This window comes from Patagioenas fasciata, chromosome 12 (assembly GCF_037038585.1).
Source record: "Patagioenas fasciata isolate bPatFas1 chromosome 12, bPatFas1.hap1, whole genome shotgun sequence".
Lineage (NCBI taxonomy): Eukaryota > Metazoa > Chordata > Aves > Columbiformes > Columbidae > Patagioenas > Patagioenas fasciata.
In genome coordinates, this window is record NC_092531.1 from 363,400 (window position 1) to 506,188 (window position 142,789).

Sequence of the window (142,789 nt, forward strand, 5' to 3'; positions counted from 1 at the left end):
TGAACGCCAAGACGTTCGTGCTTCTGTGAGATGAAAGACGTCCTTCTGCATATGTGGTTGCTCACACCGGTGCACTTGTTAGTGTATCCATTCAGTCCTGGGCTGCGGGGCATTCAGAAGTGGCTCTGTGGAGACGTCTGCATAGAGGCAGCTGTCAGAACACGCACACTCGATTGTTCACCAAAACATATGCAGACGCGTCCTTAGCCTGTAGATTTGGATGCACAGAGTTCCCTGTGTTCGCAAGAAACAAGGGAATCGCGTCTGTACGCACAGAAGCAATAGCGGACCGTTTCCCTCGGAGTGAACGCGAAAGAGCCGTCTATATACTCGCAGACACGGGAACGTGCCTCAGTGCGGTCACAGAGGCAGCAGCTTTTGCACAGGTGCTCTGGTGATTCTGGCACTTTCCAGGCACACTCCTGAAAGTCGCGCACACTGCTGTTCACTCGCTAAACGACCTCTTGGGAAACACGTCTCCGGTCGATGGACCGCTCAGATTGCTTCTCGTGTAACTGTGAACTGTGTCAGTGCAGGGAATCCGTCTCTGTTGAGCAGATGTCAATCCTGCCTCGCTTTTGCTTTGTTGCCTCTACCAAGATGATTTCCCGTTTCTCTCTTCACTGGAGCACGCAGACACAGCCAACGCACATCAAGTGTCAAGAGACACACTCTGCTGAGCTCAACGCTTGTGCAGATGCACATGTGCGACGAAGTCAACACACGTGCTTGTGGAGAGAAAGAAAGGGACTCCCAGGCGTGTGGAGCGACGGGGAGAAAGAGCGGGCGCTGAGGAACACAGTTTCAAACAGACTGTCTCCACACAAACAGGCACCTGTCTGCAGGTATCCTAGATCTTGATTCTTGAACTTGAGGAAACACGCGTCTGAGCAAAACTCCCAAACGCTTCCAGGAAAGACACAGGCTCTCCCACAAGCACACAAGTGTTTGCCCTCAGCTATACATCAGGGACAAGCTTGTGAAGAGATGCCCTGCTATTCTTTCGCCTTATGGCATCATGTGTTTCGTTTCTCTTGGAGATCGATTGTTAAACGTCTTTCCTCGGGCGACTGTGAAGCATTTGCCAGCGGAGGAGAAGTAGCACGGAGCAGCATTCAGTACTGCCTACGAGTGTCTTTGCTACCCTACTAGCGGAGCTCCAAGAACAGGCACACATCTTCAGGTACCTTCCAAATGTGGATTCCCCTGCAGCCCCGTAGGCGGGCGTGCAGTACGCCAACCATCAACGGACGTTTTTCCCCTCAAGCCTGTCAGGACGTTGCTCGTCCGTCTTTCCCTCAATAGATGGGAGTAGGCGCGCTTGCGGATGTGTGCGTGTGTGTGGCCACGCGTTTGCTTAGGCATCAGTGTGTGAAAAGGTAGGTGCTTTTCTCTAGCTGCGTGTGCTGGGTGCACGTGGTGCTGGGTGCACATCCCTGGGTGCTCGAGGTAAGGTTTCTGCATGGTTTTCGCTGAGGAATCGTGTGTGTGCACATGGACAAAGAGAAGGCGCAGCAACCAGGTTCCAGCGCCGAAGAAGGCAAAAGGCAAGGTTTCCGGCGCTATCTCCTTCTCTCCGCAGACCTAGTCGCGCAAAGCAAGCCGCTAAGCCGGCGACCGGCAAGAGAGCTACAACGAAGCATGCCGAACGGAGAAAATAGCAGCAGCTCATCTGTTCACACCTTGTTTCTGCCATGTGCTTGAACGCCAAGACGTTCGCGCTTCTGTGAGATGAAAGACGTCCTTCTGCATATGTGGTTGCTCACACCGGTGCACTTGTTAGTGTATCCATTCAGTCCTGGGCTGCGGGGCATTCAGAAGTGGCTCTGTGGAGACGTCTGCATAGAGGCAGCTGTCAGAACACGCACACTCGATTGTTCACCAAAACATATGCAGACGCGTCCTTAGCCTGTAGATTTGGATGCACAGAGTTCCCTGTGTTCGCAAGAGACAAGGGAATCGCGTCTGTACGCACAGAAGCAATAGCGGACCGTTTCCCTCGGAGTGAACGCGAAAGAGCCGTCTATATACTCGCAGACACGGGAACGTGCCTCAGTGCGGTCACAGAGGCAGCAGCTTTTGCACAGGTGCTCTGGTGATTCTGGCACTTTCCAGGCACACTCCTGAAAGTCGCGCACACTGCTGTTCACTCGCTAAACGACCTCTTGGGAAACACGTCTCCGGTCGATGGACCGCTCAGATTGCTTCTCGTGTAACTGTGAACTGTGTCAGCGCAGGGAATCCGTCTCTGTTGAGCAGATGTCAATCCTGCCTCGCTTTTGCTTTGTTGCCTCTACCAAGATGATTTCCCGTTTCTCTCTTCACTGGAGCACGCAGACACAGCCAACGCACATCAAGTGTCAAGAGACACACTCTGCTGAGCTCAACGCTTGTGCAGATGCACATGTGCGACGAAGTCAACACACGTGCTTGTGGAGAGAAAGAAAGGGACTCCCAGGCGTGTGGAGCGACGGGGAGAAAGAGCGGGCGCTGAGGAACACAGTTTCAAACAGACTGTCTCCACACAAACAGGCACCTGTCTGCAGGTATCCTAGATCTTGATTCTTGAACTTGAGGAAACACGCGTCTGAGGAAAACTCCCAAACGCTTCCAGGAAAGACACAGGCTCTCCCACAAGCACACAAGTGTTTGCCCTCAGCTATACATCAGGGACAAGCTTGTGAAGAGATGCCCTGCTATTCTTTCGCCTTATGGCATCATGTGTTTCGTTTCTCTTGGAGATCGATTGTTAAACGTCTTTCCTCGGGCGACTGTGAAGCATTTGCCAGCGGAGGAGAAGTAGCACGGAGCAGCATTCAGTACTGCCTACGAGTGTCTTTGCTACCCTACTAGCGGAGCTCCAAGAACAGGCACACATCTTCAGGTACCTTCCAAATGTGGATTCCCCTGCAGCCCCGTAGGCGGGCGTGCAGTACGCCAACCATCAACGGACGTTTTTCCCCTCAAGCCTGTCAGGACGTTGCTCGTCCGTCTTTCCCTCAATAGATGGGAGTAGGCGCGCTTGCGGATGTGTGCGTGTGTGTGGCCACGCGTTTGCTTAGGCATCAGTGTGTGAAAAGGTAGGTGCTTTTCTCTAGCTGCGTGTGCGTGCACGTGGTGCTGGGTGCACATCCCTGGGTGCTCGTGGAAAGGTTTCTGCATGGTTTTCGCTGAGGAATCGTGTGTGTGCACATGGACAAAGAGAAGGCGCAGCAACCAGGTTCCAGCGCCGAAGAAGGCAAAAGGCAAGGTTTCCGGCGCTATCTCCTTCTCTCCGCAGACCTAGTCGCGCAAAGCAAGCCGCTAAGCCGGCGACCGGCAAGAGAGCTACAACGAAGCATGCCGAACGGAGAAAATAGCAGCAGCGCATCTGTTCACACCTTGTTTCTGCCATGTGCTTGAACGCCAAGACGTTCGTGCTTCTGTGAGATGAAAGACGTCCTTCTGCATATGTGGTTGCTCACACCGGTGCACTTGTTAGTGTATCCATTCAGTCCTGGGCTGCGGGGCATTCAGAAGTGGCTCTGTGGAGACGTCTGCATAGAGGCAGCTGTCAGAACACGCACACTCGATTGTTCACCAAAACATATGCAGACGCGTCCTTAGCCGGTAGATTTGGATGCACAGAGTTCCCTGTGTTCGCAAGAGACAAGGGAATCGCGTCTGTACGCACAGAAGCAATAGCGGACTGTTTCCCTCGGAGTGAACGCGGAAGAGCCGTCTATGTACTCGGAGACACGGGAACGTGCCTCAATGCGGTCACAGAGGCAGCAGCTTTTGCACAGATGCTCTGGTGATTCTGGCACTTTCCACGCACACTCCTGAAAGTCGCGCACACTGCTGTTCACTCGCTAAACGACCTTTTGGGAAACACGTCTCCGGTCGATGGACCGCTCAGATTGCTTCTCGTGTAACTGTGAACTGTGTCAGTGCAGGGAATCCGTCTCTGTTGAGCAGATGTCAATCCTGCCTCGCTTTTGCTTTGTTGCCTCTACCAAGATGATTTCCCTTTTCTCTCTTCACTGGAGCACGCAGACACAGCCAACGCACATCAAGTGTCAAGAGACACGCTCTGCTGAGCTCAACGCTTGTGCAGATGCACATGTGCGACGAAGTCAACACACGTGCTTGTGGAGAGAAAGAAAGGGACTCCCAGGCGTGTGGAGCGACGGGGAGAAAGAGCGGGCGCTGAGGAACACAGTTTCAAACAGACTGTCTCCACACAAACAGGCACCTGTCTGCAGGTATCCTAGATCTTGATTCTTGAACTTGAGGAAACACGCGTCTGAGCAAAACTCCCAAACGCTTCCAGGAAAGACACAGGCTCTCCCACAAGCACACAAGTGTTTGCCCTCAGCTATACATCAGGGACAAGCTTGTGAAGAGATGCCCTGCTATTCTTTCGCCTTATGGCATCATGTGTTTCGTTTCTCTTGGAGATCGATTGTTAAACGTCTTTCCTCGGGCGACTGTGAAGCATTTGCCAGCGGAGGAGAAGTAGCACGGAGCAGCATTCAGTACTGCCTACGAGTGTCTTTGCTACCCTACTAGCGGAGCTCCAAGAACAGGCACACATCTTCAGGTATCTTCCAAATGTGGATTCCCCTGCAGCCCCGTAGGCGGGCGTGCAGTACGCCAACCATCAACGGACGTTTTTCCCCTCAAGCCTGTCAGGACGTTGCTCGTCCGTCTTTCCCTCAATAGATGGGAGTAGGCGCGCTTGCGGATGTGTGCGTGTGTGTGACCACGCGTTTGCTTAGGCATCAGTGTGTGAAAAGGTAGGTGCTTTTCTCTAGCTGCGTGTGCGTGCACGTGGTGCTGGGTGCACATCCCTGGGTGCTCGTGGAAAGGTTTCTGCATGGTTTTCGCTGAGGAATCGTGTGTGTGCACATGGGCAAAGAGAAGGCGCAGCAACCAGGTTCCAGCGCCGAAGAAGGCAAAAGGCAAGGTTTCCGGCGCTATCTCCTTCTCTCCGCAGACCTAGTCGCGCAAAGCAAGCCGCTAAGCCGGCGGCCGGCAAGAGAGCTACAACGAAGCATGCCGAACGGAGAAAATAGCAGCAGCGCATCTGTTCACACCTTGTTTCTGCCATGTGCTTGAACGCCAAGACGTTCGTGCTTCTGTGAGATGAAAGACGTCCTTCTGCATATGTGGTTGCTCACACCGGTGCACTTGTTAGTGTATCCATTCAGTCCTGGGCTGCGGGGCATTCAGAAGTGGCTCTGTGGAGACGTCTGCATAGAGGCAGCTGTCAGAACACGCACACTCGATTGTTCACCAAAACATATGCAGACGCGTCCTTAGCCGGTAGATTTGGATGCACAGAGTTCCCTGTGTTCGCAAGAGACAAGGGAATCGCGTCTGTACGCACAGAAGCAATAGCGGACCGTTTCCCTCGGAGTGAACGCGGAAGAGCCGTCTATGTACTCGGAGACACGGGAACGTGCCTCAATGCGGTCACAGAGGCAGCAGCTTTTGCACAGATGCTCTGGTGATTCTGGCACTTTCCAGGCACACTCCTGAAAGTCGCGCACACTGCTGTTCACTCGCTAAACGACCTCTTGGGAAACACGTCTCCGGTCGATGGACCGCTCAGATTGCTTCTCGTGTAACTGTGAACTGTGTCAGCGCAGGGAATCCGTCTCTGTTGAGCAGATGTCAATCCTGCCTCGCTTTTGCTTTGTTGCCTCTACCAAGATGATTTCCCGTTTCTCTCTTCACTGGAGCACGCAGACACAGCCAACGCACATCAAGTGTCAAGAGACACGCTCTGCTGAGCTCAACGCTTGTGCAGATGCACATGTGCGACGAAGTCAACACACGTGCTTGTGGAGAGAAAGAAAGGGACTCCCAGGCGTGTGGAGCGACGGGGAGAAAGAGCGGGCGCTGAGGAACACAGTTTCAAACAGACTGTCTCCACACAAACAGGCACCTGTCTGCAGGTATCCTAGATCTTGATTCTTGAACTTGAGGAAACACGCGTCTGAGCAAAACTCCCAAACACTTCCAGGAAAGACACAGGCTCTCCCACAGGCACACAAGTGTTTGCCCTCAGCTATAGATCAGGGACAAGCTTGTGAAGAGATGCCCTGCTATTCTTTCGCCTTATGGCATCATGTGTTTCGTTTCTCTTGGAGATCGATTGTTAAACGTCTTTCCTAGGGCGACTGTGAAGCATTTGCCAGCGGAGGAGAAGTAGCACGGAGCAGCATTCAGTACTGCCTACGAGTGTCTTTGCTACCCTACTAGCGGAGCTCCAAGAACAGGCACACATCTTCAGGTACCTTCCAAATGTGGATTCCCCTGCAGCCCCGTAGGCGGGCGTGCAGTACGCCAACCATCAACGGACGTTTTTCCTCTCAAGCCTGTCAGGACGTTGCTCGTCCGTCTTTCCCTCAATAGATGGGAGTAGGCGCGCTTGCGGATGTGTGCGTGTGTGTGGCCACGCGTTTGCTTAGGCATCAGTGTGTGAAAAGGTAGGTGCTTTTCTCTAGCTGCGTGTGCGTGCACGTGGTGCTGGGTGCACATCCCTGGGTGCTCGAGGTAAGGTTTCTGCATGGTTTTCGCTGAGGAATCGTGTGTGTGCACATGGACAAAGAGAAGGCGCAGCAACCAGGTTCCAGCGCCGAAGAAGGCAAAAGGCAAGGTTTCCGGCGCTATCTCCTTCTCTCCGCAGACCTAGTCGCGCAAAGCAAGCCGCTAAGCCGGCGGCCGGCAAGAGAGCTACAACGAAGCATGCCGAACGGAGAAAATAGCAGCAGCGCATCTGTTCACACCTTGTTTCTGCCATGTGCTTGAACGCCAAGACGTTCGTGCTTCTGTGAGATGAAAGACGTCCTTCTGCATATGTGGTTGCTCACACCGGTGCACTTGTTAGTGTATCCATTCAGTCCTGGGCTGCGGGGCATTCAGAAGTGGCTCTGTGGAGACGTCTGCATAGAGGCAGCTGTCAGAACACGCACACTCGATTGTTCACCAAAACATATGCAGACGCGTCCTTAGCCGGTAGATTTGGATGCACAGAGTTCCCTGTGTTCGCAAGAGACAAGGGAATCGCGTCTGTACGCACAGAAGCAATAGCGGACCGTTTCCCTCGGAGTGAACGCGGAAGAGCCGTCTATGTACTCGGAGACACGGGAACGTGCCTCAATGCGGTCACAGAGGCAGCAGCTTTTGCACAGATGCTCTGGTGATTCTGGCACTTTCCAGGCACACTCCTGAAAGTCGCGCACACTGCTGTTCACTCGCTAAACGACCTCTTGGGAAACACGTCTCCGGTCGATGGACCGCTCAGATTGCTTCTCGTGTAACTGTGAACTGTGTCAGCGCAGGGAATCCGTCTCTGTTGAGCAGATGTCAATCCTGCCTCGCTTTTGCTTTGTTGCCTCTACCAAGATGATTTCCCGTTTCTCTCTTCACTGGAGCACGCAGACACAGCCAACGCACATCAAGTGTCAAGAGACACACTCTGCTGAGCTCAACGCTTGTGCAGATGCACATGTGCGACGAAGTCAACACACGTGCTTGTGGAGAGAAAGAAAGGGACTCCCAGGCGTGTGGAGCGACGGGGAGAAAGAGCGGGCGCTGAGGAACACAGTTTCAAACAGACTGTCTCCACACAAACAGGCACCTGTCTGCAGGTATCCTAGATCTTGATTCTTGAACTTGAGGAAACACGCGTCTGAGCAAAACTCCCAAACACTTCCAGGAAAGACACAGGCTCTCCCACAGGCACACAAGTGTTTGCCCTCAGCTATAGATCAGGGACAAGCTTGTGAAGAGATGCCCTGCTATTCTTTCGCCTTATGGCATCATGTGTTTCGTTTCTCTTGGAGATCGATTGTTAAACGTCTTTCCTCCGGCGACTGTGAAGCATTTGCCAGCGGAGGAGAAGTAGCACGGAGCAGCATTCAGTACTGCCTACGAGTGTCTTTGCTACCCTACTAGCGGAGCTCCAAGAACAGGCACACATCTTCAGGTACCTTCCAAATGTGGATTCCCCTGCAGCCCCGTAGGCGGGCGTGCAGTACGCCAACCATCAACGGACGTTTTTCCTCTCAAGCCTGTCAGGACGTTGCTCGTCCGTCTTTCCCTCAATAGATGGGAGTAGGCGCGCTTGCGGATGTGTGCGTGTGTGTGGCCACGCGTTTGCTTAGGCATCAGTGTGTGAAAAGGTAGGTGCTTTTCTCTAGCTGCGTGTGCGTGCACGTGGTGCTGGGTGCACATCCCTGGGTGCTCGAGGTAAGGTTTCTGCATGGTTTTCGCTGAGGAATCGTGTGTGTGCACATGGACAAAGAGAAGGCGCAGCAACCAGGTTCCAGCGCCGAAGAAGGCAAAAGGCAAGGTTTCCGGCGCTATCTCCTTCTCTCCGCAGACCTAGTCGCGCAAAGCAAGCCGCTAAGCCGGCGGCCGGCAAGAGAGCTACAACGAAGCATGCCGAACGGAGAAAATAGCAGCAGCGCATCTGTTCACACCTTGTTTCTGCCATGTGCTTGAACGCCAAGACGTTCGTGCTTCTGTGAGATGAAAGACGTCCTTCTGCATATGTGGTTGCTCACACCGGTGCACTTGTTAGTGTATCCATTCAGTCCTGGGCTGCGGGGCATTCAGAAGTGGCTCTGTGGAGACGTCTGCATAGAGGCAGCTGTCAGAACACGCACACTCGATTGTTCACCAAAACATATGCAGACGCGTCCTTAGCCTGTAGATTTGGATGCACAGAGTTCCCTGTGTTCGCAAGAGACAAGGGAATCGCGTCTGTACGCACAGAAGCAATAGCGGACCGTTTCCCTCGGAGTGAACGCGGAAGAGCCGTCTATGTACTCGGAGACACGCGAACGTGCCTCAATGCGGTCACAGAGGCAGCAGCTTTTGCACAGATGCTCTGGTGATTCTGGCACTTTCCAGGCACACTCCTGAAAGTCGCGCACACTGCTGTTCACTCGCTAAACGACCTCTTGGGAAACACGTCTCCGGTCGATGGACCGCTCAGATTGCTTCTCGTGTAACTGTGAACTGTGTCAGCGCAGGGAATCCGTCTCTGTTGAGCAGATGTCAATCCTGCCTCGCTTTTGCTTTGTTGCCTCTACCAAGATGATTTCCCGTTTCTCTCTTCACTGGAGCACGCAGACACAGCCAACGCACATCAAGTGTCAAGAGACACACTCTGCTGAGCTCAACGCTTGTGCAGATGCACATGTGCGACGAAGTCAACACACGTGCTTGTGGAGAGAAAGAAAGGGACTCCCAGGCGTGTGGAGCGACGGGGAGAAAGAGCGGGCGCTGAGGAACACAGTTTCAAACAGACTGTCTCCACACAAACAGGCACCTGTCTGCAGGTATCCTAGATCTTGATTCTTGAACTTGAGGAAACACGCGTCTGAGCAAAACTCCCAAACGCTTCCAGGAAAGACACAGGCTCTCCCACAGGCACACAAGTGTTTGCCCTCAGCTATAGATCAGGGACAAGCTTGTGAAGAGATGCCCTGCTATTCTTTCGCCTTATGGCATCATGTGTTTCGTTTCTCTTGGAGATCGATTGTTAAACGTCTTTCCTCCGGCGACTGTGAAGCATTTGCCAGCGGAGGAGAAGTAGCACGGAGCAGCATTCAGTACTGCCTACGAGTGTCTTTGCTACCCTACTAGCGGAGCTCCAAGAACAGGCACACATCTTCAGGTACCTTCCAAATGTGGATTCCCCTGCAGCCCCGTAGGCGGGCGTGCAGTACGCCAACCATCAACGGACGTTTTTCCCCTCAAGCCTGTCAGGACGTTGCTCGTCCATCTTTCCCTCAATAGATGGGAGTAGGCGCGCTTGCGGATGTGTGCGTGTGTGTGGCCACGCGTTTGCTTAGGCATCAGTGTGTGAAAAGGTAGGTGCTTTTCTCTAGCTGCGTGTGCGTGCACGTGGTGCTGGGTGCACATCCCTGGGTGCTCGTGGAAAGGTTTCTGCATGGTTTTCGCTGAGGAATCGTGTGTGTGCACATGGACAAAGAGAAGGCGCAGCAACCAGGTTCCAGCGCCGAAGAAGGCAAAAGGCAAGGTTTCCGGCGCTATCTCCTTCTCTCCGCAGACCTAGTCGCGCAAAGCAAGCCGCTAAGCCGGCGACCGGCAAGAGAGCTACAACGAAGCATGCCGAACGGAGAAAATAGCAGCAGCGCATCTGTTCACACCTTGTTTCTGCCATGTGCTTGAACGCCAAGACGTTCGTGCTTCTGTGAGATGAAAGACGTCCTTCTGCATATGTGGTTGCTCACACCGGTGCACTTGTTAGTGTATCCATTCAGTCCTGGGCTGCGGGGCATTCAGAAGTGGCTCTGTGGAGACGTCTGCATAGAGGCAGCTGTCAGAACACGCACACTCGATTGTTCACCAAAACATATGCAGACGCGTCCTTAGCCGGTAGATTTGGATGCACAGAGTTCCCTGTGTTCGCAAGAGACAAGGGAATCACGTCTGTACGCACAGAAGCAATAGCGGACCGTATCCCTCGGAGTGAACGCGGAAGAGCCGTCTATGTACTCGGAGACACGGGAACGTGCCTCAATGCGGTCATAGAGGCAGCAGCTTTTGCACAGATGCTCTGGTGATTCTGGCACTTTCCAGGCACACTCCTGAAAGTCGCGCACACTGCTGTTCACTCGCTAAACGACCTCTTGGGAAACACGTCTCCGGTCGATGGACCGCTCAGATTGCTTCTCGTGTAACTGTGAACTGTGTCAGCGCAGGGAATCCGTCTCTGTTGAGCAGATGTCAATCCTGCCTCGCTTTTGCTTTGTTGCCTCTACCAAGATGATTTCCCGTTTCTCTCTTCACTGGAGCACGCAGACACAGCCAACGCACATCAAGTGTCAAGAGACACACTCTGCTGAGCTCAACGCTTGTGCAGATGCACATGTGCGACAAAGTCAACACACGTGCTTGTGGAGAGAAAGAAAGGGACTCCCAGGCGTGTGGAGCGACGGGGAGAAAGAGCGGGCGCTGAGGAACACAGTTTCAAACAGACTGTCTCCACACAAACAGGCACCTGTCTGCAGGTATCCTAGATCTTGATTCTTGAACTTGAGGAAACACGCGTCTGAGCAAAACTCCCAAACGCTTCCAGGAAAGACACAGGCTCTCCCACAGGCACACAAGTGTTTGCCCTCAGCTATAGATCAGGGACAAGCTTGTGAAGAGATGCCCTGCTATTCTTTCGCCTTATGGCATCATGTGTTTCGTTTCTCTTGGAGATCGATTGTTAAACGTCTTTCCTCCGGCGACTGTGAAGCATTTGCCAGCGGAGGAGAAGTAGCACGGAGCAGCATTCAGTACTGCCTACGAGTGTCTTTGCTACCCTACTAGCGGAGCTCCAAGAACAGGCACACATCTTCAGGTACCTTCCAAATGTGGATTCCCCTGCAGCCCCGTAGGCGGGCGTGCAGTACGCCAACCATCAACGGACGTTTTTCCCCTCAAGCCTGTCAGGACGTTGCTCGTCCGTCTTTCCCTCAATAGATGGGAGTAGGCGCGCTTGCGGATGTGTGCGTGTGTGTGGCCACGCGTTTGCTTAGGCATCAGTGTGTGAAAAGGTAGGTGCTTTTCTCTAGCTGCGTGTGCGTGCACGTGGTGCTGGGTGCACATCCCTGGGTGCTCGTGGAAAGGTTTCTGCATGGTTTTCGCTGAGGAATCGTGTGTGTGCACATGGACAAAGAGAAGGCGCAGCAACCAGGTTCCAGCGCCGAAGAAGGCAAAAGGCAAGGTTTCCGGTGCTATCTCCTTCTCTCCGCAGACCTAGTCGCGCAAAGCAAGCCGCTAAGCCGGCGACCGGCAAGAGAGCTACAACGAAGCATGCCGAACGGAGAAAATAGCAGCAGCGCATCTGTTCACACCTTGTTTCTGCCATGTGCTTGAACGCCAAGACGTTCGTGCTTCTGTGAGATGAAAGACGTCCTTCTGCATATGTGGTTGCTCACACCGGTGCACTTGTTAGTGTATCCATTCAGTCCTGGGCTGCGGGGCATTCAGAAGTGGCTCTGTGGAGACGTCTGCATAGAGGCAGCTGTCAGAACACGCACACTCGATTGTTCACCAAAACATATGCAGACGCGTCCTTAGCCGGTAGATTTGGATGCACAGAGTTCCCTGTGTTCGCAAGAGACAAGGGAATCGCGTCTGTACGCACAGAAGCAATAGCGGACCGTTTCCCTCGGAGTGAACGCGGAAGAGCCGTCTATGTACTCGGAGACACGGGAACGTGCCTCAGTGCGGTCACAGAGGCAGCAGCTTTTGCACAGATGCTCTGGTGATTCTGGCACTTTCCAGGCACACTCCTGAAAGTCGCGCACACTGCTGTTCACTCGCTAAACGACCTCTTGGGAAACACGCCTCCGGTCGATGGACCGCTCAGATTGCTTCTCGTGTAACTGTGAACTGTGTCAGCGCAGGGAATCCGTCTCTGTTGAGCAGATGTCAATCCTGCCTCGCTTTTGCTTTGTTGCCTCTACCAAGATGATTTCCCGTTTCTCTCTTCACTGGAGCACGCAGACACAGCCAACGCACATCAAGTGTCAAGAGACACACTCTGCTGAGCTCAACGCTTGTGCAGATGCACATGTGCGACGAAGTCAACACACGTGCTTGTGGAGAGAAAGAAAGGGACTCCCAGGCGTGTGGAGCGACGGGGAGAAAGAGCGGGCGCTGAGGAACACAGTTTCAAACAGACTGTCTCCACACAAACAGGCACCTGTCTGCAGGTATCCTAGATCTTGATTCTTGAACTTGAGGAAACACGCGTCTGAGCAAAACTCCCAAACGCTTCCAGGAAAGACACAGGCTCTCCCACAAGCACACAAGTGTTTGCCCTCAGCTATAGATCAGGGACAAGCTTGTGAAGAGATGCCCTGCTATTCTTTTGCCTTATGGCATCATGTGTTTCGTTTCTCTTGGAGATCGATTGTTAAACGTCTTTCCTCCGGCGACTGTGAAGCATTTGCCAGCGGAGGAGAAGTAGCACGGAGCAGCATTCAGTACTGCCTACGAGTGTCTTTGCTACCCTACTAGCGGAGCTCCAAGAACAGGCACACATCTTCAGGTACCTTCCAAATGTGGATTCCCCTGCAGCCCCGTAGGCGGGCGTGCAGTACGCCAACCATCAACGGACGTTTTTCCCCTCAAGCCTGTCAGGACGTTGCTCGTCCGTCTTTCCCTCAATAGATGGGAGTAGGCGCGCTTGCGGATGTGTGCGTGTGACCACGCGTTTGCTTAGGCATCAGTGTGTGAAAAGGTAGGTGCTTTTCTCTAGCTGCGTGTGCGTGCACGTGGTGCTGGGTGCACATCCCTGGGTGCTCGTGGAAAGGTTTCTGCATGGTTTTCGCTGAGGAATCGTGTGTGTGCACATGGACAAAGAGAAGGTGCAGCAACCAGGTTCCAGCGCCGAAGAAGGCAAAAGGCAAGGTTTCCGGCGCTATCTCCTTCTCTCCGCAGACCTAGTCGCGCAAAGTAAGCCGCTAAGCCGGCGACCGGCAAGAGAGCTACAACGAAGCATGCCGAACGGAGAAAGTAGCAGCAACGCATCTGTTCACACCTTGTTTCTGCCATGTGCTTGAACGCCAAGACGTTCGTGCTTCTGTGAGATGAAAGACGTCCTTCTGCATATGTGGTTGCTCACACCGGTGCACTTGTTAGTGTATCCATTCAGTCCTGGGCTGCGGGGCATTCAGAAGTGGCTCTGTGGAGACGTCTGCATAGAGGCAGCTGTCAGAACACGCACACTCGATTGTTCACCAAAACATATGCAGACGCGTCCTTAGCCGGTAGATTTGGATGCACAGAGTTCCCTGTGTTCGCAAGAGACAAGGGAATCACGTCTGTACGCACAGAAGCAATAGCGGACCGTTTCCCTCGGAGTGAACGCGGAAGAGCCGTCTATGTACTCGGAGACACGGGAACGTGCCTCAGTGCGGTCACAGAGGCAGCAGCTTTTGCACAGATGCTCTGGTGATTCTGGCACTTTCCAGGCACACTCCTGAAAGTGGCGCACACTGCTGTTCACTCGCTAAACGACCTCTTGGGAAACACGCCTCCGGTCGATGGACCGCTCAGATTGCTTCTCGTGTTACTGTGAACTGTGTCAGCGCAGGGAATCCGTCTCTGTTGAGCAGATGTCAATCCTGCCTCGCTTTTGCTTTGTTGCCTCTACCAAGATGATTTCCCGTTTCTCTCTTCACTGGAGCACGCAGACACAGCCAACGCACATCAAGTGTCAAGAGACACACTCTGCTGAGCTCAACGCTTGTGCAGATGCACATGTGCGACGAAGTCAACACACGTGCTTGTGGAGAGAAAGAAAGGGATTCCCAGGCGTGTGGAGCGACGGGGAGAAAGAGCGGGCGCTGAGGAACACAGTTTCAAACAGACTGTCTCCACACAAACAGGCACCTGTCTGCAGGTATCCTAGATCTTGATTCTTGAACTTGAGGAAACACGCGTCTGAGCAAAACTCCCAAACGCTTCCAGGAAAGACACAGGCTCTCCCACAAGCACACAAGTGTTTGCCCTCAGCTATACATCAGGGACAAGCTTGTGAAGAGATGCCCTGCTATTCTTTCGCCTTATGGCATCATGTGTTTCGTTTCTCTTGGAGATCGATTGTTAAACGTCTTTCCTCCGGCGACTGTGAAGCATTTGCCAGCGGAGGAGAAGTAGCACGGAGCAGCATTCAGTACTGCCTACGAGTGTCTTTGCTACCCTACTAGCGGAGCTCCAAGAACAGGCACACATCTTCAGGTACCTTCCAAATGTGGATTCCCCTGCAGCCCCGTAGGCGGGCGTGCAGTACGCCAACCATCAACGGACGTTTTTCCCCTCAAACCTGTCAGGACGTTGCTCGTCCGTCTTTCCCTCAATAGATGGGAGTAGGCGCGCTTGCGGATGTGTGCGTGTGTGTGGCCACGCGTTTGCTTAGGCATCAGTGTGTGAAAAGGTAGGTGCTTTTCTCTAGCTGCGTGTGCGTGCACGTGGTGCTGGGTGCACATGCCTGGGTGCTCGTGGAAAGGTTTCTGCATGGTTTTCGCTGAGGAATCGTGTGTGTGCACATGGACAAAGAGAAGGCGCAGCAACCAGGTTCCAGCGCCGAAGAAGGCAAAAGGCAAGGTTTCCGGCGCTATCTCCTTCTCTCCGCAGACCTAGTCGCGCAAAGCAAGCCGCTAAGACGGCGACCGGCAAGAGAGCTACAACGAAGCATGCCGAACGGAGAAAATAGCAGCAGCGCATCTGTTCACACCTTGTTTCTGCCATGTGCTTGAACGCCAAGACGTTCGCGCTTCTGTGAGATGAAAGACGTCCTTCTGCATATGTGGTTGCTCACACCGGTGCACTTGTTAGTGTATCCATTCAGTCCTGGGCTGCGGGGCATTCAGAAGTGGCTCTGTGGAGACGTCTGCATAGAGGCAGCTGTCAGAACACGCACACTCGATTGTTCACCAAAACATATGCAGACGCGTCCTTAGCCGGTAGATTTGGATGCACAGAGTTCCCTGTGTTCGCAAGAGACAAGGGAATCGCGTCTGTACGCACAGAAGCAATAGCGGACCGTTTCCCTCGGAGTGAACGCGGAAGAGCCGTCTATGTACTCGGAGACACGGGAACGTGCCTCAGTGCGGTCAGAGAGGCAGCAGCTTTTGCACAGATGCTCTGGTGATTCTGGCACTTTTCAGGCACACTCCTGAAAGTCGCGCACACTGCTGTTCACTCGCTAAACGACCTCTTGGGAAACACGTCTCCGGTCGATGGACCGCTCAGATTGCTTCTCGTGTAACTGTGAACTGTGTCAGCGCAGGGAATCCGTCTCTGTTGAGCAGATGTCAATCCTGCCTCGCTTTTGCTTTGTTGCCTCTACCAAGATGATTTCCCGTTTCTCTCTTCACTGGAGCACGCAGACACAGCCAACACACATCAAGTGTCAAGAGACACACTCTGCTGAGCTCAACGCTTGTGCAGATGCACATGTGCGACGAAGTCAACACACGTGCTTGTGGAGAGAAAGAAAGGGACTCCCAGGCGTGTGGAGCGACGGGGAGAAAGAGCGGGCGCTGAGGAACACAGTTTCAAACAGACTGTCTCCACACAAACAGGCACCTGTCTGCAGGTATCCTAGATCTTGATTCTTGAACTTGAGGAAACACGCGTCTGAGCAAAACTCCCAAACGCTTCCAGGAAAGACACAGGCTCTCCCACAAGCACACAAGTGTTTGCCCTCAGCTATAGATCAGGGACAAGCTTGTGAAGAGATGCCCTGCTATTCTTTCGCCTTATGGCATCATGTGTTTCGTTTCTCTTGGAGATCGATTGTTAAACGTCTTTCCTAGGGCGACTGTGAAGCATTTGCCAGCGGAGGAGAAGTAGCACGGAGCAGCATTCAGTACTGCCTACGAGTGTCTTTGCTACCCTACTAGCGGAGCTCCAAGAACAGGCACACATCTTCAGGTACCTTCCAAATGTGGATTCCCCTGCAGCCCCGTAGGCGGGCGTGCAGTACGCCAACCATCAACGGACGTTTTTCCCCTCAAGCCTGTCAGGACGTTGCTCGTCCGTCTTTCCCTCAATAGATGGGAGTAGGCGCGCTTGCGGATGTGTGCGTGTGTGTGGCCACGCGTTTGCTTAGGCATCAGTGTGTGAAAAGGTAGGTGCTTTTCTCTAGCTGCGTGTGCGTGCACGTGGTGCTGGGTGCACATCCCTGGGTGCTCGAGGTAAGGTTTCTGCATGGTTTTCGCTGAGGAATCGTGTGTGTGCACATGGACAAAGAGAAGGCGCAGCAACCAGGTTCCAGCGCCGAAGAAGGCAAAAGGCAAGGTTTCCGGCGCTATCTCCTTCTCTCCGCAGACGTAGTCGCGCAAAGCAAGCCGCTAAGCCGGCGACCGGCAAGAGAGCTACAACGAAGCATGCCGAACGGAGAAAATAGCAGCAGCGCATCTGTTCACACCTTGTTTCTGCCATGTGCTTGAACGCCAAGACGTTCGCGCTTCTGTGAGATGAAAGACGTCCTTCTGCATATGTGGTTGCTCACACCGGTGCACTTGTTAGTGTATCCATTCAGTCCTGGGCTGCGGGGCATTCAGAAGTGGCTCTGTGGAGACGTCTGCATAGAGGCAGCTGTCAGAACACGCACACTCTATTGTTCACCAAAACATATGCAGACGCGTCCTTAGCCGGTAGATTTGGATGCACAGAGTTCCCTGTGTTCGCAAGAGACAAGGGAATCGCGTCTGTACGCACAGAAGCAATAGCGGACCGTTTCCCTCGGAGTGAACGCGGAAGAGCCGTCTATGTACTCGGAGACACGGGAACGTGCCTCAATGCGGTCACAGAGGCAGCAGCTTTTGCACAGATGCTCTGGTGATTCTGGCACTTTCCAGGCACACTCCTGAAAGTCGCGCACACTGCTGTTCACTCGCTAAACGACCTCTTGGGAAACACGTCTCCGGTCGATGGACCGCTCAGATTGCTTCTCGTGTAACTGTGAACTGTGTCAGCGCAGGGAATCCGTCTCTGTTGAGCAGATGTCAATCCTGCCTCGCTTTTGCTTTGTTGCCTCTACCAAGATGATTTCCCGTTTCTCTCTTCACTGGAGCACGCAGACACAGCCAACGCACATCAAGTGTCAAGAGACACACTCTGCTGAGCTCAACGCTTGTGCAGATGCACATGTGCGACGAAGTCAACACACGTGCTTGTGGAGAGAAAGAAAGGGACTCCCAGGCGTGTGGAGCGACGGGGAGAAAGAGCGGGCGCTGAGGAACACAGTTTCAAACAGACTGTCTCCACACAAACAGGCACCTGTCTGCAGGTATCCTAGATCTTGATTCTTGAACTTGAGGAAACACGCGTCTGAGCAAAACTCCCAAACGCTTCCAGGAAAGACACAGGCTCTCCCACAAGCACACAAGTGTTTGCCCTCAGCTATAGATCAGGGACAAGCTTGTGAAGAGATGCCCTGCTATTCTTTCGCCTTATGGCATCATGTGTTTCGTTTCTCTTGGAGATCGATTGTTAAACGTCTTTCCTAGGGCGACTGTGAAGCATTTGCCAGCGGAGGAGAAGTAGCACGGAGCAGCATTCAGTACTGCCTACGAGTGTCTTTGCTACCCTACTAGCGGAGCTCCAAGAACAGGCACACATCTTCAGGTACCTTCCAAATGTGGATTCCCCTGCAGCCCCGTAGGCGGGCGTGCAGTACGCCAACCATCAACGGACGTTTTTCCCCTCAAACCTGTCAGGACGTTGCTCGTCCGTCTTTCCCTCAATAGATGGGAGTAGGCGCGCTTGCGGATGTGTGCGTGTGTGTGGCCACGCGTTTGCTTAGGCATCAGTGTGTGAAAAGGTAGGTGCTTTTCTCTAGCTGCGTGTGCGTGCACGTGGTGCTGGGTGCACATCCCTGGGTGCTCGTGGAAAGGTTTCTGCATGGTTTTCGCTGAGGAATCGTGTGTGTGCACATGGACAAAGAGAAGGCGCAGCAACCAGGTTCCAGCGCCGAAGAAGGCAAAAGGCAAGGTTTCCGGCGCTATCTCCTTCTCTCCGCAGACCTAGTCGCGCAAAGCAAGCCGCTAAGCCGGCGACCGGCAAGAGAGCTACAACGAAGCATGCCGAACGGAGAAAATAGCAGCAGCGCATCTGTTCACACCTTGTTTCTGCCATGTGCTTGAACGCCAAGACGTTCGCGCTTCTGTGAGATGAAAGACGTCCTTCTGCATATGTGGTTGCTCACACCGGTGCACTTGTTAGTGTATCCATTCAGTCCTGGGCTGCGGGGCATTCAGAAGTGGCTCTGTGGAGACGTCTGCATAGAGGCAGCTGTTAGAACACGCACACTCGATTGTTCACCAAAACATATGCAGACGCGTCCTTAGCCGGTAGATTTGGATGCACAGAGTTCCCTGTGTTCGCAAGAGACAAGGGAATCGCGTCTGTACGCACAGAAGCAATAGCGGACCGTTTCCCTCGGAGTGAACGCGGAAGAGCCGTCTATGTACTCGGAGACACGGGAACGTGCCTCAATGCGGTCACAGAGGCAGCAGCTTTTGCACAGATGCTCTGGTGATTCTGGCACTTTTCAGGCACACTCCTGAAAGTCGCGCACACTGCTGTTCACTCGCTAAACGACCTCTTGGGAAACACGTCTCCGGTCGATGGACCGCTCAGATTGCTTCTCGTGTAACTGTGAACTGTGTCAGCGCAGGGAATCCGTCTCTGTTGAGCAGATGTCAATCCTGCCTCGCTTTTGCTTTGTTGCCTCTACCAAGATGATTTCCCGTTTCTCTCTTCACTGGAGCACGCAGACACAGCCAACGCACATCAAGTGTCAAGAGACACACTCTGCTGAGCTCAACGCTTGTGCAGATGCACATGTGCGACGAAGTCAACACACGTGCTTGTGGAGAGAAAGAAAGGGACTCCCAGGCGTGTGGAGCGACGGGGAGAAAGAGCGGGCGCTGAGGAACACAGTTTCAAACAGACTGTCTCCACACAAACAGGCACCTGTCTGCAGGTATCCTAGATCTTGATTCTTGAACTTGAGGAAACACGCGTCTGAGCAAAACTCCCAAACGCTTCCAGGAAAGACACAGGCTCTCCCACAAGCACACAAGTGTTTGCCCTCAGCTATAGATCAGGGACAAGCTTGTGAAGAGATGCCCTGCTATTCTTTCGCCTTATGGCATCATGTGTTTCGTTTCTCTTGGAGATCGATTGTTAAACGTCTTTCCTAGGGCGACTGTGAAGCATTTGCCAGCGGAGGAGAAGTAGCACGGAGCAGCATTCAGTACTGCCTACGAGTGTCTTTGCTACCCTACTAGCGGAGCTCCAAGAACAGGCACACATCTTCAGGTACCTTCCAAATGTGGATTCCCCTGCAGCCCCGTAGGCGGGCGTGCAGTACGCCAACCATCAACGGACGTTTTTCCCCTCAAACCTGTCAGGACGTTGCTCGTCCGTCTTTCCCTCAATAGATGGGAGTAGGCGCGCTTGCGGATGTGTGCGTGTGTGTGGCCACGCGTTTGCTTAGGCATCAGTGTGTGAAAAGGTAGGTGCTTTTCTCTAGCTGCGTGTGCGTGCACGTGGTGCTGGGTGCACATCCCTGGGTGCTCGTGGAAAGGTTTCTGCATGGTTTTCGCTGAGGAATCGTGTGTGTGCACATGGACAAAGAGAAGGCGCAGCAACCAGGTTCCAGCGCCGAAGAAGGCAAAAGGCAAGGTTTCCGGCGCTATCTCCTTCTCTCCGCAGACCTAGTCGCGCAAAGCAAGCCGCTAAGCCGGCGACCGGCAAGAGAGCTACAACGAAGCATGCCGAACGGAGAAAATAGCAGCAGCGCATCTGTTCACACCTTGTTTCTGCCATGTGCTTGAACGCCAAGACGTTCGCGCTTCTGTGAGATGAAAGACGTCCTTCTGCATATGTGGTTGCTCACACCGGTGCACTTGTTAGTGTATCCATTCAGTCCTGGGCTGCGGGGCATTCAGAAGTGGCTCTGTGGAGACGTCTGCATAGAGGCAGCTGTTAGAACACGCACACTCGATTGTTCACCAAAACATATGCAGACGCGTCCTTAGCCGGTAGATTTGGATGCACAGAGTTCCCTGTGTTCGCAAGAGACAAGGGAATCGCGTCTGTACGCACAGAAGCAATAGCGGACCGTTTCCCTCGGAGTGAACGCGGAAGAGCCGTCTATGTACTCGGAGACACGGGAACGTGCCTCAATGCGGTCACAGAGGCAGCAGCTTTTGCACAGATGCTCTGGTGATTCTGGCACTTTTCAGGCACACTCCTGAAAGTCGCGCACACTGCTGTTCACTCGCTAAACGACCTCTTGGGAAACACGTCTCCGGTCGATGGACCGCTCAGATTGCTTCTCGTGTAACTGTGAACTGTGTCAGCGCAGGGAATCCGTCTCTGTTGAGCAGATGTCAATCCTGCCTCGCTTTTGCTTTGTTGCCTCTACCAAGATGATTTCCCGTTTCTCTCTTCACTGGAGCACGCAGACACAGCCAACGCACATCAAGTGTCAAGAGACACACTCTGCTGAGCTCAACGCTTGTGCAGATGCACATGTGCGACGAAGTCAACACACGTGCTTGTGGAGAGAAAGAAAGGGACTCCCAGGCGTGTGGAGCGACGGGGAGAAAGAGCGGGCGCTGAGGAACACAGTTTCAAACAGACTGTCTCCACACAAACAGGCACCTGTCTGCAGGTATCCTAGATCTTGATTCTTGAACTTGAGGAAACACGCGTCTGAGCAAAACTCCCAAACGCTTCCAGGAAAGACACAGGCTCTCCCACAAGCACACAAGTGTTTGCCCTCAGCTATAGATCAGGGACAAGCTTGTGAAGAGATGCCCTGCTATTCTTTCGCCTTATGGCATCATGTGTTTCGTTTCTCTTGGAGATCGATTGTTAAACGTCTTTCCTAGGGCGACTGTGAAGCATTTGCCAGCGGAGGAGAAGTAGCACGGAGCAGCATTCAGTACTGCCTACGAGTGTCTTTGCTACCCTACTAGCGGAGCTCCAAGAACAGGCACACATCTTCAGGTACCTTCCAAATGTGGATTCCCCTGCAGCCCCGTAGGCGGGCGTGCAGTACGCCAACCATCAACGGACGTTTTTCCCCTCAAGCCTGTCAGGACGTTGCTCGTCCGTCTTTCCCTCAATAGATGGGAGTAGGCGCGCTTGCGGATGTGTGCGTGTGTGTGGCCACGCGTTTGCTTAGGCATCAGTGTGTGAAAAGGTAGGTGCTTTTCTCTAGCTGCGTGTGCGTGCACGTGGTGCTGGGTGCACATCCCTGGGTGCTCGTGGAAAGGTTTCTGCATGGTTTTCGCTGAGGAATCGTGTGTGTGCACATGGACAAAGAGAAGGCGCAGCAACCAGGTTCCAGCGCCGAAGAAGGCAAAAGGCAAGGTTTCCGGCGCTATCTCCTTCTCTCCGCAGACCTAGTCGCGCAAAGCAAGCCGCTAAGCCGGCGACCGGCAAGAGAGCTACAACGAAGCATGCCGAACGGAGAAAATAGCAGCAGCGCATCTGTTCACACCTTGTTTCTGCCATGTGCTTGAACGCCAAGACGTTCGCGCTTCTGTGAGATGAAAGACGTCCTTCTGCATATGTGGTTGCTCACACCGGTGCACTTGTTAGTGTATCCATTCAGTCCTGGGCTGCGGGGCATTCAGAAGTGGCTCTGTGGAGACGTCTGCATAGAGGCAGCTGTCAGAACACGCACACTCGATTGTTCACCAAAACATATGCAGACGCGTCCTTAGCCGGTAGATTTGGATGCACAGAGTTCCCTGTGTTCGCAAGAGACAAGGGAATCGCGTCTGTACGCACAGAAGCAATAGCGGACCGTTTCCCTCGGAGTGAACGCGGAAGAGCCGTCTATGTACTCGGAGACACGGGAACGTGCCTCAGTGCGGTCACAGAGGCAGCAGCTTTTGCACAGATGCTCTGGTGATTCTGGCACTTTTCAGGCACACTCCTGAAAGTCGCGCACACTGCTGTTCACTCGCTAAACGACCTCTTGGGAAACACGTCTCCGGTCGATGGACCGCTCAGATTGCTTCTCGTGTAACTGTGAACTGTGTCAGCGCAGGGAATCCGTCTCTGTTGAGCAGATGTCAATCCTGCCTCGCTTTTGCTTTGTTGCCTCTACCAAGATGATTTCCCGTTTCTCTCTTCACTGGAGCACGCAGACACAGCCAACGCACATCAAGTGTCAAGAGACACACTCTGCTGAGCTCAACGCTTGTGCAGATGCACATGTGCGACGAAGTCAACACACGTGCTTGTGGAGAGAAAGAAAGGGACTCCCAGGCGTGTGGAGCGACGGGGAGAAAGAGCGGGCGCTGAGGAACACAGTTTCAAACAGACTGTCTCCACACAAACAGGCACCTGTCTGCAGGTATCCTAGATCTTGATTCATGAACTTGAGGAAACACGCGTCTGAGCAAAACTCCCAAACGCTTCCAGGAAAGACACAGGCTCTCCCACAAGCACACAAGTGTTTGCCCTCAGCTATACATCAGGGACAAGCTTGTGAAGAGATGCCCTGCTATTCTTTCGCCTTATGGCATCATGTGTTTCGTTTCTCTTGGAGATCGATTGTTAAACGTCTTTCCTAGGGCGACTGTGAAGCATTTGCCAGCGGAGGAGAAGTAGCACGGAGCAGCATTCAGTACTGCCTACGAGTGTCTTTGCTACCCTACTAGCGGAGCTCCAAGAACAGGCACACATCTTCAGGTACCTTCCAAATGTGGATTCCCCTGCAGCCCCGTAGGCGGGCGTGCAGTACGCCAACCATCAACGGACGTTTTTCCCCTCAAACCTGTCAGGACGTTGCTCGTCCGTCTTTCCCTCAATAGATGGGAGTAGGCGCGCTTGCGGATGTGTGCGTGTGTGTGGCCACGCGTTTGCTTAGGCATCAGTGTGTGAAAAGGTAGGTGCTTTTCTCTAGCTGCGTGTGCGTGCACGTGGTGCTGGGTGCACATCCCTGGGTGCTCGTGGAAAGGTTTCTGCATGGTTTTCGCTGAGGAATCGTGTGTGTGCACATGGACAAAGAGAAGGCGCAGCAACCAGGTTCCAGCGCCGAAGAAGGCAAAAGGCAAGGTTTCCGGCGCTATCTCCTTCTCTCCGCAGACCTAGTCGCGCAAAGCAAGCCGCTAAGCCGGCGACCGGCAAGAGAGCTACAACGAAGCATGCCGAACGGAGAAAATAGCAGCAGCGCATCTGTTCACACCTTGTTTCTGCCATGTGCTTGAACGCCAAGACGTTCGCGCTTCTGTGAGATGAAAGACGTCCTTCTGCATATGTGGTTGCTCACACCGGTGCACTTGTTAGTGTATCCATTCAGTCCTGGGCTGCGGGGCATTCAGAAGTGGCTCTGTGGAGACGTCTGCATAGAGGCAGCTGTCAGAACACGCACACTCGATTGTTCACCAAAACATATGCAGACGCGTCCTTAGCCGGTAGATTTGGATGCACAGAGTTCCCTGTGTTCGCAAGAGACAAGGGAATCGCGTCTGTACGCACAGAAGCAATAGCGGACCGTTTCCCTCGGAGTGAACGCGGAAGAGCCGTCTATGTACTCGCAGACACGGGAACGTGCCTCAGTGCGGTCACAGAGGCAGCAGCTTTTGCACAGATGCTCTGGTGATTCTGGCACTTTTCAGGCACACTCCTGAAAGTCGCGCACACTGCTGTTCACTCGCTAAACGACCTCTTGGGAAACACGTCTCCGGTCGATGGACCGCTCAGATTGCTTCTCGTGTAACTGTGAACTGTGTCAGCGCAGGGAATCCGTCTCTGTTGAGCAGATGTCAATCCTGCCTCGCTTTTGCTTTGTTGCCTCTACCAAGATGATTTCCCGTTTCTCTCTTCACTGGAGCACGCAGACACAGCCAACGCACATCAAGTGTCAAGAGACACACTCTGCTGAGCTCAACGCTTGTGCAGATGCACATGTGCGACGAAGTCAACACACGTGCTTGTGGAGAGAAAGAAAGGGACTCCCAGGCGTGTGGAGCGACGGGGAGAAAGAGCGGGCGCTGAGGAACACAGTTTCAAACAGACTGTCTCCACACAAACAGGCACCTGTCTGCAGGTATCCTAGATCTTGATTCTTGAACTTGAGGAAACACGCGTCTGAGCAAAACTCCCAAACGCTTCCAGGAAAGACACAGGCTCTCCCACAAGCACACAAGTGTTTGCCCTCAGCTATAGATCAGGGACAAGCTTGTGAAGAGATGCCCTGCTATTCTTTCGCCTTATGGCATCATGTGTTTCGTTTCTCTTGGAGATCGATTGTTAAACGTCTTTCCTCGGGCGACTGTGAAGCATTTGCCAGCGGAGGAGAAGTAGCACGGAGCAGCATTCAGTACTGCCTACGAGTGTCTTTGCTACCCTAGTAGCGGAGCTCCAAGAACAGGCACACATCTTCAGGTACCTTCCAAATGTGGATTCCCCTGCAGCCCCGTAGGCGGGCGTGCAGTACGCCAACCATCAACGGACGTTTTTCCCCTCAAGCCTGTCAGGACGTTGCTCGTCCGTCTTTCCCTCAATAGATGGGAGTAGGCGCGCTTGCGGATGTGTGCGTGTGTGTGGCCACGCGTTTGCTTAGGCATCAGTGTGTGAAAAGGTAGGTGCTTTTCTCTAGCTGCGTGTGCGTGCACGTGGTGCTGGGTGCACATCCCTGGGTGCTCGTGGAAAGGTTTCTGCATGGTTTTCGCTGAGGAATCGTGTGTGTGCACATGGACAAAGAGAAGGCGCAGCAACCAGGTTCCAGCGCCGAAGAAGGCAAAAGGCAAGGTTTCCGGCGCTATCTCCTTCTCTCCGCAGACCTAGTCGCGCAAAGCAAGCCGCTAAGCCGGCGACCGGCAAGAGAGCTACAACGAAGCATGCCGAACGGAGAAAATAGCAGCAGCGCATCTGTTCACACCTTGTTTCTGCCATGTGCTTGAACGCCAAGACGTTCGCGCTTCTGTGAGATGAAAGACGTCCTTCTGCATATGTGGTTGCTCACACCGGTGCACTTGTTAGTGTATCCATTCAGTCCTGGGCTGCGGGGCATTCAGAAGTGGCTCTGTGGAGACGTCTGCATAGAGGCAGCTGTCAGAACACGCACACTCGATTGTTCACCAAAACATATGCAGACGCGTCCTTAGCCTGTAGATTTGGATGCACAGAGTTCCCTGTGTTCGCAAGAGACAAGGGAGTCGCGTCTGTACACACAGAAGCAATAGCGGACCGTTTCCCTCGGAGTGAACGCGGAAGAGCCGTCTATGTACTCGGAGACACGGGAACGTGCCTCAGTGCGGTCACAGAGGCAGCAGCTTTTGCACAGATGCTCTGGTGATTCTGGCACTTTTCAGGCACACTCCTGAAAGTCGCGCACACTGCTGTTCACTCGCTAAACGACCTCTTGGGAAACACGTCTCCGGTCGATGGACCGCTCAGATTGCTTCTCGTGTAACTGTGAACTGTGTCAGCGCAGGGAATCCGTCTCTGTTGAGCAGATGTCAATCCTGCCTCGCTTTTGCTTTGTTGCCTCTACCAAGATGATTTCCCGTTTCTCTCTTCACTGGAGCACGCAGACACAGCCAACGCACATCAAGTGTCAAGAGACACACTCTGCTGAGCTCAACGCTTGTGCAGATGCACATGTGCGACGAAGTCAACACACGTGCTTGTGGAGAGAAAGAAAGGGACTCCCAGGCGTGTGGAGCGACGGGGAGAAAGAGCGGGCGCTGAGGAACACAGTTTCAAACAGACTGTCTCCACACAAACAGGCACCTGTCTGCAGGTATCCTAGATCTTGATTCTTGAACTTGAGGAAACACGCGTCTGAGCAAAACTCCCAAACGCTTCCAGGAAAGACACAGGCTCTCCCACAAGCACACAAGTGTTTGCCCTCAGCTATAGATCAGGGACAAGCTTGTGAAGAGATGCCCTGCTATTCTTTCGCCTTATGGCATCATGTGTTTCGTTTCTCTTGGAGATCGATTGTTAAACGTCTTTCCTAGGGCGACTGTGAAGCATTTGCCAGCGGAGGAGAAGTAGCACGGAGCAGCATTCAGTACTGCCTACGAGTGTCTTTGCTACCCTACTAGCGGAGCTCCAAGAACAGGCACACATCTTCAGGTACCTTCCAAATGTGGATTCCCCTGCAGCCCCGTAGGCGGGCGTGCAGTACGCCAACCATCAACGGACGTTTTTCCCCTCAAGCCTGTCAGGACGTTGCTCGTCCGTCTTTCCCTCAATAGATGGGAGTAGGCGCGCTTGCGGATGTGTGCGTGTGTGTGGCCACGCGTTTGCTTAGGCATCAGTGTGTGAAAAGGTAGGTGCTTTTCTCTAGCTGCGTGTGCGTGCACGTGGTGCTGGGTGCACATCCCTGGGTGCTCGTGGAAAGGTTTCTGCATGGTTTTCGCTGAGGAATCGTGTGTGTGCACATGGACAAAGAGAAGGCGCAGCAACCAGGTTCCAGCGCCGAAGAAGGCAAAAGGCAAGGTTTCCGGCGCTATCTCCTTCTCTCCGCAGACCTAGTCGCGCAAAGCAAGCCGCTAAGCCGGCGACCGGCAAGAGAGCTACAACGAAGCATGCCGAACGGAGAAAATAGCAGCAGCGCATCTGTTCACACCTTGTTTCTGCCATGTGCTTGAACGCCAAGACGTTCGCGCTTCTGTGAGATGAAAGACGTCCTTCTGCATATGTGGTTGCTCACACCGGTGCACTTGTTAGTGTATCCATTCAGTCCTGGGCTGCGGGGCATTCAGAAGTGGCTCTGTGGAGACGTCTGCATAGAGGCAGCTGTTAGAACACGCACACTCGATTGTTCACCAAAACATATGCAGACGCGTCCTTAGCCGGTAGATTTGGATGCACAGAGTTCCCTGTGTTCGCAAGAGACAAGGGAATCGCGTCTGTACGCACAGAAGCAATAGCGGACCGTTTCCCTCGGAGTGAACGCGGAAGAGCCGTCTATGTACTCGGAGACACGGGAACGTGCCTCAGTGCGGTCACAGAGGCAGCAGCTTTTGCACAGATGCTCTGGTGATTCTGGCACTTTTCAGGCACACTCCTGAAAGTCGCGCACACTGCTGTTCACTCGCTAAACGACCTCTTGGGAAACACGTCTCCGGTCGATGGAACGCTCAGATTGCTTCTCGTGTAACTGTGAACTGTGTCAGCGCAGGGAATCCGTCTCTGTTGAGCAGATGTCAATCCTGCCTCGCTTTTGCTTTGTTGCCTCTACCAAGATGATTTCCCGTTTCTCTCTTCACTGGAGCACGCAGACACAGCCAACGCACATCAAGTGTCAAGAGACACACTCTGCTGAGCTCAACGCTTGTGCAGATGCACATGTGCGACGAAGTCAACACACGTGCTTGTGGAGAGAAAGAAAGGGACTCCCAGGCGTGTGGAGCGACGGGGAGAAAGAGCGGGCGCTGAGGAACACAGTTTCAAACAGACTGTCTCCACACAAACAGGCACCTGTCTGCAGGTATCCTAGATCTTGATTCTTGAACTTGAGGAAACACGCGTCTGAGCAAAACTCCCAAACGCTTCCAGGAAAGACACAGGCTCTCCCACAAGCACACAAGTGTTTGCCCTCAGCTATACATCAGGGACAAGCTTGTGAAGAGATGCCCTGCTATTCTTTCGCCTTATGGCATCATGTGTTTCGTTTCTCTTGGAGATCGATTGTTAAACGTCTTTCCTCGGGCGACTGTGAAGCATTTGCCAGCGGAGGAGAAGTAGCACGGAGCAGCATTCAGTACTGCCTACGAGTGTCTTTGCTACCCTACTAGCGGAGCTCCAAGAACAGGCACACATCTTCAGGTACCTTCCAAATGTGGATTCCCCTGCAGCCCCGTAGGCGGGCGTGCAGTACGCCAACCATCAACGGACGTTTTTCCCCTCAAGCCTGTCAGGACGTTGCTCGTCCGTCTTTCCCTCAATAGATGGGAGTAGGCGCGCTTGCGGATGTGTGCGTGTGTGTGGCCACGCGTTTGCTTAGGCATCAGTGTGTGAAAAGGTAGGTGCTTTTCTCTAGCTGCGTGTGCGTGCACGTGGTGCTGGGTGCACATCCCTGGGTGCTCGTGGAAAGGTTTCTGCATGGTTTTCGCTGAGGAATCGTGTGTGTGCACATGGACAAAGAGAAGGCGCAGCAACCAGGTTCCAGCGCCGAAGAAGGCAAAAGGCAAGGTTTCCGGCGCTATCTCCTTCTCTCCGCAGACGTAGTCGCGCAAAGCAAGCCGCTAAGCCGGCGACCGGCAAGAGAGCTACAACGAAGCATGCCGAACGGAGAAAATAGCAGCAGCGCATCTGTTCACACCTTGTTTCTGCCATGTGCTTGAACGCCAAGACGTTCGCGCTTCTGTGAGATGAAAGACGTCCTTCTGCATATGTGGTTGCTCACACCGGTGCACTTGTTAGTGTATCCATTCAGTCCTGGGCTGCGGGGCATTCAGAAGTGGCTCTGTGGAGACGTCTGCATAGAGGCAGCTGTCAGAACACGCACACTCGATTGTTCACCAAAACATATGCAGACGCGTCCTTAGCCGGTAGATTTGGATGCACAGAGTTCCCTGTGTTCGCAAGAGACAAGGGAATCGCGTCTGTACGCACAGAAGCAATAGCGGACCGTTTCCCTCGGAGTGAACGCGGAAGAGCCGTCTATGTACTCGGAGACACGGGAACGTGCCTCAATGCGGTCACAGAGGCAGCAGCTTTTGCACAGATGCTCTGGTGATTCTGGCACTTTCCAGGCACACTCCTGAAAGTCGCGCACACTGCTGTTCACTCGCTAAACGACCTCTTGGGAAACACGTCTCCGGTCGATGGACCGCTCAGATTGCTTCTCGTGTAACTGTGAACTGTGTCAGCGCAGGGAATCCGTCTCTGTTGAGCAGATGTCAATCCTGCCTCGCTTTTGCTTTGTTGCCTCTACCAAGATGATTTCCCGTTTCTCTCTTCACTGGAGCACGCAGACACAGCCAACGCACATCAAGTGTCAAGAGACACACTCTGCTGAGCTCAACGCTTGTGCAGATGCACATGTGCGACGAAGTCAACACACGTGCTTGTGGAGAGAAAGAAAGGGACTCCCAGGCGTGTGGAGCGACGGGGAGAAAGAGCGGGCGCTGAGGAACACAGTTTCAAACAGACTGTCTCCACACAAACAGGCACCTGTCTGCAGGTATCCTAGATCTTGATTCTTGAACTTGAGGAAACACGCGTCTGAGCAAAACTCCCAAACGCTTCCAGGAAAGACACAGGCTCTCCCACAAGCACACAAGTGTTTGCCCTCAGCTATACATCAGGGACAAGCTTGTGAAGAGATGCCCTGCTATTCTTTCACCTTATGGCATCATGTGTTTCGTTCCTCTTGGAGATCGATTGTTAAACGTCTTTCCTCCGGCGACTGTGAAGCATTTGCCAGCGGAGGAGAAGTAGCACGGAGCAGCATTCAGTACTGCCTACGAGTGTCTTTGCTACCCTACTAGCGGAGCTCCAAGAACAGGCACACATCTTCAGGTACCTTCCAAATGTGGATTCCCCTGCAGCCCCGTAGGCGGGCGTGCAGTACGCCAACCATCAACGGACGTTTTTCCCCTCAAGCCTGTCAGGACGTTGCTCGTCCGTCTTTCCCTCAATAGATGGGAGTAGGCGCGCTTGCGGATGTGTGCGTGTGTGTGGCCACGCGTTTGCTTAGGCATCAGTGTGTGAAAAGGTAGGTGCTTTTCTCTAGCTGCGTGTGCGTGCACGTGGTGCTGGGTGCACATCCCTGGGTGCTCGTGGAAAGGTTTCTGCATGGTTTTCGCTGAGGAATCGTGTGTGTGCACATGGACAAAGAGAAGGCGCAGCAACCAGGTTCCAGCGCCGAAGAAGGCAAAAGGCAAGGTTTCCGGCGCTATCTCCTTCTCTCCGCAGACCTAGTCGCGCAAAGCAAGCCGCTAAGCCGGCGACCGGCAAGAGAGCTACAACGAAGCATGCCGAACGGAGAAAATAGCAGCAGCGCATCTGTTCACACCTTGTTTCTGCCATGTGCTTGAACGCCAAGACGTTCGTGCTTCTGTGAGATGAAAGACGTCCTTCTGCATATGTGGTTGCTCACACCGGTGCACTTGTTAGTGTATTCATTCAGTCCTGGGCTGCGGGGCATTCAGAAGTGGCTCTGTGGAGACGTGTGCATAGAGGCAGCTGTCAGAACACGCACACTCGATTGTTCACCAAAACATATGCAGACGCGTCCTTAGCCGGTAGATTTGGATGCACAGAGTTCCCTGTGTTCGCAAGAGACAAGGGAATCGCGTCTGTACGCACAGAAGCAATAGCGGACCGTTTCCCTCGGAGTGAACGCGGAAGAGCCGTCTATGTACTCGGAGACACGGGAACGTGCCTCAATGCGGTCACAGAGGCAGCAGCTTTTGCACAGATGCTCTGGTGATTCTGGCACTTTCCAGGCACACTCCTGAAAGTCGCGCACACTGCTGTTCACTCGCTAAACGACCTCTTGGGAAACACGTCTCCGGTCGATGGACCGCTCAGATTGCTTCTCGTGTAACTGTGAACTGTGTCAGCGCAGGGAATCCGTCTCTGTTGAGCAGATGTCAATCCTGCCTCGCTTTTGCTTTGTTGCCTCTACCAAGATGATTTCCCGTTTCTCTCTTCACTGGAGCACGCAGACACAGCCAACGCACATCAAGTGTCAAGAGACACACTCTGCTGAGCTCAACGCTTGTGCAGATGCACATGTGCGACGAAGTCAACACACGTGCTTGTGGAGAGAAAGAAAGGGACTCCCAGGCGTGTGGAGCGACGGGGAGAAAGAGCGGGCGCTGAGGAACACAGTTTCAAACAGACTGTCTCCACACAAACAGGCACCTGTCTGCAGGTATCCTAGATCTTGATTCTTGAACTTGAGGAAACACGCGTCTGAGCAAAACTCCCAAACGCTTCCAGGAAAGACACAGGCTCTCCCACAAGCACACAAGTGTTTGCCCTCAGCTATACATCAGGGACAAGCTTGTGAAGAGATGCCCTGCTATTCTTTCGCCTTATGGCATCATGTGTTTCGTTTCTCTTGGAGATCGATTGTTAAACGTCTTTCCTCGGGCGACTGTGAAGCATTTGCCAGCGGAGGAGAAGTAGCACGGAGCAGCATTCAGTACTGCCTACGAGTGTCTTTGCTACCCTACTAGCGGAGCTCCAAGAACAGGCACACATCTTCAGGTACCTTCCAAATGTGGATTCCCCTGCAGCCCCGTAGGCGGGCGTGCAGTACGCCAACCATCAACGGACGTTTTTCCCCTCAAGCCTGTCAGGACGTTGCTCGTCCGTCTTTCCCTCAATAGATGGGAGTAGGCGCGCTTGCGGATGTGTGCGTGTGTGTGGCCACGCGTTTGCTTAGGCATCAGTGTGTGAAAAGGTAGGTGCTTTTCTCTAGCTGCGTGTGCGTGCACGTGGTGCTGGGTGCACATCCCTGGGTGCTCGAGGTAAGGTTTCTGCATGGTTTTCGCTGAGGAATCGTGTGTGTGCACATGGACAAAGAGAAGGCGCAGCAACCAGGTTCCAGCGCCGAAGAAGGCAAAAGGCAAGGTTTCCGGCGCTATCTCCTTCTCTCCGCAGACCTAGTCGCGCAAAGCAAGCCGCTAAGCCGGCGACCGGCAAGAGAGCTACAACGAAGCATGCCGAACGGAGAAAATAGCAGCAGCTCATCTGTTCACACCTTGTTTCTGCCATGTGCTTGAACGCCAAGACGTTCGTGCTTCTGTGAGATGAAAGACGTCCTTCTGCATATGTGGTTGCTCACACCGGTGCACTTGTTAGTGTATCCATTCAGTCCTGGGCTGCGGGGCATTCAGAAGTGGCTCTGTGGAGACGTCTGCATAGAGGCAGCTGTCAGAACACGCACACTCGATTGTTCACCAAAACATATGCAGACGCGTCCTTAGCCTGTAGATTTGGATGCACAGAGTTCCCTGTGTTCGCAAGAGACAAGGGAATCGCGTCTGTACGCACAGAAGCAATAGCGGACCGTTTCCCTCGGAGTGAACGCGAAAGAGCCGTCTATATACTCGCAGACACGGGAACGTGCCTCAGTGCGGTCACAGAGGCAGCAGCTTTTGCACAGGTGCTCTGGTGATTCTGGCACTTTCCAGGCACACTCCTGAAAGTCGCGCACACTGCTGTTCACTCGCTAAACGACCTCTTGGGAAACACGTCTCCGGTCGATGGACCGCTCAGATTGCTTCTCGTGTAACTGTGAACTGTGTCAGCGCAGGGAATCCGTCTCTGTTGAGCAGATGTCAATCCTGCCTCGCTTTTGCTTTGTTGCCTCTACCAAGATGATTTCCCGTTTCTCTCTTCACTGGAGCACGCAGACACAGCCAACGCACATCAAGTGTCAAGAGACACACTCTGCTGAGCTCAACGCTTGTGCAGATGCACATGTGCGACGAAGTCAACACACGTGCTTGTGGAGAGAAAGAAAGGGACTCCCAGGCGTGTGGAGCGACGGGGAGAAAGAGCGGGCGCTGAGGAACACAGTTTCAAACAGACTGTCTCCACACAAACAGGCACCTGTCTGCAGGTATCCTAGATCTTGATTCTTGAACTTGAGGAAACACGCGTCTGAGCAAAACTCCCAAACGCTTCCAGGAAAGACACAGGCTCTCCCACAAGCACACAAGTGTTTGCCCTCAGCTATAGATCAGGGACAAGCTTGTGAAGAGATGCCCTGCTATTCTTTCGCCTTATGGCATCATGTGTTTCGTTTCTCTTGGAGATCGATTGTTAAACGTCTTTCCTAGGGCGACTGTGAAGCATTTGCCAGCGGAGGAGAAGTAGCACGGAGCAGCATTCAGTACTGCCTACGAGTGTCTTTGCTACCCTACTAGCGGAGCTCCAAGAACAGGCACACATCTTCAGGTACCTTCCAAATGTGGATTCCCCTGCAGCCCCGTAGGCGGGCGTGCAGTACGCCAACCATCAACGGACGTTTTTCCCCTCAAGCCTGTCAGGACGTTGCTCGTCCGTCTTTCCCTCAATAGATGGGAGTAGGCGCGCTTGCGGATGTGTGCGTGTGTGTGGCCACGCGTTTGCTTAGGCATCAGTGTGTGAAAAGGTAGGTGCTTTTCTCTAGCTGCGTGTGCGTGCACGTGGTGCTGGGTGCACATCCCTGGGTGCTCGTGGAAAGGTTTCTGCATGGTTTTCGCTGAGGAATCGTGTGTGTGCACATGGACAAAGAGAAGGCGCAGCAACCAGGTTCCAGCGCCGAAGAAGGCAAAAGGCAAGGTTTCCGGCGCTATCTCCTTCTCTCCGCAGACCTAGTCGCGCAAAGCAAGCCGCTAAGCCGGCGACCGGCAAGAGAGCTACAATGAAGCATGCCGAACGGAGAAAATAGCAGCAGCGCATCTGTTCACACCTTGTTTCTGCCATGTGCTTGAACGCCAAGACGTTCGCGCTTCTGTGAGATGAAAGACGTCCTTCTGCATATGTGGTTGCTCACACCGGTGCACTTGTTAGTGTATCCATTCAGTCCTGGGCTGCGGGGCATTCAGAAGTGGCTCTGTGGAGACGTCTGCATAGAGGCAGCTGTTAGAACACGCACACTCGATTGTTCACCAAAACATATGCAGACGCGTCCTTAGCCGGTAGATTTGGATGCACAGAGTTCCCTGTGTTCGCAAGAGACAAGGGAATCGCGTCTGTACGCACAGAAGCAATAGCGGACCGTTTCCCTCGGAGTGAACGCGGAAGAGCCGTCTATGTACTCGGAGACACGGGAACGTGCCTCAGTGCGGTCACAGAGGCAGCAGCTTTTGCACAGATGCTCTGGTGATTCTGGCACTTTTCAGGCACACTCCTGAAAGTCGCGCACACTGCTGTTCACTCGCTAAACGACCTCTTGGGAAACACGTCTCCGGTCGATGGAACGCTCAGATTGCTTCTCGTGTAACTGTGAACTGTGTCAGCGCAGGGAATCCGTCTCTGTTGAGCAGATGTCAATCCTGCCTCGCTTTTGCTTTGTTGCCTCTACCAAGATGATTTCCCGTTTCTCTCTTCACTGGAGCACGCAGACACAGCCAACGCACATCAAGTGTCAAGAGACACACTCTGCTGAGCTCAACGCTTGTGCAGATGCACATGTGCGACGAAGTCAACACACGTGCTTGTGGAGAGAAAGAAAGGGACTCCCAGGCGTGTGGAGCGACGGGGAGAAAGAGCGGGCGCTGAGGAACACAGTTTCAAACAGACTGTCTCCACACAAACAGGCACCTGTCTGCAGGTATCCTAGATCTTGATTCTTGAACTTGAGGAAACACGCGTCTGAGCAAAACTCCCAAACGCTTCCAGGAAAGACACAGGCTCTCCCACAAGCACACAAGTGTTTGCCCTCAGCTATAGATCAGGGACAAGCTTGTGAAGAGATGCCCTGCTATTCTTTCGCCTTATGGCATCATGTGTTTCGTTTCTCTTGGAGATCGATTGTTAAACGTCTTTCCTCGGGCGACTGTGAAGCATTTGCCAGCGGAGGAGAAGTAGCACGGAGCAGCATTCAGTACTGCCTACGAGTGTCTTTGCTACCCTACTAGCGGAGCTCCAAGAACAGGCACACATCTTCAGGTACCTTCCAAATGTGGATTCCCCTGCAGCCCCGTAGGCGGGCGTGCAGTACGCCAACCATCAACGGACGTTTTTCCCCTCAAGCCTGTCAGGACGTTGCTCGTCCGTCTTTCCCTCAATAGATGGGAGTAGGCGCGCTTGCGGATGTGTGCGTGTGTGTGGCCACGCGTTTGCTTAGGCATCAGTGTGTGAAAAGGTAGGTGCTTTTCTCTAGCTGCGTGTGCGTGCACGTGGTGCTGGGTGCACATCCCTGGGTGCTCGAGGTAAGGTTTCTGCATGGTTTTCGCTGAGGAATCGTGTGTGTGCACATGGACAAAGAGAAGGCGCAGCAACCAGGTTCCAGCGCCGAAGAAGGCAAAAGGCAAGGTTTCCGGCGCTATCTCCTTCTCTCCGCAGACGTAGTCGCGCAAAGCAAGCCGCTAAGCCGGCGACCGGCAAGAGAGCTACAACGAAGCATGCCGAACGGAGAAAATAGCAGCAGCGCATCTGTTCACACCTTGTTTCTGCCATGTGCTTGAACGCCAAGACGTTCGCGCTTCTGTGAGATGAAAGACGTCCTTCTGCATATGTGGTTGCTCACACCGGTGCACTTGTTAGTGTATCCATTCAGTCCTGGGCTGCGGGGCATTCAGAAGTGGCTCTGTGGAGACGTCTGCATAGAGGCAGCTGTCAGAACACGCACACTCGATTGTTCACCAAAACATATGCAGACGCGTCCTTAGCCGGTAGATTTGGATGCACAGAGTTCCCTGTGTTCGCAAGAGACAAGGGAATCGCGTCTGTACGCACAGAAGCAATAGCGAACCGTTTCCCTCGGAGTGAACGCGGAAGAGCCGTCTATGTACTCGGAGACACGGGAACGTGCCTCAATGCGGTCACAGAGGCAGCAGCTTTTGCACAGATGCTCTGGTGATTCTGGCACTTTCCAGGCACACTCCTGAAAGTCGCGCACACTGCTGTTCACTCGCTAAACGACCTCTTGGGAAACACGTCTCCGGTCGATGGACCGCTCAGATTGCTTCTCGTGTAACTGTGAACTGTGTCAGCGCAGGGAATCCGTCTCTGTTGAGCAGATGTCAATCCTGCCTCGCTTTTGCTTTGTTGCCTCTACCAAGATGATTTCCCGTTTCTCTCTTCACTGGAGCACGCAGACACAGCCAACGCACATCAAGTGTCAAGAGACACACTCTGCTGAGCTCAACGCTTGTGCAGATGCACATGTGCGACGAAGTCAACACACGTGCTTGTGGAGAGAAAGAAAGGGACTCCCAGGCGTGTGGAGCGACGGGGAGAAAGAGCGGGCGCTGAGGAACACAGTTTCAAACAGACTGTCTCCACACAAACAGGCACCTGTCTGCAGGTATCCTAGATCTTGATTCTTGAACTTGAGGAAACACGCGTCTGAGCAAAACTCCCAAACGCTTCCAGGAAAGACACAGGCTCTCCCACAAGCACACAAGTGTTTGCCCTCAGCTATACATCAGGGACAAGCTTGTGAAGAGATGCCCTGCTATTCTTTCACCTTATGGCATCATGTGTTTCGTTCCTCTTGGAGATCGATTGTTAAACGTCTTTCCTCCGGCGACTGTGAAGCATTTGCCAGCGGAGGAGAAGTAGCACGGAGCAGCATTCAGTACTGCCTACGAGTGTCTTTGCTACCCTACTAGCGGAGCTCCAAGAACAGGCACACATCTTCAGGTACCTTCCAAATGTGGATTCCCCTGCAGCCCCGTAGGCGGGCGTGCAGTACGCCAACCATCAACGGACGTTTTTCCCCTCAAGCCTGTCAGGACGTTGCTCGTCCGTCTTTCCCTCAATAGATGGGAGTAGGCGCGCTTGCGGATGTGTGCGTGTGTGTGGCCACGCGTTTGCTTAGGCATCAGTGTGTGAAAAGGTAGGTGCTTTTCTCTAGCTGCGTGTGCGTGCACGTGGTGCTGGGTGCACATCCCTGGGTGCTCGTGGAAAGGTTTCTGCATGGTTTTCGCTGAGGAATCGTGTGTGTGCACATGGACAAAGAGAAGGCGCAGCAACCAGGTTCCAGCGCCGAAGAAGGCAAAAGGCAAGGTTTCCGGCGCTATCTCCTTCTCTCCGCAGACCTAGTCGCGCAAAGCAAGCCGCTAAGCCGGCGACCGGCAAGAGAGCTACAACGAAGCATGCCGAACGGAGAAAATAGCAGCAGCGCATCTGTTCACACCTTGTTTCTGCCATGTGCTTGAACGCCAAGACGTTCGTGCTTCTGTGAGATGAAAGACGTCCTTCTGCATATGTGGTTGCTCACACCGGTGCACTTGTTAGTGTATTCATTCAGTCCTGGGCTGCGGGGCATTCAGAAGTGGCTCTGTGGAGACGTGTGCATAGAGGCAGCTGTCAGAACACGCACACTCGATTGTTCACCAAAACATATGCAGACGCGTCCTTAGCCGGTAGATTTGGATGCACAGAGTTCCCTGTGTTCGCAAGAGACAAGGGAATCGCGTCTGTACGCACAGAAGCAATAGCGGACCGTTTCCCTCGGAGTGAACGCGGAAGAGCCGTCTATGTACTCGCAGACACGGGAACGTGCCTCAATGCGGTCACAGAGGCAGCAGCTTTTGCACAGATGCTCTGGTGATTCTGGCACTTTCCAGGCACACTCCTGAAAGTCGCGCACACTGCTGTTCACTCGCTAAACGACCTCTTGGGAAACACGTCTCCGGTCGATGGACCGCTCAGATTGCTTCTCGTGTAACTGTGAACTGTGTCAGCGCAGGGAATCCGTCTCTGTTGAGCAGATGTCAATCCTGCCTCGCTTTTGCTTTGTTGCCTCTACCAAGATGATTTCCCGTTTCTCTCTTCACTGGAGCACGCAGACACAGCCAACGCACATCAAGTGTCAAGAGACACACTCTGCTGAGCTCAACGCTTGTGCAGATGCACATGTGCGACGAAGTCAACACACGTGCTTGTGGAGAGAAAGAAAGGGACTCCCAGGCGTGTGGAGCGACGGGGAGAAAGAGCGGGCGCTGAGGAACACAGTTTCAAACAGACTGTCTCCACACAAACAGGCACCTGTCTGCAGGTATCCTAGATCTTGATTCTTGAACTTGAGGAAACACGCGTCTGAGCAAAACTCCCAAACGCTTCCAGGAAAGACACAGGCTCTCCCACAAGCACACAAGTGTTTGCCCTCAGCTATACATCAGGGACAAGCTTGTGAAGAGATGCCCTGCTATTCTTTCGCCTTATGGCATCATGTGTTTCGTTTCTCTTGGAGATCGATTGTTAAACGTCTTTCCTCGGGCGACTGTGAAGCATTTGCCAGCGGAGGAGAAGTAGCACGGAGCAGCATTCAGTACTGCCTACGAGTGTCTTTGCTACCCTACTAGCGGAGCTCCAAGAACAGGCACACATCTTCAGGTACCTTCCAAATGTGGATTCCCCTGCAGCCCCGTAGGCGGGCGTGCAGTACGCCAACCATCAACGGACGTTTTTCCCCTCAAGCCTGTCAGGACGTTGCTCGTCCGTCTTTCCCTCAATAGATGGGAGTAGGCGCGCTTGCGGATGTGTGCGTGTGTGTGGCCACGCGTTTGCTTAGGCATCAGTGTGTGAAAAGGTAGGTGCTTTTCTCTAGCTGCGTGTGCGTGCACGTGGTGCTGGGTGCACATCCCTGGGTGCTCGAGGTAAGGTTTCTGCATGGTTTTCGCTGAGGAATCGTGTGTGTGCACATGGACAAAGAGAAGGCGCAGCAACCAGGTTCCAGCGCCGAAGAAGGCAAAAGGCAAGGTTTCCGGCGCTATCTCCTTCTCTCCGCAGACCTAGTCGCGCAAAGCAAGCCGCTAAGCCGGCGACCGGCAAGAGAGCTACAACGAAGCATGCCGAACGGAGAAAATAGCAGCAGCTCATCTGTTCACACCTTGTTTCTGCCATGTGCTTGAACGCCAAGACGTTCGTGCTTCTGTGAGATGAAAGACGTCCTTCTGCATATGTGGTTGCTCACACCGGTGCACTTGTTAGTGTATCCATTCAGTCCTGGGCTGCGGGGCATTCAGAAGTGGCTCTGTGGAGACGTCTGCATAGAGGCAGCTGTCAGAACACGCACACTCGATTGTTCACCAAAACATATGCAGACGCGTCCTTAGCCTGTAGATTTGGATGCACAGAGTTCCCTGTGTTCGCAAGAGACAAGGGAATCGCGTCTGTACGCACAGAAGCAATAGCGGACCGTTTCCCTCGGAGTGAACGCGAAAGAGCCGTCTATATACTCGCAGACACGGGAACGTGCCTCAGTGCGGTCACAGAGGCAGCAGCTTTTGCACAGGTGCTCTGGTGATTCTGGCACTTTCCAGGCACACTCCTGAAAGTCGCGCACACTGCTGTTCACTCGCTAAACGACCTCTTGGGAAACACGTCTCCGGTCGATGGACCGCTCAGATTGCTTCTCGTGTAACTGTGAACTGTGTCAGCGCAGGGAATCCGTCTCTGTTGAGCAGATGTCAATCCTGCCTCGCTTTTGCTTTGTTGCCTCTACCAAGATGATTTCCCGTTTCTCTCTTCACTGGAGCACGCAGACACAGCCAACGCACATCAAGTGTCAAGAGACACACTCTGCTGAGCTCAACGCTTGTGCAGATGCACATGTGCGACGAAGTCAACACACGTGCTTGTGGAGAGAAAGAAAGGGACTCCCAGGCGTGTGGAGCGACGGGGAGAAAGAGCGGGCGCTGAGGAACACAGTTTCAAACAGACTGTCTCCACACAAACAGGCACCTGTCTGCAGGTATCCTAGATCTTGATTCTTGAACTTGAGGAAACACGCGTCTGAGCAAAACTCCCAAACGCTTCCAGGAAAGACACAGGCTCTCCCACAAGCACACAAGTGTTTGCCCTCAGCTATACATCAGGGACAAGCTTGTGAAGAGATGCCCTGCTATTCTTTCGCCTTATGGCATCATGTGTTTCGTTTCTCTTGGAGATCGATTGTTAAACGTCTTTCCTCGGGCGACTGTGAAGCATTTGCCAGCGGAGGAGAAGTAGCACGGAGCAGCATTCAGTACTGCCTACGAGTGTCTTTGCTACCCTACTAGCGGAGCTCCAAGAACAGGCACACATCTTCAGGTACCTTCCAAATGTGGATTCCCCTGCAGCCCCGTAGGCGGGCGTGCAGTACGCCAACCATCAACGGACGTTTTTCCCCTCAAGCCTGTCAGGACGTTGCTCGTCCGTCTTTCCCTCAATAGATGGGAGTAGGCGCGCTTGCGGATGTGTGCGTGTGTGTGGCCACGCGTTTGCTTAGGCATCAGTGTGTGAAAAGGTAGGTGCTTTTCTCTAGCTGCGTGTGCTGGGTGCACGTGGTGCTGGGTGCACATCCCTGGGTGCTCGAGGTAAGGTTTCTGCATGGTTTTCGCTGAGGAATCGTGTGTGTGCACATGGACAAAGAGAAGGCGCAGCAACCAGGTTCCAGCGCCGAAGAAGGCAAAAGGCAAGGTTTCCGGCGCTATCTCCTTCTCTCCGCAGACCTAGTCGCGCAAAGCAAGCCGCTAAGCCGGCGACCGGCAAGAGAGCTACAACGAAGCATGCCGAACGGAGAAAATAGCAGCAGCTCATCTGTTCACACCTTGTTTCTGCCATGTGCTTGAACGCCAAGACGTTCGCGCTTCTGTGAGATGAAAGACGTCCTTCTGCATATGTGGTTGCTCACACCGGTGCACTTGTTAGTGTATCCATTCAGTCCTGGGCTGCGGGGCATTCAGAAGTGGCTCTGTGGAGACGTCTGCATAGAGGCAGCTGTCAGAACACGCACACTCGATTGTTCACCAAAACATATGCAGACGCGTCCTTAGCCTGTAGATTTGGATGCACAGAGTTCCCTGTGTTCGCAAGAGACAAGGGAATCGCGTCTGTACGCACAGAAGCAATAGCGGACCGTTTCCCTCGGAGTGAACGCGAAAGAGCCGTCTATATACTCGCAGACACGGGAACGTGCCTCAGTGCGGTCACAGAGGCAGCAGCTTTTGCACAGGTGCTCTGGTGATTCTGGCACTTTCCAGGCACACTCCTGAAAGTCGCGCACACTGCTGTTCACTCGCTAAACGACCTCTTGGGAAACACGTCTCCGGTCGATGGACCGCTCAGATTGCTTCTCGTGTAACTGTGAACTGTGTCAGCGCAGGGAATCCGTCTCTGTTGAGCAGATGTCAATCCTGCCTCGCTTTTGCTTTGTTGCCTCTACCAAGATGATTTCCCGTTTCTCTCTTCACTGGAGCACGCAGACACAGCCAACGCACATCAAGTGTCAAGAGACACACTCTGCTGAGCTCAACGCTTGTGCAGATGCACATGTGCGACGAAGTCAACACACGTGCTTGTGGAGAGAAAGAAAGGGACTCCCAGGCGTGTGGAGCGACGGGGAGAAAGAGCGGGCGCTGAGGAACACAGTTTCAAACAGACTGTCTCCACACAAACAGGCACCTGTCTGCAGGTATCCTAGATCTTGATTCTTGAACTTGAGGAAACACGCGTCTGAGCAAAACTCCCAAACGCTTCCAGGAAAGACACAGGCTCTCCCACAAGCACACAAGTGTTTGCCCTCAGCTATAGATCAGGGACAAGCTTGTGAAGAGATGCCCTGCTATTCTTTCGCCTTATGGCATCATGTGTTTCGTTTCTCTTGGAGATCGATTGTTAAACGTCTTTCCTCGGGCGACTGTGAAGCATTTGCCAGCGGAGGAGAAGTAGCACGGATAAGCATTCAGTACTGCCTACGAGTGTCTTTGCTACCCTACTAGCGGAGCTCCAAGAACAGGCACACATCTTCAGGTACCTTCCAAATGTGGATTCCCCTGCAGCCCCGTAGGCGGGCGTGCAGTACGCCAACCATCAACGGACGTTTTTCCCCTCAAGCCTGTCAGGACGTTGCTCGTCCGTCTTTCCCTCAATAGATGGGAGTAGGCGCGCTTGCGGATGTGTGCGTGTGTGTGGCCACGCGTTTGCTTAGGCATCAGTGTGTGAAAAGGTAGGTGCTTTTCTCTAGCTGCGTGTGCGTGCACGTGGTGCTGGGTGCACATCCCTGGGTGCTCGAGGTAAGGTTTCTGCATGGTTTTCGCTGAGGAATCGTGTGTGTGCACATGGACAAAGAGAAGGCGCAGCAACCAGGTTCCAGCGCCGAAGAAGGCAAAAGGCAAGGTTTCCGGCGCTATCTCCTTCTCTCCGCAGACCTAGTCGCGCAAAGCAAGCCGCTAAGCCGGCGACCGGCAAGAGAGCTACAACGAAGCATGCCGAACGGAGAAAATAGCAGCAGCTCATCTGTTCACACCTTGTTTCTGCCATGTGCTTGAACGCCAAGACGTTCGCGCTTCTGTGAGATGAAAGACGTCCTTCTGCATATGTGGTTGCTCACACCGGTGCACTTGTTAGTGTATCCATTCAGTCCTGGGCTGCGGGGCATTCAGAAGTGGCTCTGTGGAGACGTCTGCATAGAGGCAGCTGTCAGAACACACACACTCGATTGTTCACCAAAACATATGCAGACGCGTCCTTAGCCTGTAGATTTGGATGCACAGAGTTCCCTGTGTTCGCAAGAGACAAGGGAATCGCGTCTGTACGCACAGAAGCAATAGCGGACCGTTTCCCTCGGAGTGAACGCGAAAGAGCCGTCTATATACTCGCAGACACGGGAACGTGCCTCAGTGCGGTCACAGAGGCAGCAGCTTTTGCACAGGTGCTCTGGTGATTCTGGCACTTTCCAGGCACACTCCTGAAAGTCGCGCACACTGCTGTTCACTCGCTAAACGACCTCTTGGGAAACACGTCTCCGGTCGATGGACCGCTCAGATTGCTTCTCGTGTAACTGTGAACTGTGTCAGCGCAGGGAATCCGTCTCTGTTGAGCAGATGTCAATCCTGCCTCGCTTTTGCTTTGTTGCCTCTACCAAGATGATTTCCCGTTTCTCTCTTCACTGGAGCACGCAGACACAGCCAACGCACATCAAGTGTCAAGAGACACACTCTGCTGAGCTCAACGCTTGTGCAGATGCACATGTGCGACGAAGTCAACACACGTGCTTGTGGAGAGAAAGAAAGGGACTCCCAGGCGTGTGGAGCGACGGGGAGAAAGAGCGGGCGCTGAGGAACACAGTTTCAAACAGACTGTCTCCACACAAACAGGCACCTGTCTGCAGGTATCCTAGATCTTGATTCTTGAACTTGAGGAAACACGCGCCTGAGCAAAACTCCCAAACGCTTCCAGGAAAGACACAGGCTCTCCCACAAGCACACAAGTGTTTGCCCTCAGCTATAGATCAGGGACAAGCTTGTGAAGAGATGCCCTGCTATTCTTTCGCCTTATGGCATCATGTGTTTCGTTTCTCTTGGAGATCGATTGTTAAACGTCTTTCCTCGGGCGACTGTGAAGCATTTGCCAGCGGAGGAGAAGTAGCACGGAGCAGCATTCAGTACTGCCTACGAGTGTCTTTGCTACCCTACTAGCGGAGCTCCAAGAACAGGCACACATCTTCAGGTACCTTCCAAATGTGGATTCCCCTGCAGCCCCGTAGGCGGGTGTGCAGTACGCCAACCATCAACGGACGTTTTTCCCCTCAAGCCTGTCAGGACGTTGCTCGTCCGTCTTTCCCTCAATAGATGGGAGTAGGCGCGCTTGCGGATGTGTGCGTGTGTGTGGCCACGCGTTTGCTTAGGCATCAGTGTGTGAAAAGGTAGGTGCTTTTCTCTAGCTGCGTGTGCGTGCACGTGGTGCTGGGTGCACATCCCTGGGTGCTCGAGGTAAGGTTTCTGCATGGTTTTCGCTGAGGAATCGTGTGTGTGCACATGGACAAAGAGAAGGCGCAGCAACCAGGTTCCAGCGCCGAAGAAGGCAAAAGGCAAGGTTTCCGGCGCTATCTCCTTCTCTCCGCAGACCTAGTCGCGCAAAGCAAGCCGCTAAGCCGGCGACCGGCAAGAGAGCTACAACGAAGCATGCCGAACGGAGAAAATAGCAGCAGCTCATCTGTTCACACCTTGTTTCTGCCATGTGCTTGAACGCCAAGACGTTCGCGCTTCTGTGAGATGAAAGACGTCCTTCTGCATATGTGGTTGCTCACACCGGTGCACTTGTTAGTGTATCCATTCAGTCCTGGGCTGCGGGGCATTCAGAAGTGGCTCTGTGGAGACGTCTGCATAGAGGCAGCTGTCAGAACACACACACTCGATTGTTCACCAAAACATATGCAGACGCGTCCTTAGCCTGTAGATTTGGATGCACAGAGTTCCCTGTGTTCGCAAGAGACAAGGGAATCGCGTCTGTACGCACAGAAGCAATAGCGGACCGTTTCCCTCGGAGTGAACGCGAAAGAGCCGTCTATATACTCGCAGACACGGGAACGTGCCTCATTGCGGTCACAGAGGCAGCAGCTTTTGCACAGGTGCTCTGGTGATTCTGGCACTTTCCAGGCACACTCCTGAAAGTCGCGCACACTGCTGTTCACTCGCTAAACGACCTCTTGGGAAACACGTCTCCGGTCGATGGACCGCTCAGATTGCTTCTCGTGTAACTGTGAACTGTGTCAGCGCAGGGAATCCGTCTCTGTTGAGCAGATGTCAATCCTGCCTCGCTTTTGCTTTGTTGCCTCTACCAAGATGATTTCCCGTTTCTCTCTTCACTGGAGCACGCAGACACAGCCAACGCACATCAAGTGTCAAGAGACACACTCTGCTGAGCTCAACGCTTGTGCAGATGCACATGTGCGACGAAGTCAACACACGTGCTTGTGGAGAGAAAGAAAGGGACTCCCAGGCGTGTGGAGCGACGGGGAGAAAGAGCGGGCGCTGAGGAACACAGTTTCAAACAGACTGTCTCCACACAAACAGGCACCTGTCTGCAGGTATCCTAGATCTTGATTCTTGAACTTGAGGAAACACGCGCCTGAGCAAAACTCCCAAACGCTTCCAGGAAAGACACAGGCTCTCCCACAAGCACACAAGTGTTTGCCCTCAGCTATAGATCAGGGACAAGCTTGTGAAGAGATGCCCTGCTATTCTTTCGCCTTATGGCATCATGTGTTTCGTTTCTCTTGGAGATCGATTGTTAAACGTCTTTCCTCGGGCGACTGTGAAGCATTTGCCAGCGGAGGAGAAGTAGCACGGAGCAGCATTCAGTACTGCCTACGAGTGTCTTTGCTACCCTACTAGCGGAGCTCCAAGAACAGGCACACATCTTCAGGTACCTTCCAAATGTGGATTCCCCTGCAGCCCCGTAGGCGGGCGTCCAGTACGCCAACCATCAACGGACGTTTTTCCCCTCAAGCCTGTCAGGACGTTGCTCGTCCGTCTTTCCCTCAATAGATGGGAGTAGGCGCGCTTGCGGATGTGTGCGTGTGTGTGGCCACGCGTTTGCTTAGGCATCAGTGTGTGAAAAGGTAGGTGCTTTTCTCTAGCTGCGTGTGCGTGCACGTGGTGCTGGGTGCACATCCCTGGGTGCTCGAGGTAAGGTTTCTGCATGGTTTTCGCTGAGGAATCGTGTGTGTGCACATGGACAAAGAGAAGGCGCAGCAACCAGGTTCCAGCGCCGAAGAAGGCAAAAGGCAAGGTTTCCGGCGCTATCTCCTTCTCTCCGCAGACCTAGTCGCGCAAAGCAAGCCGCTAAGCCGGCGACCGGCAAGAGAGCTACAACGAAGCATGCCGAACGGAGAAAATAGCAGCAGCTCATCTGTTCACACCTTGTTTCTGCCATGTGCTTGAACGCCAAGACGTTCGCGCTTCTGTGAGATGAAAGACGTCCTTCTGCATATGTGGTTGCTCACACCGGTGCACTTGTTAGTGTATCCATTCAGTCCTGGGCTGCGGGGCATTCAGAAGTGGCTCTGTGGAGACGTCTGCATAGAGGCAGCTGTCAGAACACGCACACTCGATTGTTCACCAAAACATATGCAGACGCGTCCTTAGCCTGTAGATTTGGATGCACAGAGTTCCCTGTGTTCGCAAGAGACAAGGGAATCGCGTCTGTACGCACAGAAGCAGTAGCGGACCGTTTCCCTCGGAGTGAACGCGAAAGAGCCGTCTATATACTCGCAGACACGGGAACGTGCCTCAGTGCGGTCACAGAGGCAGCAGCTTTTGCACAGGTGCTCTGGTGATTCTGGCACTTTCCAGGCACACTCCTGAAAGTCGCGCACACTGCTGTTCACTCGCTAAACGACCTCTTGGGAAACACGTCTCCGGTCGATGGACCGCTCAGATTGCTTCTCGTGTAACTGTGAACTGTGTCAGCGCAGGGAATCCGTCTCTGTTGAGCAGATGTCAATCCTGCCTCGCTTTTGCTTTGTTGCCTCTACCAAGATGATTTCCCGTTTCTCTCTTCACTGGAGCACGCAGACACAGCCAACGCACATCAAGTGTCAAGAGACACACTCTGCTGAGCTCAACGCTTGTGCAGATGCACATGTGCGACGAAGTCAACACACGTGCTTGTGGAGAGAAAGAAAGGGACTCCCAGGCGTGTGGAGCGACGGGGAGAAAGAGCGGGCGCTGAGGAACACAGTTTCAAACAGACTGTCTCCACACAAACAGGCACCTGTCTGCAGGTATCCTAGATCTTGATTCTTGAACTTGAGGAAACACGCGCCTGAGCAAAACTCCCAAACGCTTCCAGGAAAGACACAGGCTCTCCCACAAGCACACAAGTGTTTGCCCTCAGCTATACATCAGGGACAAGCTTGTGAAGAGATGCCCTGCTATTCTTTCGCCTTATGGCATCATGTGTTTCGTTTCTCTTGGAGATCGATTGTTAAACGTCTTTCCTCGGGCGACTGTGAAGCATTTGCCAGCGGAGGAGAAGTAGCACGGAGCAGCATTCAGTACTGCCTACGAGTGTCTTTGCTACCCTAGTAGCGGAGCTCCAAGAACAGGCACACATCTTCAGGTACCTTCCAAATGTGGATTCCCCTGCAGCCCCGTAGGCGGGCGTGCAGTACGCCAACCATCAACGGACGTTTTTCCCCTCAAGCCTGTCAGGACGTTGCTCGTCCGTCTTTCCCTCAATAGATGGGAGTAGGCGCGCTTGCGGATGTGTGCGTGTGTGTGGCCACGCGTTTGCTTAGGCATCAGTGTGTGAAAAGGTAGGTGCTTTTCTCTAGCTGCGTGTGCGTGCACGTGGTGCTGGGTGCACATCCCTGGGTGCTCGAGGTAAGGTTTCTGCATGGTTTTCGCTGAGGAATCGTGTGTGTGCACATGGACAAAGAGAAGGCGCAGCAACCAGGTTCCAGCGCCGAAGAAGGCAAAAGGCAAGGTTTCCGGCGCTATCTCCTTCTCTCCGCAGACCTAGTCGCGCAAAGCAAGCCGCTAAGCCGGCGACCGGCAAGAGAGCTACAACGAAGCATGCCGAACGGAGAAAATAGCAGCAGCTCATCTGTTCACACCTTGTTTCTGCCATGTGCTTGAACGCCAAGACGTTCGCGCTTCTGTGAGATGAAAGACGTCCTTCTGCATATGTGGTTGCTCACACCGGTGCACTTGTTAGTGTATCCATTCAGTCCTGGGCTGCGGGGCATTCAGAAGTGGCTCTGTGGAGACGTCTGCATAGAGGCAGCTGTCAGAACACACACACTCGATTGTTCACCAAAACATATGCAGACGCGTCCTTAGCCTGTAGATTTGGATGCACAGAGTTCCCTGTGTTCGCAAGAGACAAGGGAATCGCGTCTGTACGCACAGAAGCAATAGCGGACCGTTTCCCTCGGAGTGAACGCGAAAGAGCCGTCTATATACTCGCAGACACGGGAACGTGCCTCAGTGCGGTCACAGAGGCAGCAGCTTTTGCACAGGTGCTCTGGTGATTCTGGCACTTTCCAGGCACACTCCTGAAAGTCGCGCACACTGCTGTTCACTCGCTAAACGACCTCTTGGGAAACACGTCTCCGGTCGATGGACCGCTCAGATTGCTTCTCGTGTAACTGTGAACTGTGTCAGCGCAGGGAATCCGTCTCTGTTGAGCAGATGTCAATCCTGCCTCGCTTTTGCTTTGTTGCCTCTACCAAGATGATTTCCCGTTTCTCTCTTCACTGGAGCACGCAGACACAGCCAACGCACATCAAGTGTCAAGAGACACACTCTGCTGAGCTCAACGCTTGTGCAGATGCACATGTGCGACGAAGTCAACACACGTGCTTGTGGAGAGAAAGAAAGGGACTCCCAGGCGTGTGGAGCGACGGGGAGAAAGAGCGGGCGCTGAGGAACACAGTTTCAAACAGACTGTCTCCACACAAACAGGCACCTGTCTGCAGGTATCCTAGATCTTGATTCTTGAACTTGAGGAAACACGCGCCTGAGCAAAACTCCCAAACGCTTCCAGGAAAGACACAGGCTCTCCCACAAGCACACAAGTGTTTGCCCTCAGCTATAGATCAGGGACAAGCTTGTGAAGAGATGCCCTGCTATTCTTTCGCCTTATGGCATCATGTGTTTCGTTTCTCTTGGAGATCGATTGTTAAACGTCTTTCCTCGGGCGACTGTGAAGCATTTGCCAGCGGAGGAGAAGTAGCACGGAGCAGCATTCAGTACTGCCTACGAGTGTCTTTGCTACCCTAGTAGCGGAGCTCCAAGAACAGGCACACATCTTCAGGTACCTTCCAAATGTGGATTCCCCTGCAGCCCCGTAGGCGGGCGTGCAGTACGCCAACCATCAACGGACGTTTTTCCCCTCAAGCCTGTCAGGACGTTGCTCGTCCGTCTTTCCCTCAATAGATGGGAGTAGGCGCGCTTGCGGATGTGTGCGTGTGTGTGGCCACGCGTTTGCTTAGGCATCAGTGTGTGAAAAGGTAGGTGCTTTTCTCTAGCTGCGTGTGCGTGCACGTGGTGCTGGGTGCACATCCCTGGGTGCTCGAGGTAAGGTTTCTGCATGGTTTTCGCTGAGGAATCGTGTGTGTGCACATGGACAAAGAGAAGGCGCAGCAACCAGGTTCCAGCGCCGAAGAAGGCAAAAGGCAAGGTTTCCGGCGCTATCTCCTTCTCTCCGCAGACCTAGTCGCGCAAAGCAAGCCGCTAAGCCGGCGACCGGCAAGAGAGCTACAACGAAGCATGCCGAACGGAGAAAATAGCAGCAGCTCATCTGTTCACACCTTGTTTCTGCCATGTGCTTGAACGCCAAGACGTTCGCGCTTCTGTGAGATGAAAGACGTCCTTCTGCATATGTGGTTGCTCACACCGGTGCACTTGTTAGTGTATCCATTCAGTCCTGGGCTGCGGGGCATTCAGAAGTGGCTCTGTGGAGACGTCTGCATAGAGGCAGCTGTCAGAACACACACACTCGATTGTTCACCAAAACATATGCAGACGCGTCCTTAGCCTGTAGATTTGGATGCACAGAGTTCCCTGTGTTCGCAAGAGACAAGGGAATCGCGTCTGTACGCACAGAAGCAATAGCGGACCGTTTCCCTCGGAGTGAACGCGAAAGAGCCGTCTATATACTCGCAGACACGGGAACGTGCCTCAGTGCGGTCACAGAGGCAGCAGCTTTTGCACAGGTGCTCTGGTGATTCTGGCACTTTCCAGGCACACTCCTGAAAGTCGCGCACACTGCTGTTCACTCGCTAAACGACCTCTTGGGAAACACGTCTCCGGTCGATGGACCGCTCAGATTGCTTCTCGTGTAACTGTGAACTGTGTCAGCGCAGGGAATCCGTCTCTGTTGAGCAGATGTCAATCCTGCCTCGCTTTTGCTTTGTTGCCTCTACCAAGATGATTTCCCGTTTCTCTCTTCACTGGAGCACGCAGACACAGCCAACGCACATCAAGTGTCAAGAGACACACTCTGCTGAGCTCAACGCTTGTGCAGATGCACATGTGCGACGAAGTCAACACACGTGCTTGTGGAGAGAAAGAAAGGGACTCCCAGGCGTGTGGAGCGACGGGGAGAAAGAGCGGGCGCTGAGGAACACAGTTTCAAACAGACTGTCTCCACACAAACAGGCACCTGTCTGCAGGTATCCTAGATCTTGATTCTTGAACTTGAGGAAACACGCGCCTGAGCAAAACTCCCAAACGCTTCCAGGAAAGACACAGGCTCTCCCACAAGCACACAAGTGTTTGCCCTCAGCTATAGATCAGGGACAAGCTTGTGAAGAGATGCCCTGCTATTCTTTCGCCTTATGGCATCATGTGTTTCGTTTCTCTTGGAGATCGATTGTTAAACGTCTTTCCTCGGGCGACTGTGAAGCATTTGCCAGCGGAGGAGAAGTAGCACGGAGCAGCATTCAGTACTGCCTACGAGTGTCTTTGCTACCCTAGTAGCGGAGCTCCAAGAACAGGCACACATCTTCAGGTACCTTCCAAATGTGGATTCCCCTGCAGCCCCGTAGGCGGGCGTGCAGTACGCCAACCATCAACGGACGTTTTTCCCCTCAAGCCTGTCAGGACGTTGCTCGTCCGTCTTTCCCTCAATAGATGGGAGTAGGCGCGCTTGCGGATGTGTGCGTGTGTGTGGCCACGCGTTTGCTTAGGCATCAGTGTGTGAAAAGGTAGGTGCTTTTCTCTAGCTGCGTGTGCGTGCACGTGGTGCTGGGTGCACATCCCTGGGTGCTCGAGGTAAGGTTTCTGCATGGTTTTCGCTGAGGAATCGTGTGTGTGCACATGGACAAAGAGAAGGCGCAGCAACCAGGTTCCAGCGCCGAAGAAGGCAAAAGGCAAGGTTTCCGGCGCTATCTCCTTCTCTCCGCAGACCTAGTCGCGCAAAGCAAGCCGCTAAGCCGGCGGCCGGCAAGAGAGCTACAACGAAGCATGCCGAACGGAGAAAATAGCAGCAGCTCATCTGTTCACACCTTGTTTCTGCCATGTGCTTGAACGCCAAGACGTTCGCGCTTCTGTGAGATGAAAGACGTCCTTCTGCATATGTGGTTGCTCACACCGGTGCACTTGTTAGTGTATCCATTCAGTCCAGGGCTGCGGGGCATTCAGAAGTGGCTCTGTGGAGACGTCTGCATAGAGGCAGCTGTCAGAACACACACACTCGATTGTTCACCAAAACATATGCAGACGCGTCCTTAGCCTGTAGATTTGGATGCACAGAGTTCCCTGTGTTCGCAAGAGACAAGGGAATCGCGTCTGTACGCACAGAAGCAATAGCGGACCGTTTCCCTCGGAGTGAACGCGAAAGAGCCGTCTATGTACTCGCAGACACGGGAACGTGCCTCATTGCGGTCACAGAGGCAGCAGCTTTTGCACAGGTGCTCTGGTGATTCTGGCACTTTCCAGGCACACTCCTGAAAGTCGCGCACACTGCTGTTCACTCGCTAAACGACCTCTTGGGAAACACGTCTCCGGTCGATGGACCGCTCAGATTGCTTCTCGTGTAACTGTGAACTGTGTCAGCGCAGGGAATCCGTCTCTGTTGAGCAGATGTCAATCCTGCCTCGCTTTTGCTTTGTTGCCTCTACCAAGATGATTTCCCGTTTCTCTCTTCACTGGAGCACGCAGACACAGCCAACGCACATCAAGTGTCAAGAGACACACTCTGCTGAGCTCAACGCTTGTGCAGATGCACATGTGTGACGAAGTCAACACACGTGCTTGTGGAGAGAAAGAAAGGGACTCCCAGGCGTGTGGAGCGACGGGGAGAAAGAGCGGGCGCTGAGGAACACAGTTTCAAACAGACTGTCTCCACACAAACAGGCACCTGCCTGCAGGTATCCTAGATCTTGATTCTTGAACTTGAGGAAACACGCGCCTGAGCAAAACTCCCAAACGCTTCCAGGAAAGACACAGGCTCTCCCACAAGCACACAAGTGTTTGCCCTCAGCTATAGATCAGGGACAAGCTTGTGAAGAGATGCCCTGCTATTCTTTCGCCTTATGGCATCATGTGTTTCGTTTCTCTTGGAGATCGATTGTTAAACGTCTTTCCTCGGGCGACTGTGAAGCATTTGCCAGCGGCGGAGAAGTAGCACGGAGCAGCATTCAGTACTGCCTACGAGTGTCTTTGCTACCCTAGTAGCGGAGCTCCAAGAACAGGCACACATCTTCAGGTACCTTCCAAATGTGGATTCCCCTGCAGCCCCGTAGGCGGGCGTGCAGTACGCCAACCATCAACGGACGTTTTTCCCCTCAAGCCTGTCAGGACGTTGCTCGTCCGTCTTTCCCTCAATAGATGGGAGTAGGCGCGCTTGCGGATGTGTGCGTGTGTGTGGCCACGCGTTTGCTTAGGCATCAGTGTGTGAAAAGGTAGGTGCTTTTCTCTAGCTGCGTGTGCGTGCACGTGGTGCTGGGTGCACATCCCTGGGTGCTCGAGGTAAGGTTTCTGCATGGTTTTCGCTGAGGAATCGTGTGTGTGCACATGGACAAAGAGAAGGCGCAGCAACCAGGTTCCAGCGCCGAAGAAGGCAAAAGGCAAGGTTTCCGGCGCTATCTCCTTCTCTCCGCAGACCTAGTCGCGCAAAGCAAGCCGCTAAGCCGGCGACCGGCAAGAGAGCTACAACGAAGCATGCCGAACAGAGAAAATAGCAGCAGCTCATCTGTTCACACCTTGTTTCTGCCATGTGCTTGAACGCCAAGACGTTCGCGCTTCTGTGAGATGAAAGACGTCCTTCTGCATATGTGTTTGCTCACACCGGTGCACTTGTTAGTGTATCCATTCAGTCCTGGGCTGCGGGGCATTCAGAAGTGGCTCTGTGGAGACGTCTGCATAGAGGCAGCTGTCAGAACACGCACACTCGATTGTTCACCAAAACATATGCAGACGCGTCCTTAGCCGGTAGATTTGGATGCACAGAGTTCCCTGTGTTCGCAAGAGACAAGGGAATCGCGTCTGTACGCACAGAAGCAATAGCGGACCGTTTCCCTCGGAGTGAACGCGAAAGAGCCGTCTATATACTCGCAGACACGGGAACGTGCCTCAGTGCGGTCACAGAGGCAGCAGCTTTTGCACAGGTGCTCTGGTGATTCTGGCACTTTCCAGGCACACTCCTGAAAGTCGCGCACACTGCTGTTCACTCGCTAAACGACCTCTTGGGAAACACGTCTCCGGTCGATGGACCGCTCAGATTGCTTCTCGTGTAACTGTGAACTGTGTCAGCGCAGGGAATCCGTCTCTGTTGAGCAGATGTCAATCCTGCCTCGCTTTTGCTTTGTTGCCTCTACCAAGATGATTTCCCGTTTCTCTCTTCACTGGAGCAGGCAGACACAGCCAACGCACATCAAGTGTCAAGAGACACACTCTGCTGAGCTCAACGCTTGTGCAGATGCACATGTGCGACGAAGTCAACACACGTGCTTGTGGAGAGAAAGAAAGGGACTCCCAGGCGTGTGGAGCGACGGGGAGAAAGAGCGGGCGCTGAGGAACACAGTTTCAAACAGACTGTCTCCACACAAACAGGCACCTGTCTGCAGGTATCCTAGATCTTGATTCTTGAACTTGAGGAAACACGCGTCTGAGCAAAACTCCCAAACGCTTCCAGGAAAGACACAGGCTCTCCCACAAGCACACAAGTGTTTGCCCTCAGCTATAGATCCGGGACAAGCTTGTGAAGAGATGCCCTGCTATTCTTTCGCCTTATGGCATCATGTGTTTCGTTTCTCTTGGAGATCGATTGTTAAACGTCTTTCCTCGGGCGACTGTGAAGCATTTGCCAGCGGCGGAGAAGTAGCACGGAGCAGCATTCAGTACTGCCTACGAGTGTCTTTGCTACCCTACTAGCGGAGCTCCAAGAACAGGCACACATCTTCAGGTACCTTCCAAATGTGGATTCCCCTGCAGCCCCGTAGGCGGGCGTGCAGTACGCCAACCATCAACGGACGTTTTTCCCCTCAAGCCTGTCAGGACGTTGCTCGTCCGTCTTTCCCTCAATAGATGGGAGTAGGCGCGCTTGCGGATGTGTGCGTGTGTGTGGCCACGCGTTTGCTTAGGCATCAGTGTGTGAAAAGGTAGGTGCTTTTCTCTAGCTGCGTGTGCGTGCACGTGGTGCTGGGTGCACATCCCTGGGTGCTCGAGGTAAGGTTTCTGCATGGTTTTCGCTGAGGAATCGTGTGTGTGCACATGGACAAAGAGAAGGCGCAGCAACCAGGTTCCAGCGCCGAAGAAGGCAAAAGGCAAGGTTTCCGGCGCTATCTCCTTCTCTCCGCAGACCTAGTCGCGCAAAGCAAGCCGCTAAGCCGGCGGCCGGCAAGAGAGCTACAACGAAGCATGCCGAACGGAGAAAATAGCAGCAGCTCATCTGTTCACACCTTGTTTCTGCCATGTGCTTGAACGCCAAGACGTTCGCGCTTCTGTGAGATGAAAGACGTCCTTCTGCATATGTGGTTGCTCACACCGGTGCACTTGTTAGTGTATCCATTCAGTCCAGGGCTGCGGGGCATTCAGAAGTGGCTCTGTGGAGACGTCTGCATAGAGGCAGCTGTCAGAACACACACACTCGATTGTTCACCAAAACATATGCAGACGCGTCCTTAGCCTGTAGATTTGGATGCACAGAGTTCCCTGTGTTCGCAAGAGACAAGGGAATCGCGTCTGTACGCACAGAAGCAATAGCGGACCGTTTCCCTCGGAGTGAACGCGAAAGAGCCGTCTATGTACTCGCAGACACGGGAACGTGCCTCATTGCGGTTACAGAGGCAGCAGCTTTTGCACAGGTGCTCTGGTGATTCTGGCACTTTCCAGGCACACTCCTGAAAGTCGCGCACACTGCTGTTCACTCGCTAAACGACCTCTTGGGAAACACGTCTCCGGTCGATGGACCGCTCAGATTGCTTCTCGTGTAACTGTGAACTGTGTCAGCGCAGGGAATCCGTCTCTGTTGAGCAGATGTCAATCCTGCCTCGCTTTTGCTTTGTTGCCTCTACCAAGATGATTTCCCGTTTCTCTCTTCACTGGAGCACGCAGACACAGCCAACGCACATCAAGTGTCAAGAGACACACTCTGCTGAGCTCAACGCTTGTGCAGATGCACATGTGTGACGAAGTCAACACACGTGCTTGTGGAGAGAAAGAAAGGGACTCCCAGGCGTGTGGAGCGACGGGGAGAAAGAGCGGGCGCTGAGGAACACAGTTTCAAACAGACTGTCTCCACACAAACAGGCACCTGCCTGCAGGTATCCTAGATCTTGATTCTTGAACTTGAGGAAACACGCGCCTGAGCAAAACTCCCAAACGCTTCCAGGAAAGACACAGGCTCTCCCACAAGCACACAAGTGTTTGCCCTCAGCTATAGATCAGGGACAAGCTTGTGAAGAGATGCCCTGCTATTCTTTCGCCTTATGGCATCATGTGTTTCGTTTCTCTTGGAGATCGATTGTTAAACGTCTTTCCTCGGGCGACTGTGAAGCATTTGCCAGCGGCGGAGAAGTAGCACGGAGCAGCATTCAGTACTGCCTACGAGTGTCTTTGCTACCCTAGTAGCGGAGCTCCAAGAACAGGCACACATCTTCAGGTACCTTCCAAATGTGGATTCCCCTGCAGCCCCGTAGGCGGGCGTGCAGTACGCCAACCATCAACGGACGTTTTTCCCCTCAAGCCTGTCAGGACGTTGCTCGTCCGTCTTTCCCTCAATAGATGGGAGTAGGCGCGCTTGCGGATGTGTGCGTGTGTGTGGCCACGCGTTTGCTTAGGCATCAGTGTGTGAAAAGGTAGGTGCTTTTCTCTAGCTGCGTGTGCGTGCACGTGGTGCTGGGTGCACATCCCTGGGTGCTCGAGGTAAGGTTTCTGCATGGTTTTCGCTGAGGAATCGTGTGTGTGCACATGGACAAAGAGAAGGCGCAGCAACCAGGTTCCAGCGCCGAAGAAGGCAAAAGGCAAGGTTTCCGGCGCTATCTCCTTCTCTCCGCAGACCTAGTCGCGCAAAGCAAGCCGCTAAGCCGGCGACCGGCAAGAGAGCTACAACGAAGCATGCCGAACAGAGAAAATAGCAGCAGCTCATCTGTTCACACCTTGTTTCTGCCATGTGCTTGAACGCCAAGACGTTCGCGCTTCTGTGAGATGAAAGACGTCCTTCTGCATATGTGGTTGCTCACACCGGTGCACTTGTTAGTGTATCCATTCAGTCCTGGGCTGCGGGGCATTCAGAAGTGGCTCTGTGGAGACGTCTGCATAGAGGCAGCTGTCAGAACACGCACACTCGATTGTTCACCAAAACATATGCAGACGCGTCCTTAGCCGGTAGATTTGGATGCACAGAGTTCCCTGTGTTCGCAAGAGACAAGGGAATCGCGTCTGTACGCACAGAAGCAATAGCGGACCGTTTCCCTCGGAGTGAACGCGAAAGAGCCGTCTATATACTCGCAGACACGGGAACGTGCCTCAGTGCGGTCACAGAGGCAGCAGCTTTTGCACAGGTGCTCTGGTGATTCTGGCACTTTCCAGGCACACTCCTGAAAGTCGCGCACACTGCTGTTCACTCGCTAAACGACCTCTTGGGAAACACGTCTCCGGTCGATGGACCGCTCAGATTGCTTCTCGTGTAACTGTGAACTGTGTCAGCGCAGGGAATCCGTCTCTGTTGAGCAGATGTCAATCCTGCCTCGCTTTTGCTTTGTTGCCTCTACCAAGATGATTTCCCGTTTCTCTCTTCACTGGAGCAGGCAGACACAGCCAACGCACATCAAGTGTCAAGAGACACACTCTGCTGAGCTCAACGCTTGTGCAGATGCACATGTGCGACGAAGTCAACACACGTGCTTGTGGAGAGAAAGAAAGGGACTCCCAGGCGTGTGGAGCGACGGGGAGAAAGAGCGGGCGCTGAGGAACACAGTTTCAAACAGACTGTCTCCACACAAACAGGCACCTGTCTGCAGGTATCCTAGATCTTGATTCTTGAACTTGAGGAAACACGCGTCTGAGCAAAACTCCCAAACGCTTCCAGGAAAGACACAGGCTCTCCCACAAGCACACAAGTGTTTGCCCTCAGCTATAGATCCGGGACAAGCTTGTGAAGAGATGCCCTGCTATTCTTTCGCCTTATGGCATCATGTGTTTCGTTTCTCTTGGAGATCGATTGTTAAACGTCTTTCCTCGGGCGACTGTGAAGCATTTGCCAGCGGCGGAGAAGTAGCACGGAGCAGCATTCAGTACTGCCTACGAGTGTCTTTGCTACCCTACTAGCGGAGCTCCAAGAACAGGCACACATCTTCAGGTACCTTCCAAATGTGGATTCCCCTGCAGCCCCGTAGGCGGGCGTGCAGTACGCCAACCATCAACGGACGTTTTTCCCCTCAAGCCTGTCAGGACGTTGCTCGTCCGTCTTTCCCTCAATAGATGGGAGTAGGCGCGCTTGCGGATGTGTGCGTGTGTGTGGCCACGCGTTTGCTTAGGCATCAGTGTGTGAAAAGGTAGGTGCTTTTCTCTAGCTGCGTGTGCGTGCACGTGGTGCTGGGTGCACATCCCTGGGTGCTCGAGGTAAGGTTTCTGCATGGTTTTCGCTGAGGAATCGTGTGTGTGCACATGGACAAAGAGAAGGCGCAGCAACCAGGTTCCAGCGCCGAAGAAGGCAAAAGGCAAGGTTTCCGGCGCTATCTCCTTCTCTCCGCAGACCTAGTCGCGCAAAGCAAGCCGCTAAGCCGGCGACCGGCAAGAGAGCTACAACGAAGCATGCCGAACGGAGAAAATAGCAGCAGCTCATCTGTTCACACCTTGTTTCTGCCATGTGCTTGAACGCCAAGACGTTCGTGCTTCTGTGAGATGAAAGACGTCCTTCTGCATATGTGGTTGCTCACACCGGTGCACTTGTTAGTGTATCCATTCAGTCCTGGGCTGCGGGGCATTCAGAAGTGGCTCTGTGGAGACGTCTGCATAGAGGCAGCTGTCAGAACACGCACACTCGATTGTTCACCAAAACATATGCAGACGCGTCCTTAGCCTGTAGATTTGGATGCACAGAGTTCCCTGTGTTCGCAAGAAACAAGGGAATCGCGTCTGTACGCACAGAAGCAATAGCGGACCGTTTCCCTCGGAGTGAACGCGAAAGAGCCGTCTATATACTCGCAGACACGGGAACGTGCCTCAGTGCGGTCACAGAGGCAGCAGCTTTTGCACAGGTGCTCTGGTGATTCTGGCACTTTCCAGGCACACTCCTGAAAGTCGCGCACACTGCTGTTCACTCGCTAAACGACCTCTTGGGAAACACGTCTCCGGTCGATGGACCGCTCAGATTGCTTCTCGTGTAACTGTGAACTGTGTCAGTGCAGGGAATCCGTCTCTGTTGAGCAGATGTCAATCCTGCCTCGCTTTTGCTTTGTTGCCTCTACCAAGATGATTTCCCGTTTCTCTCTTCACTGGAGCACGCAGACACAGCCAACGCACATCAAGTGTCAAGAGACACACTCTGCTGAGCTCAACGCTTGTGCAGATGCACATGTGCGACGAAGTCAACACACGTGCTTGTGGAGAGAAAGAAAGGGACTCCCAGGCGTGTGGAGCGACGGGGAGAAAGAGCGGGCGCTGAGGAACACAGTTTCAAACAGACTGTCTCCACACAAACAGGCACCTGTCTGCAGGTATCCTAGATCTTGATTCTTGAACTTGAGGAAACACGCGTCTGAGCAAAACTCCCAAACGCTTCCAGGAAAGACACAGGCTCTCCCACAAGCACACAAGTGTTTGCCCTCAGCTATACATCAGGGACAAGCTTGTGAAGAGATGCCCTGCTATTCTTTCGCCTTATGGCATCATGTGTTTCGTTTCTCTTGGAGATCGATTGTTAAACGTCTTTCCTCGGGCGACTGTGAAGCATTTGCCAGCGGAGGAGAAGTAGCACGGAGCAGCATTCAGTACTGCCTACGAGTGTCTTTGCTACCCTACTAGCGGAGCTCCAAGAACAGGCACACATCTTCAGGTACCTTCCAAATGTGGATTCCCCTGCAGCCCCGTAGGCGGGCGTGCAGTACGCCAACCATCAACGGACGTTTTTCCCCTCAAGCCTGTCAGGACGTTGCTCGTCCGTCTTTCCCTCAATAGATGGGAGTAGGCGCGCTTGCGGATGTGTGCGTGTGTGTGGCCACGCGTTTGCTTAGGCATCAGTGTGTGAAAAGGTAGGTGCTTTTCTCTAGCTGCGTGTGCGTGCACGTGGTGCTGGGTGCACATCCCTGGGTGCTCGAGGTAAGGTTTCTGCATGGTTTTCGCTGAGGAATCGTGTGTGTGCACATGGACAAAGAGAAGGCGCAGCAACCAGGTTCCAGCGCCGAAGAAGGCAAAAGGCAAGGTTTCCGGCGCTATCTCCTTCTCTCCGCAGACCTAGTCGCGCAAAGCAAGCCGCTAAGCCGGCGACCGGCAAGAGAGCTACAACGAAGCATGCCGAACGGAGAAAATAGCAGCAGCTCATCTGTTCACACCTTGTTTCTGCCATGTGCTTGAACGCCAAGACGTTCGTGCTTCTGTGAGATGAAAGACGTCCTTCTGCATATGTGGTTGCTCACACCGGTGCACTTGTTAGTGTATCCATTCAGTCCTGGGCTGCGGGGCATTCAGAAGTGGCTCTGTGGAGACGTCTGCATAGAGGCAGCTGTCAGAACACGCACACTCGATTGTTCACCAAAACATATGCAGACGCGTCCTTAGCCTGTAGATTTGGATGCACAGAGTTCCCTGTGTTCGCAAGAGACAAGGGAATCGCGTCTGTACGCACAGAAGCAATAGCGGACCGTTTCCCTCGGAGTGAACGCGAAAGAGCCGTCTATGTACTCGCAGACACGGGAACGTGCCTCAGTGCGGTCACAGAGGCAGCAGCTTTTGCACAGGTGCTCTGGTGATTCTGGCACTTTCCAGGCACACTCCTGAAAGTCGCGCACACTGCTGTTCACTCGCTAAACGACCTCTTGGGAAACACGTCTCCGGTCGATGGACCGCTCAGATTGCTTCTCGTGTAACTGTGAACTGTGTCAGCGCAGGGAATCCGTCTCTGTTGAGCAGATGTCAATCCTGCCTCGCTTTTGCTTTGTTGCCTCTACCAAGATGATTTCCCGTTTCTCTCTTCACTGGAGCAGGCAGACACAGCCAACGCACATCAAGTGTCAAGAGACACACTCTGCTGAGCTCAACGCTTGTGCAGATGCACATGTGCGACGAAGTCAACACACGTGCTTGTGGAGAGAAAGAAAGGGACTCCCAGGCGTGTGGAGCGACGGGGAGAAAGAGTGGGCGCTGAGGAACACAGTTTCAAACAGACTGTCTCCACACAAACAGGCACCTGTCTGCAGGTATCCTAGATCTTGATTCTTGAACTTGAGGAAACACGCGTCTGAGCAAAACTCCCAAACGCTTCCAGGAAAGACACAGGCTCTCCCACAAGCACACAAGTGTTTGCCCTCAGCTATAGATCAGGGACAAGCTTGTGAAGAGATGCCCTGCTATTCTTTCGCCTTATGGCATCATGTGTTTCGTTTCTCTTGGAGATCGATTGTTAAACGTCTTTCCTCGGGCGACTGTGAAGCATTTGCCAGCGGAGGAGAAGTAGCACGGAGCAGCATTCAGTACTGCCTACGAGTGTCTTTGCTACCCTACTAGCGGAGCTCCAAGAACAGGCACACATCTTCAGGTACCTTCCAAATGTGGATTCCCCTGCAGCCCCGTAGGCGGGCGTGCAGTACGCCAACCATCAACGGACGTTTTTCCCCTCAAGCCTGTCAGGACGTTGCTCGTCCGTCTTTCCCTCAATAGATGGGAGTAGGCGCGCTTGCGGATGTGTGCGTGTGTGTGGCCACGCGTTTGCTTAGGCATCAGTGTGTGAAAAGGTAGGTGCTTTTCTCTAGCTGCGTGTGCGTGCACGTGGTGCTGGGTGCACATCCCTGGGTGCTCGAGGTAAGGTTTCTGCATGGTTTTCGCTGAGGAATCGTGTGTGTGCACATGGACAAAGAGAAGGCGCAGCAACCAGGTTCCAGCGCCGAAGAAGGCAAAAGGCAAGGTTTCCGGCGCTATCTCCTTCTCTCCGCAGACCTAGTCGCGCAAAGCAAGCCGCTAAGCCGGCGACCGGCAAGAGAGCTACAACGAAGCATGCCGAACGGAGAAAATAGCAGCAGCTCATCTGTTCACACCTTGTTTCTGCCATGTGCTTGAACGCCAAGACGTTCGCGCTTCTGTGAGATGAAAGACGTCCTTCTGCATATGTGGTTGCTCACACCGGTGCACTTGTTAGTGTATCCATTCAGTCCTGGGCTGCGGGGCATTCAGAAGTGGCTCTGTGGAGACGTCTGCATAGAGGCAGCTGTCAGAACACACACACTCGATTGTTCACCAAAACATATGCAGACGCGTCCTTAGCCTGTAGATTTGGATGCACAGAGTTCCCTGTGTTCGCAAGAGACAAGGGAATCGCGTCTGTACGCACAGAAGCAATAGCGGACCGTTTCCCTCGGAGTGAACGCGAAAGAGCCGTCTATATACTCGCAGACACGGGAACGTGCCTCAGTGCGGTCACAGAGGCAGCAGCTTTTGCACAGGTGCTCTGGTGATTCTGGCACTTTCCAGGCACACTCCTGAAAGTCGCGCACACTGCTGTTCACTCGCTAAACGACCTCTTGGGAAACACGTCTCCGGTCGATGGACCGCTCAGATTGCTTCTCGTGTAACTGTGAACTGTGTCAGCGCAGGGAATCCGTCTCTGTTGAGCAGATGTCAATCCTGCCTCGCTTTTGCTTTGTTGCCTCTACCAAGATGATTTCCCGTTTCTCTCTTCACTGGAGCACGCAGACACAGCCAACGCACATCAAGTGTCAAGAGACACACTCTGCTGAGCTCAACGCTTGTGCAGATGCACATGTGCGACGAAGTCAACACACGTGCTTGTGGAGAGAAAGAAAGGGACTCCCAGGCGTGTGGAGCGACGGGGAGAAAGAGCGGGCGCTGAGGAACACAGTTTCAAACAGACTGTCTCCACACAAACAGGCACCTGTCTGCAGGTATCCTAGATCTTGATTCTTGAACTTGAGGAAACACGCGTCTGAGCAAAACTCCCAAACGCTTCCAGGAAAGACACAGGCTCTCCCACAAGCACACAAGTGTTTGCCCTCAGCTATACATCAGGGACAAGCTTGTGAAGAGATGCCCTGCTATTCTTTCGCCTTATGGCATCATGTGTTTCGTTTCTCTTGGAGATCGATTGTTAAACGTCTTTCCTCGGGCGACTGTGAAGCATTTGCCAGCGGAGGAGAAGTAGCACGGAGCAGCATTCAGTACTGCCTACGAGTGTCTTTGCTACCCTAGTAGCGGAGCTCCAAGAACAGGCACACATCTTCAGGTACCTTCCAAATGTGGATTCCCCTGCAGCCCCGTAGGCGGGCGTGCAGTACGCCAACCATCAACGGACGTTTTTCCCCTCAAGCCTGTCAGGACGTTGCTCGTCCGTCTTTCCCTCAATAGATGGGAGTAGGCGCGCTTGCGGATGTGTGCGTGTGTGTGGCCACGCGTTTGCTTAGGCATCAGTGTGTGAAAAGGTAGGTGCTTTTCTCTAGCTAGTGTGCGTGCACGTGGTGCTGGGTGCACATCCCTGGGTGCTCGTGGAAAGGTTTCTGCATGGTTTTCGCTGAGGAATCGTGTGTGTGCACATGGACAAAGAGAAGGCGCAGCAACCAGGTTCCAGCGCCGAAGAAGGCAAAAGGCAAGGTTTCCGGCGCTATCTCCTTCTCTCCGCAGACCTAGTCGCGCAAAGCAAGCCGCTAAGCCGGCGACCGGCAAGAGAGCTACAACGAAGCATGCCGAACGGAGAAAATAGCAGCAGCGCATCTGTTCACACCTTGTTTCTGCCATGTGCTTGAACGCCAAGACGTTCGTGCTTCTGTGAGATGAAAGACGTCCTTCTGCATATGTGGTTGCTCACACCGGTGCACTTGTTAGTGTATCCATTCAGTCCTGGGCTGCGGGGCATTCAGAAGTGGCTCTGTGGAGACGTCTGCATAGAGGCAGCTGTCAGAACACGCACACTCGATTGTTCACCAAAACATATGCAGACGCGTCCTTAGCCGGTAGATTTGGATGCACAGAGTTCCCTGTGTTCGCAAGAGACAAGGGAATCGCGTCTGTACGCACAGAAGCAATAGCGGACTGTTTCCCTCGGAGTGAACGCGGAAGAGCCGTCTATGTACTCGGAGACACGGGAACGTGCCTCAATGCGGTCACAGAGGCAGCAGCTTTTGCACAGATGCTCTGGTGATTCTGGCACTTTCCACGCACACTCCTGAAAGTCGCGCACACTGCTGTTCACTCGCTAAACGACCTTTTGGGAAACACGTCTCCGGTCGATGGACCGCTCAGATTGCTTCTCGTGTAACTGTGAACTGTGTCAGCGCAGGGAATCCGTCTCTGTTGAGCAGATGTCAATCCTGCCTCGCTTTTGCTTTGTTGCCTCTACCAAGATGATTTCCCGTTTCTCTCTTCACTGGAGCACGCAGACACAGCCAACGCACATCAAGTGTCAAGAGACACACTCTGCTGAGCTCAACGCTTGTGCAGATGCACATGTGCGACGAAGTCAACACACGTGCTTGTGGAGAGAAAGAAAGGGACTCCCAGGCGTGTGGAGCGACGGGGAGAAAGAGCGGGCGCTGAGGAACACAGTTTCAAACAGACTGTCTCCACACAAACAGGCACCTGTCTGCAGGTATCCTAGATCTTGATTCTTGAACTTGAGGAAACACGCGTCTGAGCAAAACTCCCAAACGCTTCCAGGAAAGACACAGGCTCTCCCACAGGCACACAAGTGTTTGCCCTCAGCTATAGATCAGGGACAAGCTTGTGAAGAGATGCCCTGCTATTCTTTCGCCTTATGGCATCATGTGTTTCGTTTCTCTTGGAGATCGATTGTTAAACGTCTTTCCTCCGGCGACTGTGAAGCATTTGCCAGCGGAGGAGAAGTAGCACGGAGCAGCATTCAGTACTGCCTACGAGTGTCTTTGCTACCCTACTAGCGGAGCTCCAAGAACAGGCACACATCTTCAGGTACCTTCCAAATGTGGATTCCCCTGCAGCCCCGTAGGCGGGCGTGCAGTACGCCAACCATCAACGGAAGTTTTTCCCCTCAAGGTTGTCAGGACGTTGCTCGTCCGTCTTTCCCTCAATAGATGGGAGTAGGCGCGCTTGCGGATGTGTGCGTGTGTGTGACCACGCGTTTGCTTAGGCATCAGTGTGTGAAAAGGTAGGTGCTTTTCTCTAGCTGCGTGTGCGTGCACGTGGTGCTGGGTGCACATCCCTGGGTGCTCGTGGAAAGGTTTCTGCATGGTTTTCGCTGAGGAATCGTGTGTGTGCACATGGGCAAAGAGAAGGCGCAGCAACCAGGTTCCAGCGCCGAAGAAGGCAAAAGGCAAGGTTTCCGGCGCTATCTCCTTCTCTCCGCAGACCTAGTCGCGCAAAGCAAGCCGCTAAGCCGGCGGCCGGCAAGAGAGCTACAACGAAGCATGCCGAACGGAGAAAATAGCAGCAGCGCATCTGTTCACACCTTGTTTCTGCCATGTGCTTGAACGCCAAGACGTTCGCGCTTCTGTGAGATGAAAGACGTCCTTCTGCATATGTGGTTGCTCACACCGGTGCACTTGTTAGTGTATCCATTCAGTCCTGGGCTGCGGGGCATTCAGAAGTGGCTCTGTGGAGACGTCTGCATAGAGGCAGCTGTCAGAACACGCACACTCGATTGTTCACCAAAACATATGCAGACGCGTCCTTAGCCGGTAGATTTGGATGCACAGAGTTCCCTGTGTTCGCAAGAGACAAGGGAATCGCGTCTGTACGCACAGAAGCAATAGCGGACCGTTTCCCTCGGAGTGAACGCGGAAGAGCCGTCTTTGTACTCGGAGACACGGGAACGTGCCTCAATGCGGTCACAGAGGCAGCAGCTTTTGCACAGATGCTCTGGTGATTCTGGCACTTTTCAGGCACACTCCTGAAAGTCGCGCACACTGCTGTTCACTCGCTAAACGACCTCTTGGGAAACACGTCTCCGGTCGATGGACCGCTCAGATTGCTTCTCGTGTAACTGTGAACTGTGTCAGCGCAGGGAATCCGTCTCTGTTGAGCAGATGTCAATCCTGCCTCGCTTTTGCTTTGTTGCCTCTACCAAGATGATTTCCCGTTTCTCTCTTCACTGGAGCACGCAGACACAGCCAACGCACATCAAGTGTCAAGAGACACACTCTGCTGAGCTCAACGCTTGTGCAGATGCACATGTGCGACGAAGTCAACACACGTGCTTGTGGAGAGAAAGAAAGGGACTCCCAGGCGTGTGGAGCGACGGGGAGAAAGAGCGGGCGCTGAGGAACACAGTTTCAAACAGACTGTCTCCACACAAACAGGCACCTGTCTGCAGGTATCCTAGATCTTGATTCTTGAACTTGAGGAAACACGCGTCTGAGCAAAACTCCCAAACGCTTCCAGGAAAGACACAGGCTCTCCCACAGGCACACAAGTGTTTGCCCTCAGCTATAGATCAGGGACAAGCTTGTGAAGAGATGCCCTGCTATTCTTTCGCCTTATGGCATCATGTGTTTCGTTTCTCTTGGAGATCGATTGTTAAACGTCTTTCCTCGGGCGACTGTGAAGCATTTGCCAGCGGAGGAGAAGTAGCACGGAGCAGCATTCAGTACTGCCTACGAGTGTCTTTGCTACCCTACTAGCGGAGCTCCAAGAACAGGCACACATCTTCAGGTACCTTCCAAATGTGGATTCCCCTGCAGCCCCGTAGGCGGGCGTGCAGTACGCCAACCATCAACGGACGTTTTTCCCCTCAAGCCTGTCAGGACGTTGCTCGTCCGTCTTTCCCTCAATAGATGGGAGTAGGCGCGCTTGCGGATGTGTGCGTGTGTGTGGCCACGCGTTTGCTTAGGCATCAGTGTGTGAAAAGGTAGGTGCTTTTCTCTAGCTGCGTGTGCGTGCACGTGGTGCTGGGTGCACATCCCTGGGTGCTCGAGGTAAGGTTTCTGCATGGTTTTCGCTGAGGAATCGTGTGTGTGCACATGGACAAAGAGAAGGCGCAGCAACCAGGTTCCAGCGCCGAAGAAGGCAAAAGGCAAGGTTTCCGGCGCTATCTCCTTCTCTCCGCAGACCTAGTCGCGCAAAGCAAGCCGCTAAGCCGGCGGCCGGCAAGAGAGCTACAACGAAGCATGCCGAACGGAGAAAATAGCAGCAGCGCATCTGTTCACACCTTGTTTCTGCCATGTGCTTGAACGCCAAGACGTTCGCGCTTCTGTGAGATGAAAGACGTCCTTCTGCATATGTGGTTGCTCACACCGGTGCACTTGTTAGTGTATCCATTCAGTCCTGGGCTGCGGGGCATTCAGAAGTGGCTCTGTGGAGACGTCTGCATAGAGGCAGCTGTCAGAACACGCACACTCGATTGTTCACCAAAACATATGCAGACGCGTCCTTAGCCGGTAGATTTGGATGCACAGAGTTCCCTGTGTTCGCAAGAGACAAGGGAATCGCGTCTGTACGCACAGAAGCAATAGCGGACCGTTTCCCTCGGAGTGAACGCGGAAGAGCCGTCTTTGTACTCGGAGACACGGGAACGTGCCTCAATGCGGTCACAGAGGCAGCAGCTTTTGCACAGATGCTCTGGTGATTCTGGCACTTTCCAGGCACACTCCTGAAAGTCGCGCACACTGCTGTTCACTCGCTAAACGACCTCTTGGGAAACACGTCTCCGGTCGATGGACCGCTCAGATTGCTTCTCGTGTAACTGTGAACTGTGTCAGCGCAGGGAATCCGTCTCTGTTGAGCAGATGTCAATCCTGCCTCGCTTTTGCTTTGTTGCCTCTACCAAGATGATTTCCCGTTTCTCTCTTCACTGGAGCACGCAGACACAGCCAACGCACATCAAGTGTCAAGAGACACACTCTGCTGAGCTCAACGCTTGTGCAGATGCACATGTGCGACGAAGTCAACACACGTGCTTGTGGAGAGAAAGAAAGGGACTCCCAGGCGTGTGGAGCGACGGGGAGAAAGAGCGGGCGCTGAGGAACACAGTTTCAAACAGACTGTCTCCACACAAACAGGCACCTGTCTGCAGGTATCCTAGATCTTGATTCTTGAACTTGAGGAAACACGCGTCTGAGCAAAACTCCCAAACGCTTCCAGGAAAGACACAGGCTCTCCCACAGGCACACAAGTGTTTGCCCTCAGCTATAGATCAGGGACAAGCTTGTGAAGAGATGCCCTGCTATTCTTTCGCCTTATGGCATCATGTGTTTCGTTTCTCTTGGAGATCGATTGTTAAACGTCTTTCCTCGGGCGACTGTGAAGCATTTGCCAGCGGAGGAGAAGTAGCACGGAGCAGCATTCAGTACTGCCTACGAGTGTCTTTGCTACCCTAGTAGCGGAGCTCCAAGAACAGGCACACATCTTCAGGTACCTTCCAAATGTGGATTCCCCTGCAGCCCCGTAGGCGGGCGTGCAGTACGCCAACCATCAACGGACGTTTTTCCCCTCAAGCCTGTCAGGACGTTGCTCGTCCGTCTTTCCCTCAATAGATGGGAGTAGGCGCGCTTGCGGATGTGTGCGTGTGTGTGGCCACGCGTTTGCTTAGGCATCAGTGTGTGAAAAGGTAGGTGCTTTTCTCTAGCTGCGTGTGCGTGCACGTGGTGCTGGGTGCACATCCCTGGGTGCTCGAGGTAAGGTTTCTGCATGGTTTTCGCTGAGGAATCGTGTGTGTGCACATGGACAAAGAGAAGGCGCAGCAACCAGGTTCCAGCGCCGAAGAAGGCAAAAGGCAAGGTTTCCGGCGCTATCTCCTTCTCTCCGCAGACCTAGTCGCGCAAAGCAAGCCGCTAAGCCGGCGACCGGCAAGAGAGCTACAACGAAGCATGCCGAACGGAGAAAATAGCAGCAGCGCATCTGTTCACACCTTGTTTCTGCCATGTGCTTGAACGCCAAGACGTTCGCGCTTCTGTGAGATGAAAGACGTCCTTCTGCATATGTGGTTGCTCACACCGGTGCACTTGTTAGTGTATCCATTCAGTCCTGGGCTGCGGGGCATTCAGAAGTGGCTCTGTGGAGACGTCTGCATAGAGGCAGCTGTCAGAACACGCACACTCGATTGTTCACCAAAACATATGCAGACGCGTCCTTAGCCGGTAGATTTGGATGCACAGAGTTCCCTGTGTTCGCAAGAGACAAGGGAATCGCGTCTGTACGCACAGAAGCAATAGCGGACCGTTTCCCTCGGAGTGAACGCGGAAGAGCCGTCTATGTACTCGGAGACACGGGAACGTGCCTCAATGCGGTCACAGAGGCAGCAGCTTTTGCACAGATGCTCTGGTGATTCTGGCACTTTCCAGGCACACTCCTGAAAGTCGCGCACACTGCTGTTCACTCGCTAAACGACCTCTTGGGAAACACGTCTCCGGTCGATGGACCGCTCAGATTGCTTCTCGTGTAACTGTGAACTGTGTCAGCGCAGGGAATCCGTCTCTGTTGAGCAGATGTCAATCCTGCCTCGCTTTTGCTTTGTTGCCTCTACCAAGATGATTTCCCGTTTCTCTCTTCACTGGAGCACGCAGACACAGCCAACGCACATCAAGTGTCAAGAGACACACTCTGCTGAGCTCAACGCTTGTGCAGATGCACATGTGCGACGAAGTCAACACACGTGCTTGTGGAGAGAAAGAAAGGGACTCCCAGGCGTGTGGAGCGACGGGGAGAAAGAGCGGGCGCTGAGGAACACAGTTTCAAACAGACTGTCTCCATACAAACAGGCACCTGTCTGCAGGTATCCTAGATCTTGATTCTTGAACTTGAGGAAACACGCGTCTGAGCAAAACTCCCAAACGCTTCCAGGAAAGACACAGGCTCTCCCACAGGCACACAAGTGTTTGCCCTCAGCTATAGATCAGGGACAAGCTTGTGAAGAGATGCCCTGCTATTCTTTCGCCTTATGGCATCATGTGTTTCGTTTCTCTTGGAGATCGATTGTTAAACGTCTTTCCTCCGGCGACTGTGAAGCATTTGCCAGCGGAGGAGAAGTAGCACGGAGCAGCATTCAGTACTGCCTACGAGTGTCTTTGCTACCCTACTAGCGGAGCTCCAAGAACAGGCACACATCTTCAGGTACCTTCCAAATGTGGATTCCCCTGCAGCCCCGTAGGCGGGCGTGCAGTACGCCAACCATCAACGGACGTTTTTCCCCTCAAGCCTGTCAGGACGTTGCTCGTCCGTCTTTCCCTCAATAGATGGGAGTAGGCGCGCTTGCGGATGTGTGCGTGTGTGTGGCCACGCGTTTGCTTAGGCATCAGTGTGTGAAAAGGTAGGTGCTTTTCTCTAGCTGCGTGTGCGTGCACGTGGTGCTGGGTGCACATCCCTGGGTGCTCGAGGTAAGGTTTCTGCATGGTTTTCGCTGAGGAATCGTGTGTGTGCACATGGACAAAGAGAAGGCGCAGCAACCAGGTTTCAGCGCCGAAGAAGGCAAAAGGCAAGGTTTCCGGCGCTATCTCCTTCTCTCCGCAGACCTAGTCGCGCAAAGCAAGCCGCTAAGCCGGCGGCCGGCAAGAGAGCTACAACGAAGCATGCCGAACGGAGAAAATAGCAGCAGCGCATCTGTTCACACCTTGTTTCTGCCATGTGCTTGAACGCCAAGACGTTCGTGCTTCTGTGAGATGAAAGACGTCCTTCTGCATATGTGGTTGCTCACACCGGTGCACTTGTTAGTGTATCCATTCAGTCCTGGGCTGCGGGGCATTCAGAAGTGGCTCTGTGGAGACGTCTGCATAGAGGCAGCTGTCAGAACACGCACACTCGATTGTTCACCAAAACATATGCAGACGCGTCCTTAGCCGGTAGATTTGGATGCACAGAGTTCCCTGTGTTCGCAAGAGACAAGGGAATCGCGTCTGTACGCACAGAAGCAATAGCGGACCGTTTCCCTCGGAGTGAACGCGGAAGAGCCGTCTATGTACTCGGAGACACGGGAACGTGCCTCAATGCGGTCACAGAGGCAGCAGCTTTTGCACAGATGCTCTGGTGATTCTGGCACTTTCCAGGCACACTCCTGAAAGTCGCGCACACTGCTGTTCACTCGCTAAACGACCTCTTGGGAAACACGTCTCCGGTCGATGGACCGCTCAGATTGCTTCTCGTGTAACTGTGAACTGTGTCAGCGCAGGGAATCCGTCTCTGTTGAGCAGATGTCAATCCTGCCTCGCTTTTGCTTTGTTGCCTCTACCAAGATGATTTCCCGTTTCTCTCTTCACTGGAGCACGCAGACACAGCCAACGCACATCAAGTGTCAAGAGACACACTCTGCTGAGCTCAACGCTTGTGCAGATGCACATGTGCGACGAAGTCAACACACGTGCTTGTGGAGAGAAAGAAAGGGACTCCCAGGCGTGTGGAGCGACGGGGAGAAAGAGCGGGCGCTGAGGAACACAGTTTCAAACAGACTGTCTCCACACAAACAGGCACCTGTCTGCAGGTATCCTAGATCTTGATTCTTGAACTTGAGGAAACACGCGTCTGAGCAAAACTCCCAAACGCTTCCAGGAAAGACACAGGCTCTCCCACAGGCACACAAGTGTTTGCCCTCAGCTATAGATCAGGGACAAGCTTGTGAAGAGATGCCCTGCTATTCTTTCGCCTTATGGCATCATGTGTTTCGTTTCTCTTGGAGATCGATTGTTAAACGTCTTTCCTCGGGCGACTGTGAAGCATTTGCCAGCGGAGGAGAAGTAGCACGGAGCAGCATTCAGTACTGCCTACGAGTGTCTTTGCTACCCTACTAGCGGAGCTCCAAGAACAGGCACACATCTTCAGGTACCTTCCAAATGTGGATTCCCCTGCAGCCCCGTAGGCGGGCGTGCAGTACGCCAACCATCAACGGACGTTTTTCCCCTCAAGCCTGTCAGGACGTTGCTCGTCCGTCTTTCCCTCAATAGATGGGAGTAGGCGCGCTTGCGGATGTGTGCGTGTGTGTGGCCACGCGTTTGCTTAGGCATCAGTGTGTGAAAAGGTAGGTGCTTTTCTCTAGCTGCGTGTGCGTGCACGTGGTGCTGGGTGCACATCCCTGGGTGCTCGTGGAAAGGTTTCTGCATGGTTTTCGCTGAGGAATCGTGTGTGTGCACATGGACAAAGAGAAGGCGCAGCAACCAGGTTCCAGCGCCGAAGAAGGCAAAAGGCAAGGTTTCCGGCGCTATCTCCTTCTCTCCGCAGACCTAGTCGCGCAAAGCAAGCCGCTAAGCCGGCGACCGGCAAGAGAGCTACAACGAAGCATGCCGAACGGAGAAAATAGCAGCAGCGCATCTGTTCACACCTTGTTTCTGCCATGTGCTTGAACGCCAAGACGTTCGTGCTTCTGTGAGATGAAAGACGTCCTTCTGCATATGTGGTTGCTCACACCGGTGCACTTGTTAGTGTATCCATTCAGTCCTGGGCTGCGGGGCATTCAGAAGTGGCTCTGTGGAGACGTCTGCATAGAGGCAGCTGTCAGAACACGCACACTCGATTGTTCACCAAAACATATGCAGACGCGTCCTTAGCCGGTAGATTTGGATGCACAGAGTTCCCTGTGTTCGCAAGAGACAAGGGAATCACGTCTGTACGCACAGAAGCAATAGCGGACCGTTTCCCTCGGAGTGAACGCGGAAGAGCCGTCTATGTACTCGGAGACACGGGAACGTGCCTCAATGCGGTCACAGAGGCAGCAGCTTTTGCACAGATGCTCTGGTGATTCTGGCACTTTCCAGGCACACTCCTGAAAGTCGCGCACACTGCTGTTCACTCGCTAAACGACCTCTTGGGAAACACGTCTCCGGTCGATGGACCGCTCAGATTGCTTCTCGTGTAACTGTGAACTGTGTCAGTGCAGGGAATCCGTCTCTGTTGAGCAGATGTCAATCCTGCCTCGCTTTTGCTTTGTTGCCTCTACCAAGATGATTTCCCGTTTCTCTCTTCACTGGAGCACGCAGACACAGCCAACGCACATCAAGTGTCAAGAGACACACTCTGCTGAGCTCAACGCTTGTGCAGATGCACATGTGCGACGAAGTCAACACACGTGCTTGTGGAGAGAAAGAAAGGGACTCCCAGGCGTGTGGAGCGACGGGGAGAAAGAGCGGGCGCTGAGGAACACAGTTTCAAACAGACTGTCTCCACACAAACAGGCACCTGTCTGCAGGTATCCTAGATCTTGATTCTTGAACTTGAGGAAACACGCGTCTGAGCAAAACTCCCAAACGCTTCCAGGAAAGACACAGGCTCTCCCACAGGCACACAAGTGTTTGCCCTCAGCTATAGATCAGGGACAAGCTTGTGAAGAGATGCCCTGCTATTCTTTCGCCTTATGGCATCATGTGTTTCGTTTCTCTTGGAGATCGATTGTTAAACGTCTTTCCTCCGGCGACTGTGAAGCATTTGCCAGCGGAGGAGAAGTAGCACGGAGCAGCATTCAGTACTGCCTACGAGTGTCTTTGCTACCCTAGTAGCGGAGCTCCAAGAACAGGCACACATCTTCAGGTACCTTCCAAATGTGGATTCCCCTGCAGCCCCGTAGGCGGGCGTGCAGTACGCCAACCATCAACGGACGTTTTTCCCCTCAAGCCTGTCAGGACGTTGCTCGTCCGTCTTTCCCTCAATAGATGGGAGTAGGCGCGCTTGCGGATGTGTGCGTGTGTGTGGCCACGCGTTTGCTTAGGCATCAGTGTGTGAAAAGGTAGGTGCTTTTCTCTAGCTGCGTGTGCGTGCACGTGGTGCTGGGTGCACATCCCTGGGTGCTCGTGGAAAGGTTTCTGCATGGTTTTCGCTGAGGAATCGTGTGTGTGCACATGGACAAAGAGAAGGCGCAGCAACCAGGTTCCAGCGCCGAAGAAGGCAAAAGGCAAGGTTTCCGGCGCTATCTCCTTCTCTCCGCAGACCTAGTCGCGCAAAGCAAGCCGCTAAGCCGGCGACCGGCAAGAGAGCTACAACGAAGCATGCCGAACGGAGAAAATAGCAGCAGCGCATCTGTTCACACCTTGTTTCTGCCATGTGCTTGAACGCCAAGACGTTCGCGCTTCTGTGAGATGAAAGACGTCCTTCTGCATATGTGGTTGCTCACACCGGTGCACTTGTTAGTGTATCCATTCAGTCCTGGGCTGCGGGGCATTCAGAAGTGGCTCTGTGGAGACGTCTGCATAGAGGCAGCTGTCAGAACACGCACACTCGATTGTTCACCAAAACATATGCAGACGCGTCCTTAGCCGGTAGATTTGGATGCACAGAGTTCCCTGTGTTCGCAAGAGACAAGGGAATCGCGTCTGTACGCACAGAAGCAATAGCGGACCGTTTCCCTCGGAGTGAACGCGGAAGAGCCGTCTATGTACTCGGAGACACGGGAACGTGCCTCAATGCGGTCACAGAGGCAGCAGCTTTTGCACAGATGCTCTGGTGATTCTGGCACTTTCCAGGCACACTCCTGAAAGTCGCGCACACTGCTGTTCACTCGCTAAACGACCTCTTGGGAAACACGTCTCCGGTCGATGGACCGCTCAGATTGCTTCTCGTGTAACTGTGAACTGTGTCAGCGCAGGGAATCCGTCTCTGTTGAGCAGATGTCAATCCTGCCTCGCTTTTGCTTTGTTGCCTCTACCAAGATGATTTCCCGTTTCTCTCTTCACTGGAGCACGCAGACACAGCCAACGCACATCAAGTGTCAAGAGACACACTCTGCTGAGCTCAACGCTTGTGCAGATGCACATGTGCGACGAAGTCAACACACGTGCTTGTGGAGAGAAAGAAAGGGACTCCCAGGCGTGTGGAGCGACGGGGAGAAAGAGCGGGCGCTGAGGAACACAGTTTCAAACAGACTGTCTCCACACAAACAGGCACCTGTCTGCAGGTATCCTAGATCTTGATTCTTGAACTTGAGGAAACACGCGTCTGAGCAAAACTCCCAAACGCTTCCAGGAAAGACACAGGCTCTCCCACAGGCACACAAGTGTTTGCCCTCAGCTATAGATCAGGGACAAGCTTGTGAAGAGATGCCCTGCTATTCTTTCGCCTTATGGCATCATGTGTTTCGTTTCTCTTGGAGATCGATTGTTAAACGTCTTTCCTCGGGCGACTGTGAAGCATTTGCCAGCGGAGGAGAAGTAGCACGGAGCAGCATTCAGTACTGCCTACGAGTGTCTTTGCTACCCTACTAGCGGAGCTCCAAGAACAGGCACACATCTTCAGGTACCTTCCAAATGTGGATTCCCCTGCAGCCCCGTAGGCGGGCGTGCAGTACGCCAACCATCAACGGACGTTTTTCCCCTCAAGCCTGTCAGGACGTTGCTCGTCCGTCTTTCCCTCAATAGATGGGAGTAGGCGCGCTTGCGGATGTGTGCGTGTGTGTGGCCACGCGTTTGCTTAGGCATCAGTGTGTGAAAAGGTAGGTGCTTTTCTCTAGCTGCGTGTGCGTGCACGTGGTGCTGGGTGCACATCCCTGGGTGCTCGTGGAAAGGTTTCTGCATGGTTTTCGCTGAGGAATCGTGTGTGTGCACATGGACAAAGAGAAGGCGCAGCAACCAGGTTCCAGCGCCGAAGAAGGCAAAAGGCAAGGTTTCCGGCGCTATCTCCTTCTCTCCGCAGACCTAGTCGCGCAAAGCAAGCCGCTAAGCCGGCGACCGGCAAGAGAGCTACAACGAAGCATGCCGAACGGAGAAAATAGCAGCAGCGCATCTGTTCACACCTTGTTTCTGCCATGTGCTTGAACGCCAAGACGTTCGTGCTTCTGTGAGATGAAAGACGTCCTTCTGCATATGTGGTTGCTCACACCGGTGCACTTGTTAGTGTATCCATTCAGTCCTGGGCTGCGGGGCATTCAGAAGTGGCTCTGTGGAGACGTCTGCATAGAGGCAGCTGTCAGAACACGCACACTCGATTGTTCACCAAAACATATGCAGACGCGTCCTTAGCCGGTAGATTTGGATGCACAGAGTTCCCTGTGTTCGCAAGAGACAAGGGAATCACGTCTGTACGCACAGAAGCAATAGCGGACCGTTTCCCTCGGAGTGAACGCGGAAGAGCCGTCTATGTACTCGGAGACACGGGAACGTGCCTCAATGCGGTCACAGAGGCAGCAGCTTTTGCACAGATGCTCTGGTGATTCTGGCACTTTCCAGGCACACTCCTGAAAGTCGCGCACACTGCTGTTCACTCGCTAAACGACCTCTTGGGAAACACGTCTCCGGTCGATGGACCGCTCAGATTGCTTCTCGTGTAACTGTGAACTGTGTCAGTGCAGGGAATCCGTCTCTGTTGAGCAGATGTCAATCCTGCCTCGCTTTTGCTTTGTTGCCTCTACCAAGATGATTTCCCGTTTCTCTCTTCACTGGAGCACGCAGACACAGCCAACGCACATCAAGTGTCAAGAGACACACTCTGCTGAGCTCAACGCTTGTGCAGATGCACATGTGCGACGAAGTCAACACACGTGCTTGTGGAGAGAAAGAAAGGGACTCCCAGGCGTGTGGAGCGACGGGGAGAAAGAGCGGGCGCTGAGGAACACAGTTTCAAACAGACTGTCTCCACACAAACAGGCACCTGTCTGCAGGTATCCTAGATCTTGATTCTTGAACTTGAGGAAACACGCGTCTGAGCAAAACTCCCAAACGCTTCCAGGAAAGACACAGGCTCTCCCACAGGCACACAAGTGTTTGCCCTCAGCTATAGATCAGGGACAAGCTTGTGAAGAGATGCCCTGCTATTCTTTCGCCTTATGGCATCATGTGTTTCGTTTCTCTTGGAGATCGATTGTTAAACGTCTTTCCTCCGGCGACTGTGAAGCATTTGCCACCGGAGGAGAAGTAGCACGGAGCAGCATTCAGTACTGCCTACGAGTGTCTTTGCTACCCTACTAGCGGAGCTCCAAGAACAGGCACACATCTTCAGGTACCTTCCAAATGTGGATTCCCCTGCAGCCCCGTAGGCGGGCGTGCAGTACGCCAACCATCAACGGACGTTTTTCCCCTCAAGCCTGTCAGGACGTTGCTCGTCCGTCTTTCCCTCAATAGATGGGAGTAGGCGCGCTTGCGGATGTGTGCGTGTGTGTGGCCACGCGTTTGCTTAGGCATCAGTGTGTGAAAAGGTAGGTGCTTTTCTCTAGCTGCGTGTGCGTGCACGTGGTGCTGGGTGCACATCCCTGGGTGCTCGTGGAAAGGTTTCTGCATGGTTTTCGCTGAGGAATCGTGTGTGTGCACATGGACAAAGAGAAGGCGCAGCAACCAGGTTCCAGCGCCGAAGAAGGCAAAAGGCAAGGTTTCCGGCGCTATCTCCTTCTCTCCGCAGACCTAGTCGCGCAAAGCAAGCCGCTAAGCCGGCGACCGGCAAGAGAGCTACAACGAAGCATGCCGAACGGAGAAAGTAGCAGCAACGCATCTGTTCACACCTTGTTTCTGCCATGTGCTTGAACGCCAAGACGTTCGTGCTTCTGTGAGATGAAAGACGTCCTTCTGCATATGTGGTTGCTCACACCGGTGCACTTGTTAGTGTATCCATTCAGTCCTGGGCTGCGGGGCATTCAGAAGTGGCTCTGTGGAGACGTCTGCATAGAGGCAGCTGTCAGAACACGCACACTCGATTGTTCACCAAAACATATGCAGACGCGTCCTTAGCCGGTAGATTTGGATGCACAGAGTTCCCTGTGTTCGCAAGAGACAAGGGAATCGCGTCTGTACGCACAGAAGCAATAGCGGACCGTTTCCCTCGGAGTGAACGCGGAAGAGCCGTCTATGTACTCGGAGACACGGGAACGTGCCTCAGTGCGGTCACAGAGGAAGCAGCTTTTGCACAGATGCTCTGGTGATTCTGGCACTTTCCAGGCACACTCCTGAAAGTCGCGCACACTGCTGTTCACTCGCTAAACGACCTCTTGGGAAACACGTCTCCGGTCGATGGACCGCTCAGATTGCTTCTCGTGTAACTGTGAACTGTGTCAGCGCAGGGAATCCGTCTCTGTTGAGCAGATGTCAATCCTGCCTCGCTTTTGCTTTGTTGCCTCTACCAAGATGATTTCCCGTTTCTCTCTTCACTGGAGCACGCAGACACAGCCAACGCACATCAAGTGTCAAGAGACACACTCTGCTGAGCTCAACGCTTGTGCAGATGCACATGTGCGACGAAGTCAACACACGTGCTTGTGGAGAGAAAGAAAGGGACTCCCAGGCGTGTGGAGCGACGGGGAGAAAGAGCGGGCGCTGAGGAACACAGTTTCAAACAGACTGTCTCCACACAAACAGGCACCTGTCTGCAGGTATCCTAGATCTTGATTCTTGAACTTGAGGAAACACGCGTCTGAGCAAAACTCCCAAACGCTTCCAGGAAAGACACAGGCTCTCCCACAAGCACACAAGTGTTTGCCCTCAGCTATACATCAGGGACAAGCTTGTGAAGAGATGCCCTGCTATTCTTTCGCCTTATGGCATCATGTGTTTCGTTTCTCTTGGAGATCGATTGTTAAACGTCTTTCCTCCGGCGACTGTGAAGCATTTGCCAGCGGAGGAGAAGTAGCACGGAGCAGCATTCAGTACTGCCTACGAGTGTCTTTGCTACCCTACTAGCGGAGCTCCAAGAACAGGCACACATCTTCAGGTACATTCCAAATGTGGATTCCCCTGCAGCCCCGTAGGCGGGCGTGCAGTACGCCAACCATCAACGGACGTTTTTCCCCTCAAGCCTGTCAGGACGTTGCTCGTCCATCTTTCCCTCAATAGATGGGAGTAGGCGCGCTTGCGGATGTGTGCGTGTGTGTGGCCACGCGTTTGCTTAGGCATCAGTGTGTGAAAAGGTAGGTGCTTTTCTCTAGCTGCGTGTGCGTGCACGTGGTGCTGGGTGCACATCCCTGGGTGCTCGTGGAAAGGTTTCTGCATGGTTTTCGCTGAGGAATCGTGTGTGTGCACATGGACAAAGAGAAGGCGCAGCAACCAGGTTCCAGCGCCGAAGAAGGCAAAAGGCAAGGTTTCCGGTGCTATCTCCTTCTCTCCGCAGACCTAGTCGCGCAAAGCAAGCCGCTAAGCCGGCGACCGGCAAGAGAGCTACAACGAAGCATGCCGAACGGAGAAAATAGCAGCAGCGCATCTGTTCACACCTTGTTTCTGCCATGTGCTTGAACGCCAAGACGTTCGTGCTTCTGTGAGATGAAAGACGTCCTTCTGCATATGTGGTTGCTCACACCGGTGCACTTGTTAGTGTATCCATTCAGTCCTGGGCTGCGGGGCATTCAGAAGTGGCTCTGTGGAGACGTCTGCATAGAGGCAGCTGTCAGAACACGCACACTCGATTGTTCACCAAAACATATGCAGACGCGTCCTTAGCCGGTAGATTTGGATGCACAGAGTTCCCTGTGTTCGCAAGAGACAAGGGAATCGCGTCTGTACGCACAGAAGCAATAGCGGACCGTTTCCCTCGGAGTGAACGCGGAAGAGCCGTCTATGTACTCGGAGACACGGGAACGTGCCTCAGTGCGGTCACAGAGGCAGCAGCTTTTGCACAGATGCTCTGGTGATTCTGGCACTTTCCAGGCACACTCCTGAAAGTCGCGCACACTGCTGTTCACTCGCTAAACGACCTCTTGGGAAACACGCCTCCGGTCGATGGACCGCTCAGATTGCTTCTCGTGTAACTGTGAACTGTGTCAGCGCAGGGAATCCGTCTCTGTTGAGCAGATGTCAATCCTGCCTCGCTTTTGCTTTGTTGCCTCTACCAAGATGATTTCCCGTTTCTCTCTTCACTGGAGCACGCAGACACAGCCAACGCACATCAAGTGTCAAGAGACACACTCTGCTGAGCTCAACGCTTGTGCAGATGCACATGTGCGACGAAGTCAACACACGTGCTTGTGGAGAGAAAGAAAGGGACTCCCAGGCGTGTGGAGCGACGGGGAGAAAGAGCGGGCGCTGAGGAACACAGTTTCAAACAGACTGTCTCCACACAAACAGGCACCTGTCTGCAGGTATCCTAGATCTTGATTCTTGAACTTGAGGAAACACGCGTCTGAGCAAAACTCCCAAACGCTTCCAGGAAAGACACAGGCTCTCCCACAAGCACACAAGTGTTTGCCCTCAGCTATAGATCAGGGACAAGCTTGTGAAGAGATGCCCTGCTATTCTTTGCCTTATGGCATCATGTGTTTCGTTTCTCTTGGAGATCGATTGTTAAACGTCTTTCCTCCGGCGACTGTGAAGCATTTGCCAGCGGAGGAGAAGTAGCACGGAGCAGCATTCAGTACTGCCTACGAGTGTCTTTGCTACCCTACTAGCGGAGCTCCAAGAACAGGCACACATCTTCAGGTACCTTCCAAATGTGGATTCCCCTGCAGCCCCGTAGGCGGGCGTGCAGTACGCCAACCATCAACGGACGTTTTTCCCCTCAAGCCTGTCAGGACGTTGCTCGTCCGTCTTTCCCTCAATAGATGGGAGTAGGCGCGCTTGCGGATGTGTGCGTGTGTGTGGCCACGCGTTTGCTTAGGCATCAGTGTGTGAAAAGGTAGGTGCTTTTCTCTAGCTGCGTGTGCGTGCACGTGGTGCTGGGTGCACATCCCTGGGTGCTCGTGGAAAGGTTTCTGCATGGTTTTCGCTGAGGAATCGTGTGTGTGCACATGGACAAAGAGAAGGTGCAGCAACCAGGTTCCAGCGCCGAAGAAGGCAAAAGGCAAGGTTTCCGGCGCTATCTCCTTCTCTCCGCAGACCTAGTCGCGCAAAGTAAGCCGCTAAGCCGGCGACCGGCAAGAGAGCTACAACGAAGCATGCCGAACGGAGAAAGTAGCAGCAACGCATCTGTTCACACCTTGTTTCTGCCATGTGCTTGAACGCCAAGACGTTCGTGCTTCTGTGAGATGAAAGACGTCCTTCTGCATATGTGGTTGCTCACACCGGTGCACTTGTTAGTGTATCCATTCAGTCCTGGGCTGCGGGGCATTCAGAAGTGGCTCTGTGGAGACGTCTGCATAGAGGCAGCTGTCAGAACACGCACACTCGATTGTTCACCAAAACATATGCAGACGCGTCCTTAGCCGGTAGATTTGGATGCACAGAGTTCCCTGTGTTCGCAAGAGACAAGGGAATCGCGTCTGTACGCACAGAAGCAATAGCGGACCGTTTCCCTCGGAGTGAACGCGGAAGAGCCGTCTATGTACTCGGAGACACGGGAACGTGCCTCAGTGCGGTCACAGAGGCAGCAGCTTTTGCACAGATGCTCTGGTGATTCTGGCACTTTTCAGGCACACTCCTGAAAGTGGCGCACACTGCTGTTCACTCGCTAAACGACCTCTTGGGAAACACGCCTCCGGTCGATGGACCGCTCAGATTGCTTCTCGTGTTACTGTGAACTGTGTCAGCGCAGGGAATCTGTCTCTGTTGAGCAGATGTCAATCCTGCCTCGCTTTTGCTTTGTTGCCTCTACCAAGATGATTTCCCGTTTCTCTCTTCACTGGAGCACGCAGACACAGCCAACGCACATCAAGTGTCAAGAGACACACTCTGCTGAGCTCAACGCTTGTGCAGATGCACATGTGCGACGAAGTCAACACACGTGCTTGTGGAGAGAAAGAAAGGGATTCCCAGGCGTGTGGAGCGACGGGGAGAAAGAGCGGGCGCTGAGGAACACAGTTTCAAACAGACTGTCTCCACACAAACAGGCACCTGTCTGCAGGTATCCTAGATCTTGATTCTTGAACTTGAGGAAACACGCGTCTGAGCAAAACTCCCAAACGCTTCCAGGAAAGACACAGGCTCTCCCACAAGCACACAAGTGTTTGCCCTCAGCTATAGATCAGGGACAAGCTTGTGAAGAGATGCCCTGCTATTCTTTCGCCTTATGGCATCATGTGTTTCGTTTCTCTTGGAGATCGATTGTTAAACGTCTTTCCTCCGGCGACTGTGAAGCATTTGCCAGCGGAGGAGAAGTAGCACGGAGCAGCATTCAGTACTGCCTACGAGTGTCTTTGCTACCCTACTAGCGGAGCTCCAAGAACAGGCACACATCTTCAGGTACCTTCCAAATGTGGATTCCCCTGCAGCCCCGTAGGCAGGCGTGCAGTACGCCAACCATCAACGGACGTTTTTCCCCTCAAGCCTGTCAGGACGTTGCTCGTCCGTCTTTCCCTCAATAGATGGGAGTAGGCGCGCTTGCGGATGTGTGCGTGTGTGTGACCACGCGTTTGCTTAGGCATCAGTGTGTGAAAAGGTAGGTGCTTTTCTCTAGCTGCGTGTGTGTGCACGTGGTGCTGGGTGCACATCCCTGGGTGCTCGTGGAAAGGTTTCTGCATGGTTTTCGCTGAGGAATCGTGTGTGTGCACATGGACAAAGAGAAGGCGCAGCAACCAGGTTCCAGCGCCGAAGAAGGCAAAAGGCAAGGTTTCCGGCGCTATCTCCTTCTCTCCGCAGACCTAGTCGCGCAAAGCAAGCCGCTAAGCCGGCGACCGGCAAGAGAGCTACAACGAAGCATGCCGAACGGAGAAAATAGCAGCAGCGCATCTGTTCACACCTTGTTTCTGCCATGTGCTTGAACGCCAAGACGTTCGCGCTTCTGTGAGATGAAAGACGTCCTTCTGCATATGTGGTTGCTCACACCGGTGCACTTGTTAGTGTATCCATTCAGTCCTGGGCTGCGGGGCATTCAGAAGTGGCTCTGTGGAGACGTCTGCATAGAGGCAGCTGTCAGAACACGCACACTCGATTGTTCACCAAAACATATGCAGACGTGTCCTTAGCCGGTAGATTTGGATGCACAGAGTTCCCTGTGTTCGCAAGAGACAAGGGAATCGCGTCTGTACGCACAGAAGCAATAGCGGACCGTTTCCCTCGGAGTGAACGCGGAAGAGCCGTCTATGTACTCGGAGACACGGGAACGTGCCTCAGTGCGGTCACAGAGGCAGCAGCTTTTGCACAGATGCTCTGGTGATTCTGGCACTTTCCACGCACACTCCTGAAAGTCGCGCACACTGCTGTTCACTCGCTAAACGACCTCTTGGGAAACACGTCTCCGGTCGATGGACCGCTCAGATTGCTTCTCGTGTAACTGTGAACTGTGTCAGCGCAGGGAATCCGTCTCTGTTGAGCAGATGTCAATCCTGCCTCGCTTTTGCTTTGTTGCCTCTACCAAGATGATTTCCCGTTTCTCTCTTCACTGGAGCACGCAGACACAGCCAACGCACATCAAGTGTCAAGAGACACACTCTGCTGAGCTCAACGCTTGTGCAGATGCACATGTGCGACGAAGTCAACACACGTGCTTGTGGAGAGAAAGAAAGGGACTCCCAGGCGTGTGGAGCGACGGGGAGAAAGAGCGGGCGCTGAGGAACACAGTTTCAAACAGACTGTCTCCACACAAACAGGCACCTGTCTGCAGGTATCCTAGATCTTGATTCTTGAACTTGAGGAAACACGCGTCTGAGCAAAACTCCCAAACGCTTCCAGGAAAGACACAGGCTCTCCCACAAGCACACAAGTGTTTGCCCTCAGCTATAGATCAGGGACAAGCTTGTGAAGAGATGCCCTGCTATTCTTTCGCCTTATGGCATCATGTGTTTCGTTTCTCTTGGAGATCGATTGTTAAACGTCTTTCCTAGGGCGACTGTGAAGCATTTGCCAGCGGAGGAGAAGTAGCACGGAGCAGCATTCAGTACTGCCTACGAGTGTCTTTGCTACCCTACTAGCGGAGCTCCAAGAACAGGCACACATCTTCAGGTACCTTCCAAATGTGGATTCCCCTGCAGCCCCGTAGGCGGGCGTGCAGTACGCCAACCATCAACGGACGTTTTTCCCCTCAAGCCTGTCAGGACGTTGCTCGTCCGTCTTTCCCTCAATAGATGGGAGTAGGCGCGCTTGCGGATGTGTGCGTGTGTGTGGCCACGCGTTTGCTTAGGCATCAGTGTGTGAAAAGGTAGGTGCTTTTCTCTAGCTGCGTGTGCGTGCACGTGGTGCTGGGTGCACATCCCTGGGTGCTCGTGGAAAGGTTTCTGCATGGTTTTCGCTGAGGAATCGTGTGTGTGCACATGGACAAAGAGAAGGCGCAGCAACCAGGTTCCAGCGCCGAAGAAGGCAAAAGGCAAGGTTTCCGGCGCTATCTCCTTCTCTCCGCAGACCTAGTCGCGCAAAGCAAGCCGCTAAGCCGGCGACCGGCAAGAGAGCTACAACGAAGCATGCCGAACGGAGAAAATAGCAGCAGCGCATCTGTTCACACCTTGTTTCTGCCATGTGCTTGAACGCCAAGACGTTCGCGCTTCTGTGAGATGAAAGACGTCCTTCTGCATATGTGGTTGCTCACACCGGTGCACTTGTTAGTGTATCCATTCAGTCCTGGGCTGCGGGGCATTCAGAAGTGGCTCTGTGGAGACGTCTGCATAGAGGCAGCTGTCAGAACACGCACACTCGATTGTTCACCAAAACATATGCAGACGCGTCCTTAGCCGGTAGATTTGGATGCACAGAGTTCCCTGTGTTCGCAAGAGACAAGGGAATCGCGTCTGTACGCACAGAAGCAATAGCGGACCGTTTCCCTCGGAGTGAACGCGGAAGAGCCGTCTATGTACTCGGAGACACGGGAAGGTGCCTCAGTGCGGTCACAGAGGCAGCAGCTTTTGCACAGATGCTCTGGTGATTCTGGCACTTTTCAGGCACACTCCTGAAAGTCGCGCACACTGCTGTTCACTCCCTAAACGACCTCTTGGGAAACACGTCTCCGGTCGATGGAACGCTCAGATTGCTTCTCGTGTAACTGTGAACTGTGTCAGCGCAGGGAATCCGTCTCTGTTGAGCAGATGTCAATCCTGCCTCGCTTTTGCTTTGTTGCCTCTACCAAGATGATTTCCCGTTTCTCTCTTCACTGGAGCACGCAGACACAGCCAACGCACATCAAGTGTCAAGAGACACACTCTGCTGAGCTCAACGCTTGTGCAGATGCACATGTGCGACGAAGTCAACACACGTGCTTGTGGAGAGAAAGAAAGGGACTCCCAGGCGTGTGGAGCGACGGGGAGAAAGAGCGGGCGCTGAGGAACACAGTTTCAAACAGACTGTCTCCACACAAACAGGCACCTGTCTGCAGGTATCCTAGATCTTGATTCTTGAACTTGAGGAAACACGCGTCTGAGCAAAACTCCCAAACGCTTCCAGGAAAGACACAGGCTCTCCCACAAGCACACAAGTGTTTGCCCTCAGCTATACATCAGGGACAAGCTTGTGAAGAGATGCCCTGCTATTCTTTCGCCTTATGGCATCATGTGTTTCGTTTCTCTTGGAGATCGATTGTTAAACGTCTTTCCTAGGGCGACTGTGAAGCATTTGCCAGCGGAGGAGAAGTAGCACGGAGCAGCATTCAGTACTGCCTACGAGTGTCTTTGCTACCCTACTAGCGGAGCTCCAAGAACAGGCACACATCTTCAGGTACCTTCCAAATGTGGATTCCCCTGCAGCCCCGTAGGCGGGCGTGCAGTACGCCAACCATCAACGGACGTTTTTCCCCTCGAGCCTGTCAGGACGTTGCTCGTCCGTCTTTCCCTCAATAGATGGGAGTAGGCGCGCTTGCGGATGTGTGCGTGTGTGTGGCCACGCGTTTGCTTAGGCATCAGTGTGTGAAAAGGTAGGTGCTTTTCTCTAGCTGCGTGTGCGTGCACGTGGTGCTGGGTGCACATCCCTGGGTGCTCGAGGTAAGGTTTCTGCATGGTTTTCGCTGAGGAATCGTGTGTGTGCACATGGACAAAGAGAAGGCGCAGCAACCAGGTTCCAGCGCCGAAGAAGGCAAAAGGCAAGGTTTCCGGCGCTATCTCCTTCTCTCCGCAGACGTAGTCGCGCAAAGCAAGCCGCTAAGCCGGCGACCGGCAAGAGAGCTACAACGAAGCATGCCGAACGGAGAAAATAGCAGCAGCGCATCTGTTCACACCTTGTTTCTGCCATGTGCTTGAACGCCAAGACGTTCGCGCTTCTGTGAGATGAAAGACGTCCTTCTGCATATGTGGTTGCTCACACCGGTGCACTTGTTAGTGTATCCATTCAGTCCTGGGCTGCGGGGCATTCAGAAGTGGCTCTGTGGAGACGTCTGCATAGAGGCAGCTGTCAGAACACGCACACTCGATTGTTCACCAAAACATATGCAGACGCGTCCTTAGCCGGTAGATTTGGATGCACAGAGTTCCCTGTGTTCGCAAGAGACAAGGGAATCGCGTCTGTACGCACAGAAGCAATAGCGGACCGTTTCCCTCGGAGTGAACGCGGAAGAGCCGTCTATGTACTCGGAGACACGGGAACGTGCCTCAATGCGATCACAGAGGCAGCAGCTTTTGCACAGATGCTCTGGTGATTCTGGCACTTTCCAGGCACACTCCTGAAAGTCGCGCACACTGCTGTTCACTCGCTAAACGACCTCTTGGGAAACACGTCTCCGGTCGATGGACCGCTCAGATTGCTTCTCGTGTAACTGTGAACTGTGTCAGCGCAGGGAATCCGTCTCTGTTGAGCAGATGTCAATCCTGCCTCGCTTTTGCTTTGTTGCCTCTACCAAGATGATTTCCCGTTTCTCTCTTCACTGGAGCACGCAGACACAGCCAACGCACATCAAGTGTCAAGAGACACACTCTGCTGAGCTCAACGCTTGTGCAGATGCACATGTGCGACGAAGTCAACACACGTGCTTGTGGAGAGAAAGAAAGGGACTCCCAGGCGTGTGGAGCGACGGGGAGAAAGAGCGGGCGCTGAGGAACACAGTTTCAAACAGACTGTCTCCACACAAACAGGCACCTGTCTGCAGGTATCCTAGATCTTGATTCTTGAACTTGAGGAAACACGCGTCTGAGCAAAACTCCCAAACGCTTCCAGGAAAGACACAGGCTCTCCCACAAGCACACAAGTGTTTGCCCTCAGCTATAGATCAGGGACAAGCTTGTGAAGAGATGCCCTGCTATTCTTTCGCCTTATGGCATCATGTGTTTCGTTTCTCTTGGAGATCGATTGTTAAACGTCTTTCCTCGGGCGACTGTGAAGCATTTGCCAGCGGAGGAGAAGTAGCACGGAGCAGCATTCAGTACTGCCTACGAGTGTCTTTGCTACCCTACTAGCGGAGCTCCAAGAACAGGCACACATCTTCAGGTACCTTCCAAATGTGGATTCCCCTGCAGCCCCGTAGGCGGGCGTGCAGTACGCCAACCATCAACGGACGTTTTTCCCCTCAAGCCTGTCAGGACGTTGCTCGTCCGTCTTTCCCTCAATAGATGGGAGTAGGCGCGCTTGCGGATGTGTGCGTGTGTGTGGCCACGCGTTTGCTTAGGCATCAGTGTGTGAAAAGGTAGGTGCTTTTCTCTAGCTGCGTGTGCGTGCACGTGGTGCTGGGTGCACATCCCTGGGTGCTCGAGGTAAGGTTTCTGCATGGTTTTCGCTGAGGAATCGTGTGTGTGCACATGGACAAAGAGAAGGCGCAGCAACCAGGTTCCAGCGCCGAAGAAGGCAAAAGGCAAGGTTTCCGGCGCTATCTCCTTCTCTCCGCAGACCTAGTCGCGCAAAGCAAGCCGCTAAGCCGGCGACCGGCAAGAGAGCTACAACGAAGCATGCCGAACGGAGAAAATAGCAGCAGCGCATCTGTTCACACCTTGTTTCTGCCATGTGCTTGAACGCCAAGACGTTCGTGCTTCTGTGAGATGAAAGACGTCCTTCTGCATATGTGGTTGCTCACACCGGTGCACTTGTTAGTGTATCCATTCAGTCCTGGGCTGCGGGGCATTCAGAAGTGGCTCTGTGGAGACGTCTGCATAGAGGCAGCTGTCAGAACACGCACACTCTATTGTTCACCAAAACATATGCAGACGCGTCCTTAGCCGGTAGATTTGGATGCACAGAGTTCCCTGTGTTCGCAAGAGACAAGGGAATCGCGTCTGTACGCACAGAAGCAATAGCGGACCGTTTCCCTCGGAGTGAACGCGGAAGAGCCGTCTATGTACTCGGAGACACGGGAACGTGCCTCAATGCGGTCACAGAGGCAGCAGCTTTTGCACAGATGCTCTGGTGATTCTGGCACTTTCCAGGCACACTCCTGAAAGTCGCGCACACTGCTGTTCACTCGCTAAACGACCTCTTGGGAAACACGTCTCCGGTCGATGGACCGCTCAGATTGCTTCTCGTGTAACTGTGAACTGTGTCAGCGCAGGGAATCCGTCTCTGTTGAGCAGATGTCAATCCTGCCTCGCTTTTGCTTTGTTGCCTCTACCAAGATGATTTCCCGTTTCTCTCTTCACTGGAGCACGCAGACACAGCCAACGCACATCAAGTGTCAAGAGACACACTCTGCTGAGCTCAACGCTTGTGCAGATGCACATGTGCGACGAAGTCAACACACGTGCTTGTGGAGAGAAAGAAAGGGACTCCCAGGCGTGTGGAGCGACGGGGAGAAAGAGCGGGCGCTGAGGAACACAGTTTCAAACAGACTGTCTCCACACAAACAGGCACCTGTCTGTAGGTATCCTAGATCTTGATTCATGAACTTGAGGAAACACGCGTCTGAGCAAAACTCCCAAACGCTTCCAGGAAAGACACAGGCTCTCCCACAAGCACACAAGTGTTTGCCCTCAGCTATAGATCAGGGACAAGCTTGTGAAGAGATGCCCTGCTATTCTTTCGCCTTATGGCATCATGTGTTTCGTTTCTCTTGGAGATCGATTGTTAAACGTCTTTCCTAGGGCGACTGTGAAGCATTTGCCAGCGGAGGAGAAGTAGCACGGAGCAGCATTCAGTACTGCCTACGAGTGTCTTTGCTACCCTACTAGCGGAGCTCCAAGAACAGGCACACATCTTCAGGTACCTTCCAAATGTGGATTCCCCTGCAGCCCCGTAGGCGGGCGTGCAGTACGCCAACCATCAACGGACGTTTTTCCCCTCAAGCCTGTCAGGACGTTGCTCGTCCGTCTTTCCCTCAATAGATGGGAGTAGGCGCGCTTGCGGATGTGTGCGTGTGTGTGGCCACGCGTTTGCTTAGGCATCAGTGTGTGAAAAGGTAGGTGCTTTTCTCTAGCTGCGTGTGCGTGCACGTGGTGCTGGGTGCACATCCCTGGGTGCTCGTGGAAAGGTTTCTGCATGGTTTTCGCTGAGGAATCGTGTGTGTGCACATGGACAAAGAGAAGGCGCAGCAACCAGGTTCCAGCGCCGAAGAAGGCAAAAGGCAAGGTTTCCGGCGCTATCTCCTTCTCTCCGCAGACCTAGTCGCGCAAAGCAAGCCGCTAAGCCGGCGACCGGCAAGAGAGCTACAACGAAGCATGCCGAACGGAGAAAATAGCAGCAGCGCATCTGTTCACACCTTGTTTCTGCCATGTGCTTGAACGCCAAGACGTTCGTGCTTCTGTGAGATGAAAGACGTCCTTCTGCATATGTGGTTGCTCACACCGGTGCACTTGTTAGTGTATCCATTCAGTCCTGGGCTGCGGGGCATTCAGAAGTGGCTCTGTGGAGACGTCTGCATAGAGGCAGCTGTCAGAACACGCACACTCTATTGTTCACCAAAACATATGCAGACGCGTCCTTAGCCGGTAGATTTGGATGCACAGAGTTCCCTGTGTTCGCAAGAGACAAGGGAATCGCGTCTGTACGCACAGAAGCAATAGCGGACCGTTTCCCTCGGAGTGAACGCGGAAGAGCCGTCTATGTACTCGGAGACACGGGAAGGTGCCTCAGTGCGGTCACAGAGGCAGCAGCTTTTGCACAGATGCTCTGGTGATTCTGGCACTTTTCAGGCACACTCCTGAAAGTCGCGCACACTGCTGTTCACTCCCTAAACGACCTCTTGGGAAACACGTCTCCGGTCGATGGAACGCTCAGATTGCTTCTCGTGTAACTGTGAACTGTGTCAGCGCAGGGAATCCGTCTCTGTTGAGCAGATGTCAATCCTGCCTCGCTTTTGCTTTGTTGCCTCTACCAAGATGATTTCCCGTTTCTCTCTTCACTGGAGCACGCAGACACAGCCAACGCACATCAAGTGTCAAGAGACACACTCTGCTGAGCTCAACGCTTGTGCAGATGCACATGTGCGACGAAGTCAACACACGTGCTTGTGGAGAGAAAGAAAGGGACTCCCAGGCGTGTGGAGCGACGGGGAGAAAGAGCGGGCGCTGAGGAACACAGTTTCAAACAGACTGTCTCCACACAAACAGGCACCTGTCTGCAGGTATCCTAGATCTTGATTCTTGAACTTGAGGAAACACGCGTCTGAGCAAAACTCCCAAACGCTTCCAGGAAAGACACAGGCTCTCCCACAAGCACACAAGTGTTTGCCCTCAGCTATACATCAGGGACAAGCTTGTGAAGAGATGCCCTGCTATTCTTTCGCCTTATGGCATCATGTGTTTCGTTTCTCTTGGAGATCGATTGTTAAACGTCTTTCCTAGGGCGACTGTGAAGCATTTGCCAGCGGAGGAGAAGTAGCACGGAGCAGCATTCAGTACTGCCTACGAGTGTCTTTGCTACCCTACTAGCGGAGCTCCAAGAACAGGCACACATCTTCAGGTACCTTCCAAATGTGGATTCCCCTGCAGCCCCGTAGGCGGGCGTGCAGTACGCCAACCATCAACGGACGTTTTTCCCCTCGAGCCTGTCAGGACGTTGCTCGTCCGTCTTTCCCTCAATAGATGGGAGTAGGCGCGCTTGCGGATGTGTGCGTGTGTGTGGCCACGCGTTTGCTTAGGCATCAGTGTGTGAAAAGGTAGGTGCTTTTCTCTAGCTGCGTGTGCGTGCACGTGGTGCTGGGTGCACATCCCTGGGTGCTCGAGGTAAGGTTTCTGCATGGTTTTCGCTGAGGAATCGTGTGTGTGCACATGGACAAAGAGAAGGCGCAGCAACCAGGTTCCAGCGCCGAAGAAGGCAAAAGGCAAGGTTTCCGGCGCTATCTCCTTCTCTCCGCAGACGTAGTCGCGCAAAGCAAGCCGCTAAGCCGGCGACCGGCAAGAGAGCTACAACGAAGCATGCCGAACGGAGAAAATAGCAGCAGCGCATCTGTTCACACCTTGTTTCTGCCATGTGCTTGAACGCCAAGACGTTCGCGCTTCTGTGAGATGAAAGACGTCCTTCTGCATATGTGGTTGCTCACACCGGTGCACTTGTTAGTGTATCCATTCAGTCCTGGGCTGCGGGGCATTCAGAAGTGGCTCTGTGGAGACGTCTGCATAGAGGCAGCTGTCAGAACACGCACACTCGATTGTTCACCAAAACATATGCAGACGCGTCCTTAGCCGGTAGATTTGGATGCACAGAGTTCCCTGTGTTCGCAAGAGACAAGGGAATCGCGTCTGTACGCACAGAAGCAATAGCGGACCGTTTCCCTCGGAGTGAACGCGGAAGAGCCGTCTATGTACTCGGAGACACGGGAACGTGCCTCAATGCGATCACAGAGGCAGCAGCTTTTGCACAGATGCTCTGGTGATTCTGGCACTTTCCAGGCACACTCCTGAAAGTCGCGCACACTGCTGTTCACTCGCTAAACGACCTCTTGGGAAACACGTCTCCGGTCGATGGACCGCTCAGATTGCTTCTCGTGTAACTGTGAACTGTGTCAGCGCAGGGAATCCGTCTCTGTTGAGCAGATGTCAATCCTGCCTCGCTTTTGCTTTGTTGCCTCTACCAAGATGATTTCCCGTTTCTCTCTTCACTGGAGCACGCAGACACAGCCAACGCACATCAAGTGTCAAGAGACACACTCTGCTGAGCTCAACGCTTGTGCAGATGCACATGTGCGACGAAGTCAACACACGTGCTTGTGGAGAGAAAGAAAGGGACTCCCAGGCGTGTGGAGCGACGGGGAGAAAGAGCGGGCGCTGAGGAACACAGTTTCAAACAGACTGTCTCCACACAAACAGGCACCTGTCTGCAGGTATCCTAGATCTTGATTCTTGAACTTGAGGAAACACGCGTCTGAGCAAAACTCCCAAACGCTTCCAGGAAAGACACAGGCTCTCCCACAAGCACACAAGTGTTTGCCCTCAGCTATACATCAGGGACAAGCTTGTGAAGAGATGCCCTGCTATTCTTTCGCCTTATGGCATCATGTGTTTCGTTTCTCTTGGAGATCGATTGTTAAACGTCTTTCCTAGGGCGACTGTGAAGCATTTGCCAGCGGAGGAGAAGTAGCACGGAGCAGCATTCAGTACTGCCTACGAGTGTCTTTGCTACCCTACTAGCGGAGCTCCAAGAACAGGCACACATCTTCAGGTACCTTCCAAATGTGGATTCCCCTGCAGCCCCGTAGGCGGGCGTGCAGTACGCCAACCATCAACGGACGTTTTTCCCCTCAAGCCTGTCAGGACGTTGCTCGTCCGTCTTTCCCTCAATAGATGGGAGTAGGCGCGCTTGCGGATGTGTGCGTGTGTGTGGCCACGCGTTTGCTTAGGCATCAGTGTGTGAAAAGGTAGGTGCTTTTCTCTAGCTGCGTGTGCGTGCACGTGGTGCTGGGTGCACATCCCTGGGTGCTCGAGGTAAGGTTTCTGCATGGTTTTCGCTGAGGAATCGTGTGTGTGCACATGGACAAAGAGAAGGCGCAGCAACCAGGTTCCAGCGCCGAAGAAGGCAAAAGGCAAGGTTTCCGGCGCTATCTCCTTCTCTCCGCAGACCTAGTCGCGCAAAGCAAGCCGCTAAGCCGGCGACCGGCAAGAGAGCTACAACGAAGCATGCCGAACGGAGAAAATAGCAGCAGCGCATCTGTTCACACCTTGTTTCTGCCATGTGCTTGAACGCCAAGACGTTCGTGCTTCTGTGAGATGAAAGACGTCCTTCTGCATATGTGGTTGCTCACACCGGTGCACTTGTTAGTGTATCCATTCAGTCCTGGGCTGCGGGGCATTCAGAAGTGGCTCTGTGGAGACGTCTGCATAGAGGCAGCTGTCAGAACACGCACACTCTATTGTTCACCAAAACATATGCAGACGCGTCCTTAGCCGGTAGATTTGGATGCACAGAGTTCCCTGTGTTCGCAAGAGACAAGGGAATCGCGTCTGTACGCACAGAAGCAATAGCGGACCGTTTCCCTCGGAGTGAACGCGGAAGAGCCGTCTATGTACTCGGAGACACGGGAACGTGCCTCAATGCGGTCACAGAGGCAGCAGCTTTTGCACAGATGCTCTGGTGATTCTGGCACTTTCCAGGCACACTCCTGAAAGTCGCGCACACTGCTGTTCACTCGCTAAACGACCTCTTGGGAAACACGTCTCCGGTCGATGGACCGCTCAGATTGCTTCTCGTGTAACTGTGAACTGTGTCAGCGCAGGGAATCCGTCTCTGTTGAGCAGATGTCAATCCTGCCTCGCTTTTGCTTTGTTGCCTCTACCAAGATGATTTCCCGTTTCTCTCTTCACTGGAGCACGCAGACACAGCCAACGCACATCAAGTGTCAAGAGACACACTCTGCTGAGCTCAACGCTTGTGCAGATGCACATGTGCGACGAAGTCAACACACGTGCTTGTGGAGAGAAAGAAAGGGACTCCCAGGCGTGTGGAGCGACGGGGAGAAAGAGCGGGCGCTGAGGAACACAGTTTCAAACAGACTGTCTCCACACAAACAGGCACCTGTCTGCAGGTATCCTAGATCTTGATTCATGAACTTGAGGAAACACGCGTCTGAGCAAAACTCCCAAACGCTTCCAGGAAAGACACAGGCTCTCCCACAAGCACACAAGTGTTTGCCCTCAGCTATAGATCAGGGACAAGCTTGTGAAGAGATGCCCTGCTATTCTTTCGCCTTATGGCATCATGTGTTTCGTTTCTCTTGGAGATCGATTGTTAAACGTCTTTCCTAGGGCGACTGTGAAGCATTTGCCAGCGGAGGAGAAGTAGCACGGAGCAGCATTCAGTACTGCCTACGAGTGTCTTTGCTACCCTACTAGCGGAGCTCCAAGAACAGGCACACATCTTCAGGTACCTTCCAAATGTGGATTCCCCTGCAGCCCCGTAGGCGGGCGTGCAGTACGCCAACCATCAACGGACGTTTTTCCCCTCAAACCTGTCAGGACGTTGCTCGTCCGTCTTTCCCTCAATAGATGGGAGTAGGCGCGCTTGCGGATGTGTGCGTGTGTGTGGCCACGCGTTTGCTTAGGCATCAGTGTGTGAAAAGGTAGGTGCTTTTCTCTAGCTGCGTGTGCGTGCACGTGGTGCTGGGTGCACATCCCTGGGTGCTCGTGGAAAGGTTTCTGCATGGTTTTCGCTGAGGAATCGTGTGTGTGCACATGGACAAAGAGAAGGCGCAGCAACCAGGTTCCAGCGCCGAAGAAGGCAAAAGGCAAGGTTTCCGGCGCTATCTCCTTCTCTCCGCAGACCTAGTCGCGCAAAGCAAGCCGCTAAGCCGGCGACCGGCAAGAGAGCTACAACGAAGCATGCCGAACGGAGAAAATAGCAGCAGCGCATCTGTTCACACCTTGTTTCTGCCATGTGCTTGAACGCCAAGACGTTCGCGCTTCTGTGAGATGAAAGACGTCCTTCTGCATATGTGGTTGCTCACACCGGTGCACTTGTTAGTGTATCCATTCAGTCCTGGGCTGCGGGGCATTCAGAAGTGGCTCTGTGGAGACGTCTGCATAGAGGCAGCTGTCAGAACACGCACACTCTATTGTTCACCAAAACATATGCAGACGCGTCCTTAGCCGGTAGATTTGGATGCACAGAGTTCCCTGTGTTCGCAAGAGACAAGGGAATCGCGTCTGTACGCACAGAAGCAATAGCGGACCGTTTCCCTCGGAGTGAACGCGGAAGAGCCGTCTATGTACTCGGAGACACGGGAACGTGCCTCAGTGCGGTCACAGAGGCAGCAGCTTTTGCACAGATGCTCTGGTGATTCTGGCACTTTTCAGGCACACTCCTGAAAGTCGCGCACACTGCTGTTCACTCGCTAAACGACCTCTTGGGAAACACGTTTCCGGTCGATGGACCGCTCAGATTGCTTCTCGTGTAACTGTGAACTGTGTCAGCGCAGGGAATCCGTCTCTGTTGAGCAGATGTCAATCCTGCCTCGCTTTTGCTTTGTTGCCTCTACCAAGATGATTTCCCGTTTCTCTCTTCACTGGAGCACGCAGACACAGCCAACGCACATCAAGTGTCAAGAGACACACTCTGCTGAGCTCAACGCTTGTGCAGATGCACATGTGCGACGAAGTCAACACACGTGCTTGTGGAGAGAAAGAAAGGGACTCCCAGGCGTGTGGAGCGACGGGGAGAAAGAGCGGGCGCTGAGGAACACAGTTTCAAACAGACTGTCTCCACACAAACAGGCACCTGTCTGCAGGTATCCTAGATCTTGATTCTTGAACTTGAGGAAACACGCGTCTGAGCAAAACTCCCAAACGCTTCCAGGAAAGACACAGGCTCTCCCACAAGCACACAAGTGTTTGCCCTCAGCTATAGATCAGGGACAAGCTTGTGAAGAGATGCCCTGATATTCTTTCGCCTTATGGCATCATGTGTTTCGTTTCTCTTGGAGATCGATTGTTAAACGTCTTTCCTAGGGCGACTGTGAAGCATTTGCCAGCGGAGGAGAAGTAGCACGGAGCAGCATTCAGTACTGCCTACGAGTGTCTTTGCTACCCTAGTAGCGGAGCTCCAAGAACAGGCACACATCTTCAGGTACCTTCCAAATGTGGATTCCCCTGCAGCCCCGTAGGCGGGCGTGCAGTACGCCAACCATCAACGGACGTTTTTCCCCTCAAGCCTGTCAGGACGTTGCTCGTCCGTCTTTCCCTCAATAGATGGGAGTAGGCGCGCTTGCGGATGTGTGCGTGTGTGTGGCCACGCGTTTGCTTAGGCATCAGTGTGTGAAAAGGTAGGTGCTTTTCTCTAGCTGCGTGTGCGTGCACGTGGTGCTGGGTGCACATCCCTGGGTGCTCGTGGAAAGGTTTCTGCATGGTTTTCGCTGAGGAATCGTGTGTGTGCACATGGACAAAGAGAAGGCGCAGCAACCAGGTTCCAGCGCCGAAGAAGGCAAAAGGCAAGGTTTCCGGCGCTATCTCCTTCTCTCCGCAGACCTAGTCGCGCAAAGCAAGCCGCTAAGCCGGCGACCGGCAAGAGAGCTACAACGAAGCATGCCGAACGGAGAAAATAGCAGCAGCGCATCTGTTCACACCTTGTTTCTGCCATGTGCTTGAACGCCAAGACGTTCGCGCTTCTGTGAGATGAAAGACGTCCTTCTGCATATGTGGTTGCTCACACCGGTGCACTTGTTAGTGTATCCATTCAGTCCTGGGCTGCGGGGCATTCAGAAGTGGCTCTGTGGAGACGTCTGCATAGAGGCAGCTGTCAGAACACGCACACTCGATTGTTCACCAAAACATATGCAGACGCGTCCTTAGCCGGTAGATTTGGATGCACAGAGTTCCCTGTGTTCGCAAGAGACAAGGGAATCGCGTCTGTACGCACAGAAGCAATAGCGGACCGTTTCCCTCGGAGTGAACGCGGAAGAGCCGTCTATGTACTCGGAGACACGGGAACGTGCCTCAGTGCGGTCACAGAGGCAGCAGCTTTTGCACAGATGCTCTGGTGATTCTGGCACTTTTCAGGCACACTCCTGAAAGTCGCGCACACTGCTGTTCACTCCCTAAACGACCTCTTGGGAAACACGTCTCCGGTCGATGGAACGCTCAGATTGCTTCTCGTGTAACTGTGAACTGTGTCAGCGCAGGGAATCCGTCTCTGTTGAGCAGATGTCAATCCTGCCTCGCTTTTGCTTTGTTGCCTCTACCAAGATGATTTCCCGTTTCTCTCTTCACTGGAGCACGCAGACACAGCCAACGCACATCAAGTGTCAAGAGACACACTCTGCTGAGCTCAACGCTTGTGCAGATGCACATGTGCGACGAAGTCAACACACGTGCTTGTGGAGAGAAAGAAAGGGACTCCCAGGCGTGTGGAGCGACGGGGAGAAAGAGCGGGCGCTGAGGAACACAGTTTCAAACAGACTGTCTCCACACAAACAGGCACCTGTCTGCAGGTATCCTAGATCTTGATTCTTGAACTTGAGGAAACACGCGTCTGAGCAAAACTCCCAAACGCTTCCAGGAAAGACACAGGCTCTCCCACAAGCACACAAGTGTTTGCCCTCAGCTATACATCAGGGACAAGCTTGTGAAGAGATGCCCTGCTATTCTTTCGCCTTATGGCATCATGTGTTTCGTTTCTCTTGGAGATCGATTGTTAAACGTCTTTCCTAGGGCGACTGTGAAGCATTTGCCAGCGGAGGAGAAGTAGCACGGAGCAGCATTCAGTACTGCCTACGAGTGTCTTTGCTACCCTACTAGCGGAGCTCCAAGAACAGGCACACATCTTCAGGTACCTTCCAAATGTGGATTCCCCTGCAGCCCCGTAGGCGGGCGTGCAGTACGCCAACCATCAACGGACGTTTTTCCCCTCAAGCCTGTCAGGACGTTGCTCGTCCGTCTTTCCCTCAATAGATGGGAGTAGGCGCGCTTGCGGATGTGTGCGTGTGTGTGGCCACGCGTTTGCTTAGGCATCAGTGTGTGAAAAGGTAGGTGCTTTTCTCTAGCTGCGTGTGCGTGCACGTGGTGCTGGGTGCACATCCCTGGGTGCTCGAGGTAAGGTTTCTGCATGGTTTTCGCTGAGGAATCGTGTGTGTGCACATGGACAAAGAGAAGGCGCAGCAACCAGGTTCCAGCGCCGAAGAAGGCAAAAGGCAAGGTTTCCGGCGCTATCTCCTTCTCTCCGCAGACGTAGTCGCGCAAAGCAAGCCGCTAAGCCGGCGACCGGCAAGAGAGCTACAACGAAGCATGCCGAACGGAGAAAATAGCAGCAGCGCATCTGTTCACACCTTGTTTCTGCCATGTGCTTGAACGCCAAGACGTTCGCGCTTCTGTGAGATGAAAGACGTCCTTCTGCATATGTGGTTGCTCACACCGGTGCACTTGTTAGTGTATCCATTCAGTCCTGGGCTGCGGGGCATTCAGAAGTGGCTCTGTGGAGACGTCTGCATAGAGGCAGCTGTCAGAACACGCACACTCGATTGTTCACCAAAACATATGCAGACGCGTCCTTAGCCGGTAGATTTGGATGCACAGAGTTCCCTGTGTTCGCAAGAGACAAGGGAATCGCGTCTGTACGCACAGAAGCAATAGCGGACCGTTTCCCTCGGAGTGAACGCGGAAGAGCCGTCTATGTACTCGGAGACACGGGAACGTGCCTCAATGCGGTCACAGAGGCAGCAGCTTTTGCACAGATGCTCTGGTGATTCTGGCACTTTCCAGGCACACTCCTGAAAGTCGCGCACACTGCTGTTCACTCGCTAAACGACCTCTTGGGAAACACGTCTCCGGTCGATGGACCGCTCAGATTGCTTCTCGTGTAACTGTGAACTGTGTCAGCGCAGGGAATCCGTCTCTGTTGAGCAGATGTCAATCCTGCCTCGCTTTTGCTTTGTTGCCTCTACCAAGATGATTTCCCGTTTCTCTCTTCACTGGAGCACGCAGACACAGCCAACGCACATCAAGTGTCAAGAGACACACTCTGCTGAGCTCAACGCTTGTGCAGATGCACATGTGCGACGAAGTCAACACACGTGCTTGTGGAGAGAAAGAAAGGGACTCCCAGGCGTGTGGAGCGACGGGGAGAAAGAGCGGGCGCTGAGGAACACAGTTTCAAACAGACTGTCTCCACACAAACAGGCACCTGTCTGCAGGTATCCTAGATCTTGATTCTTGAACTTGAGGAAACACGCGTCTGAGCAAAACTCCCAAACGCTTCCAGGAAAGACACAGGCTCTCCCACAAGCACACAAGTGTTTGCCCTCAGCTATAGATCAGGGACAAGCTTGTGAAGAGATGCCCTGCTATTCTTTCGCCTTATGGCATCATGTGTTTCGTTTCTCTTGGAGATCGATTGTTAAACGTCTTTCCTCGGGCGACTGTGAAGCATTTGCCAGCGGAGGAGAAGTAGCACGGAGCAGCATTCAGTACTGCCTACGAGTGTCTTTGCTACCCTAGTAGCGGAGCTCCAAGAACAGGCACACATCTTCAGGTACCTTCCAAATGTGGATTCCCCTGCAGCCCCGTAGGCGGGCGTGCAGTACGCCAACCATCAACGGACGTTTTTCCCCTCAAGCCTGTCAGGACGTTGCTCGTCCGTCTTTCCCTCAATAGATGGGAGTAGGCGCGCTTGCGGATGTGTGCGTGTGTGTGGCCACGCGTTTGCTTAGGCATCAGTGTGTGAAAAGGTAGGTGCTTTTCTCTAGCTGCGTGTGCTGGGTGCACGTGGTGCTGGGTGCACATCCCTGGGTGCTCGTGGAAAGGTTTCTGCATGGTTTTCGCTGAGGAATCGTGTGTGTGCACATGGACAAAGAGAAGGCGCAGCAACCAGGTTCCAGCGCCGAAGAAGGCAAAAGGCAAGGTTTCCGGCGCTATCTCCTTCTCTCCGCAGACCTAGTCGCGCAAAGCAAGCCGCTAAGCCGGCGACCGGCAAGAGAGCTACAACGAAGCATGCCGAACGGAGAAAATAGCAGCAGCTCATCTGTTCACACCTTGTTTCTGCCATGTGCTTGAACGCCAAGACGTTCGCGCTTCTGTGAGATGAAAGACGTCCTTCTGCATATGTGGTTGCTCACACCGGTGCACTTGTTAGTGTATCCATTCAGTCCTGGGCTGCGGGGCATTCAGAAGTGGCTCTGTGGAGACGTCTGCATAGAGGCAGCTGTCAGAACACGCACACTCGATTGTTCACCAAAACATAGGCAGACGCGTCCTTAGCCTGTAGATTTGGATGCACAGAGTTCCCTGTGTTCGCAAGAGACAAGGGAATCGCGTCTGTACGCACAGAAGCAATAGCGGACCGTTTCCCTCGGAGTGAACGCGAAAGAGCCGTCTATATACTTGCAGACACGGGAACGTGCCTCAATGCGGTCACAGAGGCAGCAGCTTTTGCACAGGTGCTCTGGTGATGGTTGGCGTACTGCACGCCCGCCTACGGGGCTACAGGGGAATCCACATTTGGAAGGTACCTGAAGATGTGTGCCTGTTCTTGGAGCTCCGCTAGTAGGGTAGGAAAGACACTCGTAGGCAGTACTGAATGCTGCTCCGTGCTACTTCTCCTCCGGTGGCAAATGCTTCACAGTCGCCCTAGGAAAGACGTTTAACAATCGATCTCCAAGAGAAACGAAACACATGATGCCATAAGGCGAAAGAATAGCAGGGCATCTCTTCACAAGCTTGTCCCTGATGTATAGCTGAGGGCAAACACTTGTGTGCTTGTGGGAGAGCCTGTGTCTTTCCTGGAAGCGTTTGGGAGTTTTGCTCAGACGCGTGTTTCCTCAAGTTCAAGAATCAAGATCTAGGATACCTGCAGACAGGTGCCTGTTTGTGTGGAGACAGTCTGTTTGAAACTGTGTTCCTCAGCGCCCGCTCTTTCTCCCCGTCGCTCCACACGCCTGGGAGTCCCTTTCTTTCTCTCCACAAGCACGTGTGTTGACTTCGTCGCACATGTGCATCTGCACAAGCGTTGAGCTCAGCAGAGTGTGTCTCTTGACACTTGATGTGCGTTGGCTGTGTCTGCGTGCTCCAGTGAAGAGAGAAACGGGAAATAATCTTGGTAGAGGCAACAAAGCAAAAGCGAGGCAGGATTGACATCTGCTCAACAGAGACGGATTCCCTGCGCTGACACAGTTCACAGTTACACGAGAAGCAATCTGAGCGGTCCATCGACCGGAGACGTGTTTCCCAAGAGGTCGTTTAGCGAGTGAACAGCAGTGTGCGCGACTTTCAGGAGTGTGCGTGGAAAGTGCCAGAATCACCAGAGCACCTGTGCAAAAGCTGCTGCCTCTGTGACCGCACTGAGGCACGTTCCCGTGTCTGCGAGTATATAGACGGCTCTTTCGCGTTCACTCCGAGGGAAACGGTCCGCTATTGCTTCTGTGCGTACAGACGCGATTCCCTTGTCTCTTGCGAACACAGGGAACTCTGTGCATCCAAATCTACCGGCTAAGGACGCGTCTGCATATGTTTTGGTGAACAATCGAGTGTGCGTGTTCTGACAGCTGCCTCTATGCAGACGTCTCCACAGAGCCACTTCTGAATGCCCCGCAGCCCAGGACTGAATGGATACACTAACAAGTGCACCGGTGTGAGCAACCACATATGCAGAAGGACGTCTTTCATCTCACAGAAGCGCGAACGTCTTGGCGTTCAAGCACATGGCAGAAACAAGGTGTGAACAGATGAGCTGCTGCTATTTTCTCCATTCGGCATGCTTCGTTGTAGCTCTCTTGCCGGTCGCCGGCTTAGCGGCTTGCTTTGCGCGACTAGGTCTGCGGAGAGAAGGAGATAGCGCCGGAAACCTTGCCTTTTGCCTTCTTCGGCGCTGGAACCTGGTTGCTGCGCCTTCTCTTTGTCCATGTGCACACACACGATTCCTCAGCGAAAACCATGCAGAAACCTTTCCACGAGCACCCAGGGATGTGCACCCAGCACCACGTGCACGCACACGCAGCTAGAGAAAAGCACCTACCTTTTCACACACTGATGCCTAAGCAAACGCGTGGCCACACACACGCACACATCCGCAAGCGCGCCTACTCCCATCTATTGAGGGAAAGACGGACGAGCAACGTCCTGACAGGCTTGAGGGGAAAAACGTCCGTTGATGGTTGGCGTACTGCACGCTAGCCTACGGGGCTACAGGGGAATCCACATTTGGAAGGTACCTGAAGATGTGTGCCTGTTCTTGGAGCTCCGCTAGTAGGGTAGCAAAGACACTCGTAGGCAGTACTGAATGCTGCTCCGTGCTACTTCTCCTCCGCTGGCAAATGCTTCACAGTCGCCCGAGGAAAGACGTTTAACAATCGATCTCCAAGAGAAACGAAACACATGATGCCATAAGGCGAAAGAATAGCAGGGCATCTCTTCACAAGCTTGTCCCTGATCTATAGCTGAGGGCAAACACTTGTGTGCTTGTGGGAGAGCCTGTGTCTTTCCTGGAAGCGTTTGGGAGTTTTGCTCAGACGCGTGTTTCCTCAAGTTCAAGAATCAAGATCTAGGATACCTGCAGACAGGTGCCTGTTTGTGTGGAGACAGTCTGTTTGAAACTGTGTTCCTCAGCGCCCGCTCTTTCTCCCCGTCGCTCCACACGCCTGGGAGTCCCTTTCTTTCTCTCCACAAGCACGTGTGTTGACTTCGTCGCACATGTGCATCTGCACAAGCGTTGAGCTCAGCAGAGCGTGTCTCTTGACACTTGATGTGCGTTGGCTGTGTCTGCGTGCTCCAGTGAAGAGAGAAACAGGAAATCATCTTGGTAGAGGCAACAAAGCAAAAGCGAGGCAGGATTGACATCTGCTCAACAGAGACGGATTCCCTGCGCTGACACAGTTCACAGTTACACGAGAAGCAATCTGAGCGGTCCGTCGACCGGAGACGTGTTTCCCAAGAGGTCGTTTAGCGAGTGAACAGCAGTGTGCGCGACTTTCAGGAGTGTGCCTGGAAAGTGCCAGAATCACCAGAGCATCTGTGCAAAAGCTGCTGCCTCTGTGACCGCATTGAGGCACGTTCCCGTGTCTGCGAGTATATAGACGGCTCTTTCGCGTTCACTCCGAGGGAAACGGTCCGCTATTGCTTCTGTGCGTACAGACGCGATTCCCTTGTCTCTTGCGAACACAGGGAACTCTGTGCATCCAAATCTACAGGCTAAGGACGCGTCTGCATATGTTTTGGTGAACAATCGAGTGTGCGTGTTCTGACAGCTGCCTCTATGCAGACGTCTCCACAGAGCCACTTCTGAATGCCCCGCAGCCCAGGACTGAATGGATACACTAACAAGTGCACCGGTGTGAGCAACCACATATGCAGAAGGACGTCTTTCATCTCACAGAAGCGCGAACGTCTTGGCGTTCAAGCACATGGCAGAAACAAGGTGTGAACAGATGAGCTGCTGCTATTTTCTCCGTTCGGCATGCTTCGTTGTAGCTCTCTTGCCGGTCGCCGGCTTAGCGGCTTGCTTTGCGCGACTAGGTCTGCGGAGAGAAGGAGATAGCGCCGGAAACCTTGCCTTTTGCCTTCTTCGGCGCTGGAACCTGGTTGCTGCGCCTTCTCTTTGTCCATGTGCACACACACGATTCCTCAGCGAAAACCATGCAGAAACCTTTCCACGAGCACCCAGGGATGTGCACCCAGCACCACGTGCACCCAGCACACGCAGCTAGAGAAAAGCACCTACCTTTTCACACACTGATGCCTAAGCAAACGCGTGGCCACACACACGCACACATCCGCAAGCGCGCCTACTCCCATCTATTGAGGGAAAGACGGACGAGCAACGTCCTGACAGGCTTGAGGGGAAAAACGTCCGTTGATGGTTGGCGTACTGCACGCCCGCCTACGGGGCTGCAGGGGAATCCACATTTGGAAGGTACCTGAAGATGTGTGCCTGTTCTTGGAGCTCCGCTAGTAGGGTAGCAAAGACACTCGTAGGCAGTACTGAATGCTGCTCCGTGCTACTTCTCCTCCGCTGGCAAATGCTTCACAGTCGCCCTAGGAAAGACGTTTAACAATCCATCTCCAAGAGGAACGAAACACATGATGCCATAAGGCGAAAGAATAGCAGGGCATCTCTTCACAAGCTTGTCCCTGATCTATAGCTGAGGGCAAACACTTGTGTGCTTGTGGGAGAGCCTGTGTCTTTCCTGGAAGCGTTTGGGAGTTTTGCTCAGACGCGTGTTTCCTCAAGTTCAAGAATCAAGATCTAGGATACCTGCAGACAGGTGCCTGTTTGTGTGGAGACAGTCTATTTGAAACTGTGTTCCTCAGCGCCCGCTCTTTCTCCCCGTCGCTCCACACACCTGGGAGTCCCTTTCTTTCTCTCCACAAGCACGTGTGTTGACTTCGTCGCACATGTGCATCTGCACAAGCGTTGAGCTCAGCAGAGCGTGTCTCTTGACACTTGATGTGCGTTGGCTGTGTCTGCGTGCTCCAGTGAAGAGAGAAACGGGAAATCATCTTGGTAGAGGCAACAAAGGAAAACCGAGGCAGGATTGACATCTGCTCAACAGAGGCGGATTCCCTGCGCTGACACAGTTCACAGTTACACGAGAAGCAATCTGAGCGGTCCATCGACCGGAGACGTGTTTCCCAAGAGGTCGTTTAGGGAGTGAACAGCAGTGTGCGCGACTTTCAGGAGTGTGCGTGGAAAGTGCCAGAATCACCAGAGCATCTGTGCAAAAGCTGCTGCCTCTGTGACCGCATTGAGGCACGTTCCCGTGTCTGCGAGTACATAGACGGCTCTTCGCGTTCACTCCGAGGGAAACGGTCCGCTATTGCTTCTGTGCGTACAGACGCGATTCCCTTGTCTCTTGCGAACACAGGGAACTCTGTGCATTCAAATCTACCGGCTAAGGACGCGTCTGCATATGTTTTGGTGAACAATCGAGTGTGCGTGTTCTGACAGCTGCCTCTATGCAGACGTCTCCACAGAGCCACTTCTGAATGCCCCGCAGCCCAGGACTGAATGGATACACTAACAAGTGCACCGGTGTGAGCAACCACATATGCAGAAGGACGTCTTTCATCTCACAGAAGCGTGTACGTGTTGGCGTTCAAGCACGTGGCAGAAACAAGGTGTGAACAGATGAGCTGCTGCTATTTTCTCCGTTCGGCATGCTTCGTTGTAGCTCTCTTGCCGGTCGCCGGCTTAGTGCTTGCTTTGCGCGACTAGGTCTGGGGAGAGAAGGAGATAGCGCCGGAAACCTTGCCTTTTGCCTTCTTCGGCGCTGGAACCTGGTTGCTGCGCCTTCTCTTTGTCCATGTGCACACACACGATTCCTCAGCGAAAACCATGCAGAAACCTTTCCACGAGCACCCAGGGATGTGCACCCAGCACCACGTGCACCCAGCACACGCAGCTAGAGAAAAGCACCTACCTTTTCACACACTGATGCCTAAGCAAACGCGTGGCCACACACACGCACACATCCGCAAGCGCGCCTACTCCCATCTATTGAGGGAAAGACGGACGAGCAACGTCCTGACAGGCTTGAGGGGAAAAACGTCCGTTGATGGTTGGCGTACTGCATGCCCGCCTACGGGGCTGCAGGGGAATCCACATTTGGAAGGTACCTGAAGATGTGTGCCTGTTCTTGGAGCTCCGCTAGTAGGGTAGCAAAGACACTCGTAGGCAGTACTGAATGCTGCTCCGTGCTACTTCTCCTCCGCTGGCAAATGCTTCACAGTCGCCCGAGGAAAGACGTTTAACAATCGATCTCCAAGAGAAACGAAACACATGATGCCATAAGGCGAAAGAATAGCAGGGCATCTCTTCACAAGCTTGTCCCTGATCTATAGCTGAGGGCAAACACTTGTGTGCCTGTGGGAGAGCCTGTGTCTTTCCTGGAAGCGTTTGGGAGTTTTGCTCAGACGCGTGTTTCCTCAAGTTCAAGAATCAAGATCTAGGATACCTGCAGACAGGTGCCTGTTTGTGTGGAGACAGTCTGTTTGAAACTGTGTTCCTCAGCGCCCGCTCTTTCTCCCCGTCGCTCCACACGCCTGGGAGTCCCTTTCTTTCTCTCCACAAGCACGTGTGTTGACTTCGTCGCACATGTGCATCTGCACAAGCGTTGAGCTCAGCAGAGCGTGTCTCTTGACACTTGATGTGCGTTGGCTGTGTCTGCCTGCTCCAGTGAAGAGAGAAACGGGAAATCATCTTGGTAGAGGCAACAAAGCAAAAGCGAGGCAGGATTGACATCTGCTCAACAGAGGCGGATTCCCTGCGCTGACACAGTTCACAGTTACACGAGAAGCAATCTGAGCGGTCCATCGACCGGAGACGTGTTTCCCAAGAGGTCGTTTAGCGAGTGAACAGCAGTGTGCGCGACTTTCAGGAGTGTGCGTGGAAAGTGCCAGAATCACCAGAGCATCTGTGCAAAAGCTGCTGCCTCTGTGACCGCACTGAGGCACGTTCCCGTGTCTGCGAGTATATAGACGGCTCTTTCGCGTTCACTCCGAGGGAAACGGTCCGCTATTGCTTCTGTGCGTACAGACGCGATTCCCTTGTCTCTTGCGAACACAGGGAACTCTGTGCATCCAAATCTACCGGCTAAGGACGCGTCTGCATATGTTTTGGTGAACAATCGAGTGTGCGTGTTCTGACAGCTGCCTCTATGCAGACGTCTCCACAGAGCCACTTCTGAATGCCCCGCAGCCCGGGACTGAATGGATACACTAACAAGTGCACCGGTGTGAGCAACCACATATGCAGAAGGACGTCTTTCATCTCACAGAAGCGCGAACGTCTTGGCGTTCAAGCACATGGCAGAAACAAGGTGTGAACAGATGAGCTGCTGCTATTTTCTCCGTTCGGCATGCTTCGTTGTAGCTCTCTTGCCGGTCGTCGTCTTAGCGGCTTGCTTTGCGCGACTAGGTCGTTTGCGTTTTGGTGAACAATCGAGTGTGCGTGTTCTGACAGCTGCCTCTATGCAGACGTCTCCACAGAGCCACTTCTGAATGCCCCGTAGCCCAGGACTGAATGGATACACTAACAAGTGCACCGGTGTGAGCAACCACATATGCAGAAGGACGTCTTTCATCTCACAGAAGCGCGAACGTCTTGGCGTTCAAGCACATGGCAGAAACAAGGTGTGAACAGATGAGCTGCTGCTATTTTCTCCGTTCGGCATGCTTCGTTGTAGCTCTTTTGCCGGTCGCCGGCTTAGCGGCTTGCTTTGCGCGACTAGGTCTGGGGAGAGAAGGAGATAGCGCCGGAAACCTTGCCTTTTGCCTTCTTCGGCGCTGGAACCTGGTTGCTGCGCCTTCTCTTTGTCCATGTGCACACACACGATTCCTCAGCGAAAACCATGCAGAAACCTTTCCACGAGCACCCAGGGATGTGCACCCAGCACCACGTGCACCCAGCACACGCAGCTAGAGAAAAGCACCTACCTTTTCACACACTGATGCCTAAGCAAACGCGTGGCCACACACACGCACACATCCGCAAGCGCGCCTACTCCCATCTATTGAGGGAAAGACGGACGAGCAACGTCCTGACAGGCTTGAGGGGAAAAACGTCCGTTGATGGTTGGCGTACCGCACGCCCGCCTACGGGGCTGCAGGGGAATCCACATTTGGAAGGTACCTGAAGATGTGTGCCTGTTCTTGGAGCTCCGCTAGTAGGGTAGCAAAGACACTCGTAGGCAGTACTGAATGCTGCTCCGTGCTACTTCTCCTCCGCTGGCAAATGCTTCACAGTCGCCCTAGGAAAGACGTTTAACAATCGATCTCCAAGAGGAACGAAACACATGATGCCATAAGGCGAAAGAATAGCAGGGCATCTCTTCACAAGCTTGTCCCTGATGTATAGCTGAGGGCAAACACTTGTGTGCTTGTGGGAGAGCCTGTGTCTTTCCTGGAAGCGTTTGGGAGTTTTGCTCAGACGCGTGTTTCCTCAAGTTCAAGAATCAAGATCTAGGATACCTGCAGACAGGTGCCTGTTTGTGTGGAGACAGTCTGTTTGAAACTGTGTTCCTCAGCGCCCGCTCTTTCTCCCCGTCGCTCCACACGCCTGGGAGTCCCTTTCTTTCTCTCCACAAGCACGTGTGTTGACTTCGTCGCACATGTGCATCTGCACAAGCGTTGAGCTCAGCAGAGTGTGTCTCTTGACACTTGATGTGCGTTGGCTGTGTCTGCGTGCTCCAGTGAAGAGAGAAACGGGAAATCATCTTGGTAGAGGCAACAAAGCAAAAGCGAGGCAGGATTGACATCTGCTCAACAGAGGCGGATTCCCTGCGCTGACACAGTTCACAGTTACACGAGAAGCAATCTGAGCGGTCCATCGACCGGAGACGTGTTTCCCAAGAGGTCGTTTAGCGAGTGAACAGCAGTGTGCGCGACTTTCAGGAGTGTGCCTGGAAAGTGCCAGAATCACCAGAGCATCTGTGCAAAAGCTGCTGCCTCTGTGACCACACTGAGGCACGTTCCCGTGTCTGCGAGTATATAGACGGCTCTTTCGCGTTCACTCCGAGGGAAACGGTCCGCTATTGCTTCTGTGCGTACAGACGCGATTCCCTTGTCTCTTGCGAACACAGGGAACTCTGTGCATCCAAATCTACAGGCTAAGGACGCGTCTGCATATATTTTGGTGAACAATCGAGTGTGCGTGTTCTGACAGCTGCCTCTATGCAGTCTCCACAGAGCCACTTCTGAATGCCCCGCAGCGCAGGACTGAATGGATACACTAACAAGTGCACCGGTGTGAGCAACCACATATGCAGAAGGACGTCTTTCATCTCACAGAAGCGCGAACGTCTTGGCGTTCAAGCACATGGCAGAAACAAGGTGTGAACAGATGAGCTGCTGCTATTTTCTCCGTTCGGCATGCTTCGTTGTAGCTCTCTTGCCGGTCGCCGGCTTAGCGGCTTGCTTTGCGCGACTAGGTCGTTTGCGTTTTGGTGAACAATCGAGTGTGCGTGTTCTGACAGCTGCCTCTATGCAGACGTCTCCACAGAGCCACTTCTGAATGCCCCGTAGCCCAGGACTGAATGGATACACTAACAAGTGCACCGGTGTGAGCAACCACATATGCAGAAGGACGTCTTTCATCTCACAGAAGCGCGAACGTCTTGGCGTTCAAGCACATGGCAGAAACAAGGTGTGAACAGATGAGCTGCTGCTATTTTCTCCGTTCGGCATGCTTCGTTGTAGCTCTCTTGCCGGTCGCCGGCTTAGCGGCTTGCTTTGCGCGACTAGGTTTACGGAGAGAAGGCGATAGCGCCGGAAACCTTGCCTTTTGCCTTCTTCGGCGCTGGAACCTGGTTGCTGCGCCTTCTCTTTGTCCATGTGCACACACACGATTCCTCAGCGAAAACCATGCAGAAACCTTTCCTCGAGCACCCAGGGATGTGCACCCAGCACCACGTGCACGCACACGCAGCTAGAGAAAAGCACCTACCTTTTCACACACTGATGCCTAAGCAAACGCGTGGCCACACACACGCACACATCCGCAAGCGCGCCTACTCCCATGTATTGAGGGAAAGACGGACGAGCAACGTCCTGACAGGCTTGAGGGGAAAAACGTCCGTTGATGGTTGGCGTACTGCACGCCCGCCTACGGGGCTGCAGGGGAATCCACATTTGGAAGGTACCTGAAGATGTGTGCCTGTTCTTGGAGCTCCGCTAGTAGGGTAGCAAAGACACTCGTAGGCAGTACTGAATGCTGCTCCGTGCTACTTCTCCTCCGCTGGCAAATGCTTCACAGTCGCCCGAGGAAAGACGTTTAACAATCGATCTCTAGGAGAAATGAAACACATGATGCCATAAGGCGAAAGAATAGCAGGGCATCTCTTCACAAGCTTGTCTCTGATGTATAGCTGAGGGCAAACACTTGTGTGCTTGTGGGAGAGCCTGTGTCTTTCCTGGAAGCGTTTGGGAGTTTTGCTCAGACGCGTGTTTCCTCAAGTTCAAGAATCAAGATCTAGGATACCTGCAGACAGGTGCCTGTTTGTGTGGAGAGAGTCTGTTTGAAACTGTGTTCCTCAGCGCCCGCTCTTTCTCCCCGTCGCTCCACACGCCTGGGAGTCCCTTTCTTTCTCTCCACAGGCACGTGTGTTGACTTCGTCGCACATGTGCATCTGCACAAGCGTTGAGCTCAGCAGAGTGTGTCTCTTGACACTTGATGTGCGTTGGCTGTGTCTGCGTGCTCCAGTGAAGAGAGAAACGGGAAATCATCTTGGTAGAGGCAACAAAGCAAAAGCGAGGCAGGATTGACATCTGCTCAACAGAGACGGATTCCCTGCGCTGACACAGTTCACAGTTACACGAGAAGCAATCTGAGCGGTCCGTCGACCAGAGACGTGTTTCCCAAGAGGTCGTTTAGCGAGTGAACAGCAGTGTGCGCGACTTTCAGGAGTGTGCCTGGAAAGTGCCAGAATCACCAGAGCATCTGTGCAAAAGCTGCTGCCTCTGTGACCGCATTGAGGCACGTTCCCGTGTCTGCGAGTATATAGACGGCTCTTTCGCGTTCACTCCGAGGGAAACGGTCCGCTATTGCTTCTGTGCGTACAGACGCGATTCCCTTGTCTCTTGCGAACACAGGGAACTCTGTGCATCCAAATCTACAGGCTAAGGACGCGTCTGCATATGTTTTGGTGAACAATCGAGTGTGCGTGTTCTGACAGCTGCCTCTATGCAGACGTCTCCACAGAGCCACTTCTGAATGCCCCGCAGCCCCCAAATCTAAACCCCAAATCTAAACCTAACCCCAAATCTAAACCTAAACCCAAATCTAAACCTAACCCCAAATCTAAACCCCAAATCTAAAGCTCACCCCAAATCTAAACCTAACCCCAACCCCTAACCCCAAATCTAAACCTAACCCCAAATCTAAACCCCAAATCTAAACCTAACCCCAAATCTAAACCTAACCCCAAATCTAAACCCCAAATCTAAACCTAACCCCAAATCTAAACCTAACCCCAACCCCTAACCATAAATCTAAACCCCAACTCTAAACCTAACCCCAAATCTAAACCCCAAATCTAAACCTAACCCCAAATCTATGTTTCGATTTGGGGTTTAGATTTGGGGTTAGGTTTAGATTTGGGGTTAGGGGTTGGGGTTAGGTTTAGATTTGGGGTTAGTTTTATATTTGGGGTTAGGGGTTGGGGTTAGGTTTAGATTTGGGGTTTAGATTTGGCGTTAGGTTTAGATTTGGGGTTTAGATTTGGGGTTAGGTCTAGATTTGGAGTTAGGGTTTGGGGTTAGGTTTAGATTTGGGGTTTAGATTTGGGGTTAGGTTTAGATTTGGGGTTTAGATTTGGGGTTAGGTTTAGATTTGGGGTTAGGGGTTGGGGTTAGGTTTAGACTTGGGGTTTAGATTTGGGGTTTAGAATTGGGGTTTAGATTTGGGGTTGGGTTTACATTTGGGGTTTAGATTTGGGGTTAGGTTTAGATTTGGGGTTAGGGGTTGGGGTTAGGTTTAGATTTGGGGTTAGGTTTAGATTTGGGGTTAAGATTTGGGGTTAGGTTTAGATTTGGGGTTAGGTTTCGATCTCGGGTTAGGGGTTGGGGTTAGGTTTAGATTTGGGGTTAGGTTTAGATTTGAGGTTTAGATTTGGGGTTAGGTTTAGATTTGGGGTTAGGTTTCGATCTCGGGTTAGGGGTTGGGGTTAGGTTTAGATTTGCGGTTAGGTTTAGATTTGAGGTTTAGATTTGGGGTTAGGTTTAGATTTGGGGTTAGGGGTTGGAGTTAGGTTTAGATTTGGGGTTTAGATTTGGGGTTAGGTTTAGATTTGGGGTTAGGTTTAGATTTGGGGTTTAGATTTGGGGTTAGGTTTAGATTTGGGGTTAGGTGTTGGGGTTAGGTTTAGATTTGGGGTTAGGTTTAGATTTGGGGTTAGGGTTTGGGGTTAGGTTTAGATTTGGGGTTTAGATCTCGGGTTTAGGCTTAGAATTGGGGTTAGGGGTTGGGGTTAGGTTTAGATTTGGGGTTAGGTTTAGATTTGCGGTTTAGATTTGGGGTTAGGTTTAGATTTGGGGTTTAGATTTGGGGTTAGGTCTAAATTTGGGGTTAGGGGTGGGGGTTAGGTTTAGATTTGGGGTTTAGATTTGGGGTTAGGTTTAGATTTGGGGTTAGGGGTTGGGGTTAGGTTTAGATTTGGGGTTAGGTTTAGATTTGGGGTTAGGGGTTGGGGTTAGGTTTAGATTTGGGGTGAGGTTTAGATTTGGGGTTAGGTTTAGGTTTGGGATTTAGATTTGGCGTTAGGTTTAGATTTGGGGTTAGGTTTAGATTTGGGGTTTAGATTTGGAGTTTTGGTTTACATTTGGGGTTAGGTTTAGATTTGGGGTTAAAGGTTGGGGTTAGGGTTAGATTTGGGGTTAGGTTTAGATTTGGGGTTAGGTTTAGATTTGGGGTTTAGATTTGGGGTTAGGTTTAGATTCGGGGTTAGGGGTTGGGGGTTAGGTTTAGATTTGGGGTGAGGTTTAGATTTGGGGTTTAGATTTGGGGTTAGGTTTAGATTTGGGGTTAGGTTTAGATTTGCGGTTTAGATTTGGGGTTAGGTTTAGATTTGGGGTTTAGATTTGGGGTTTTGGTTTACATTTGGGGTTAGGTTTAGATTTGGGGTTAAAGGTTGGGGTTAGGTTTAGATTTGGGGTTAGGTTTAGATTTGGGGTTTAGATTTGGGGTTAGGTTTAGATGTGGGGTTAGGTTTAGATTTGGGGTTTAGATTTGGGGTTAGGTTTAGATTTGGGGTTAGGTTTAGATTTGGGGTTTAGATTTGGGGTTGGGTTTAGATTTGGGGTTAGGTTTAGATTTGGGGTTAGGGGTTGGGGTTAGGTTTAGATTTGGGGTTAGGTTTAGATTTGGGGTTAGGGGTTGGGGTTAGGTTTAGATTTGGGGTTAGGTTTAGATTTGGGGTTTAGATTTGGGGTTGGGTTTAGATTTGGGGTTAGGTTTAGATTTGGGGTTAGGGGTTGGGGTTAGGTTTAGATTTGGGGTTAGGTTTAGATTTGGGGTTAGGTTTAGATTTGGGGTTTAGATTTGGGGTTAGGTTTAGATTTGGGGTTAGGGGTTGGGGTTAGGTTTAGATTTGGGGTTAGGTTTAGATTTGGGGTTTAGATTTGGGGTTAGGTTGAGATTTGGGGTTAGGTTTAGATTTGGGGTTTAGATTTGGGGTTAGGTTTAGATTTGGGGTTAGGTTTAGATTTGGGGTTTAGATTTGGGGTTAGGTTTAGATTTGGGGTTTAGATTTGGGGTTAGGTTTAGATTTGGGTTAGGTTTAGATTTGGGGTTTAGATTTGGGGTTAGGTTTAGATTTGGGGTTTAGATTTATGGTTAGGGGTTGGGGTTAGGTTTAGATTTGGGGTTAGGTTTCGATTTGGGGTTTAGATTTGGGGTTAGGTTTAGATTTGGGGTTAGGTTTAGATTTGGGGTTTAGATTTGGGGTTAGGTTTAGATTTGGGGTTTAGATTTGGGGTTAGGTTTAGATTTGGGGTTTAGATTTGGGGTTTAGATTTGGGGTTAGGTTTAGATTTGGGGTTTAGATTTATGGTTAGGGGTTGGGGTTAGGTTTAGATTTGGGGTTAGGTTTCGATTTGGGGTTAGGTTTCGATTTGGGGTTTAGATTTGGCGTTAGGTTTAGATTTGGCGTTTAGATTTGGGGTTAGGGGTTGGGGTTAGGTTTAGATTTGGGGTTTAGATTTGGGGTTAGGGGTTGGGTTAGGTTTAGATTTGGGGTTAGGTTTAGATTTGTGGTTAGGTTTAGATTTGGGGTTTAGATTTGGGGTTAGGTTTAGATTTGGGGTTAGGTTTAGATTTGGGGTTTAGATTTGGGGTTAGGTTTAGATTTGGGGTTTAGATTTGGGGTTAGGGGTTGGGGTTAGGTTTAGATTTGGGGTTTAGATTTGGGGTTACGTTTAGATTTGGGGTTAGGTTTAGATTTGGGGTTTAGATTTGGGGATAGGTTTAGATTTGGGGTATAGATTTGGGGTTTGGTTTAGATTTGGGGTTAGGGGTTGGGGTTAGGTTTAGATCTGGGGTTTATATTTGGGGTTAGGTTTAGATTTGGGGTTAGGGGTTGGTGTTAGGTTTAGATTTGGGGTTAAGTTTAGATTTGGGGTTTAGATTTGGGGTTAGGTTTAGATTTGGGGTTAGGGGTTAGGGGTTAGGTTTAGATTTGGGGTTTAGATTTGGGGTTAGGTTTAGATTTGGGGTTTAGATTTGGGGTTAGGTTTAGATTTGGGGTTAGGTTTAGATTTGGGGTTAGGTTTAGATTTGGGGTTTAGATTTATGGTTAGGGGTTGGGGTTAGGTTTAGATTTGGGGTTAGGTTTAGATTTGGGGTTTAGATTTGGGGTTAGGTTTAGATTTGGGGTTAGGGGCTGGGGTCAGGTTTAGATTTGGGGTTAGGTTTAGATTTGGGGTTAGGTTTAGATTTGGGGTTAGGTTTAGATTTGGGGTTTAGATTTGGGGTTAGGTTTAGATTTGGGGTATAGATTTGGGGTTAGGTTTAGATTTGGGGTTTAGATTTGGGGTTAGGTTTAGATTTGGGGTTAGGGGTTGAGGTTAGGTTTAGATTTGGGTTTATGTTTAGATTTGGTGTTAGGGTTTGGGATTAGGTTTAGATTTGGGGTTTAGATTTGGGGTGTCGATGGTTAGGATTGCGGGGTGACAGTCAAACCCTGGCAGATGTGTTGTCAACCTCCTCTCCCCCCCACTTCCCTCTTTTTGCCCCTCCCTCTCCCCCCTTCCCACTCAGGACAGGCGATCGGGAGGGAAAGAAGGAGAGAGAGAAGGAGTTGGAAAAGTTAAAGATGTTTTACTAATGCTACTGATAAGAATAGAGAAAATTATACAAAATATACAAAACCAATCTTGTAAGTCTCAGCAACTGCAGAGCCAGCACCCAAAGTCCTGGATTAGACTCTGTAGCCAACCGGAGCTGGATTCAGTCTCTCACTAGGCCTCAGTTCGCAGGGACGACCAGCAAGGTCCTCTCCTAATGTCAGCCATGAGGAAAAAGGAAAAAAAAAGCAAAGGGCCGAGATCCTCGTGATCTCCCACTTTTATATGAAGTATTCACGTGAATGGAATGTTATACACCGTTGGTCAGTCTCTCGATCACCAGTTTCTCGTTGCCCCTCTCGCGAGATGTCCATCCATGCTTATCAATAAGTTTGCATTCCATTGCTAGGTTTAACCAAAACATGTGTTGGGTTCTCCAGGAAAATGCAGCTAATATGAAGGCTTTAGCTGACAGGCAATAATTCGCTAAAAGAGAAACTTGTTTTTAACAAAACCAGGACATTCCACCCCTTATAATATGACATTCACTGAATACTTAAACCTTATCAATACAATCTATCAATACAATCTAATTAATCACTACTACTATATATATATATATATATATATATGTACATATATACACAGGAGTAATTAATCAGTGGACCATCCTTTGAAAAGTTCATTAAGTTCATTTTGTCACAACAGTCTCCCAGGGCAAGAAAAATGGTACAAGTGCATCTCATGACCACTGTTTATGGGTTAAGGACACCAACTTCGAAGAAGGTGTCGGGCGCCACTCGAAGAAGCTAGCTCTAGTTTCATCACCATTGTCTTGATCTGAAAGACACTTATTAAACATTGTTAGTGCGGCAATTCACATCATACAGTTCAGCATTGCATATTTTCACCTGAAATCAAATCCCCGTGAGGTACACACCGAACTTCTCCATCCTTAAGCATCACCCACCAGGTGCTGCCAGGTCCCTGGGCGAAAACAATCCCACGAATAGGTTTGCCTTTGCCTGAGGCAGGAGGAACCCAGACTGCCTTTCCTAACATATTTTTCATGTGTACTACAGGGACTTTATCTCCTTCTACAGTCCATAGAATTTCTGATTGGGCAGGCCCGGCTCCATTGGTTGATCCCCTGGTGTTGACCAACCAAGTGGCTTTTGCTAAATGTGAATCCCAGTTTTTAAAGGTTCCGCCACCAAGTGCCTTTAGTGTAGTTTTTAACAAACCATTGTACCTTTCAATTTTCCCAGAGGCTGGTGCATGATATGGAATATGATATACCCACTCAATACCATGTTCTTTGGCCCAATTGTCTATAATACTGTTTTTGAAATGAGTACCATTGTCTGATTCAATTCTTTCTGGCGTACCGTGCCGCCAAAGGACTTGCTTCTCAAGGCCCAAGATAGTATTTCGGGCTGTAGCATGAGGTACGGCATATGTTTCCAACCATCCAGTGGTTGCTTCCACCATTGTAAGTACATAACGCTTACCTTGGCGTGTTTGTGGAAGTGTAATATAATCGATCTGCCAAGCTTCTCCATACTTATACTTTAACCATCGCCCCCCATACCATACAGGTTTTAACCGTTTTGCTTGTTTGATTTCGGCGCAAGTTTCACATTCATGAATAACCTGTGAAATAGTGTCCATAGTTAAATCCACCCCTCGATCACAAGCCCATTTGTATGTTGCATCTCTACCTTGATGCCCTGAAGCATCATGGGCCCACCGAGCTAGGAAAAGTTCACCTTTATGTTGCCAGTCCAAGTCCACCTCAGCTACTTTAATCTTAGCAGCTTGATCCGCTTGTTGGTTGTTTAGATGTTCCTCGGTGGCTCGACTTTTAGGCACATGAGCATCTACATGACGAACTTTCACAGGCAGGCTCTCCAGCCGAGCAGCAATGTCTTGCCACAGTGTGGCAGCCCAAATGGGTTTACCTCTGCGTTGCCAGTTGCTTTTCTTCCATTGCTGTAGCCACCCCCACAAGGCATTTGCTACCATCCATGAGTCAGTATAGAGATAAAGTATTGGCCACTTCTCTCGTTCAGCAATGTCCAAAGCCAGCTGGATGGCTTTCACTTCTGCAAACTGACTGGATTCACCTTGTCCTTCAGTGGCTTCTGTAACTTGTCGTGTGGGACTCCACACAGCAGCTTTCACCTTCGATGTTTTCCTACAAGACGACAGGATCCATCTGTGAACAGTGCATACTGCTTATCAGTGTCTGAAAGCGTATTATATGGTGGTGCTTCTTCAGCACGTTTTACTTCCTCCTCATCTGGAGACATCCCAAAGTCTTTGCTTTCTGGCCAGTCTGTAATCACTTCTAATATCCCTGGACGGTTGGGACTTCCAATTCGAGCTCATTGCGTGATCAGTGCAATCCATTTACTCCATGTAACTTTGGTTGCATGATGTGGAGAGGGAATCGTCCCTTTGAACATCCAGCTCAGCACTGGCAGTCGAGGTACCAGGAGGAGCTGTGCTTCAGTGCCCATCACTTCTGAAGCAGCTCGAACTCCTTCATATGCTGCTAGTATCTCCTTTTCAGTTGGAGTATAGTTGGCCTCAGATCCTTTGTATCCTCGACTCCAAAAACCTAAGGGTCGACCTCGGGTTTCTCCTGGTGCTTTCTGCCAGAGGCTCCAGGAAAGTCCATTATCTCCGGCTGCGGTATAGAGCACATTTTTAACATCTAGTCCAGTTCGGACTGGTCCAAGGGCCACCGCATGAGTTATCTCACGCTTAATTTGTTCAAAGGCTTGTCGTTGTTCAGGGCCCCACTCAAATTGGTTCTTTTTACGAGTCACTCGATAGAGAGGGCTCACAATGTGGCTGTAGTCAGGAATATGCATTCTCCAAAAACCTACAACGCCCAAGAAAGTCTGTGTCTCCTTTTTATTAGTAGGTGGAGACATTGCTGCAATTTTGTTGATCACATCCATTGGGATCTGACGATGGCCATCTTGCCATTTTATTCCTAAAAACTGGATCTCTCGTGCAGGTCCCTTGACCTTGCTTCGTTTTATGGCAAAACCAGCATTCAAAAGAATATGAATTATTCTCTCACCTTTCTTGAAGACTTCTTTCGCTGTGTCGCCCCATACGATGATGTCATCAATATATTGCAAGTGTTCTGGAGCTTCACCTTGCTCCAGCGTGGTCTGGATCAGTCCATGGCAGATGGTAGGACTGTGTTTCCAGCCCTGGGGCAAGCGATTCCATGTATACTGGATGCCCCTCCAGGTGAAAGCAAACTGCGGCCTGCACTCTGCTGCTACAGGAATAGAGAAAAACGCATTAGCAATGTCAATTGTAGCATACCACTTGGCTGCCTTTGACTCCAGTTCAAATTGCAGTTCTAGCATGTCAGGCACAGCAGCACTCAGTGGTGGTGTAACTTCATTCAGGCCACGATAATCTACAGTTAGTCTCCACTCGTCACTAGACTTACGCACTGGCCAGATTGGGCTGTTAAAAGGTGAGCGAGTCTTACTGATCACACCCTGGCTTTCCAATTGACGGATCAGCTTCTGGATAGGAATCAAAGAGTCTCGATTGGTGCGATATTGCCGGCGATGCACCGTCGTGGTAGCAATTGGCACCTGCTGATCATCAACCCTCAGCAGTCCTACAACAGAAGGGTCATCTGAAAGACCAGGCAAATCAGACAGCTGTTCAATTTTCTCAGTGTCCACAGCTGCTATGCCAAATGCCCACCTATACCCTTTTGGGTCCTTAAAATACCCTCTCCTGAGGTAGTCTATACCAAGGATGCACGGAGCATCTGGACCAGTCACAATGGGATGCTTTTGCCAGTTTTTTCCAGTTAGGCTCATTTCAGCCTCTACAACAGTCAGCTCCTGGGATCCCCCAGTCACTCCAACAATATTGATGGATTGCGTTCCTTTATAATTAGAAGGAATTATTGTGCACTGAGCACCAGTGTCCACTAAAGCTTTGTACTCGTGGGGTTGTGTTGTACCAGGCCATAATATTTGTACAGTCCAATAGACTCTGTTATCCCTTTCCTCCACCTGGTTGGAGGCAGGGCACCTCTAATTCCTGTTTTGCACAGTTTCTGGGTGTGAATTAGAGGTTCCTTCAAGAGCATCAGAATCTCTTCTGCTCCTTTTGTAAACTGGAGCAGCCACCTTCCTAGGAGTTTTTCCTTTTATCTCACGTACTCGTTCCTGAAGTTCTGAGGTAGGCCTTCCATGCCACTTACTCATGTTTTCTCCCTGCTCATGTAGGAAGAACCACAGTGAACCTCTTTTTGTGGGCTGTCTCTGCCCTCTCTCTCGAGATTGGAAACGCCTTCTCCTAACAGCTGAAACATAGGTTTGTGCAGGTCGTGAACGGTACGAGTCTGCTCTGAGCTCTTTGATTTCTTGCAACAGCTTTTCAAACCGGTCATCAGATTTTTCACACAGTTTCTCCACAGCGGAGACACAAGCCCGTAGAGAACCAGCAAGGCTGTCCTCAAAGTACCGGAGCTGCTCAATCACTTCGTTAATTTCTTGTACACCTCTAGCTGACCAGACCATTCCTGCCAATGACTTAGCATATGCAGGTGGTGCACTTTGTACAAATCTGCGCCACATAGATTTTGTACAATTGATTCTATCTGGGTCTGTCCCCTCTTGGCTGTTTGGTCCTAGATAGATGATCTCTCGCACAGCTCATTCTCTCAGGAACTGGATACCTCTCTCCATTGTATTCCATTTCCCTAACGTGGATATACAATCTTCCTTGTAGGGAAATCTGACTTTCATAGCTGCAGGAGTCGGGTCCAGAGAGTAGTGGCATTAGACTCTCTTGAAATTGCCCTATCAATGGTGGAATCTTTTGACAGAGATCCCAGCTGCCTGGATTCACCACCTTCCAATTCAATTGTGTCTGCCCCATTGTCCCAGCATCGCAGCAGCCAGGTTAAAATATTCTCACCTTCACGACGACTAAAGTCTTTTCGCAGATCTCTCAGCTCACCTGGAGAAAAGGACCGAGTGGTGGTCACTTCATCTCCACCCTGCCCTGATGATGATGCCTCTTGGGTTGATGTTGGCCCTGTGCCATCACCTGCTGCACGGGTAGTCTTTCTAGTGACTTTCTTACAACCAGCAACTGATGCTGATATGGGTTCACCATCATTTGATTCATTTCCAGAGTCTGAATGACTGTCACAGTGATTGCTGTGGTTACAACAGCAACAGTGCCCAGTGTGTGAAGGCGGGGGGGCTGCCTTGTTAGCCTTTGAGGCTGGAGAAGTAACGTTATCTGCAGCGCCCTTGGCAGAGGAGCTCTGCGGAGGAGCTGGAGCTTCAGCCTGTGAAGCCGCGGTTGGGGGGGCAGTGGCTGCAGCAGCAGCTTTGGCTGTTTTGCCTTTTCTCGAGCGGCTAGGAGTGCTTTTTGCTAAAGCTTCCGAAGGCGCACCGCAAATCTCAGGACTAAAAAGAGACGCAAACCTCCTATTGAACCTCATTTCTCTTAACAGTAACACAAACTGACACACATTCAGCAAACCAGATAACACCATCACAGTTCTATCAAACCTCCAAGGATATTCAAAGTTCTCTAAAACATTTGCAAACTGTCCTAGCGAAAACACAAAAGTATTGTTAGTCAGCCTTTCTAAAGATTCGCTTGACCAATTAGCAAATATAGAGCCATTCTGCTCTTTAATCTCTCCTGGAGGTTTTTCAAGGTAAAGCAGAAGCGAGTAGAAATTCATTAGCGGCTGCAGTATAATGAAATAAACCAGTGCCATACCACACAGTATCATCATGACCGCTGTCCAGTTTCTTGTTGTTATATAATGAATACTTCGATTCAGAAAGAAACACCAACACAGATATGGGATCAGCGAGCACAATGTAGAAAATAACTGATACAACTTTTGCCATAACATCTTTAAATCGATGTAATTCACTTTGCCTTAATACCACTAAATAATATCCAAAGCAAACAGACGCGTGAGTATCACAACTCTATGAGCTGGCACCGTGCCAAGAAAATTGAAAGGTACGTCAGAGCAGTAGAAAAGCCAAAAATCTCCAAATTTACCCCTTTCTCTTGCCCCACGTTGGGTGCCAATTATCTGTCGAGGGTTAATATTGCGGGGTGACAATCAAACCCTGGCAGATGTGTTGTCAACCTCCTCTCCCCCCCACTTCCCCCTTTTGCCCCTCCCTCTCCCCCCTTCCTACTCAGGACAGGCGATCGGGAGGGAAAGAAGGACAGAGAGAAGAGAGTTGGAAAAGTTAAAGATGTTTTACTAATGCTAGTAATAAGAATAGAGAAAATAATACAAAATATACAAAACCAATCTTGTAAGTCTCAGCAACTGCAGAGCCAGCACCCAAAGTCCTGGATTAGACTCTGTAGCCAACCGGAGCTGGATTCAGTCTCTCACTGGCCTCAGTTCGCAGGGACGACCAGCAAGGTCCTCTCCTAATGTCAGCCATGAGGAAAAAGGGAAAAAGGGCAAAAAGGGAAAAAAGGGGCCGAGATCCTCGTGATCTCCCACTTTTATATGAAGTATTCACGTGAACGGAATGTTATACACCGTTGGTCAGTCTCTCGATCATCAGTTTCTCGTTGCCCCTCTCGCGAGATGTCCATCCGTGCTTATCAATAAGTTTGCATTCCATTGCTAGGTTTAACCAAAACATGTGTTGGGTTCTCCAGGAAAATGCAGCTAATATGAAGGCTTTAGCTGACAGGCAAAAATTCACTAAAAGAGAAACTTGTTTTTTGACAAAACCAGGACAAGGAAGAACTTGGTGATGCAGGACGATCTCTATCAACACATGTGGTGTTTTCCTCTGTTGAAGATGGATTCAGTCTCTTGGCCCTCTGAAAGATATGTGGAGGCTGGGGGGCTGGGAAGGGGTTGGGAACTGCAGGGAGGGGGGTAAAGTTCTCTTTGGGGCAAGGGTGATCCAGGAACAGTCCCTTTTGGGCAGGAGAAGGGTCCAGGGAACTTCACAGTGCGATGCCAGCGTGTCCCGGGCAGGGCAGCTCCAGCCTAGTGTCAGTGTTGTCTTGCAGGTCGGGAGGCTTGCATTGTGCCTGTCAAACGGTCCCGGGGTCTCGTCGCGCTTGAGGGACCCGACAGGCATCCCGGGCGCCATCCCGGGATCCAGAACGCCGGTGCCAGTTGGCGTAGCGCCAATCGGGTCCTGGTTTTCTTGTATCAGCAGCTGAAAGCGTGGATGGTTTTTGCATTTTGGATGTTTCTGCGCAGTTGTGTTTTATGGTGTAGTTCTGGGCTGCATCGGCAGCTGTGCTCTGTACCCCTCCAGTCTAAGGGACTGGCACTTCTTCCCAGCATCTTGAAGTTTTTAAGTAGTGCCGCCGTCTCCTCTGTGTGTGTGCGCGCCAGTGCTGCCGTCTCCTCTGTGTGTGTGCGTGCCAGTGCCGCCGTCTCCTCTGTGTGTGTGCGTGCCAGTGCCGCCGTCTCCTCTGTGTGTGTGTGCGCCAGTGCCGCCGTCTCCTCTGTGTGTGTGTGCGCCAGTGCCGCCGTCTCCTCTGTGTGTGTGTGCGCCAGTGCCGCCGTCTCCTCTGTGTGTGTGTGCGCCAGTGCCGCCGTCTCCTCTGTGTGTGTGCTCGCCAGTGCCGCCGTCTCCTCTGTGTGTGTGTGCGCCAGTGCCGCCGTCTCCTCTGCGTGTGTGTGCGCCAGTGCCGCCATCTTATAAGGGGCCGTGACGTAGACAGTACTGAATGCTGCTCCGTACTACTTCTCCTCCGGTGGCAAATGCTTCACAGTCGCCCGAGGAAAGACGTTTAGCAATCGATCTCCAAGAGAAACGAAACACATGATGCCATAAGGCGAAAGAATAGCAGGGCATCTCTTCACAAGCTTGTCGCTGATCTATAGCTGAGGGCAAACACTTGTGTGCTTGTGGGAGAGCCTGTGTCTTTCCTGGAAGCGTTTGGGAGTTTTGCTCAGACGCGTGTTTCCTCAAGTTCAAGAATCAAGATCTAGGATACCTGCAGACAGGTGCCTGTTTGTGTGGAGAGAGTCTGTTTGAAACTGTGTTCCTCAGCGCCCGCTCTTTCTCCCCGTCGCTCCACACGCCTGTGAGTCCCTTTCTTTCTCTCCACAAGCACGTGTGTTGACTTCGTCGCACACGTGCATCTGCACAAGCGTTGAGCTCAGCGGATGGAGTGTGTCTCTTGACACTTGCTGTGCGTTGGCTGTGTCTGCCTGCTCCAGTGAAGAGAGAAATGGGAAATCATCTTGGTAGAGGCAACAAAGCAAAAGCGAGGCAGGATTGACATCTGCTCAACAGAGACGGAATCCCCGCGCTGACACAGTTCACAGTTACACGAGAAGAAATCTGAGCGGTACATGGACCAGAGACGTGTTTCCCAAGAGGTCGTTTAGCGAGTGAACAGCAGTGTGCGCGACTTTCAGGAGTGTGCCAGAATCACCAGAGCACCTGTGCAAAAGCTGCTGCCTCTGTGACCGCATTGAGGCACGTTCCCGTGTCTGCGAGTGTATAGACGGCTCTTTCGTGTTCACTTCGAGGGAAACGGTCCGCTATTGCTTCTGTGCGTACAGACGCGATTCCCTTGTCTCTTGCGAACACAGGGAACTCTGTGCATCCAAATCTACAGGGTAAGGACGCGTCTGCATATGTTTTGGTGAACAATCGAGTGTGCGTGTTCTGACAGCTGCCTCTATGCAGACGTCTCCACAGAGCCACTTCTGAATGCCCCGCAGCCCAGCACTGAATGGATACACTAACAAGTGCACCGGTGTGAGCAACCACATATGAAGAAGGACGTCTTTCATCTCACAGAAGCGCGAACGTCTTGGCGTTCAAGCACATGGCAGAAACAAGGTGTGAACAGATGAGCTGCTGCTATTTTCTCCGTTCGGCATGCTTCGTTGTAGCTCTCTTGACGGTCGCAAGAGCAACAGCTGACATAGAACCTTTGTCACAGTGCCCGCTACCGTGGTGAGGATGCGGGCACTCTGCGGGTGACAGGGACACAGCAGGACTTCGTGTTAGCTCAGCAATTTCTCAGTTCCCCAAAGAAGCTGAATTCTGCAAATTGCTGCTGTTGCTGTTGCAATGATGTCATCAGGTGGGTGTTTTGGTGTAATACACTGAAAACCAGAGCAGAAATGCTGAAATATTCCCATGGTATGCATGGTCTTAGGAGCAAAGCACCGTGACTCAGCCTAAGTAGATCTGCCACTTATTCTTTTCTATTGCCAGCAGATTTTGGAAGTAGAGTATAAAAACCATCCTTATGGAGAGATCTTTGCATTTTAGGCTTAGTCTAAGTGTCTCAAGTAGCCGGGGTTTTTGATTGGGCCTAATCCATCAGGTCTGATGGCTTTCCTCCTCGTCTCCAGATGAATGTGGTAGAAAATATAAAGCAAGGAAACGACCTTTGGCATATTTTGCCTTGCCTTATTTCCTTCTCATCCTGTTCTCTGTGCCAGCCTCTCTCACTAAGCCCTCGTCTGGCTGCATGTCTCTTCTTTCCTCTCTCCTTTTCTCAAACTCTCCTGCTTCCTGGCTTTTGTCTTTCCATTCCTCCATTTCAGTCCTGCAGCCCGGCACGAGATTTTCCTCTTCCCTCCCTTTGGCTTGCTCCCTTCGCTTTCTCCCTTTGTTCCATATCGTTCTTTCCGACTTGTCTCTTGGAGACTTTTGGCCACGCTGGACCCAAGTCTGGGGATGTTTTGGAAACTTTTCCGAGGCCTCGCTGGTGACAGGGGGGACAGCAGGCAGTGACAGGCCCGGGGCTGACAGGCTCCCCCTCCCCTAGGGGGCGCTCGGCTGCCACACCCAGCTGACATAGAACCTTTGTCACAGTGCCCGCTACCGTGGTGAGGATGCGGGCACTCTGCGGGTGACAGGGACACAGCAGGACTTGGTGTCAGCTCAGCAAGTTCTCAGTTCCCCAAAGAAGTTGAATTCTGCAAATTGCTGCTGTTGCTCTTGAAATGACATCATCAGGTGGGTGTTTTGGTGTAATACACTGAAAACCAGAGCAGAAATGCTGAAATATTCCCATGGTATGCATGGTCTTAGAAGCAAAGCACCGTGACTCAGCCTAAGTAGATCTGCCACTTATTCTTTTCTATTGCCAGCAGATTTTGGAAGTAGAGTATAAAAACCATCCTTATGGAGAGATCTTTGCATTTTAGGCTTAGTCTAAGTGTCTCAAGTAGCCGGGGTTTTTGATTGGGCCTAATCCATGAGGTCTGATGGCTTTCCTCCTCGTCTCCAGATGAATGTGGTAGAAAATATAAAGCAAGGAAACGTCCTTTGGCATATTTTGCCTTGCCTTATTTCCTTCTCATCCTGTTCTCTGTCCCAGCCTCTCTCACTAAGCCCTCGTCTGGCTGCATGTCTCTTCTTTCCTCTCTCCTTTTCTCAAACTCTCCTGCTTCCTGGCTTTTGTCTTTCCATTCCTCCATTTCAGTCCTGCAGCCCGGCACTAGATTTTCCTCTTCCCTCCCTTTGGCTTGCTCCCTTCACTTTCTCCCTTTGTTCCATATCCTTCTTTCCGACTTGTCTCTTGGAGACTTTTGGCCACGCTGGACCCAAGTCTGGGGATGTTCTGGAAACTTTTCAGAGGCCTTGCTGCTGACAGGGGGGACAGCAGGCAGCGACAGGCCCAGGGCTGACAGGCTCCCCCTCCCCTATGGGGCGCTCGGCTGCCACACCCAGCTGACATAGAACCTTTGTCACAGTGCTCGCTACCGTGGTGAGGATGCGGGCACTCTGCGGGTGACAGGGACACAGCAGGACTTGGTGTCAGCTCAGCAAGTTCTCAGTACCCCAAAGAAGCTGAATTCTGCAAATTGCTGCTGTTGCTCTTGAAATGACGTCATCAGGTGGGTGTTTTGGTGTAATACACTGAAAACCAGAGTAGAAATTCTGAATAATTCCCATGGTATGCATGGTCTTAGGAGCAAAGCACCGTGACTCAGCCTAAGTAGATCTGCCGCTTATTCTTTTGTACTGGCAGCAGATTGTGGAAGTAGAGTATAAAACCCATCCTTATGGAGAGATGTTTGCATTTTAGGCTTAGTCTAAGTGTCTCAAGTAGCCGGGGTTTTTGATTGGGCCTAATCCATCAGGTCTGATGGCTTTCCTCCTCGTCTCCAGATGAATGTGGTAGAAAATATAAAGCAAGGAAACGTCCTTTGGCCTAGTCTTGCCTTGCCTTGCCTATTTCCTTCTCATCCTGTTCTCTGTGCCAGCCTCTCTCACTAAGCCCTCGTCTGGCTGCATGTCTCTTCTTTCCTCTCTCCTTTTCTCAAACTCTCCTGCTTCCTGGCTTTTGTCTTTCCATTCCTCCATTTCAGTCCTGCAGCCCGGCACGAGATTTTCCTCTTCCCTCCCTTTGGCTTGCTCCCTTCGCTTTCTCCCTTTGTTCCATATCCTTCTTTCCGACTTGTCTCTTGGAGACTTTTGGCCACGCTGGACCCAAGTCTGGGCATGTTTTGGAAACTTTTCAGAGGCCTTGCTGCTGAGGGGGGAGACAGCAGGCAGTGACAGGCCCGGGGCTGACAGGCTCCCCCTCCCCTAGGGGGCGCTCGGCTGCCACACCCAGCTGACATAGAACCTTTGTCACAATGCCCGCTTCCGTGGTGAGGATGTGGGCACTCTGTGGGTGACAGGGACACAGCAGGACTTGGTGTCAGCTCAGCAAGTTCTCAGTTCCCCAAAGAAGTTGAATTCTGCAAATTGCTGCTGTTGCTCTTGAAATGACGTCATCAGGTGGGTGTTTTGGTGTAATACACTGAAAACCAGAGCAGAAATGCTGAAATATTCCCATGGTATGCATGGTCTTAGGAGCAAAGCACCGTGACTCAGCCTAAGTAGATCTGCCACTTATTCTTTTCTATTGCCAGCAGATTTTGGAAGTAGAGTATAAAAACCATCCTTATGGAGAGATCTTTGCATTTTAGGCTTAGTCCAAGTGTCTCAAGTAGCCGGGGTTTTTGATTGGGCCTAATCCATCAGGTCTGATGGCTTTCCTCCTCGTCTCCAGATGAATGTGGTAGAAAATATAAAGCAAGGAAACGACCTTTGGCATATTTTGCCTTGCCTTATTTCCTTCTCATCCTGTTCTCTGTGCCAGCCTCTCTCACTAAGCCCTCGTCTGGCTGCATGTCTCTTCTTTCCTCTCTCCTTTTCTCAAACTCTCCTGCTTCCTGGCTTTTGTCTTTCCATTCCTCCATTTCAGTCCTGCAGCCCGGCACTAGATTTTCCTCTTCCCTCCCTTTGGCTTGCTCCCTTCGCTTTCTCCCTTTGTTCCATATCCTTCTTTCCGACTTGTCTCTTGGAGACTTTTGGCCACGCTGGACCCAAGTCTGCGGATGTTTTGGAAACTTTTCCGAGGCCTCGCTGGTGACAGGGGGGACAGCAGGCAGCGACAGGCCCGGGGCTGACAGGCTCCCCCTACCCTAGGGGGCGCTCGGCTGCCACACCCAGCTGACATAGAACCTTTGTCACAATGCCCGCTTCCGTTGTGAGGATGCGGGCACTCTGCGGGTGACAGGGACACAGCAGGACTTGGTGTCAGCTCAGCAATTTCTCAGTACCCCAAAGAAGCTGAATTCTGCAAATTGCTGCTGTTGCTCTTGAAATGACGTCATCAGGTGGGTGTTTTGGTGTAATACACTGAAAACCAGAGCAGAAATTCTGAAAAATTCCCATGGTATGCATGGTCTTAGGAGCAAAGCACCGTGACTCAGCCTAAGTAGATCTGCCGCTTATTCTTTTGTACTGGCAGCAGATTGTGGAAGTAGAGTATAAAACCCATCCTTATGGCTAGATCTTTGCATTTTAGGCTTAGTCTAAGTGTCTCAAGTAGCCGGGGTTTTTGATTGGGCCTAATCCATCAGGTCTGATGGCTTTCCTCCTCGTCTCCAGATGAATGTGGTAGAAAATATAAAGCAAGGAAACGTCCTTTGGCCTAGCCTTGCCTTGCCTTGCCTTATTTCCTTCTCATCCTGTTCTCTGTGCCAGCCTCTCTCACTAAGCCCTCGTCTGGCTGCATGTCTCTTCTTTCCTCTCTCCTTTTCTCAAACTCTCCTGCTTCCTGGCTTTTGTCTTTCCATTCCTCCATTTCAGTCCTGCAGCCCGGCACGAGATTTTCCTCTTCCCTCCCTTTGGCTTGCTCCCTTCGCTTTCTCCCTTTGTTCCATATCCTTCTTTCCGACTTGTCTCTTGGAGACTTTTGGCCACGCTGGACCCAAGTCTGGGGATGTTCTGGAAACTTTTCAGAGGCCTTGCTGCTGACAGGGGGGACAGCAGGCAGCGACAGGCCCAGGGCTGACAGGCTCCCCCTACCCTAGGGGGCGCTCGGCTGCCACACCCAGCTGACATAGAACCTTTGTCACAGTGCACGCTACCGTGGTGAGGATGCGGGCACTCTGCGGGTGACAGAGACACAGCAGGACTTGGTGTGAGCTCAGCAAGTTCTCAGTTCCCCAAAGAAGTTGAATTCTGCAAATTGCTGCTGTTGCTCTTGAAATGACGTCATCAGGTGGGTGTTTTGGTGTAATACACTGAAAACCAGAGCAGAAATGCTGAAATATTCCCATGGTATGCATGGTCTTAGGAGCAAAGCACCGTGACTCAGCCTAAGTAGATCTGCCACTTATTCTTTTCTATTGCCAGCAGATTTTGGAAGTAGAGTATAAAAACCATCCTTATGGAGAGATCTTTGCATTTTAGGCTTAGTCCAAGTGTCTCAAGTAGCCGGGGTTTTTGATTGGGCCTAATCCATCAGGTCTGATGGCTTTCCTCCTCGTCTCCAGATGAATGTGGTAGAAAATACAAAGCAAGGAAACGTCCTTTGGCATATTTTGCCTTGCCTTATTTCCTTCTCATCCTGTTCTCTGTGCCAGCCTCTCTCACTAAGCCCTCGTCTGGCTGCATGTCTCTTCTTTCCTCTCTCCTTTTCTCAAACTCTCCTGCTTCCTGGCTTTTGTCTTTCCATTCCTCCATTTCAGTCCTGCAGCCCGGCACTAGATTTTCCTCTTCCCTCCCTTTGGCTTGCTCCCTTCGCTTTCTCCCTTTGTTCCATATCCTTCTTTCCGACTTGTCTCTTGGAGACTTTTGGCCACGCTGGACCCAAGTCTGGGCATGTTTTGGAAACTTTTCAGAGGCCTCGCTGCTGAGGGGGGAGACAGCAGGCAGTGACAGGCCCGGGGCTGACAGGCTCCCCCTCCCCTAGGGGGCGCTCGGCTGCCACACCCAGCTGACATAGAACCTTTGTCACAATGCCCGCTTCCGTTGTGAGGATGCGGGCACTCTGCGGGTGACAGGGACACAGCAGGACTTGGTGTCAGCTCAGCAATTTCTCAGTACCCCAAAGAAGCTGAATTCTGCAAATTGCTGCTGTTGCTCTTGAAATGACGTCATCAAGTGGGTGTTTTGGTGTAATACACTGAAAACCAGAGCAGAAATTCTGAAAAATTCCCATGGTATGCATGGTCTTAGGAGCAAAGCACCGTGACTCAGCCTAAGTAGATCTGCCGCTTATTCTTTTGTACTGGCAGCAGATTGTGGAAGTAGAGTATAAAACCCATCCTTATGGCTAGATCTTTGCATTTTAGGCTTAGTCTAAGTGTCTCAAGTAGCCGGGGTTTTTGATTGGGCCTAATCCATCAGGTCTGATGGCTTTCCTCCTCGTCTCCAGATGAATGTGGTAGAAAATATAAAGCAAGGAAACGTCCTTTGGCCTAGCCTTGCCTTGCCTTGCCTTATATCCTTCTCATCCTGTTCTCTGTGCCAGCCTCTCTCACTAAGCCCTCGTCTGGCTGCATGTCTCTTCTTTCCTCTCTCCTTTTCTCAAACTCTCCTGCTTCCTGGCTTTTGTCTTTCCATTCCTCCATTTCAGTCCTGCAGCCCGGCACGAGATTTTCCTCTTCCCTCCCTTTGGCTTGCTCCCTTCGCTTTCTCCCTTTGTTCCATATCCTTCTTTCCGACTTGTCTCTTGGAGACTTTTGGCCACGCTGGACCCAAGTCTGGGGATGTTCTGGAAACTTTTCAGAGGCCTTGCTGCTGACAGGGGGGACAGCAGGCAGCGACAGGCCCAGGGCTGACAGGCTCCCCCTCCCCTAGGGGGCGCTCGGCTGCCACACCCAGCTGACATAGAACCTTTGTCACAGTGCACGCTACCGTGGTGAGGATGCGGGCACTCTGCGGGTGACAGAGACACAGCAGGACTTGGTGTGAGCTCAGCAAGTTCTCAGTACCCCAAAGAAGTTGAATTCTGCAAATTGCTGCTGTTGCTCTTGAAATGACGTCATCAGGTGGGTGTTTTGGTGTAATACACTGAAAACCAGAGCAGAAATGCTGAAATATTCCCATGGTATGCATGGTCTTAGGAGCAAAGCACCGTGACTCAGCCTAAGTAGATCTGCCACTTATTCTTTTCTATTGCCAGCAGATTTTGGAAGTAGAGTATAAAAACCATCCTTATGGAGAGATGTTTGCATTTTAGGCTTAGTCTAAGTGTCTCAAGTAGCCGGGGTTTTTGATTGGGCCTAATCCATCAGGTCTGATGGCTTTCCTCCTCGTCTCCAGATGAATGTGGTAGAAAATATAAAGCAAGGAAACGTCCTTTGGCATATTTTGCCTTGCCTTATTTCCTTCTCATCCTGTTCTCTGTGCCAGCCTCTCTCACTAAGCCCTCGTCTGGCTGCATGTCTCTTCTTTCCTCTCTCCTTTTCTCAAACTCTCCTGCTTCCTGGCTTTTGTCTTTCCATTCCTCCATTTCAGTCCTGCAGCCCGGCACTAGATTTTCCTCTTCCCTCCCTTTGGCTTGCTCCCTTTGCTTTCTCCCTTTGTTCCATATCCTTCTTTCCGACTTGTCTCTTGGAGACTTTTGGCCACGCTGGACCCAAGTCTGGGCATGTTTTGGAAACTTTTCAGAGGCCTCGCTGCTGAGGGGGGAGACAGCAGGCAGTGACAGGCCCGGGGCTGACAGGCTCCCCCTCCCCTAGGGGGCGCTCGGCTGCCACACCCAGCTGACATAGAACCTTTGTCACAATGCCCGCTATTGTGGTGAGGATGTGGGCACTCTGCGGGTGACAGGGACACAGCAGGACTTGGTGTCAGCTCAGCAAGTTCTCAGTTCCCCAAAGAAGTTGAATTCTGCAAATTGCTGCTGTTGCTCTTGAAATGACGTCATCAGGTGGGTGTTTTGATGTAATACACTGAAAACCAGAGCAGAAATGCTGAAATATTCCCATGGTATGCATGGTCTTAGGAGCAAAGCACCGTGACTCAGCCTAAGTAGATCTGCCGCTTATTCTTTTGTACTGGCAGCAGATTGTGGAAGTAGAGTATAAAACCCATCGTTATGGAGAGATGTTTGCATTTTAGGCTTAGTCTAAGTGTCTCAAGTAGCCGGGGTTTTTGATTGGGCCTAATCCATCAGGTCTGATGGCTTTCCTCCTCGTCTCCAGATGAATGTGGTAGAAAATATAAAGCAAGGAAACGTCCTTTGGCCTAGCCTTGCCTTGCCTTGCCTATTTCCTTCTCATCCTGTTCTCTGTGCCAGCCTCTCTCACTAAGCCCTCGTCTGGCTGCATGTCTCTTCTTTCCTCTCTCCTTTTCTCAAACTCTCCTGCTTCCTGGCTTTTGTCTTTCCATTCCTCCATTTCAGTCCTGCAGCCCGGCACGAGATTTTCCTCTTCCCTCCCTTTGGCTTGCTCCCTTTGCTTTCTCCCTTTGTTCCATATCCTTCTTTCCGACTTGTCTCTTGGAGACTTTTGGCCACGCTGGACCCAAGTCTGGGCATGTTTTGGAAACTTTTCAGAGGCCTCGCTGCTGAGGGGGGAGACAGCAGGCAGTGACAGGCCCGGGGCTGACAGGCTCCCCCTCCCCTAGGGGGCGCTCGGCTGCCACACCCAGCTGACATAGAACCTTTGTCACAATGCCCGCTTCCGTGGTGAGGATGTGGGCACTCTGTGGGTGACAGGGACACAGCAGGACTTGGTGTCAGCTCAGCAAGTTCTCAGTTCCCCAAAGAAGTTGAATTCTGCAAATTGCTGCTGTTGCTCTTGAAATGACGTCATCAGGTGGGTGTTTTGGTGTAATACACTGAAAACCAGAGCAGAAATGCTGAAATATTCCCATGGTATGCATGGTCTTAGGAGCAAAGCACCGTGACTCAGCCTACGTAGATCTGCCACTTATTCTTTTCTATTGCCAGCAGATTTTGGAAGTAGAGTATAAAAACCATCCTTATGGAGAGATCTTTGCATTTTAGGCTTAGTCCAAGTGTCTCAAGTAGCCGGGGTTTTTGATTGGGCCTAATCCATCAGGTCTGATGGCTTTCCTCCTCGTCTCCAGATGAATGTGGTAGAAAATATAAAGCAAGGAAACGACCTTTGGCATATTTTGCCTTGCCTTATTTCCTTCTCATCCTGTTCTCTGTGCCAGCCTCTCTCACTAAGCCCTCGTCTGGCTGCATGTCTCTTCTTTCCTCTCTCCTTTTCTCAAACTCTCCTGCTTCCTGGCTTTTGTCTTTCCATTCCTCCATTTCAGTCCTGCAGCCCGGCACGAGATTTTCCTCTTCCCTCCCTTTGGCTTGCTCCCTTTGCTTTCTCCCTTTGTTCCATATCCTTCTTTCCGACTTGTCTCTTGGAGACTTTTGGCCACGCTGGACCCAAGTCTGGGCATGTTTTGGAAACTTTTCAGAGGCCTCGCTGCTGAGGGGGGAGACAGCAGGCAGTGACAGGCCCGGGGCTGACAGGCTCCCCCTCCCCTAGGGGGCGCTCGGCTGCCACACCCAGCTGACATAGAACCTTTGTCACAATGCCCGCTTCCGTGGTGAGGATGCGGGCACTCTGCGGGTGACAGGGACACAGCAGGACTTGGTGTCAGCTCAGCAATTTCTCAGTACCCCAAAGAAGCTGAATTCTGCAAATTGCTGCTGTTGCTCTTGAAATGACGTCATCAGGTGGGTGTTTTGGTGTAATACACTGAAAACCAGAGCAGAAATTCTGAAAAATTCCCATGGTATGCATGGTCTTAGGAGCAAAGCACCGTGACTCAGCCTAAGTAGATCTGCCGCTTATTCTTTTGTACTGGCAGCAGATTGTGGAAGTAGAGTATAAAACCCATCCTTATGGCTAGATCTTTGCATTTTAGGCTTAGTCTAAGTGTCTCAAGTAGCCGGGGTTTTTGATTGGGCCTAATCCATCAGGTCTGATGGCTTTCCTCCTCGTCTCCAGATGAATGTGGTAGAAAATATAAAGCAAGGAAACGTCCTTTGGCCTAGCCTTGCCTTGCCTTGCCTTATTTCCTTCTCATCCTGTTCTCTGTGCCAGCCTCTCTCACTAAGCCCTCGTCTGGCTGCATGTCTCTTCTTTCCTCTCTCCTTTTCTCAAACTCTCCTGCTTCCTGGCTTTTGTCTTTCCATTCCTCCATTTCAGTCCTGCAGCCCGGCACGAGATTTTCCTCTTCCCTCCCTTTGGCTTGCTCCCTTCGCTTTCTCCCTTTGTTCCATATCCTTCTTTCCGACTTGTCTCTTGGAGACTTTTGGCCACGCTGGACCCAAGTCTGGGGATGTTCTGGAAACTTTTCAGAGGCCTTGCTGCTGACAGGGGGGACAGCAGGCAGCAACAGGCCCAGGGCTGACAGGCTCCCCCTCCCCTAGGGGGCGCTCGGCTGCCACACCCAGCTGACATAGAACCTTTGTCACAGTGCACGCTACCGTGGTGAGGATGCGGGCACTCTGCGGGTGACAGAGACACAGCAGGACTTGGTGTGAGCTCAGCAAGTTCTCAGTTCCCCAAAGAAGTTGAATTCTGCAAATTGCTGCTGTTGCTCTTGAAATGACGTCATCAGGTGGGTGTTTTGGTGTAATACACTGAAAACCAGAGCAGAAATGCTGAAATATTCCCATGGTATGCATGGTCTTAGGAGCAAAGCACCGTGACTCAGCCTAAGTAGATCTGCCACTTATTCTTTTCTATTGCCAGCAGATTTTGGAAGTAGAGTATAAAAACCATCCTTATGGAGAGATCTTTGCATTTTAGGCTTAGTCCAAGTGTCTCAAGTAGCCGGGGTTTTTGATTGGGCCTAATCCATGAGGTCTGATGGCTTTCCTCCTCGTCTCCAGATGAATGTGGTAGAAAATATAAAGCAAGGAAACGACCTTTGGCATATTTTGCCTTGCCTTATTTCCTTCTCATCCTGTTCTCTGTGCCAGCCTCTCTCACTAAGCCCTCGTCTGGCTGCATGTCTCTTCTTTCCTCTCTCCTTTTCTCAAACTCTCCTGCTTCCTGGCTTTTGTCTTTCCATTCCTCCATTTCAGTCCTGCAGCCCGGCACTAGATTTTCCTCTTCCCTCCCTTTGGCTTGCTCCCTTCGCTTTCTCCCTTTGTTCCATATCCTTCTTTCCGACTTGTCTCTTGGAGACTTTTGGCCACGCTGGACCCAAGTCTGCGGATGTTTTGGAAACTTTTCCGAGGCCTCGCTGGTGACAGGGGGGACAGCAGGCAGCGACAGGCCCGGGGCTGACAGGCTCCCCCTACCCTAGGGGGCGCTCGGCTGCCACACCCAGCTGACATAGAACATTTGTCACAATGCCCGCTTCCGTGGTGAGGATGCGGGCACTCTGCGGGTGACAGGGACACAGCAGGACTTGGTGTCAGCTCAGCAATTTCTCAGTACCCCAAAGAAGCTGAATTCTGCAAATTGCTGCTGTTGCTCTTGAAATGACGTCATCAGGTGGGTGTTTTGGTGTAATACACTGAAAACCAGAGCAGAAATTCTGAAAAATTCCCATGGTATGCATGGTCTTAGGAGCAAAGCACCGTGACTCAGCCTAAGTAGATCTGCCGCTTATTCTTTTGTACTGGCAGCAGATTGTGGAAGTAGAGTATAAAACCCATCCTTATGGCTAGATCTTTGCATTTTAGGCTTAGTCTAAGTGTCTCAAGTAGCCGGGGTTTTTGATTGGGCCTAATCCATCAGGTCTGATGGCTTTCCTCCTCGTCTCCAGATGAATGTGGTAGAAAATATAAAGCAAGGAAACGTCCTTTGGCCTAGCCTTGCCTTGCCTTGCCTTATTTCCTTCTCATCCTGTTCTCTGTGCCAGCCTCTCTCACTAAGCCCTCGTCTGGCTGCATGTCTCTTCTTTCCTCTCTCCTTTTCTCAAACTCTCCTGCTTCCTGGCTTTTGTCTTTCCATTCCTCCATTTCAGTCCTGCAGCCCGGCACGAGATTTTCCTCTTCCCTCCCTTTGGCTTGCTCCCTTCGCTTTCTCCCTTTGTTCCATATCCTTCTTTCCGACTTGTCTCTTGGAGACTTTTGGCCACGCTGGACCCAAGTCTGGGGATGTTCTGGAAACTTTTCAGAGGCCTTGCTGCTGACAGCGGGGACAGCAGGCAGCGACAGGCCCAGGGCTGACAGGCTCCCCCTCCCCTAGGGGGCGCTCGGCTGCCACACCCAGCTGACATAGAACCTTTGTCACAGTGCACGCTACCGTGGTGAGGATGCGGGCACTCTGCGGGTGACAGAGACACAGCAGGACTTGGTGTCAGCTCAGCAAGTTCTCAGTTCCCCAAAGAAGTTGAATTCTGCAAATTGCTGCTGTTGCTCTTGAAATGACGTCATCAGGTGGGTGTTTTGGTGTAATACACTGAAAACCAGAGCAGAAATGCTGAAATATTCCCATGGTATGCATGGTCTTAGGAGCAAAGCACCGTGACTCAGCCTACGTAGATCTGCCACTTATTCTTTTCTATTGCCAGCAGATTTTGGAAGTAGAGTATAAAAACCATCCTTATGGAGAGATCTTTGCATTTTAGGCTTAGTCCAAGTGTCTCAAGTAGCCGGGGTTTTTGATTGGGCCTAATCCATCAGGTCTGATGGCTTTCCTCCTCATCTCCAGATGAATGTGGTAGAAAATATAAAGCAAGGAAACGACCTTTGGCATATTTTGCCTTGCCTTATTTCCTTCTCATCCTGTTCTCTGTGCCAGCCTCTCTCACTAAGCCCTCGTCTGGCTGCATGTCTCTTCTTTCCTCTCTCCTTTTCTCAAACTCTCCTGCTTCCTGGCTTTTGTCTTTCCATTCCTCCATTTCAGTCCTGCAGCCCGGCACTAGATTTTCCTCTTCCCTCCCTTTGGCTTGCTCCCTTCGCTTTCTCCCTTTGTTCCATATCCTTCTTTCCGACTTGTCTCTTGGAGACTTTTGGCCACGCTGGACCCAAGTCTGGGCATGTTTTGGAAACTTTTCAGAGGCCTCGCTGCTGAGGGGGGAGACAGCAGGCAGTGACAGGCCCGGGGCTGACAGGCTCCCCCTCCCCTAGGGGGCGCTCGGCTGCCACACCCAGCTGACATAGAACCTTTGTCACAATGCCCGCTACCGTGGTGAGGATGTGGGCACTCTGCGGGTGACAGGGACACAGCAGGACTTGGTGTCAGCTCAGCAAGTTCTCAGTTCCCCAAAGAAGTTGAATTCTGCAAATTGCTGCTGTTGCTCTTGAAATGACGTCATCAGGTGGGTGTTTTGGTGTAATACACTGAAAACCAGAGCAGAAATGCTGAAATATTCCCATGGTATGCATGGTCTTAGGAGCAAAGCACCGTGACTCAGCCTAAGTAGATCTGCCGCTTATTCTTTTGTACTGGCAGCAGATTGTGGAAGTAGAGTATAAAACCCATCCTTATGGAGAGATGTTTGCATTTTAGGCTTAGTCTAAGTGTCTCAAGTAGCCGGGGTTTTTGATTGGGCCTAATCCATCAGGTCTGATGGCTTTCCTCCTCGTCTCCAGATGAATGTGGTAGAAAATATAAAGCAAGGAAACGTCCTTTGGCCTAGCCTTGCCTTGCCTTGCCTATTTCCTTCTCATCCTGTTCTCTGTGCCAGCCTCTCTCACTAAGCCCTCGTCTGGCTGCATGTCTCTTCTTTCCTCTCTCCTTTTCTCAAACTCTCCTGCTTCCTGGCTTTTGTCTTTCCATTCCTCCATTTCAGTCCTGCAGCCCGGCACGAGATTTTCCTCTTCCCTCCCTTTGGCTTGCTCCCTTCGCTTTCTCCCTTTGTTCCATATCCTTCTTTCCGACTTGTCTCTTGGAGACTTTTGGCCACGCTGGACCCAAGTCTGGGCATGTTTTGGAAACTTTTCAGAGGCCTCGCTGCTGAGGGGGGAGACAGCAGGCAGTGACAGGCCCGGGGCTGACAGGCTCCCCCTCCCCTAGGGGGCGCTCGGCTGCCACACCCAGCTGACATAGAACCTTTGTCACAATGCCCGCTTCCGTGGTGAGGATGTGGGCACTCTGTGGGTGACAGGGACACAGCAGGACTTGGTGTCAGCTCAGCAAGTTCTCAGTTCCCCAAAGAAGTTGAATTCTGCAAATTGCTGCTGTTGCTCTTGAAATGACGTCATCAGGTGGGTGTTTTGGTGTAATACACTGAAAACCAGAGCAGAAATGCTGAAATATTCCCATGGTATGCATGGTCTTAGGAGCAAAGCACCGTGACTCAGCCTAAGTAGATCTGCCACTTATTCTTTTCTATTGCCAGCAGATTTTGGAAGTAGAGTATAAAAACCATCCTTATGGAGAGATCTTTGCATTTTAGGCTTAGTCCAAGTGTCTCAAGTAGCCGGGGTTTTTGATTGGGCCTAATCCATCAGGTCTGATGGCTTTCCTCCTCGTCTCCAGATGAATGTGGTAGAAAATATAAAGCAAGGAAACGACCTTTGGCATATTTTGCCTTGCCTTATTTCCTTCTCATCCTGTTCTCTGTGCCAGCCTCTCTCACTAAGCCCTCGTCTGGCTGCATGTCTCTTCTTTCCTCTCTCCTTTTCTCAAACTCTCCTGCTTCCTGGCTTTTGTCTTTCCATTCCTCCATTTCAGTCCTGCAGCCCGGCACGAGATTTTCCTCTTCCCTCCCTTTGGCTTGCTCCCTTTGCTTTCTCCCTTTGTTCCATATCCTTCTTTCCGACTTGTCTCTTGGAGACTTTTGGCCACGCTGGACCCAAGTCTGGGCATGTTTTGGAAACTTTTCAGAGGCCTCGCTGCTGAGGGGGGAGACAGCAGGCAGTGACAGGCCCGGGGCTGACAGGCTCCCCCTCCCCTAGGGGGCGCTCGGCTGCCACACCCAGCTGACATAGAACCTTTGTCACAATGCCCGCTTCCGTGGTGAGGATGCGGGCACTCTGCGGGTGACAGGGACACAGCAGGACTTGGTGTCAGCTCAGCAATTTCTCAGTACCCCAAAGAAGCTGAATTCTGCAAATTGCTGCTGTTGCTCTTGAAATGACGTCATCAGGTGGGTGTTTTGGTGTAATACACTGAAAACCAGAGCAGAAATTCTGAAAAAGTCCCATGGTATGCATGGTCTTAGGAGCAAAGCACCGTGACTCAGCCTAAGTAGATCTGCCGCTTATTCTTTTGTACTGGCAGCAGATTGTGGAAGTAGAGTATAAAACCCATCCTTATGGCTAGATCTTTGCATTTTAGGCTTAGTCTAAGTGTCTCAAGTAGCCGGGGTTTTTGATTGGGCCTAATCCATCAGGTCTGATGGCTTTCCTCCTCGTCTCCAGATGAATGTGGTAGAAAATATAAAGCAAGGAAACGTCCTTTGGCCTAGCCTTGCCTTGCCTTGCCTTATTTCCTTCTCATCCTGTTCTCTGTGCCAGCCTCTCTCACTAAGCCCTCGTCTGGCTGCATGTCTCTTCTTTCCTCTCTCCTTTTCTCAAACTCTCCTGCTTCCTGGCTTTTGTCTTTCCATTCCTCCATTTCAGTCCTGCAGCCCGGCACGAGATTTTCCTCTTCCCTCCCTTTGGCTTGCTCCCTTCGCTTTCTCCCTTTGTTCCATATCCTTCTTTCCGACTTGTCTCTTGGAGACTTTTGGCCACGCTGGACCCAAGTCTGGGGATGTTCTGGAAACTTTTCAGAGGCCTTGCTGATGACAGGGGGGGCAGCAGGCAGCGACAAGCCCAGGGCTGACAGGCTCCCCCTCCCCTAGGGGGCGCTCGGCTGCCACACCCAGCTGACATAGAACCTTTGTCACAGTGCACGCTACCGTGGTGAGGATGCGGGCACTCTGCGGGTGACAGAGACACAGCAGGACTTGGTGTCAGCTCAGCAAGTTCTCAGTTCCCCAAAGAAGTTGAATTCTGCAAATTGCTGCTGTTGCTCTTGAAATGACGTCATCAGGTGGGTGTTTTGGTGTAATACACTGAAAACCAGAGCAGAAATGCTGAAATATTCCCATGGTATGCATGGTCTTAGGAGCAAAGCACCGTGACTCAGCCTAAGTAGATCTGCCACTTATTCTTTTCTATTGCCAGCAGATTTTGGAAGTAGAGTATAAAAACCATCCTTATGGAGAGATCTTTGCATTTTAGGCTTAGTCCAAGTGTCTCAAGTAGCCGGGGTTTTTGATTGGGCCTAATCCATCAGGTCTGATGGCTTTCCTCCTCGTCTCCAGATGAATGTGGTAGAAAATATAAAGCAAGGAAACGTCCTTTGGCATATTTTGCCTTGCCTTATTTCCTTCTCATCCTGTTCTCTGTGCCAGCCTCTCTCACTAAGCCCTCGTCTGGCTGCATGTCTCTTCTTTCCTCTCTCCTTTTCTCAAACTCTCCTGCTTCCTGGCTTTTGTCTTTCCATTCCTCCATTTCAGTCCTGCAGCCCGGCACTAGATTTTCCTCTTCCCTCCCTTTGGCTTGCTCCCTTCGCTTTCTCCCTTTGTTCCATATCGTTCTTTCCGACTTGTCTCTTGGAGACTTTTGGCCACGCTGGACCCAAGTCTGCGGATGTTTTGGAAACTCTTCCGAGGCCTCGCTGCTGAGGGGGGAGACAGCAGGCAGTGACAGGCCCGGGGCTGACAGGCTCCCCCTCCCCTAGGGGGCGCTCGGCTGCCACACCCAGCTGACATAGAACCTTTGTCACAATGCCCGCTTCCGTGGTGAGGATGTGGGCACTCTGTGGGTGACAGGGACACAGCAGGACTTGGTGTCAGCTCAGCAAGTTCTCAGTTCCCCAAAGAAGTTGAATTCTGCAAATTGCTGCTGTTGCTCTTGAAATGACGTCATCAGGTGGGTGTTTTGGTGTAATACACTGAAAACCAGAGCAGAAATGCTGAAATATTCCCATGGTATGCATGGTCTTAGGAGCAAAGCACCGTGACTCAGCCTAAGTAGATCTGCCACTTATTCTTTTCTATTGCCAGCAGATTTTGGAAGTAGAGTATAAAAACCATCCTTATGGAGAGATCTTTGCATTTTAGGCTTAGTCCAAGTGTCTCAAGTAGCCGGGGTTTTTGATTGGGCCTAATCCATCAGGTCTGATGGCTTTCCTCCTCGTCTCCAGATGAATGTGGTAGAAAATATAAAGCAAGGAAACGTCCTTTGGCATATTTTGCCTTGCCTTATTTCCTTCTCATCCTGTTCTCTGTGCCAGCCTCTCTCACTAAGCCCTCGTCTGGCTGCATGTCTCTTCTTTCTTCTCTCCTTTTCTCAAACTCTCCTGCTTCCTGGCTTTTGTCTTTCCATTCCTCCATTTCAGTCCTGCAGCCCGGCACTAGATTTTCCTCTTCCCTCCCTTTGGCTTGCTCCCTTCGCTTTCTCCCTTTGTTCCATATCCTTCTTTCCGACTTGTCTCTTGGAGACTTTTGGCCACGCTGGACCCAAGTCTGGGCATGTTTTGGAAACTTTTCCGAGGCCTCGCTGGTGACAGGGGGGACAGCAGGCAGTGACAGGCCCGGGGCTGACAGGCTCCCCCTCCCCTAGGGGGCGCTCGGCTGCCACACCCAGCTGACATAGAACCTTTGTCACAATGCCCGCTACCGTGGTGAGGATGCGGGCACTCTGCGGGTGACAGGGACACAGCAGGACTTGGTGTCAGCTCAGCAATTTCTCAGTACCCCAAAGAAGCTGAATTCTGCAAATTGCTGCTGTTGCTCTTGAAATGACGTCATCAGGTGGGTGTTTTGGTGTAATACACTGAAAACCAGAGCAGAAATTCTGAATAATTCCCATGGTATGCATGGTCTTAGGAGCAAAGCACCGTGACTCAGCCTAAGTAGATCTGCCGCTTATTCTTTTGTACTGGCAGCAGATTGTGGAAGTAGAGTATAAAACCCATCCTTATGGCTAGATATTTGCATTTTAGGCTTAGTCTAAGTGTCTCAAGTAGCCGGGTTTTTGATTGGGCCTAATCCATCAGGTCTGATGGCTTTCCTCCTCGTCTCCAGATGAATGTGGTAGAAAATATAAAGCAAGGAAACGTCCTTTGGCCTAGCCTTGCCTTGCCTTGCCTTATTTCCTTCTCATCCTGTTCTCTGTGCCAGCCTCTCTCACTAAGCCCTCGTCTGGCTGCATGTCTCTTCTTTCCTCTCTCCTTTTCTCAAACTCTCCTGCTTCCTGGTTTTGTCTTTCCATTCCTCCATTTCAGTCCTGCAGCCCGGCACTAGATTTTCCTCTTCCCTCCCTTTGGCTTGCTCCCTTCGCTTTCTCCCTTTGTTCCATATCGTTCTTTCCGACTTGTCTCTTGGAGACTTTTGGTCACGCTGGACCCAAGTCTGCGGATGTTTTGGAAACTTTTCAGAGGCCTCGCTGCTGAGGGGGGAGACAGCAGGCAGTGACAGGCCCGGGGCTGACAGGCTCCCCCTCCCCTAGGGGGCGCTCGGCTGCCACACCCAGCTGACATAGAACCTTTGTCACAATGCCCGCTACCGTGGTGAGGATGCGGGCACTCTGCGGGTGACAGGGACACAGCAGGACTTGGTGTCAGCTCAGCAAGTTCTCAGTTCCCCAAAGAAGCTGAATTCTGCAAATTGCTGCTGTTGTTCTTGAAATGACGTCATCAGGTGGGTGTTTTGGTGTAATACACTGAAAACCAGAGCAGAAATTCTGAATAATTCCCATGGTATGCATGGTCTTAGGAGCAAAGCACCGTGACTCAGCCTAAGTAGATCTGCCGCTTATTCTTTTGTACTGGCAGCAGATTGTGGAAGTAGAGTATAAAAACCATCCTTATGGCTAGATCTTTGCATTTTAGGCTTAGTCTAAGTGTCTCAAGTACCCGGGGTTTTTGATTGGGCCTAATCCATCAGGTCTGATGGCTTTCCTCCTCGTCTCCAGATGAATGTGGTAGAAAATATAAAGCAAGGAAACGTCCTTTGGCCTAGCCTTGCCTTGCCTTGCCTTATTTCCTTCTCATCCTGTTCTCTGTGCCAGCCTCTCTCACTAAGCCCTCGTCTGGCTGCATGTCTCTTCTTTCCTCTCTCCTTTTCTCAAACTCTCCTGCTTCCTGGCTTTTGTCTTTCCATTCCTCCATTTCAGTCCTGCAGCCCGGCACGAGATTTTCCTCTTCCCTCCCTTTGGCTTGCTCCCTTCGCTTTCTCCCTTTGTTCCATATCCTTCTTTCCGACTTGTCTCTTGGAGACTTTTGGCCACGCTGGACCCAAGTCTGGGGATGTTCTGGAAACTTTTCAGAGGCCTTGCTGCTGACAGGGGGGACAGCAGGCAGCGACAGGCCCAGGGCTGACAGGCTCCCCCTCCCCTAGGGGGCGCTCGGCTGCCACACCCAGCTGACATAGAACCTTTGTCACAGTGCACGCTACCGTGGTGAGGATGCGGGCACTCTGCGGGTGACAGAGACACAGCAGGACTTGGTGTCAGCTCAGCAAGTTCTCAGTTCCCCAAAGAAGTTGAATTCTGCAAATTGCTGCTGTTGCTCTTGAAATGACGTCATCAGGTGGGTGTTTTGGTGTAATACACTGAAAACCAGAGCAGAAATGCTGAAATATTCCCATGGTATGCATGGTCTTAGGAGCAAAGCACCGTGACTCAGCCTACGTAGATCTGCCACTTATTCTTTTCTATTGCCAGCAGATTTTGGAAGTAGAGTATAAAAACCATCCTTATGGAGAGATCTTTGCATTTTAGGCTTAGTCCAAGTGTCTCAAGTAGCCGGGGTTTTTGATTGGGCCTAATCCATCAGGTCTGATGGCTTTCCTCCTCGTCTCCAGATGAATGTGGTAGAAAATATAAAGCAAGGAAACGTCCTTTGGCATATTTTGCCTTGCCTTATTTCCTTCTCATCCTGTTCTCTGTGCCAGCCTCTCTCACTAAGCCCTCGTCTGGCTGCATGTCTCTTCTTTCCTCTCTCCTTTTCTCAAACTCTCCTGCTTCCTGGCTTTTGTCTTTCCATTCCTCCATTTCAGTCCTGCAGCCCGGCACTAGATTTTCCTCTTCCCTCCCTTTGGCTTGCTCCCTTTGCTTTCTCCCTTTGTTCCATATCCTTCTTTCCGACTTGTCTCTTGGAGACTTTTGGCCACGCTGGACCCAAGTCTGGGCATGTTTTGGAAACTTTTCAGAGGCCTCGCTGCTGAGGGGGGAGACAGCAGGCAGTGACAGGCCCGGGGCTGACAGGCTCCCCCTCCCCTAGGGGGCGCTCGGCTGCCACACCCAGCTGACATAGAACCTTTGTCACAATGCCCGCTACCGTGGTGAGGATGTGGGCACTCTGCGGGTGACAGGGACACAGCAGGACTTGGTGTCAGCTCAGCAAGTTCTCAGTTCCCCAAAGAAGTTGAATTCTGCAAATTGCTGCTGTTGCTCTTGAAATGACGTCATCAGGTGGGTGTTTTGGTGTAATACACTGAAAACCAGAGCAGAAATGCTGAAATATTCCCATGGTATGCATGGTCTTAGGAGCAAAGCACCGTGACTCAGCCTAAGTAGATCTGCCGCTTATTCTTTTGTACTGGCAGCAGATTGTGGAAGTAGAGTATAAAACCCATCCTTATGGAGAGATGTTTGCATTTTAGGCTTAGTCTAAGTGTCTCAAGTAGCCGGGGTTTTTGATTGGGCCTAATCCATCAGGTCTGATGGCTTTCCTCCTCGTCTCCAGATGAATGTGGTAGAAAATATAAAGCAAGGAAACGTCCTTTGGCCTAGCCTTGCCTTGCCTTGCCTATTTCCTTCTCATCCTGTTCTCTGTGCCAGCCTCTCTCACTAAGCCCTCGTCTGGCTGCATGTCTCTTCTTTCCTCTCTCCTTTTCTCAAACTCTCCTGCTTCCTGGCTTTTGTCTTTCCATTCCTCCATTTCAGTCCTGCAGCCCGGCACGAGATTTTCCTCTTCCCTCCCTTTGGCTTGCTCCCTTCGCTTTCTCCCTTTGTTCCATATCCTTCTTTCCGACTTGTCTCTTGGAGACTTTTGGCCACGCTGGACCCAAGTCTGGGCATGTTTTGGAAACTTTTCAGAGGCCTCGCTGCTGAGGGGGGAGACAGCAGGCAGTGACAGGCCCGGGGCTGACAGGCTCCCCCTCCCCTAGGGGGCGCTCGGCTGCCACACCCAGCTGACATAGAACCTTTGTCACAATGCCCGCTTCCGTGGTGAGGATGTGGGCACTCTGTGGGTGACAGGGACACAGCAGGACTTGGTGTCAGCTCAGCAAGTTCTCAGTTCCCCAAAGAAGTTGAATTCTGCAAATTGCTGCTGTTGCTCTTGAAATGACGTCATCAGGTGGGTGTTTTGGTGTAATACACTGAAAACCAGAGCAGAAATGCTGAAATATTCCCATGGTATGCATGGTCTTAG